This window comes from Lotus japonicus, chromosome 1 (genome assembly GCF_012489685.1).
Source record: "Lotus japonicus ecotype B-129 chromosome 1, LjGifu_v1.2".
Taxonomy (NCBI): Eukaryota; Viridiplantae; Streptophyta; class Magnoliopsida; order Fabales; family Fabaceae; genus Lotus; species Lotus japonicus.
Window position 1 is genome coordinate 113,442,037 of NC_080041.1, and position 132,609 is coordinate 113,574,645.

General features: G+C 36.1%; 16 protein-coding genes, 1 long non-coding RNA gene and 2 other non-coding genes across 35 annotated transcripts; 13 read left to right on the forward strand and 6 right to left on the reverse strand.

Moving 5' to 3' along the window:
• Window positions 1-6,851: 6,851 nt before the first annotated feature.
• Window positions 6,852-12,231, reverse strand: LOC130729424 (uncharacterized). 2 transcript variants are annotated; one of them, XM_057581182.1, is made up of 8 exons: window positions 12,039-12,231; window positions 11,749-11,867; window positions 10,815-10,900; window positions 10,082-10,194; window positions 9,913-9,978; window positions 8,309-8,415; window positions 8,102-8,167; window positions 6,852-7,551 (listed from the first exon to the last, which is right to left on the reverse strand). In XM_057581182.1, the coding sequence occupies exons 1-8, from the start codon at window positions 12,145-12,147 to the stop codon at window positions 7,180-7,182; spliced, it is 1,038 nt and encodes a 345-aa protein (XP_057437165.1). In that variant the 5' UTR covers window positions 12,148-12,231; the 3' UTR covers window positions 6,852-7,179. The 2 variants fall into 2 exon arrangements, with proteins under 2 accessions (XP_057437165.1, XP_057437164.1); XM_057581181.1 differs by having other exon boundaries at window positions 11,749-11,911.
• A 2,366-nt stretch (window positions 12,232-14,597) lies between these two features.
• Window positions 14,598-16,099, forward strand: LOC130732465 (uncharacterized). Its single transcript, XM_057584506.1, has 2 exons — window positions 14,598-14,755; window positions 15,351-16,099. The coding sequence occupies exons 1-2, from the start codon at window positions 14,685-14,687 to the stop codon at window positions 15,814-15,816; spliced, it is 537 nt and encodes a 178-aa protein (XP_057440489.1). The 5' UTR covers window positions 14,598-14,684; the 3' UTR covers window positions 15,817-16,099.
• A 660-nt stretch (window positions 16,100-16,759) lies between these two features.
• LOC130732466 (uncharacterized) lies at window positions 16,760-18,507 on the reverse strand. 3 transcript variants are annotated; one of them, XM_057584509.1, is made up of 4 exons: window positions 18,168-18,507; window positions 17,819-18,034; window positions 17,426-17,566; window positions 16,760-17,225 (listed from the first exon to the last, which is right to left on the reverse strand). In XM_057584509.1, exons 1-4 carry the CDS (start codon window positions 18,171-18,173, stop codon window positions 17,169-17,171), a joined length of 420 nt encoding a protein of 139 aa, XP_057440492.1. In that variant the 5' UTR covers window positions 18,174-18,507; the 3' UTR covers window positions 16,760-17,168. The 3 variants fall into 3 exon arrangements, with proteins under 3 accessions (XP_057440492.1, XP_057440491.1, XP_057440490.1); XM_057584508.1 differs by having other exon boundaries at window positions 17,417-17,566; window positions 18,171-18,492; XM_057584507.1 differs by having other exon boundaries at window positions 17,417-17,566; window positions 18,168-18,486.
• Window positions 18,508-19,744: 1,237 nt separating this feature from the next.
• Window positions 19,745-20,256, reverse strand: LOC130729425 (putative lipid-transfer protein DIR1). The gene has a single exon (XM_057581184.1). The coding sequence runs from the start codon at window positions 20,212-20,214 to the stop codon at window positions 19,891-19,893; it is 324 nt and encodes a 107-aa protein (XP_057437167.1). The 5' UTR covers window positions 20,215-20,256; the 3' UTR covers window positions 19,745-19,890.
• Window positions 20,257-27,123: 6,867 nt separating this feature from the next.
• LOC130729426 (uncharacterized protein At5g48480) lies at window positions 27,124-28,410 on the reverse strand. The gene is made up of 2 exons (XM_057581185.1): window positions 28,033-28,410; window positions 27,124-27,639 (listed from the first exon to the last, which is right to left on the reverse strand). Exons 1-2 carry the CDS (start codon window positions 28,311-28,313, stop codon window positions 27,417-27,419), a joined length of 504 nt encoding a protein of 167 aa, XP_057437168.1. The 5' UTR covers window positions 28,314-28,410; the 3' UTR covers window positions 27,124-27,416.
• A 4,751-nt stretch (window positions 28,411-33,161) lies between these two features.
• TRNAK-UUU (transfer RNA lysine (anticodon UUU)) lies at window positions 33,162-33,234 on the forward strand. Its single transcript has one exon. It is a non-coding gene; the product is annotated as a tRNA-Lys (tRNA).
• Window positions 33,235-37,940: 4,706 nt separating this feature from the next.
• On the forward strand, window positions 37,941-41,345 carry LOC130729427 (probable sodium/metabolite cotransporter BASS3, chloroplastic). The gene is made up of 5 exons (XM_057581186.1): window positions 37,941-38,426; window positions 39,315-39,410; window positions 39,526-39,832; window positions 39,908-40,155; window positions 40,797-41,345. Exons 1-5 carry the CDS (start codon window positions 37,987-37,989, stop codon window positions 41,032-41,034), a joined length of 1,329 nt encoding a protein of 442 aa, XP_057437169.1. The 5' UTR covers window positions 37,941-37,986; the 3' UTR covers window positions 41,035-41,345.
• Window positions 41,346-44,482: 3,137 nt separating this feature from the next.
• Window positions 44,483-47,591, forward strand: LOC130729428 (uncharacterized). 11 transcript variants are annotated; one of them, XR_009015978.1, is made up of 7 exons: window positions 44,486-44,917; window positions 45,214-45,258; window positions 45,373-45,449; window positions 46,010-46,043; window positions 46,128-46,358; window positions 47,101-47,196; window positions 47,278-47,591. XR_009015978.1 is itself a non-coding variant. In XM_057581188.1 (7 exons), the coding sequence occupies exons 3-7, from the start codon at window positions 45,415-45,417 to the stop codon at window positions 47,377-47,379; spliced, it is 363 nt and encodes a 120-aa protein (XP_057437171.1). In that variant the 5' UTR covers window positions 44,496-44,917; window positions 45,214-45,258; window positions 45,373-45,414; the 3' UTR covers window positions 47,380-47,591. The 11 variants fall into 11 exon arrangements, 3 of the variants coding, with proteins under 3 accessions (XP_057437171.1, XP_057437170.1, XP_057437172.1); XM_057581188.1 differs by having other exon boundaries at window positions 44,496-44,917; window positions 46,178-46,273; XM_057581187.1 differs by having other exon boundaries at window positions 44,496-44,917; window positions 45,214-45,449; window positions 46,178-46,273.
• A 3,702-nt stretch (window positions 47,592-51,293) lies between these two features.
• On the reverse strand, window positions 51,294-53,505 carry LOC130729430 (uncharacterized). Its single transcript, XM_057581191.1, has 2 exons — window positions 52,776-53,505; window positions 51,294-51,743 (listed from the first exon to the last, which is right to left on the reverse strand). The coding sequence occupies exons 1-2, from the start codon at window positions 53,277-53,279 to the stop codon at window positions 51,681-51,683; spliced, it is 567 nt and encodes a 188-aa protein (XP_057437174.1). The 5' UTR covers window positions 53,280-53,505; the 3' UTR covers window positions 51,294-51,680.
• Window positions 53,506-64,078: 10,573 nt separating this feature from the next.
• Window positions 64,079-69,065, forward strand: LOC130729431 (40S ribosomal protein S6-like). Its single transcript, XM_057581192.1, has 6 exons — window positions 64,079-64,219; window positions 64,324-64,388; window positions 65,579-65,636; window positions 65,732-65,840; window positions 67,325-67,597; window positions 68,690-69,065. The coding sequence occupies exons 1-6, from the start codon at window positions 64,214-64,216 to the stop codon at window positions 68,926-68,928; spliced, it is 750 nt and encodes a 249-aa protein (XP_057437175.1). The 5' UTR covers window positions 64,079-64,213; the 3' UTR covers window positions 68,929-69,065.
• Window positions 69,066-72,355: 3,290 nt separating this feature from the next.
• Window positions 72,356-77,708, forward strand: LOC130719862 (beta-glucosidase 24-like). The gene is made up of 14 exons (XM_057570463.1): window positions 72,356-72,527; window positions 73,297-73,373; window positions 73,452-73,505; window positions 74,327-74,380; window positions 74,998-75,073; window positions 75,155-75,232; window positions 75,517-75,601; window positions 75,742-75,979; window positions 76,249-76,364; window positions 76,492-76,709; window positions 76,811-76,845; window positions 76,939-77,041; window positions 77,275-77,368; window positions 77,528-77,708. Exons 1-14 carry the CDS (start codon window positions 72,356-72,358, stop codon window positions 77,706-77,708), a joined length of 1,581 nt encoding a protein of 526 aa, XP_057426446.1.
• Window positions 77,709-78,150: 442 nt separating this feature from the next.
• On the forward strand, window positions 78,151-78,250 carry LOC130734937 (small nucleolar RNA U30). Its single transcript, XR_009018270.1, has one exon. It is a non-coding gene; the product is annotated as a small nucleolar RNA U30 (small nucleolar RNA).
• A 2,044-nt stretch (window positions 78,251-80,294) lies between these two features.
• On the forward strand, window positions 80,295-85,091 carry LOC130729432 (monocopper oxidase-like protein SKU5). Its single transcript, XM_057581194.1, has 9 exons — window positions 80,295-80,686; window positions 81,065-81,174; window positions 81,257-81,527; window positions 81,606-81,744; window positions 83,094-83,454; window positions 83,779-84,144; window positions 84,239-84,317; window positions 84,450-84,646; window positions 84,865-85,091. The coding sequence occupies exons 1-9, from the start codon at window positions 80,543-80,545 to the stop codon at window positions 84,989-84,991; spliced, it is 1,794 nt and encodes a 597-aa protein (XP_057437177.1). The 5' UTR covers window positions 80,295-80,542; the 3' UTR covers window positions 84,992-85,091.
• A 2,278-nt stretch (window positions 85,092-87,369) lies between these two features.
• On the reverse strand, window positions 87,370-87,787 carry LOC130732467 (uncharacterized). Its single transcript, XR_009017043.1, has 3 exons — window positions 87,710-87,787; window positions 87,558-87,621; window positions 87,370-87,471 (listed from the first exon to the last, which is right to left on the reverse strand). It is a non-coding gene; the product is annotated as an uncharacterized LOC130732467 (long non-coding RNA).
• Window positions 87,788-93,791: 6,004 nt separating this feature from the next.
• On the forward strand, window positions 93,792-97,996 carry LOC130729433 (poly(A)-specific ribonuclease PARN-like). 2 transcript variants are annotated; one of them, XM_057581195.1, is made up of 8 exons: window positions 93,792-94,188; window positions 94,700-94,830; window positions 95,918-96,112; window positions 96,197-96,309; window positions 96,436-96,558; window positions 96,635-96,749; window positions 96,843-97,058; window positions 97,321-97,996. In XM_057581195.1, exons 1-8 carry the CDS (start codon window positions 93,866-93,868, stop codon window positions 97,968-97,970), a joined length of 1,866 nt encoding a protein of 621 aa, XP_057437178.1. In that variant the 5' UTR covers window positions 93,792-93,865; the 3' UTR covers window positions 97,971-97,996. The 2 variants fall into 2 exon arrangements, with proteins under 2 accessions (XP_057437178.1, XP_057437179.1); XM_057581196.1 differs by having other exon boundaries at window positions 96,200-96,309.
• Window positions 97,997-100,488: 2,492 nt separating this feature from the next.
• Window positions 100,489-106,485, forward strand: LOC130729434 (uncharacterized). 2 transcript variants are annotated; one of them, XM_057581197.1, is made up of 9 exons: window positions 100,489-100,947; window positions 101,346-101,495; window positions 102,404-102,618; window positions 102,752-102,822; window positions 102,923-103,085; window positions 104,797-104,968; window positions 105,338-105,496; window positions 105,764-105,852; window positions 106,214-106,485. In XM_057581197.1, exons 1-9 carry the CDS (start codon window positions 100,617-100,619, stop codon window positions 106,316-106,318), a joined length of 1,455 nt encoding a protein of 484 aa, XP_057437180.1. In that variant the 5' UTR covers window positions 100,489-100,616; the 3' UTR covers window positions 106,319-106,485. The 2 variants fall into 2 exon arrangements, with proteins under 2 accessions (XP_057437180.1, XP_057437181.1); XM_057581198.1 differs by having other exon boundaries at window positions 100,496-100,947; window positions 106,223-106,485.
• A 1,718-nt stretch (window positions 106,486-108,203) lies between these two features.
• On the forward strand, window positions 108,204-108,993 carry LOC130729435 (uncharacterized). The gene has a single exon (XM_057581199.1). It carries the CDS (start codon window positions 108,288-108,290, stop codon window positions 108,774-108,776), a length of 489 nt encoding a protein of 162 aa, XP_057437182.1. The 5' UTR covers window positions 108,204-108,287; the 3' UTR covers window positions 108,777-108,993.
• Window positions 108,994-120,271: 11,278 nt separating this feature from the next.
• On the forward strand, window positions 120,272-122,977 carry LOC130729436 (uncharacterized). 2 transcript variants are annotated; one of them, XM_057581201.1, is made up of 5 exons: window positions 120,272-120,622; window positions 121,092-121,380; window positions 121,507-121,573; window positions 121,736-121,939; window positions 122,112-122,977. In XM_057581201.1, exons 2-5 carry the CDS (start codon window positions 121,259-121,261, stop codon window positions 122,295-122,297), a joined length of 579 nt encoding a protein of 192 aa, XP_057437184.1. In that variant the 5' UTR covers window positions 120,272-120,622; window positions 121,092-121,258; the 3' UTR covers window positions 122,298-122,977. The 2 variants fall into 2 exon arrangements, with proteins under 2 accessions (XP_057437184.1, XP_057437183.1); XM_057581200.1 differs by having other exon boundaries at window positions 120,278-120,622; window positions 121,507-121,624.
• Window positions 122,978-129,682: 6,705 nt separating this feature from the next.
• On the forward strand, window positions 129,683-130,785 carry LOC130729439 (uncharacterized). Its single transcript, XM_057581210.1, has 2 exons — window positions 129,683-129,842; window positions 129,933-130,785. The coding sequence occupies exons 1-2, from the start codon at window positions 129,835-129,837 to the stop codon at window positions 130,510-130,512; spliced, it is 588 nt and encodes a 195-aa protein (XP_057437193.1). The 5' UTR covers window positions 129,683-129,834; the 3' UTR covers window positions 130,513-130,785.
• The last annotated feature ends 1,824 nt before the right edge of the window (window positions 130,786-132,609 follow it).

Genomic DNA, 132,609 nt, shown 5'->3' on the forward strand with positions numbered 1-132,609 from the left:
AAAAGTGAGAAACACTAAATAGGAATTTTAGAAATATTTTCATGTTTGGGTGCATTGTATGTAAAAGTTGGTATTGATGCATAAGAATTATAGAATTTTTTTATGTGGAATACCCTATTATAAACATTTAAATAAATCATTGTAATAAAAAAATGAAATAACTATATGATATGATGTAAGACTGGTGAATTGAAAAACTTAACGAAATAGTGTAGTGTAGGTATATGTAATAGAGAATTTTATAGTAAGAATAGTTCTAAATGCATTTAAAGGAAATACAAACCTTGACAACCACATGTTTCCTTCAAATGCAATTAGAATTATTCAGAGTATTTTCCCTATTTCTATCTATGTAGACCTTTTTGTCAAGTTTTTAATTTAAGAGTTTTAGATTATGTAATGCAGTTATTTCATTTTTTACATTTATTGTTTGATTAGCGTCGGTTGTTTTTTTTTTTGATAGACAATAAGCAATATATTGAAGCGAAGTACAAGGGGTACTTCAACCCAATACATAGGAGAAAGAGGGAGAAAAAGAAATAATTAAAAATGTTAACTATACATAACCACAACAAAGATCCTCCTACTATTAAAGACCCGCCACCCACCACCTCCTTGAAGATAGATTAGGGACACATGCCTCATTAAAACCTTACCAGGAAAAACCCCATTGGGAAAACCTGGTGAAGGAAAAAGAGTACATAGAGTCCAAAATCAAAAAAGGTCTTCAAGGAGGACTAAACAAAGAACTCATAGGATAATATAGCAAAATTCCCGCAACCCAACTAGAAGTCTTAGTAGCACTGTAGCAATCAGAAACTGGTGCCAATAACCCCTTCACAAAGTGTAAGTGCGACCTGCAGAGGACCTGCCAAAGTAATATTGATAGGAAAAAGCACACTCCAAATCTGCCAACAAAGATACCTTGCAAATCCAAAACCCACATGATTCCAAGCCATAGCAAAGCAAAATCACCTGTATAATTAAAGAGTCAAAGAGGAGAAACCAACATAGATACCACAGCAAAGGCCCACCACAATAGCATTTAACAGCTCCAAGAATTGATGCCTCCAATGAGTTACTGCAATAGAAACAACCAGAACCTTGCCTTACACAAACCCACAGAAACCGGCTACCTCAAACAGCAAAGCTAATGGCCAAACTCGATAGATAAATAATTCAGAAGCTGCAACACAAGAATAAATCGTACGAAAAACCTCCATAGTAGACAAAGTGTCATATTAGAGGACCTCAAAGCAAACCATAGGCTCTCCACACCATTCAGAATAGGAATAAGAAAATCCCCTACTTTTAGCCTTGAGCCACAACCAGGATTTCAATTTGACTTGCTCAAACACTTCACATAGTTCCACCGCCTCATTCCTGAAAATCACCCCATTTCTGACAATCCATAACTGCCATATCACAGCAAGCCAAACACAAGACAAACCTATCCTTGTCTTGGCAGATCCCCAACTCGAAAACTGAATCAAATGGTCCTTGGATGATCCAGGTAAGACAGTCCTCCATCCCAACCAATTTACAACGAGACTCCACACCTGCCACGCAAAACTACAGATAAAAAACAGATGATCAGCAGATTCAGGAAGCGACAAACATAAAGAGCATACAGGGCTAGCTAGAGGGACATTCCGATGCAGTAAATTGTCCTTCGTTGGAATTCTAGGCTCTGGATTAGCGTCGGTTGTAGTCGATGCTAAAATATAAACTATAGAATCAATCTATACGACCAACACTAACTTTGTCGCAGTTGCGTTAGCCACTGTATTGTGTGCGTTGCGTCGGCCTAGAGTCGGCCAAACTGACTCTAACACTAAGAGTTTGCTGCTAGGTGATCCTAAATTTTATCTTCGATCCTTTTAATGTTCGTTTTGATATTGACGCTACATCGACGCTAACATGACTGTTGCGTCGTTTTTTAGCCCATTAGCATTGACATTTTACCGATATATTGAGTGTTTTTTATAGTGTTTTTTTCATGTATTATTTGAGCAATAGAATGTGTCTAACGCAACAATCATCAAAGATCACTAAAATCCAAACAAAGACCTAATGAAATTGAGCTAAATCTAAATAAAAATGCCTAAAACTAATATAAAATGTGATGCAAGACTATACGAAATGCAAACACATCAAATAAAAGAGGGATGAATGGAAAACAAACTTTAAGACTAATATGGGTTCTAACAGTTATGCCATTTGGATTAATTAATACCCGTAATACCTTCATGCACTTGATGAGTCATGTGTTTAGAAACGTATTAGTAAAAATATATATTTATGTTAATTATATTTATTTGAATAGTTTGATATGTTATGTTTGTAAGGCTTTTTAAATAGATTAACTTCGATCATTTTAGTTAAATAGACTCTAAAAAAGTCATAATTATTTATTAATTAACTTCATTAATTTGCCTGTAGGCTGAACTATATACTTTATGAGTGGTTTGACGACTTACTTCAACCCCTATACGAGATTTTCTGTTTTTTACGTAAAGTCGGTAAAGAAGTTTTATTTTATTGAAAAAATCAAAGTACGTAAAGAGGGTTACTTATATATTTTAATTTTCAAAAAATATATGTAATAGTTTTCTTTTTAAATGAAAAATATATGCATTAACAGTTAAACCTTTAAACTAATCAACCGCTAATATATATTGTTCTTTATATAGTATCGAAATTAATTTACAGGTGTTGCTAGTTAGTGCTCTCTAATGATTAGGAGGATATATACTGTGATAAGGAAATTATTTAACAATGAAAAAGTTAAGTGTTATAAAGAAAGGACTTGGGACAGAAAGATTCCGTAGCATTCCTAGCTACAAACCACATAGATAAGGATATAATTTACCAGTAAGGGTTGGTAGTAGTTAAGGGAGACCGAACTCAACCAGCTTAGCTCAACAGTCAATTGAAGATATGATATTTCTTAACACACTTCTTAATGTTTAGGATTAATTAAATGTATGGAGCGTTGAATTTGCAGGAATTGATATCTATGGGTACTACTCCATACATGGTGGTATCCACTTAACGGCCTAGGATAGCTCAAGAGTTAAGGATTGTCGTCCCATACATGAGAGTTATTTTGATCATATCTCTAATCAATTTGAAACTTCTCAACAATTGGTTTAGACGTAAATAAGCTAAATCCTCATAACAATGATAGTTACAAGTTTGAACTTCAGAAAAATCACTTGTTCAAAGGGACAACTATATATAGTTTTTTAAACTGGTGAAAACATATGTCAAATACTGGAAATAAAAAAAATAGGCCAATGATTTAAGCACAAACTCGTGACCATGAATAAAAGGAAAATGAAATGGGAAAAGATGAGTAATAAGTGATAAATATAATGTATGATGTGATGTGATCATAAGAGAAATATAAAGAAAAAAGATTGTGCTAAGATATATACACTATTTGATAGTAAATTGTAAAAGCATCATTACCGAATGGGATCAAATATGATGTATTCAAAATACTAGATGTATGAAGGGAAGACGATGCAAGAAAGAAGTGAAAGAAATCATTGTTCGTATGATGTATATATCTTAATGATTGTCAAAAAAAAATATTAGAACAAGAAAAGAGTCTAATACGCTCTAATCTTATTCTATTATTATTCAACACCCTTATATTATCATGCATTACCAATGTTAAAATTACTCATGCACGCGAATAACTGCGGTAAAGCTTGTGGTAGGTGAAATTACCGCGCTATTGGTACTACCCATAAATTTACTTTTGAGGAGTGCTTGCAACCCACTCCCCACTCCTTTGAACACATTCTAACACAACTCCATATGATTGGTTTATTTGCAAAAGAGTCAATATTTTTCTCTTACTTATTAGTAGTAAAATAGTGTTGACATTTCAAAATTAAACCAATCATATTGAAGTGTGTTAAAAAGAATATGTTACTAGAATTTCTCTTTAATTGATGAATATTTTTCTACCCATCTATTAATGGAGAGAGTAGGGAAAATGGATAACAGTGTATATATTATGGGTACCCGAGATCTAATATGCCTTCAAACAAGAAATTTTGTTAATATCATTCTTTGATGTGCATATATAAATAATTATTTATTAAAAATATACATATAAGTAAAACAATGAAAAAAAATCTAGTATGTTTGTGTTTGAACTTGTAATAATCTAAATTAATTTTTTATCTTGTAATATTGACTTAGAATTAAGTTTTTTATTTTAATAAGTATTCACAAATATATATTTAAGGGTTACCATGGATTCCTATGAATATTCTAGGACTCTTAACATTTTACATAAAATATTCATGTGGGTATGAAGTGGGTATTAGTGTAAAATTAAGAAAATTTTGGATATCAACACAATTGAAAATACGAGGACCATAGTAGCATTATAGTAAGAAAAGGTGATTAAAAGTATTACTATGTCTTATTTATAATAAAAAATATGGAAATAATTGTTATATTATTTTATCATTTATTGGTCATTTGATTATTATTCATTCCTATGATCAGACTAAAGTGTGTTTAGGACCGTCTTGTAGCGTCATTATTTTCTGACACAATAGTGGTAGATTAAGCTTTATGACTTTCTGCAAAGTACATTAATCCAATTCTAATGATTTCTCACGCACCCTATTCCAGAAAACAATTTTAGAAGCAAGGAACTTGGCTTCTTCGCGTCATATAGAAAGCATGAGCCAAGTGATAATAATAACTCGTACGAAAAGAACACATACTTGTAAGCTTATTTGATATGATCTTAACTCGCAAACCTACTCCTAATGATGGCATCCACATCCCTAACCATATAAAAAAAGTAAAGCAAATTCTTTCGAGCATAGTTTATTTGCACACTAGAATTATTACTAAAGCATACTAGAATTGTTATAATTGCTGCCATTATGACCATTATGACCATTATGATGATGATGAATGTTATAACTTTTCCACATACTATATAACCATGTCAAGAGAGTTTAGTATCATTTCATTTTCTCAAACCATAGTACCTGCTGCTGACAATAATGCTCAAGAGAGGTGCTGTAACCATGTCAATGTTGGTTGGGTTGTGCCGTCCAAAGAGGCGGCTCCGGCGGCGGAGAGGCAACAGCATCAGGCTAGGGAATAAGCGACGAGGGTTCTGCCTCGGATCACGACCGGTGGTGCAGTGGGGTGTCATGGCGCCTCTTCGGATGTTGAAGAAGATCATCATGGAAATCGCACCAAAGGGACACTGGATAGAGGCTTATTGCTGGTCTTTGCCTCTTCTACGTCCCCAACTATTTCCCCTTTGTTAATCACTACTAATGGATTTCATCCCCTCTTACTTTTTTACTTTTCTTTTTCTTTTTTCTCTTTTCTATATTTTCTCCTTTCAAACTAAATCCATAAGAATGATTGTCTAGTAAGGAGAAAGCCTGTTGTGTGAACTGTCCCAAAGTTGCATTGATCTTGGAGAAAGAATCTGTATACATTTTCTATTGTAATCCATAATGTAAAATGTACAAAAAAAAAACAAAAACTCAATTGCTCGTTTAACTCCTTCATTTAAATGATGTTATAGGTCACATTTAACAGTATTTGATTTAAGAGAGAAGAAAAAATTTAATGAAGGGGGGAGAAAAGGTAAACCCCTCACTTGGAGGAGAGGGAAAAGTTAGCCATGAAGGATTTCAGTTCCTTATTTCCCCCACCTCTACCTTTCCCCTCCCAGAGTTTTAACCAAATAACAATTTTTATATTTTGAACAAAAAAGGATTTTTTTTTTAACGTGGAACAAGTATATTAAAATTTAAAATCAAAAGGCCATAGAGGCCACAAAATCAACCAAACTGACACAATCCGGGGGAACCTCCTCAATCCAAACATAATTGGGACATCTTGAGGAGTTCTTAGCTAAGTGATTAGCTACAGAGTTTCCGGGCCGACGCACAAACAACAAACGAAAACTATTAAAAGCTAAAACCAAATCCTTACCATCATTAAGAATCGTAACCAAATACGAAGTTCCTTGCATAGACTTATTCCAATTCCTTGCATAGACTTATTCCAAGCATCATGAAGTTGAAGACAATCGGTCTCCACTTCAATATCTGGGAAAACAGATCAGCAGCAAGGGAAAGACACCAACGGAAGGCGAGAGCTTCAGCTAACAATGGAGACGGAGCATCCACCGGGAACGCTGCTGCAGCTGCCATAACCTGCCCCTGAGAATTCCGCGCCACACACCCTAACCCAGTCGCTCGATCACAAGCCCATGATCCATCAAAATTGAGCTTGATAGCGTCTTGTCCAGGTCGACGCCACACGCTTGAGAGCTGTCGCTGTACCGCTGGGAATGAAGGAGCTCGCGATGGAACTGCCAGCGACTTGCAGCGCGCAACAAGTCCTCCATCTGCGGCTGCACACCTTGAAATATAAGACGGTTGCGAGCCTCCCAAATCACCCACATGAAAGTGACACACTCTGCAGCCAACAGAGGATCTCCTAGCTGAAAATCCTGCTGCAATAAGCCTTGAACGGTGCTGTCTTCTTGCACCCTCAAGCCTCTCAAAATGATAAACCACCACCTAGCAACAACTGGACAAGACACTACAACATGATCAATTAATTCTTCAGCCACATTGCAGAAGGGACACACCACATCCATATCAATGCCACGCTCATGAAGAAGCTTTCTCACCGGAAGAATTCCCTTGACAGCCTGCCAAGCGACCTCCACACAACGGGGAAGGGCTTCGACATGCCATAAAGATTTCCAGAAACTGCTCTTGCAATTTTAGTATCACTGATGTAAGTATCACTAGCGTAGGTGTCGTTGAGCAACATTTGAGTATTAATTCAAGTACAATTGATAAAAAAAACTGTGAAGGCCAAATGTCTTTCAAAAAGTGCAGCTCCTAGAAGTCAAACTTAAGTTACAACTAGGGATAATTATAGAAAAACACTACTATGTTAAGCACCTCCAGAATATGAACTATTGGCTACAGATTGAGGCCTTCAACAAGACTACAGATTGTAATTGTAGGATGTGGTGTACAAGTACAACTAAAACTTGACTTACATGTCATACAAGTGCTAGAAGAAAATCCGTCTACATAATTTACACAGATACAGAACATCACGGTCTTAGAGTTCATGTAACCCAAAACTAGTTAGTGATTACCTTTTTCCAAAGTAGGAAAACAAGGTTGGTTGTTTATCATCAGCAATCCTCGCTTTTTCCTTTTTCATTGCAGGGTTTGCACTCACCTGATCATTATTTCCATAAGCTGGCTTTGAATCCGCAGAAAGAGCATCATAATCACGCTTGATTGGGAACTTAGTATTATTTGGAGAATGCGAATAACTACTGGATTTTAAGTCTTTGTCTCCCTCTTCAGTTTTACCTCCTTCACTCAGGTCTTCTGTATGTTCGGTCTTGACAAACTCATGACATGGTATTTTCTGCTCTGGCTTTGAGTCTTCATCTCCAGCTCCTTTCCTTGAGAAGAACTTAGAGATTGAAGTGTTCCCTTCAGCCTTTATTTGAATCTGCCAAACATGAGATCGCACAAACTAAAGATTAACATTAGGGATAAAGTCGGACCAACATTCTTTTGAAATCATGGCAGAGGTGTAATATGCAAACATGTAGCTATATATGCAGGAAGATGACAGACAGCTAACATTATGACTCATAGGGTTCCCTTCCACACACATTGACACAAAATAATGTTACTGCCAAAAGTGCTGGCGTATTAATGCCTCAACTCAGTCATCTGGTATATCCTGATGGAAACCAGTCAAATCTATTGGTCCATAAACTAGCTAAGCCACCCATTTAGTAGGCCTACACTTGGAGGCATAGGAAACAAGAGTAAAAACTGAATCAAAGTAATCTGTAGAAAACAACTTATGGCAGTTCAACAGTTCAGTTTTAACTCAGTATAATTTTCATCAATAAACACAAACTTCCTTCTTCGTTGCAGTTCTTATCAATTGATATTAGGGCAAAGTTTTAAAAAATTTCAGACATTCAGAAAAAATTACAGGTCCATCAAATGATGAGAAGCAACATCAAAATAAAGTTCAATTGTCATACCTCCTTTATGCAATCAGGTCCATCAAATGATGCCTTGCCCATAGCAGGTGAGACTGGGTACCAGACCTAAAAAAACAAAAAATCATAACTACTGAATGGCACAATACCAAACTTGTGTCAAAAAAACAGAAAATAAAATTATAAATTCCACACTAATGAAGAAGATAAAAATTGTATCCCCAATATTTTCATCTATAAAGCTCATACCAAATCTGATTCTTCATATGGCTTCAGCACACTCTTAAAATTGGAAGCAGGATTGCTTAGCCAGGTATCAGTTGAATCCTTGTCACCCAAAATAACAGGCATCCTGTCTAAAGGGACAAATTTACGGATCGAAGTATTTCACTACTATAATACATGGTCACTCAAATATGTGAATATTTAGGGAATCATACTGAATTTGTAGAAGGAAAAAAAGGGCACTGTTCCCCCTTTCAGATTTATAATCAAACAGAACCTGAGAATATTGTGCACATACAACCCAAACACAAAAAAAAATCAATATCATTTACTTGTTTTCACTTTCCACATATTATCAATGAAGCTTGTTTCATATAGCATAATATATTAGATAAGTTGGCATACCTAGGACCGGAATTCAACCTAAGATAAATACAGCGAGAATAAAGGCTAATGGGTTGAATAATGGAGAGACTCGCAAAGTTCATTGTTTAGCTATATCCCACTGTAACTGTTCGAGAAGATAATTGGTTAAATTGTCTAAAGAGATATTTTTCCCTCCATGGTCCACACTTCTTGATTTCCTAATCTTATTACCCCTACATCATATTACTTTCATTTTTATAAAGAAATATATTTTCTGATCATCTTTTCCGAAGTCTCATTAAACTTCTACTTTCATGAGGTTTTTATTATCATGTATCTTACTATACATAAAAAGATTTGATTCACGATTCGGAAAATAGGTCTTCCGATTCAGATCTGAATCTTGATTCAACAATCATGGTTGGGATTTAAATAATTACACAGTTTGTTATATATGTACGGTGCACCAACATATCATCACAATACTAACCATTGATTTTCAAATCAATGGAAAAAAATGGTTACTATACTTCTAAATTGATACGACACTTTAGGAGCCAAATTCCATGCATTCATAATGGTTTCCCAATTGATGTAAACCATTTAAGGCTTAGAATGGCCACAACTCACATCAAATACTTTGGTTTCTTAGAATGCTCTGTTTTCAGACTTGTCAAGGCTATCTAATGTATTTTACTTGCCATAGTTGTGAAAATATAAACCGAAAAAAAATGAAAACTTTTATGGATCCAAAATAAATGAGCTAATACGGAGAGCCTACAACCAAAGGGAACAATACAATAATTATTTGATAAGTTTTTGGTAACACAAGTTTATAAAAGAAGGAACCTGTTAGGACCGGTAAATCCTAACAGCCAAACCGTAGAAAAATAAGGATAAAAGAGCACCTTCTTCGTATTTTTTTTAATAAGAAACTGATATTATTTAAAATAAAAAGACACAAGAAGCATAACCTTCTTCACAAGGGTGAAACCCTTCCAAGGGAAAATCCCTTCACAACTAAATTACTCAAATCATAGCTCTAACCTATGGAGGCTACTCCTATTTATAACAACTGGACATGTGGCAAAATGCTGGTGAAATAAAAATCTCTCATAACTCATTCCAGTTTTTCAAGCAAGTTTTGATAGTCATGATGTTTTCTCGTTGAACTATACAAAGTAAGCATTAATAATCATTTCAGGGTTAATATCAACCTGAAACTTTGTTGGCATGTCAACATTTAGGAGTGCATGACTCACCATGAAGCCACTGAAGTGCTGAAGAGGAAGAGGTCGTAACAATAGTAAATGTATATAGTACTTCACCTGCAGTTAAGATTCAAGAATATTTACACTTAAATTAACAAAGAGTATAACATAAAATTAACATGATCTTTCATGTTGAATGAAATGAAGTCCCTGCATTTACCTTCAGAATTTTGCCACGAGTCATAAAGAGCAGCAAAGACAAGTGGTCGTCCATCTTTAAAGTGAATATAGTAAGGCTGTTTCCTTGAACCATCTTTTTTCCACTCGTAGAATCTTTAAGATATATTTTAAACAATCAGTTGAAAGAACAGATCTTAAAGCCACTACTAAGCAGGTAATGGGTGTAATAGACAAAAGATTAGAAAACTTACACAAACAATCTAAGATGAAAATATTGTTGAAAAGACTATGTTAAACAATGATTTTGAACATAAGAATTATGACAGAAATATTGCCATAAAATTCATAATAACAGGCTGAATAGGAAATGGGATATACACTAAGAGTTTTGCTAGGATAGATATTTCCTTATCCTTAATGAAGAATTCATCCCAACTCCAAAGGCTATGTTCATAACAGCAAGACAAACAGACTGGGAACGCATAGTCTGCACAGCACGAGGAATTAAATTTGACTAAGCACGGACATTTAGAGGACACAGTACAAAAAACCCTAAAATAGACCTAGTTAAATCTCCAACAGGACATGCAAGCATTTTCACACTAATTGAGGTCTAATTTGTTATTTGTAATGCATTCCTATGCTACAGAGGAAACATAAGTGGATATTGAGGGGAAAAAACTCAAGCAACCGGAAGCGTACATGAGTCATACTAAAGCCAAAAGCTAAAAGGAAAGAGTGAAAATATGAAAAATAATTAACGCAATACATACCCTTCAAATGCTACCAGGCACCTGTTTTTAGGAACCAAGCGACGAAATGAAGCCTTTTCATCAATGGATTCAGATCGAGCATTAAACTGCAGTACAAAGCATATAGCACATCAAAATCAGTACTTAGTTAAAAGGATTATAAATTAAAGAAGTAATATAGCACACAAGCTCCAATAAAGATTGTGAAAATAGTTATCCCATACCATGTAATTTTATTGCTCATGTTTGCTAAACTAGCATTTTGATAAGAACCTTGGGAGAACCATCCACAAAAGCCAACTGTTGTAGTTGGAGAGCCCAAAGCCTTATAAACCCCACATTAGAATCTCATACTTCCAAAATGGGACTCAAGTCCCATACATTGCAATTGGGTTCCTAACATCCCACCACGCTCCGCAGCCTCAGCACCCAAGCGGGCTGGCTGTGCACTAGCCCTTTGAGGGGCTTGGACTAGTCCTTTGAGGCTTTGACTAGTCTCGGGCAAACAGTGCAATGCCAGCGTCACCACCCGCGCCACTCGTTTGCAGCTGAGGGACACGGTGGAAGGCTCTCACTATGAATGTACTTTATCACCAGGTAAATTAAAGTACTTCATCACCAGGAAATGACAAAAGAAATAGTACATACAAATACATATAGGTTAAAATGTTAGGTCTCCTCTCACTATTAAGATAACTTTATATAATTCAATGAAGCCAAACTTAGAATTGAATGTGAGATCCTCTAACTACTGAACCTTAGGTTGTTGATCTATGTAAGAAGCTAATAAGTTAACCTATTATTTCAGCTTGTTATTCATATATATATTTTTTACTATCAACTAAATAAGTACTACCAATAAATTGTGTATTCAAACACTGTGTGAGCTACTCTAACTATGCAACACAAAATTACAAAAAGAAAAAATTGGAAACTGAAACCCAGTAAAGTTTACCATTTTGTAGTGATCAGGCTTGTCAGTTTTGTTTGTAAAACTGGGGACTAAACCCCATTTCATGCAATGAAGAACACAGTCTTGGCCGTTACCGTTAGATGCATCTTCTCTACGAACCACTGGCACGTTGAATCCCGGAGAAACATTATACGACGGATTATACCTAAGCACACAATCAAATGAAAGAAAATATACTATAGCAACCTCCGTCATTAGACGGACCCACATAAATAAATAAACCCCAAAATAATAAAAGAAAATAAGATGCAGTTGAAGTAGTTTTGATTTACCGGTCCAAGTGGAGAGCACGAGAAGGCGCAGCGGTGCGGTGACAAGCCCTTGGGATATCGTCGGCTCGAAGAGAACAACGTCCTCTCCCACACATCTCTGATGACTCATGAGTTTGCTTTGCCCGAGGCGGGAAGCCAAAGCTTTGCTACAAAAGAGTTCTCTTGGACCGGCCAAGCCCAACAATTCCACCGATCATTACATATACACTTTTTTTTTTAGTATTGTTGTCTCAAACTCTATAAATCATCCTACAAATCATTTTAGCTTATGTGGATTTTTTTTGATACATCGGAAAGATAAATTGCATCCATCAGAAATTGATCATTGGACCTCTCTTACCCAACTAGGGTGGAAATAGGCCGGGCCGAGCCGAGCTTTGCGTGGCCTAGGCCTGGCCTGCATTCTCTTTTCGTGGCCCAAGCCTGACCTGTGGCCTATCAATAGGCCAAATTTTACGGCTTGGCCTGGCCTTTTCTAAGGCCTGACCTGGCCTACAAGCCTGCTTAAAAGCCTATTTAACAGACAATTATATCAAAAGAATGTCATTAGGCTGGCGGGCTAATAAGCCTTTTATATATCATTGCACTTTCTTTTTAAATAAAAATAGACACCTGCAATTCTTGTAAAACGGTGGTGGTGAGTGGTGACTTGCGGTTTGGGGGAGAGGTGGAATTGATCATTGGGCCTCCCTTACCCAACTCATATGTCATCAGCTCCTACCACTTGAGCTATCCCACATGACAGCTTATGTGGAATTTAAATGTTGGGAAAGATTTAAAAATATTTAGAAGTTTAGGGACCAAGGTAAAGAATATATTTTTTACTAATTAATTAGTTTTTATGGAATTACAATTATTTATGGGTTCATATGAATATTTCATGTGTAATTAAAAAAAATATTCCAATGTAATTTTCTCTTAATGATGGTGGCTGATTTTTTTAAAGCTTTTTAATTAAAATTTTAAATCATTTTCTAAGTTATTTTCCTACATGTAATTAAAAAAATAAAAACTGGCTAAACTAATATTTCTGTGTTTTCCTACAAGGTGGCTTGCCACCTAAGTGGTCAACATGGTCAAAGACGAAAATCAAACAGTTTTATAAGTTAAAGGATGAAAAACGAAAACAACAAAAAATTTGTTCAAGGACAAAAATTAATTACTCACTATAGTTCAGGGACCCCGAACATATTTCTCTCATTAGTAAAAAGACTATTTTTTTTTATTACTAATTAGATATGTTTGATCAGTGTAAAAAGTTTTACGAGATGGTAATTAGAATATATGAAATTGTCAGGTTACGACTTAATTTAAATTTAAAAATATTTAAAATAGAGATATAATTGGATAGATCTTCAAAATTCTTTTCACCAATAGTACATATGTAAATTAAATTATTTAAAAAAAATTAAATCGGAAATATAAATTGCACCTTCCAGAAATTGATCCATGAACCTCCTCACCCCAACCTACATGTCTCTTAGCTCTTATCACTTGATATATCATTCCGGTACTTTTAAAAAATGCGTGCTTTTAATAAAAAAGTGTGGAAATTTTTTTATTTATTTTAATTCATCAATAACTCATCGGACTTTATTTGCATGCAGTGTTAATGCGAAATTTTTTCACTTACATATATATTCCATGATTGATTTAATGAGTGACGATTGTAATAATGATTAAAAATTATATTTGAACTCCTCAAATTAAAAGTTTAATACTTGAACATTACATTCTTAAAATATTTTAACTTTTACATAAATGTTCCTTTAATAGAGGATATCTAAATGGGTTTTTTTTAAAGAATATATCTAGAGAAAATGGATTATGCTCTGACTAAATTTTTTTTTATACTATCAACCAATCATATTTCAAGGATGTGTCACGTAAATTAATGAAATTAAAAAAAAAATTTCTCACATCTTAAAATCTAATTAGTTAACGGTGTAGAAAAACTTTACAACGTCGGTGCATAAAAATTAAACTCAAATATCTATATGGTTAATTAGAAGGGTTGCACCTACTTTAAATATGTGGGCATTAAATAATATGATGAGTACATGAAAATTAAACACTACAACTATGCCATATCTCTGTTTTGCCGTCTCCAAAATCAAATAAGATTTGGCGGTGATTGACAAACAAGATAAGCTAGTTAAACTTGTTCTCTTCTCAAAATTTGAATACCTCCCACTTCTGAGTCCCCAGAAATTCATGGCAAAATCTATCTTCTCAAACTAAATTTTAAATAAACCTATCATAAAAAATCTATTTTTTCACTTTGATTAAATACCCAAAAATAAATTTCACGTCAAAAAATAAATAAATTTGACGTCATAATGCAGCATAGTGCAACCTGGATCCTATTGAAAAGCCCAAGTGTCAAACTATAACGTTTTGCATGTAAACGTGTAACCCATTCACTCCTCTGTTTTCTCTCTCCATATCATATATATCACGTACCAATTTATAAAAGATTTTAATTTTCTGTTTTTTCATCCATAATAAAAGTAATCAAATCCATCCTTCTTTTTCGTAAAATTCTGTTTGATTTCAGAAACTACCCTCACTTCAATTTTGGAAAGCTTTTTTTCTCTCTCTCTGTGTTCTTCGATCTCCACATTGCAATTAATGCTTTGATCAACAATGGCGTCACCACAAATCAAAACCTTTCACCTTGCTGATTCTCACTCCAAGAACACTTCTTCTTCTTCGCAGTATGTTACTACTTTCAACTTGTTGAATTTTCGCTCTGTTCTTTATCATCTTGTTTATGTTACTCAATGTGTGTGTGTAGTTCTTGAATTTCCAATGGTTACATGGTGCAATTCCATTGAGAAATCAAGATTCACATAGGGATTTTGTTTAATCTGAATAGTTACAATTTTGTTTAATTAATGTAAACTCTTTAGATTCAATCCTAATTTAATGTTTCATTCTTTAGGTAGTATAGTAAGTTATTGTTTGTTTTAATTGAAAGCCTGATAACATATTTTTGTTGATTTTGATTCTTGATAGAGAAAATCTTTAAAGATAAGTTAATTTGATTGGTTGATTAAAATCAAATTTCGAATTAATTTGGGTTATATATCACATTTTCTGAAGAACTGAATAATCTCTTCTTGTATATGTGCATAAAATTGGATTTCCCCTGCAAAATTGGCAATTCGTTTTGAATCACCCTACTACTGATAAAGATGGAACCAAATTCTCATGTATTCTTAGTACTATTTTCAGAATAGGGTTTATTTTGTTTTCTTTGTCCTGTTATTCAGTAATATTAATTCACTCTTTGTGTCTTGTTATTACCAGAGCTAGCAATGTGCAGAACATGTCAATTGGAAGAGAAGAATTGTTGAAGGCACTGTTGATCAGAAAGACCATTGTTGCCAAGGGGAATGCAATGGAAACCAAGCCAACCAAGCCATTCAGTGACTCCAAGAAGAGTGCAACTATCTCTAATAACAATCAAGGAGGAAAGGAACTGCTGAAAGTTGTAAAAAAAGGGACTGAGAAGCTGAGCATTAAGGAAATTGGCAAGTGCAAATCAGGTTCCAGTGCACATTCTAAGGTGTGCTTTTGTTCACCAACCACTCATGAAGGCTCATTCAGGTGCCGTCTCCACCGCGTCAGTGCAGCGAAGAAATCATCCACTGAGAAGAGCAACATGAGGATGTGTTCTAAGAAAGGGAAAGGAGAGTTTAAGCCTCAGTTGTCAAGGTTTGGTAGAGTGGCCTCTGTTGCTGAAGTTGGATCACATGATAATAGCCTAGCCTAGTTCGAATAAGGTCCCGTTTGAATGCAAATCAAAGAGCTCTTATTGGAGTTTATTTAGTGTTTTTTCAAGTAGATAAGCTTCAATAAATCTGTATTCAAATGGGTTCTAAGTCTACTTTAGAACTGAGCTTATGTTCAAGTTCAACTTAGAGACTATCTTTTTTGGGTCAATTTGAAATATGAAAATAGTTGTTAATGTTCATAGCTTTAACAGGGTCTGCATATATATAATTTTGACATTGCAGTGTTTCTGTGTGTAATTTGGGTATGAGATGAACTAGTCCAAGTGAAAGCATTCCATGCAGCCCCTGCACTTTTAGAAGGGGTTGTTGGGAGAACTTGGCCAATGAAAGCTGTTTGCATTTAATTTTGACATCTGTTCTCTTGTCCTTTTTATGGTCTAATGGTCACTTTCAATTTCAGAGTTGTACTTGATTCTTGATCTAGTTTAGTTACCGCTAGACCATCACGTTTTATAATTAATCATTTAGGAGAAAGGTGCAATTTTTTATAGGATTATTTGGAGTGATGACAGAATATTTGATAATGCTGAAAAACAGATCGAACCTAGAAAATGCTTCTACAAAGACCTTTCTTATTTGAAGGTGACTCATCAATCTTTTTAATACCTTTTAGGTGCATGACTGCTATATCTTCAGGTTATGCATATTACTCAAATGACATTGTAAGAGTGATTTGAGGCTTCGTTTCTTGGGTATTCTAAAGGTGGTTTCATCTTCATTATTGTTGATAAATGGATCAATACACCAGTTGCATATAGTTCAAAATCTTGTGTAAGCCAACTAAAATGAAACATGATATAAACTAACAGAAAAAAAGCTTCTTAATTAGGATAGCTTTCTAAATAACTGGTAGAGACGTATAATATCATGATTGAAAGAAATAAAATGAAGTTAATTCTTAGAAACTTTTTAAAATTCGTTTCATTATCCAGTATCTGTCAGGGTGAAATTGTTCATAGGAACTAGGAAAAGTCATTCGGTCAACAAGAGAATTAGCTGATATGGACAGGTGAACTTTTTTCAAACCCTGTCTTGTCATTTTCATTTACACAGCTTTTCAAACCAACTTTCCTCTCCCAATTGAACCGGCTCACCCTATGCATTATGCAATATGCATCAAAGAGTAAACAAAAAAGTTAAAGAACAAACCATCCTGAAATTGACAAGAATACCTTCCCGTGAATGAATATTCATGACTATTTGAATATTCATGAATGAATAGGATGATAATAGTCTTCTTGGACAAAATTATATGGCTTTAATTTACATAAGCATCATCCACGTGTATGTACATTAATTGGCTTCTCAACCACTTCCTCAGGATTCATGTTCAGGCAATACATGTTGGTAACAAGCAGCTAGAAAATAAGCACAGCACTGATCTCTTCTGCAGTACTCAAAATGAGAAAGAAAACACAAATTAGAAAAGGAAATTAATCAACACTTTCTTTATCAAAAGATGCAATAAAGCCTAGGGTAAAGCGTAGGAATTTAATTAATTAGGCAAATGGAAGTAATTAACAAAAAACTCAATTTTATGGGTGAAAAAGTACTAAAAGGGGGTCTTGGGGGCTGAACCTTTTTAACCTTGGCCAAATGAAACTCTGGTGAGATCATGTACAAGTCCTCATCAACAGGTTTTGGGGTTAGTTTTGGGGGTTCACTATCCATGTCACTGACCCAATTCTTCTTTTTTGTTTCCCTTTCATGATGGTCACGATCCATTGCCTGCGATCAACACATTTAATTACCTCACCAATGATTTATATAAAATCATCTTAATTAGAAGTTTGAAGCATGCTTGCATATCATCTTATTAGGAATAAATGAATATGAAATTTTTAGTGCAGTTATTTCAAATGCGAGTGATTTAATCCAAAGTTTGCATATTATCATTTAGACAACCTTTTTTATCAGTTAAATGCCTAAACCATAAGCCAAACATGGAGAGAATTGAAGAAGAGTTATTATGTTATATACCCTTCTGCGAGGATCAACGATCATGGTGGATGAGACATCTTTCTTCTCATACAAGTCCCCTGTAACATAAAGGTCACGATCCTCAGACTGAGAGTAGCTGTGACGAACCAAACCAGCTTGCCTCGCTGACTCAAAACACTGTGTGAAAGGGAAGTTGTCGTTCCAATCCCAGCTCCCAAATGCTGGCACATGGTTCCTCTTGTAGTAGTATTCCTCCTAAATTGCATACCATTAATTACCATATCAAAAAAACAGAGAAACCATCCAACAATATAGATCACTTAACTACAATGACAGCTAGAATATGAAATTAAAAAGGTTAATTAAGTTACAAAAGTAGAAGACATACAACCATTGCGCCTGACTGACCAAGACAGAGGTGAAGATACTAAGTTGCAAAGAATGGTTTGAAAATGGGCTTATCTTTTTTTCTGCTTAGAGTGGTTTTGCAGATGTTTAAATAGAGAAGAATGCATGGTCTGAGGTAGAAACCAGGAGAGTGAGCGAGTAAAGCAAAATAACCTCTCTAATTTTAATGGGAAAAGAAATGAGATGGCCAAGTTTGTTTCACAGTATCAGACAAAGGGACAGAGCAGAGGCCGAGAAAGTGAAAAGGAGAGGGGCACGCTTGCTTTTGTTATCATTCACTTTAAAACTCTCTAATCTTGTATATGCTGTAAATTTTTCAAAGTGTGTTTAACTAATGGGATGTGGATATATACAACTGCAAAAGGATCCAGGGTGTTCCATTAGACCGGACACATACAAAGGGTTGGAATGGCAATTGGGGCACCTCACCGAACGAAAGCGTGATCAATGGTTAACTGATTTGAGACAATACATGGAAATAGATCATCATGTTTTCCAATGCCATTATGATGTTTATATATGTTTACTTCTTAACTAAGATGTTCGTGTAATCCTAAAGGAGTGAGTGATCAGCCACAACAAGTTTATCTTGTGGACCAGGACAATCAAGCAGTGAGTGATCAGCCACGCTGCCTCGCTCAGCGTTGTCATTGTCATCGACAGATGTGTTTTTGCAATTCATTTTCTATATTGTTTTCCAATAATTTGATTTTTAGTAAGATTATTGATTGAATTATGTACTTTGTATATATACATTAATGAATTAGCTTTTATGTTTTTTCATTATGAGTTATTTATAAAGCATTTAGAATTGATGGAGTATGTGAAAGGTCGATCATAGTTGCTATAAAATAAAATGTTCGACACATGTACTTTGCTCAATATTGACAATGTCCTACGCATATGAGAACAATGATTCGTATCAATGTGATTTTCTCTCTATTATTTGTTTACTTAAGCGTCACAATACCTCGCAGGTACCCACATGGTCGTTGGATACAAGAAAACAGAGTCCTCCCACAGAGGATTAGCCCAACAAAGTAACCCTTCAATACAACCATACGATCTTATTCTGGTCAGATAATCTCTTACAAGACCAATAGCTATGTATGATATTTGTACAGGTTGCAAAAAAGTGGAAAAATACAATTAAAAATTTATGTAATTAGCGTCATCCTAGAGCCAAGGTGACATGAATTAGAAAGGTTTCAGCCCAAACGAAGCGTCGGCTTAGTCAACTCTAATAGTATCAAATAAAAATAATATTATCTCAAGTAGAGTCGGCTTAGCCGACCATAAAATGTGAATACTAGAGTCATCTCTATGATCGATGCTAATAATTACGTTTTAGCGTCGGCCATTGCTGTATGCGTGTTGTGTCGGCTAAACCGGAAAAATTATAATGTCGGCCGACATAGCCCACACTAACTATCAGCTTTGAGTCGTTACCATTAGCCCCGAGGCAATATACTAAGTTGATCATAGCATTAGCTTTTGCAGCCGGTGCTAATTCGCGCTTTTCTTCGGAAGCTTGAGAAAAATAATGGATCCGGGACATAGACTAACATTGTACCACTAAATAAAATATATTTGCATACATTGCAAATTGAATACATTAATCAATACATTTTATTTTAATAACGCTACGCCATTGGCAGAAAAGGGAGACACACACCCAGCATACTAGAGAAGCTCCTCAGTCCTCAGCAATCATCTGGGGGAGTGAGATTGCACTTGGCAGGAAGTGAAACAGCAAGAGTTGGGTCAATTCCAAGAAGAGGTAGCTCTGATGAGTTCTTGTAAGAGCAAAGGCATTTCAAATCAGCACCAGTAAGAGCCTGGCAACACTCAGGGGATGGATCAACCGGGTTCGGTTTAGTCACTGATGGCTTACAAGCCATGATTCCATCCTCGTTCATGTTACACAGGCTAATGCCTTTGGAAACTTTCAATGTAGATGCCATCATCAACAAAACCACCATAAGGTGCAGTGTCACCCACTTCCTCTCTTCCATGATCCTCAGCATAGTGTATATTCCTTGATCTGTTTGTAACTCAATTCTTTGATTGCTAAGTGAAACTATATATAGACTTTGTACTTTGAAAAGAAGAGGACTCTAACACCACATGTTAAGGACCCGTGAACGAGAAATGGCAGAGTGGCAGACATATGGAGTCACGGGAAGAGATTCTTATGTCGTTTCCATGAATGGATTTGGATATTTTTAAATAAATGTGTTAGCACCCAAAAATATATAATGGCTAGTTTCACAGCCAAAAAGACAATTTAGCCACAACATAGGAATTAAGCCGTTGGAATAATAGCCGAAGATGTGAGATTAGCAGTTGGCACAGCAAGGTAAGAGAGCATAGCGTAAGCAATAATGCATCTGGACAAGATTTGTGGACAAAAATAAAAGTTTAATTAAGCAAATGAAAGAATATTTCAGAGCTTCTAGGATATTCCCACGTCACGTGGGCACAAAGCAATTGGTTCAATTTCTTAATAATAGGGAATGTGGTTTTTCATTATTAAACCAGCCGATATAAGGAAGATTAGTGTGAAAAAACTTCCACGTTGATTATGATAGATAAGGCACTAAGCCGCTAACACCTCATGATCTATGAGTGCTTGTGGGATAGCAGAATATGGGGCAGTGGTATGATGTGGGGTAGTGGTATGTTGTTAGATTAACTGCTGAAGTAAGCTGAATTACTCCCTATAAACACTATAAACAGTGAGAGAGTCATTTATATAAGACACACAACCAAACAATCAATACAATTAACAAATCAATCAATATGTGTGTGTGTGAGACTTGAGGTTTAGCATTAAATACATTAAGAAAAAAATTAAATATTACATTATATATATATATATATATATAGCTCATATAGGTGTTGCAAATGAAGGTCCAGGGTTCGAACCTTGAGCATGAGCATTTGTAATTACTAACAACTAACCACTAACATTTGCATATCAGTAAAAAAACAAGGGGTACTTCAACCCAATACAATACGAAAAATAACATATCAATAAGTTAAGAAAACAAAATTAAGATGTAACAAATTGGCACGCCCAATGAAACTTTTCTTGCTATTGAGAAGTTTCCATCTCCATCTTACGATCTAAGTTGGCGCATGTAACTAAGGTCTAGACGCAAAATGGGTTCTGCAAACAATTGTAGAGCAAGTACCAGTCGCACCTCTGTGTCGGGTGCAGCTTCTACCGCAACATCGTCATTACACTCTGGACTCGCACTAGATATTGCATGCCATGTCGTTTTCATGGTAGCCACAATAATTGTTCTCACGTATGTGGAAGTCATCGATAAAACTGATGATAGAGGGGACACAAACATGCTTGTAACGGTCTGATTTCTCGAGGGTTAAAAAGTAATCTCACAAAGAAGTAAAGCATTAAATGATAGCGAAAATTTCGAAAGAATTAAAATATTTCATTAATAAAAACCAAAATGAGAATTGTGCAAAAACATAAATCGAAAGTAAGGAAACTATTTCATCCCTCTTGAGTCGACGTGCAGGAAAACTTCAAAAGCATAGAATCCAGATCTAAAAGCAACCAATGATATGAAATTAGAATTGCATTTGGGTCTTAGAATATAGAAATTCAAATCATCTACACTAGTAAAGAGAAATAAAAATGTAAAGAGAAATAGAAATGGCTAAGAGTTTAGCAACCCATCATTTTGTGTTTAATGTGATTCGTCTCCACTCTTAGGGCCCGTTTGGTACACTGTATAGTATAAGGCCTGATAAAATATTAATACTATACAGTGTTTAGTCATACACTGTATAATTTGGTGGCAACACTGGTGGTGTAGTAGTGGTGGTATTGGAAGGTGATGATGGTGGCAGTGGCGGTGGATGGTGGTGGCGGCGGCGGTAGTGGCAGTGACAATGGTGGTGGATGGTGGCGGTGGTGGAGAGTGGGGGCGGCGACAGTGGTGGTGATGGCGGCAACGACAGTGGTGGTGATGGCGGCAACGGTGGTGGTAGTAGTGGCGGTGGTGATGGTGGAGATTGGTGGTGGCAGTGGTGGTAGTGGCGATAACGATGAATAGAGTGTGGTGGCGGTGGAGGCGGTTGCGGAAATGGTTGTGGTAGTAGTGGAGGCGGTGGTGGTGGTGGTGGTGGTGGAGGGTGGTTGTGGTTAAGGCGACGGTGGTGGTGGCAATGACGGTGGCAGCGTTAGTGGTGGAGGCGGTGGTGGTGGAGGGTGGTGGTGGCAACGTTGGTAGTGGTGGTGGTTGTGGAGGTGGTGGTGGTGGTGGTGGTGGAGTAGGTTGTGGTGGTGGAGGGTGGAAAAGGCTGTGGTGGTGGAGGGTGGTTGTGGTAGCAGTGACAGCTATGGTGGTGGTGGTGGTGGTGCCGGTGACGGTGGTGGTGGTGTTGGCGACGGTGGTGGTGGTAGTGGTGGAGGTGGTGGTGATGGATGGTGATTGTGGTGGCGGTTGATTAAATATATTGAAGTAGTTTATACATTGCACTTTTATCATGCCTTATCCATATTGTAACCAAATGAGCCCTTAACATAAGGAAACATGTTGTAACTTCGTATTGAATCTTTTAACATAATGCCCCATGGGGTGGACCACCAAACATAGTAACATATGTGAAATACATCTCTCACGACACCACATCATTCCATGACGAAGTTGATGAACAAAATGATCTACAACCATATTTACGAAAGGAAAATGATTAATGGAGACACTTTCTTTGGACATTCATTTTACATACACTCGACATGTGATCTTTATTGTTTTTTAACATATCACGGACCATTCCAAGGGAGATTAGTCAATTTTAGAATTGGGCTAGGCTATGCCAAATTTAGGCCAATCATGAATTTTCTAGTCCAGCTCATATTTTTGGTTGAGCTATTTCTATCAACTAGGGGTGAAAATAGGCCGAGCCGAGCCAAGCTTTGTGTGGCCTAGGCCTGGCCTGCATTCTCTTTTCGTGGCCCAAGCCTGGCCTGTGGCCTATCAATAGGCCAAATTTTATGGTTTGGTCTGGCCTACAAGCCTTCTTAAAAGTATATTTAACAAACAATTTTATCAAAAGAAGGTCATTAGGCCGACGGGCTAATAAGTATTTTATATATCATTGCACTTTCTTTTCAAATAAAAAAACCTATATCATTGCATTTCAAAAACTAAACCTATATCATTGCAGGAGAGGTGGACTTGGCAGCGGCAGATCGGCAGTGGCGGCTGGCTGCAGCCTGCGTCCTGTGCGACCGAGGATGTGTTATGCTGAATATGTCTGCAACGTTTCTAATCTAGGTTATGGTAGGGACTTAGGGTTTTCTTTTATACTAAAGTTTACGTCAGTTTAAAAAAATTAAATTACGTATAATTAAATTTTATTTATTTATATTATTAATAAAAATAATATATAAGCCTATTTGGCCTGACCTTTTTAGTTAAACAAGTCTTTTAAAAAGCCTAAGTCGTGTTAGCTAAGAGAAAGCAAATAACAGTTATGGGAATGACTTGTTTATTCATTGAAAGAGCAACTAATAAATCGAGAAATAAGCACACGTGCTGTAACAAACTACAGCTACGTTCTGACTAGAATTTAGGAAACAAACTAGACTACAAACTTAAATTAAACAATAAACAAACGGACACTTTTGACTAAGCCTTAACATTCCCTCCCTTGAACTAGACTGCACTTCTTGATAACAACACGAACATTGTTTGAGTGCTTGATAACAACACGAACATTCGATTCGCTGTCATGTTGGTTTGGAACACCAAATCTTTTGTGTTGTGATAAATCCGACACTCATTTGACTGCATTAGTACAGCCAAACCCCTTTCTTGCAGCTGCCCAACACTGAGAAGATTATTCTTCAAACCGGGCACATAATAGACATCTTGTACAAGGTGATTTACTCCTTTTACAGTCAATCTAACACTTCCTTTTCCAACAACGTTCATGCTTGCATAATTCCCCAATCTAACCACCTTGTTGAACCCTTCTTCTAACTCACAGAAGAGTGATGAATCACCACACATGTGATTGTTGCACCCATAGTCAATATACCACACAACATCTCCATCGTCTCCAAGCGTGTCGACATACGCCATTAGCACCATCTCTTCTGATTCCTCCAAACCAGCGTAGTTTGCTTGGCACTCATACTGGAAGTGTCCAAGCTTATGACACTTGTAACACTCAACTGTTTCCTTACTCCTTGAGTGGCTACCCCGACCTCTGCCTTGTCCCCGGCCTCCTCGGAAAGCAGCCCTTCCTCGTCCTCTTCCACCATAGCTCTCTTCATGAGTTACCTTCAAAGCATGTTCATCTTCTCCACTTGCTTTGAACTTCTGCTCATGAACGAGCAAAGAACTTTGCAAGGCATCCACGGAAAGTTGATCTATGTCCTTGGCTTCCTCAATGGAACAAACAATGTAGTTCCACTTATCGGTGAGGGTTCTCAAAATCTTCTCAACGATCTTGACATCATCCACATCTTCTCCATAATTTCTCATGTCGTTTGCAACCGTCATTACTCGACCAAAATAATCAGTGATCGATTCACCTTGCTTCATTGCTAAGACCTCAAAGTCTCGGCGTAGACGATTAAGCTGAGCTCTCTTCACTCGAGCATTGCCTTGACACTTCAACTTCATGGAATCCCAGAGCTGTTTAGATGTCTCCTTCTGCGTGATCGTCTTCAGAATTGACTTGTCAAGCGATTGAAACAAGTAATTCTTAGCCTCCAAGTCCTTCAACTTCATCTCCTCCAGGTTCTTTATTTGCGTTGCCGTCATCCCATTCCTGCTCGTTGGCTCTGTGTAGCCTGATTCCACAACAACCCAATACTCCTTGGATCGAAGGAGATTCTCCATGAGCATACTCCAATGATCGTAGTCGTCGTCGAACTTCGGAATGGAGGTTGGTGCAAAGTTTGCTTCCGAACCCATCTCTCAGGTCACTGCTCTGATACCAGAATGTTAGCTAAGAGAAAGCAAATAACAGTTCTGGGAATGACTTGTTTATTCATTGAAAGAGCAACTAATAAATAGAGAAATAAGCACACGTGTTGTAACAAACTACAGCTACGTTCTGACTAGAATTTAGGAAACAAACTAGACTACAAACTTAAATTAAACAATAAACAAACGGACACTTTTGACTAAACAAAAACAGTCCGAGCCTTAGACGAGTCGAGCCATAGGCCCCTGACGAGCCGCCTGACCTATCTCCACCCCTACTATCAACCCATCCGACCCCATTTTAACAGGTTTAATGAAAAGAGAAGCCAGGACGTGTGGAGAGGGAAAGGATTAGAATTTAGAAGAATGAGGATAAATTTTATTAAAAAAAAGGGTTCGCCTAATATCCACCTGGCGAAAAATGTCTAATTTTGCACTCATTAGTTTGACTGATTAGCATGCACAGCTCACACATGTCTTATTTGTATCATTGCATAAACCTAAGTATGAAGTGACAAACCTACACCCGTTGCCTCGTTAAATTGTTAATGTTTTTTTTTTACGGTCAAATTGTTAATGTTGAATTTAGTTTTGACTACACCAAAATTAGAAGGAATGAATCAGATTGATATGTGAATAGCATACAGGTGAGAAAGAAATTAGACAGATAAGGTGAAAGACAAATAGACGGACAAATTGAACAAAATATATAACCGTAGCATAAGTTCCCAACGAGTTCATTTTCAGATCTATAGCATACAAAATCAGTTGAAAATTGATTTTTGACCAAAAAAAAAAGGACATGGCTTTGAAATGAAGCACACTGCCCACAAGACATAGTGGAGAAAAACAGAGACATAAAAATTTGAATGAAATTGAAGGGGCATTGGATATGTACACTACATACATTCCCCTCCCAGACCCTCACTTTTAGAGGACACAAAATTGAGTTATGAGAGGTTTTATTTCCCTCAATTCCAAAAATTTGAACCAAACAATAGGTTTTTAAAAATCTCTCCCTCCAATCTCTTCTAACCAAACATTAACAATATGTTAAAAGAATTTTCCAATAAGATATTGCAAGCACTTATTCAACTTTCATAAGCCTTGTTGATGGGCGAAATTCTAACTTTTTTGTCAGTTAGAAAACGGGTAGAAATATATATATTTGACGTTTTCCATAGCTTTGTCAAGTTTACATCAATGTAATGTTCATGACCGATTTTAACTCCCATCCAATTTTAGTATTTTACTGGTGCTTCCAAACACATGGAAAAACTACCATCCAAACATCATCTAATCCACCAATACCCTTCCAAACAAAGCATAACTTTTAAATTCCTTGTTTCTCTCAATCAAACAGGGCCTTAGAAAAACCCCCATTTTTCTATTCTTTTATTTCAAATTTCAAATCGTCAAAAAAAAATTCAACTCCTAAAAATTCAACTCAAAAAAAAATAACAAACAATTATTTCATACAAAAATTTTAAAATTGAAAATTATAAATTAGTTCGACAAAGACCAAATATGCAATGCAAGGACGATTCCGAAAACAAAATAAACATGATCATATTCATAAAAAATATACATAAATTGTCACAATTAATTCTCAATAACAGAAAAACTCAGATTTTTTTCTGTCAAAACAGAATCACCTTCAGCACCAAGCTGTTGCATTAATTGGTTGGTAGCCCAAAACAAATTGATTTTAAAAGTGCAGCCCAAAGTCAGAAAAACCCTGTACCATTCGTGTCCGGTTTAAAACAACTCACCATCATGTACGAATATATCTCGAAGAACTCCCAATTTATTTTTACTTTTTGATAAAACAAACTTTAATATTTTTATCAGTCGGTAAATGCTGAACAAAATAAATTCGGACTACTTGTTTAGCCAATGATGCGTACTCAGAGAGCAAAAACAAGAACTAAACACGCAAAATTAATAATCAAGAACATAAAATAGTCATAAAAAGTCATTCATTCATTCTACTGCCAGTTTCCAAATGAGAAGAACATAAAGTGGTTTCTCCTCTCGGGTCATTCAAAACATAGCATAAAATAAGCACTGATATCAAAATATTAATAAATACTACTACCAATGCCTTCGTCTAACAAAATATCCTAAACCGAATCATAGATTTGTCTTTTCTGAAACCAATTAGGTCCTTTTTATCCATTAACCAAACTACTCCTAAATCCAAATTTGAAATTACTAGTCAGGAACATCACCACCACTAACAGATCTGACGGTTATCAAGCTGCCACCTCAGCACTCGCCTTCACTGGAGAGCAGATCTGCCAAATGAAACCGTACGGGTCCTTCACCTTCACCACGAGCCCACCGCAACACGCGCCGCCTTCACCTTCAACCACCTCACCTTCCTTAACGGCACCTGCGCGCACAGCCTTAGCAACGGCAGCTTCCACGTCCTCAGTCTCCAGGCACAAAACGATACCGTTTCCCCCAGTCTTCGCTCTGTCAACGAAAACACCGTTCAACAAAGGTAAACAAACAGTACACAGGCACAAAACGACGTCGCTCAATAGGACAAAAATAACCAGAAACTACTAGATGATACTATAAAAACAAAACTATAATCCAAAAATACAAAACCTAGAGAAGAATAATGGCGACAAAAATGAAAATCACGAATCGCTTACAGAAATCACTTTCATGAAAAACAGATCGAGTGGATTCGCATGGAAAATGCATTTAAAATGTAAGAACTAGAAGGAAAAATGCATAAACAAAGTAAACAAACAAATATCTTAGAAATATCACAGAATAATGGAAGAAAATCTAAGAACTATGCGATAATCATACAGATCTAGAATAAGAAATGGTGGAAAGTGAAGAAAAGAGGCTTACGGTGCAGTAGAGTCAACAGCGAGGTCAGAAACGAGAATGGAGGAGCCAGCGATCTTGAGCTCAGCAGAGAGGATGAGAGGAAGCTCATGGTCAGCTTTGCGCTTAGGGTTCAGAGCACGGCTAACTTCCTCAGCACCAAACGCGGCCTTGTAGAACAGAACGGCGTCGTTGGCCTTCGGAGCTTCCACCAGCAGCTGCGGCTTCACAGCGACGAACGACACCACGGCGGCTGCGGCGTTGTTCTTCTCGGAGCCGCCGTTCTGAGCATCTTGTTGCGCCATTGGAGAGAAAACACAGATGAAACCCTAACCCTAGGAGAGAGAGAAGGACACAGAAGAGGAAGGAGAAGGAAAACGAAAAGAGCGTGTGATGGGGAATGGAGTGGTGGGACAGTGTTATATAAAGGCGGGGGAGAGGGAACGTTTCGAGGGCAAAATGGGAACTGGGATGTCAATAAATTAAGAAGTTAAAGAGACGATTTTGGATAAAGTGGAACCAAAGATTGCCCCAGTTCTTGGTTTTATTTACGATTAGATGCCATTCAAGAGTCTAACGGTCTTTTATCTTTATCTATGACATTGATTAATATAATAAATGAATATTTCATTTAGTTTTTTTTTAATCTTATTTTTTATTTATATCATGTTTCATGCATAGGACAAAAAGAATTGAAGGAAACGTCAAAAAACCTACAATGAAATTCAAAAAAGAGTATATTCATTTTACGAATCTCTCTTTCTCTCTTATTAATTATGGAACTATTTAATAATCTAGAGGATTATTATTTTATTTTCAACCATTGTTTCTCATTCAATGAAACTCGGGCAATAACCCGTTAGGTTGGAATATTCTAATAAATAAATTAGTGTTTTTTAAATTATAAATAAGTTAATTGTGTATAAAATAACATAGTTCCATTGCATAAACCTGCTGCTTGGTATATATTTTTCAAAAGCATGATTGATGTACCAACTTTTGATAATAGTTTGTGGTTAGGGATTCCTGAACTTTTAGTGTCGTTCAAAAATTATGTGGTAAACGACTCACCTCGGATTTCGAAATCTTCATCAGATCGCAAGGCAGAGTCGGAGCTTAAATATTCATTTTCTAGTGCAGCTATCATCCCAAACATGTAAGTGTTTATCATTTCAACATCCTCTAGTGCAGGGGTCAATATTGCTCTATCTTGAAAGAATTTTGGGTCTTTAATTTTGTGCGGAAGGTCATGATATGTATATTTAATCAATTTCATTAGTGGATTTGGACTAATTGGGATGAGCAGATATAGCAGGATTTGAACATCATATTCTCCTGCTCTAAAATCAGGACGATCGACATTTCCAATCTGCAAACTCTTTGATTTCTTTTGCTTCATCAGCCGTCTCAGTTGTGGTTAGCCGCATGTTCTTAGGCAATTTCATAACTTTGCAATGCTTCTACAATGATGAAAAGTTTACAGTAGCTTCTACAACTTCATGTCTGCTTCCTCTAGTTATTACAGGTAGTATTTGTCTAAAATTATCTCCAAGTATTACTACTTTCCTCCAAACGGTTTATGTACGTTGACTTCATTTTTCAACTTCATTAAATCTCGGAGTGAAATGCCTAGAGCTTCGAAACAAAACTTTTTCAACATTGAAGCTTCATCCCATATAATAAGTTTTGTTTCAAGTAGAAGTTTTTCTCGTAGACTTCTCTGCTTTATATTACATGTTGAGGTCTTTGTTGCATCTAATGGAATGAAAATTTTAAAATGAATTGTTTTGCATCCAGGCAAGAGTAATGATGTTATGCCACTTGAAGCAACATTAAGCACAATTAGTCCTCTGTATCCAAGTGACGTGGATAAAGTGTTCCAAACAAAAGTTTTTCCAGTTCCACCATAACCATATAAAAAGTAGAAGCCTTCTGAGCTTAACAACACAGATGTGACTACCCTCTCATATACAAACTTTTGCTCATTTATAAGCACACTAAGCAACTCTTCATATTGTACCTTTTATGCATATTTGTCATAGTTTAGTTCATCGACAATACATCTATTGTCAAATTGCAGGACTTGATCATATTATGGAGATGACAAAGATGAATAATCATTTAATGACCTACCATTTCTTTGGAGCAACTTCTCAATTTCAATGATACATAATTTTTTCAAATCAGCATTTGCGATTCGTAGTCCTACAGTCGAGAAGGAAGATTAACTAATGGTTTTTAACTGTATCGAATATAACTAATGTTGTTCACACACTTTGCAAAATTATCATGCACGACATGATTTTCTAAACTTTTGAATTTCATTAAATTAAATTCAAGCAATAATTATGTCTAGCATCATTTCAAATCTTAGTAATATAACTTGAAAACCTACATACCTGGATTTTTTTTTCCTATGGTGTAGAATGTCTTATGATAAGAGAAGTCAGCATGCATCCCAAACATCATTAGGTTTTGAGATTGAATTCATCATTAACATTCTTACCAAGAGCATCTGCATTTGTTCTCCAGAAGCTAAATCAGAGACTTCTTTAATTGTATCTATGTATTTTTTGTCATCTGTTAGCAACCTAAATTGATCGCATGCTCCCTTGAAAGTATCATATGTTATTCCCTTCAGCGTTCTGATACTTCTATATGATGTACAACCCTTTTACATAGTTAGTAGTATTCTCATATAATATATCTCTCTGATGCATGGAGGGATATACTGTAGTCCGCCAACTTTTAAACCTCTCTTTCTTGGTTTTCAAATTTTATCTTTTTTATGATAAACGAATCTACTGGGAAAGTCAACATATGTTATTTCACCCGTCCCAAAATTTCTCATTAGCTGCAAACCAAACATAAACATTGTGGATTTTGTACCACTCTTTTCAATAACATCTCCAATGTCTTTATTATCATTTTAATATACCAAATATTCATTTGGAAGATGAAAATTTAGTTTTTGCACCAACGGTCATCGTTTGTGTATGGTAAAGACAAATGTTCTCCAAGCTGCCTCATATGAAGAAAGATAACAACAATCATAGTATTGTTTTACGTCATCCAATAGCTCTTTGACTTGAGTATCGTTGTCCTTATTTGAAATTTCAAGAATTGTTTGGTCTGCACCTTTGTTGATATATTTGAACAAAGATATTATAGCATTGGACTTGTTACAATACTCCCATTAATGTGAGCTTGATACCTCAAAATGAGAGTAAAATAGTAAAGCACAACACACCTGCAATGTAGAACATGTCACATGCATATAATTTAATAATTGAATTTATCATTAATTTAGTATTTTGACTTATGCCTATATATATTCATTTTTTTAAAGAAACTAATTTATTAATTTTGAAATTAATATGTTTGAATGATAAAATTGATTACTTCGACTTTTTAAACGGTTAATCTTAGGTAGTGTTTGGCCTGACTTTTTTCAAGCTTAAAAGGTACTTAAAAGTTAAAGATAAAAATAAGTGCTTTAAAAAAAAGTAGAAACTATTTGTCAGTTTTTTTTAGAACTTTAAAGTGTCTTTTAAGTGGAAATGTGTTTGGTAAAATATTTTAAAAAATAATAATTTTATTTAAAAGTAGTAAATATCAAAGAATATTCATATGTTCCATATAGCCCAAACAGTGTAAACCCAGTGAAGTCTTGAATTTTGAGTATAGCATACTCAATATTGTGATATAGTTCTCTACCACCTATCCTTTGTTTACTATTTTTCTTTGTTTCAATTAGTTGTGATACAGATTAAAAGGACATATGATAATGTTCTTAATGGAAAGAACTTATTGGATTCATTCGATACAAGACGTTCAATTTAGCTAGTATCGTACTTTCTTTATTTTGGGTTTGTATTTCCGACCCGTTAGGATGTTATGGACTTGTATTCTGGTCCACTAGTTAGTAGGAAACTAGGAATTACATTTGAGGGTTTAGCATCTAATTGGGAAAAGTTGGGCTTGGAGCACTAGACCCAACTCACTCATATGGACGCCCCTCTTATGCTCTCTATATAAGAGTTGCTTCTCTTGTAATTCATTTGTATTTTTTGGATTAGTCACTCTCTCTCCCCTTCTCTCCCTCTGCCTCTCTTACAATTTTCTCTCTATAAAACTATTAGGGAATTCTCAAGTGAACTTGCTTGTGACTTCTCATCATGGCTTATAATCTCTCTTCATAAGTTGATTGTGGTGCGTAGAGAATTATCAAGAGATCTTTCTCTTGGGACTTCTCATAATCATATACTTATCATTCTACGAATGTGGAGCCTCACCCTCTCTTTTCACCCGTTCACTTTTGATTTTCATTCTCTTTTGGTACTTATACTCATGGAGTTTTGATACCTTAAGCCTCAAGCAAGCTAGATCAAAGGCAATTTAAGTAGTTGTTGATGAAGCAACCTTATCAAATTTCTTCAATACACCCTTGTTCAATGTTGGACTTCTTCAAGGTCTACCTTATCTTCACAAGGTCATTGATAAAGTCTTAAAGGGGAGGTCAAAGTTGGGTGGAAGGAGAGGAAGGGGGTGGAGTCAAGATCATCGCAAAAGGTGATGTTAGGATTTGAAAAATAGGAAGAGGAGGAGGAAGGGGAAAATAATGAAGCAAAGTTGATATTTTTTTTTGGAATGAACCAAAACTGATGAAAAAGTCCATGAAGACAACCCTTCATCTGACTAGGATTATCACTCGGACAATGATAGCCTAAAAAATAGGCTATATCAACATTATGACGTCATGAGGTCCTTTTTTGTACAAAAATATATAAATTAAAGGTTCCAAAATCTATGATTTTTTTTGCAAGAATCAATTCAAATATAATCATATTTTACAAGGATTAAAAACATATTTAATTCAAAATTAAAATACGAAAAAAGGGAAAGAATTATAAAAATGGGTGTTCAAAATATTTGGAACAAGTTCACATTAAGAGTTAACAAAAATAGAAAATATATCATATGATACTCATAGAATTTTAGAAAAAAAATATATGGAGGGGCTTGGCCAAGTTTCTAAATAAAAGCCCTATTTTTCTGTTTTACTCCTTGCCTTACTTTTCACGAGTTTGACACATTAAACTTGAATAATCCATTATTTACTTTATAATCTTATGTAAGTGACTTGACATGTAGCCGTCTTAGCTCAGCTGGTAGAGCGCGTGGCTTTTAACCACGTGGTCGTGGGTTCGATTCCCACAGACGGCGTTTTCGTTTAATTTTAACATACCCTGAGACTAGTTTGAAAAACAAATCATATTCTCAGCCCCATTTTTTACCAAAAAAACATCACGTTTACTGGACCAAATTTTGCTTTGAAACCCTATATTGATTTTCGGATCAACTACAAATACACACATGTATGCATTTGTAATTTATATGATAAATAACAAAACCGTTTTTTTTCACAAGCCATTTACATGTTCCCATTCTCTTCAGCTGATGAATCATAAGCAGAGTCATCCAATGTTGAATTTGATGTAGTCTCCAACTGACTCCCACTCTCACTGTCTGAAGTTCCTACTGTTCTTTCTTCAAGAGGGTGTTTTAAGAACCAGAACGTTATACTAGCTGTTGGTGTAAGGATCATTTTTTGATTCACCTGTTAATATGTAACAACATTGAAGGGTTCAGATAAACAAGTAAAACCTAGTTAGAAAAGACATGAACTGATGAATTAATTGTTAGGACATTATTATAGAAGCAATCCCCTAAAGTGAGCAATAACATTAAAGCTAAGGATTCAGACAAAACTAAATTAAAAAGTTTCAGGATTTGAGCAATTGTAAATAAAAAAACAAATGTGTGAATGAGAGATACTGAGATAAAAAGAGAGAAATAGAGGAAAAACTGGAGTGCAAGTGTGGTGGAGATATTGTATGAGTATCCAAAATTTGGGATTGATAAATGTTTAAAGTCATATAGTAGATGCTTAATGTGAAGGGGGGAAGAGGGAAGGAGGTGGGAGCAATGATACAATATTGATTTCAATTACCTCAGTGATGTCTTCAGGGAGCAAGAATATTGAGCAATGAGCATCCAAGCTTTCTTGCAATACTGATAAATGATAATGTGGCTGGAATTCATCATTTTCTCCTTATCTGTGTAATTTAAACCAAATTAAAAAAAAATCTACATACACAACTTCTACTGGTCTAATTTAAACCAAAATAATGATATGATGCATGATTTTCCCATGTACCACAACTAATGTAAGATGGGAATTCTACAAGGTCATGTTTGCTTTAATAGTCTAATTAGAAATATGTGAGCGATTTCACAGATATCATGAAAAGAAATCCAAAATTCTAGAGGGAACATAATTAGTCAGTCTGCAAATCATTTGATTCACATATGTAGACTCTGAAAACAGTCGTTCAAGCAATACATTGAAGAAGTAAAAGGAAAACATACCTGTTACTCCCTTGGTTACAAGACCCCAATTGACAGCTCTGGGTTGCACAGAACTAAGCAGTTCAAGGAAAAAGATACCATCTGATAAGCTTTTATCCTGAAATTTGAAATAATTAAAATGAACCAAATTCAGTAAACCTTCAAAAGTGCACAATGCAATAAAAAATACATATACCAAGAAGTTAGGGAAATTTGTTGTGCCTAAATTATCATGAGGCTACAACAACAAGTAAGGCAGAATTAGTGTAAGGTAAAATATGGATAATAGTCATTCAATTCACATGCTTTAATTTCACAGTCTTGTAAATTCTAAAACCAATATTTACATCAAATGAGCTGGATACCGTGAGTAAAGTTAAGATGCATTGTTGGCTAACAAGCATAGAATAATGTATATGTTGCAAACAAAAGATTAAGAAGTTGATAATTGGTCATGCAAAAGTGAAATAGCTTCTTATTTCACTTTTTCAAGTGAGATTAGGCATAAAACAAGAAAAAACCAGTCCTTTGCAGCAGAGACTACAAAGTAAAAAAGTGTGTATATATTTAATACCTTAAAACTATGTATATGGCTTTGACTTCTCGAACTCCTTACTTTGCTGTTTGCCCATTGCAGAATATCAGCATCAGTTATTTATGAGCTCTTTGAGTGAGAACGTAGTGTGTCTTTAAGCTTAATAATTCTGATCACCAAATCCCTCGAGCGCATCGTTCTCGCCCAGTCCACAAGACTTGAGTCATCTCGCCGCATTGGCTCATTGAATGATCTACTAAACAGGTTACCTTTTGTGCCCTTCCACTTGGTACAATGTTCCCTGGCTGGCGGTTTCGACCAATCGCGCGGAAACTATTCCCAAGTTTCAAGTCGCAATAGCTTCTCCCGCCATGTAGATCATTTTTCGTCGCCAATCTCTGGTTTTCATTCGTTCAACCGCCCAGTGAACAGTAGTCATCGAATAAACTAAGGCACACGTCCCTAGGCCTCCCACACGTCAAATGGGACCATACCATTAAAGCATCTCCAACGTTGGTTACTTAAATTATTATTATCTTCTCACTCATGTAATATTTTTAAACAGAGAAAAGAAACTAGACACCTCGCCCTGATAATCCCTCAATACCCCTCCAATCCCACTTTGTCCCGGGCCCTCCTCGAAGAATCATATTATGCTGCACCTAGATAATGATCGACTTTTTTTATCCAGTTTTGGGAAAAAATTGTGTTCACGCCTTTCTAGAGAAACAAAAATAGAAGATAGATAAACGAGTGGTATGATAAGTGATATAAAAGAAATAGAAGAGAGATATGAAATAGAACAAAGTGGAAAAATGATGTAAGAGAAACGTGAATGTGAATATATCAAAGTTGCTAATTTTAGGCTAATAGTTAATTCACACTTCACTTTCTCTCTCATCTTATTTTGATATGATGTTAATTCCGGTGTTTTAAATTGCAGATGCGGTTGCGGTCGTTGCGGATGCGGGCAATGCGGCTACCGCAATGCGGATTGCGGCCGTCGCGATGTGATTTTTAAAATAAAATTCACAAAATGTAGAAAAAATATATACAATAATTATAAATCATTTATTTACAATAGTAGGCTTTTTTTATAGTTTATCTTATAAAAAATCAAAATTAAGACAGTGACAGAGGCAAACATTTTCAGGTGCATAATGAGGACTCAAAAGATAACTGAATGTCATGAACTACGCCAAATAAAATCTCAAAGTACACAACAAAATCATGTTGCGTCTCCAAGAATGAAGTAATTCAATGGGACAATGATTATAAATTCTGAAATGCTTCTCATGAGATTGGTCAAATCTCACGAATCCTTTTCACCCAAAATCAATTGCCCACAAATCCCTCCTCCCACACCCCTCTCCCTCAACTTTCTTCACCAATAAAAACTGTACTCAACTCAACCTCGACCTCTAAAATGGCTTGTCAACACAACAACCCATCATAACAGCGTCAACGGTAGTTGCGACCCTCACATAGAACAAATGGTGTGAGCTTGTGGCCTGAAAAGTTCAGATGCGGCTTGAAAGGGGGTGTTGCGGTTGGGTTGCGGCCTCGTTGCGGGTATGTTGCGGTTGTTGCAGGAGAATTTAAATCTCGCCGCAATTGCGGCCTGATGCGGTAGCGGTGCGCTCCGCAACCGCAATATTGCGGCCGCAACACGTGTTGCGGTCCGCAATTTAGAACCCTGGTTAATTCCTATCAAGTGAGAACACTAAGAACCTAAGAGCTAAAGCTAAAAGATAAAGAAAAAAGGATGCATACTTTAAATCAAGAGACAAGTGGGTTGGGCCCATTTTCTTAGAATACTTTAAAATGAAATAATATGCATAAATTAAACCACTTTGGACCCAATAGTTCTCTTGGGCCTTAGAGATTTTTTTTCCGAACCAAAATTTGTATTCATATAAAGTTAAGGAAATAGTTTGGATATACACTATCCTCAAAGGATCAAAAAGTCAGAAACAACTAGAAGAAGCCCTAAAGAGCGCAACCATAAAACACCAAACCACCCAAAGAGATCCGAACAAACAACCCACAAAATCTATACAAGACTTCCTAAAAAATAAAACAAAAGCGAACAACAAAGAGCCTTATAGAATACTAGCTTAATATTCTGCTTCTAGCACATTTTCAATTATTTTTCTTCTTATCTCTCCATTTTTTTATCACATTATTTATTATATTACTTATTTTTTGACAGAACTTAGATATAATTTCTTATATACATTTCATCACGTTCTCAATTCAAATAATGACAAGTTTATTTTTTTTCTAAAAATAAATGTCATTCAAGTAGAATTTAATTATTGTTGAATTTTAAAAAATCACACAAGTGTCATTATTCAATTGAAAACTTGACAAAATGAATATATAAAGAACTTGATTTAAGTTTTTTTCCTATTTTTCTATTCTCTTCGCATCTCACTCTTTCTGTGAGTGAAAATAGAGTGTGGAAAAAATATTATTCATAATTTGATGACTTAGGTTGTGTTTGGTTTTTAGTTTAGAAGTCTGTTTGAGACATTGGAATTCGAGATCACACGTTCCAATGCTCCAAACGTGAAAGAGACTTTAGACATCCGTCAAGAGAAAACACTTTAAGCGTGTAAAACAGCTTAAATAAGCACTTAGGCGTTTATTCATAAGTTATTTTTAAAATTTTATTGAAATAAATTGAAAATAAGCTAAATATAATCATAAACTATTTTTCATAAGTAATCATGAGTAGTTTATGAAAATAAGATCAAAACAACTTATGATAGACCATAAATTTTTTGTATAAACTCTCTCAAACACTTACTCAAACGCACATACTATCAAATAAACTTAAATAAATTTTTTCAAACGAGATCTAAAACTACTGAAAATGAAACACACACCTACACATTTTTTTTTTGGTGATAGTTGTCACTTGTCAAGACTCAAGAGTCATGTGATCTAAAACCAACCAAATGGTTAACAACTAACCATGCAATTGCATTGTGTTACTCCAAGTAACAGTGTTTAGTTCACCGATACATATGCGAATCGCATCTCTATATCCTCCTCCTCCTCCCTCATCTTCTTCTCTTCTTCCCATTCCACTTCAAACTCACCTCACCTCTCAAATGGCCTCAATCCCCGTTCCCTGTAGGCCAAACCTTCATCTTCCACCCTCTCAACCCCTCTTTCACTCTCGCTCTCGCGCTCCGTCCCCTGCTTCCTTTCCAACCTCAAGCCTTCAAAGGGGCACCGACGGTGGTGCCGTTTCGAGTTTGTCATGGCAGCTCCGTCGGAGGAACGGGTTCTGCCGTGGGAGACAACAAGGGAAGCCGTGGTTGTTGTCGTTTCGGGTTGATGATGGAAATGCTGTTGGTGAAGAGGAAGAACGGGATTTGTCTCAGACTCTCTCTGCATTGCTTCCGTTCGTTGTTGCTGCCACTGCTGTTGCTGCTCTTGCTCAACCTTCCACTTTTACTTGGTGGGGTTTTGGTTTTTCTTATGTAGTGATTTTTTATTTTGAATAAAAAAAGTTGCATAGAAAAGAGAAAGCTGATTTGTTTAATAGTTTGTTATTCTTCTTGTTTTATGCTCTCTGATTATGTTTTAATTATTATAATCTACTTCAGTGAGAATATACTCGTATATGCTCCCTATATATCTGTGTGTATGTTAATGTTCTGCAGTTTTTCCCTTTAAAAATTGGAATTGGGTCATTTTGAAACTGACTTTCTAAATTTGAAATTTTATGTCGGTTATTGGACTCCAATTTTATTGAGATTATTAGGGGTTATTGATTACTGGAATGAGGAATGGCTTTAATGTGTTTGATTAAATGCCTTTAGATTCTACCAACAAGGTGTTGGTTAGTGGTAGGCAAGCTAGATCCCCGTAGTGGTAGGCAAGCAGCTCCATCTGAGGAACGGGTTTACATCCAAGACAAAAAAAAAAATTGCCTTTAGATACTGACATGCACCTTTGTTATGGTACTCTGACCAATCTTTGTCTGAGAATATGTTACTGAACCAATGTTATTTATATTTATCTTTTCATTGCTTTTCTACTTATTCTTTTGCTCTGCTCTTTTTTCTAGTTAAGAATTGGTTATTCTATCATTCAGTTGGCGCTATAGAATGGAGCAATTGGCTAACTTATCATGTAGGGTTAAATAACCCCATCTTAGGAGGTCTAATAGTTGTTAAGTTAAGTGGGATGAGAATTATACCCACTTTTTTACTTTATAAATAACACTATTAGTCCGCCTTCTATGGGGTTGTAACTCTATGGGGTAACAGTAACATAGACAACCTGATAGAAGGAAATAGTATAGAAATGGAAGAACTGAGATTTTGACTTGTTCATTGTCTAGGGTATCCAAAGATTTATATGCCCCTGCTCTTGGTGGGATTATGTTGTCTATTGGAATAAGACTATCCATAGATGATTTCGCTCTTGCATTTAAAAGGTGCGACTTCCATAACTGCTTTCCATTTGTTTATTTATTTATTTTCTTTCTGCTGAATTTTGAGTATGAGTTTATGAAACTTCTTCCGACATTCATTGCTTCCATTCTGTTGCAGGCCTTTACCACTGTCCATCGGGTTTATTGCACAGTATGTGCTGAAACCTGCTCTTGGGGTCTTGATTGGGAAGGTGTTTGGTTTATCTAGAATGTTTTATGCAGGCTTTGTCCTCACAGCTTGTGTTTCAGGAGCCCAGCTATCCAGCTATGCAAACTTTATAAGCAAAGGGGATGTAGCCTTAGGCATCCTTCTTACAAGCTATACCACTATTGCATCAGTTATTTTTACACCTCTTTTAACTGGTCTTCTGATTTCATCCGTTGTTCCGATTGATGCAGTTGCCATGTCAAAGTCAATACTACAGGCAAGTAGTGACTGCTTCTACATTATTCTACCTGAATTCTATTTGATGACAGGTTAAGTTGTGGAAATTTGACAGGTTGTTCTTGCTCCAGTGACTCTTGGTCTTCTTCTCAATACATATGCAAAGCCAGTTGTGTCTGTTCTTCAACCTGTGATGCCATTCGTTGCTATGATTTGTACGTCACTGTGCATTGGAAGCCCTCTTTCTATAAACCGAAGTCACATTTTGTCAGGCGAAGGTCTCCGATTGGTTTTTCCAGTATTACTATTTCATGCTGCTGCCTTCACTTTAGGATATTGGTTCTCAAACATTCCATACTTGAGGTATGCTCACTTTAAAAAGTAGATTGAAAGTGAAACTGTCAATTGTATATTGCACAAATATAGATTTGATGGTTATATATGTTCATTTGGTAGTCTATTTAGTAACCCAGTTAGTAGCTATAGCTTCTATTCTTATGCTCTTGGCCGTGCAAGCTTCTAATTCGTGTCATCTAGTTGAGTTCAGATTGAAATTGACAACATATAATCATATATATATATATATATTTGTTATGATGAAGAGCTTTTCAGGTTAAATTCCTTCCAACAACATATTTTACTTGGTTATCTGTTGACTGTTATTGACTGGTGTGTTCCATTTTCATTCATCTATTCCATATTGATGTTGAGTGTATCAGCATCTATGCTTATATCAGAGATCTGAAATGCAATGATAATAATACTACAAAACTATCTCTTTCCTCTAGGAAACATATATTTTCTGACTGATAGTATGTTTAGACTCACGTTCATATTTTCCAGAATCAATTATCCTTCTAACGTGAAAATCTACCTGTATCCAAACATGCCATGAGACTGATTGCTTTGATCTAACTATGAAATGTGTCATCTAACACCATTTCTTGCAAAGATTATTTATTTTCTTCCATATTTCAAAATGTCTGATATAAAAACTGTGACAGGCAGGAAGAACAGGTGAGCAGGACAATTTCATTATGCACAGGGATGCAGAGCTCCACGCTTGCAGGCCTACTTGCAACCCAATTTTTGGGAAGTACTCAAGCAGTTCCTGCGGCATGTTCTGTGGTTGCCATGGCTATAATGGGTCTCTGTCTTGCCTCTTTTTGGGGAGGGGGTTATGTAATTCGGGATGTGTTGTCATTTTGTCCACTCAGAACCAATTCTGCTGTTAAGGCTTAGCTTTTTGTTTCTGGTGCTGTCATTGAGGCTTATTTGTTACCCTTGGTTGGGGGGTAGGAGCATGATAAATTTAGTCAAGTGGTTCTAACTATACGTAAAATTCAAGGGTATAGGGTTAGGCACATGTGAACCAGCAAGAAAGAGGTATCGCTACTAACCCGAAATGCTCATGACCAGATAAATATTTACATTGTAAGGCAGGTATAGATTCACAAATACCTTTTGTTTAGCTGTGAACTAACACACCTTTTGTACATAGACATAGACTCAGTGTATATTATAAATCTATAAATTATTTGGCAGTTAATAGATCTTTGTGTGTGTCTCTGTTGATTCCTGTGTGTGGGTACTAATACTGGGTACTAATACCTCCATTTGGGATCTTTCTGCTTCCATAACATTTATGAACCTAAGAACCTCAGAAAAGTAAGGTAAACTAGGGAAGTGTGGTAAGAGCTACGCAGTTATGGAAGAAAAATTGATCGTTATTGTGCGATACCATGGCCTCTAGTGATAACCAAGATACAATTTGGCATATTAAGAGCAGTCTTGTGTGATACCATAGCTTCTCTTTTTATTTTGTGATAGAAACTGCTGTTCTATTACAAGAAAGGATTGAATTCCCCAATCACAGATACAAATTTCATAGAATTTTGAGGGCGAGGGCGTGGCCGTGGAGTCATTTTTTGTATTGGATATTTGAAATTCGCTGAAACTGAAAAAGAAAATGTTCAAAAGTTTAGCATGGAAAATGTATGAAACGTTACACATTTAACATTTGTTTCTTTATTGTTTTAACGGTTTAGTTTCACTTTTCATCCCTTTATTCTGCAAATTAAATCCTTAAAATTTTTCAAATGTTTTAATCAATGGATCTCCCTGAGTTTTTCCAATTGAAAGGGCCTTTCATATATGCTCCTCCATGCAATGGATGGAGAGATGGTGGAAGGTGTTCAAGTGGGGGGAAATCTGAACAAATCACTCTCAATTCGTCAATGACACACTTCCTTTTTGCCAACCTGAGCCGAATTAACTAAGTCAAATCTACGTCGGCTGTAATGTATGATACTGCTCAGGTGCAGATTGGGTTCCTTACCTTTCACTTACTTGGGGGTTCTGTTAGTAGGCAACCCAAGAAGATTGGCTTTATGAAATCTAATATTGATGAAGATAAAGAAGAAATGAACACTATAGAAATCCAAATTCATTTCCTTGAGTGAGAGAATGAACTTAATGAAGGCCGTGTTGAATGCTATCCCTTTGTATTTCATGTCTATATACAAGGCCCTACTGGTATCATTTCAGAAACTGAAAAACTGCTAATATCATTCTTATGGAGCAATGCTGAGGGGGCAGAAAAATTCATTAGGACTCATGGAACAAAATTTGTAGAAGCCAAGAAGGGAGTGGCCTTGTATTGGGATACTCGAGTCGGAAGAACAATGCGTTATTAATAAAATGGGCATGACGTTTTGGGGCGGAGGCAAATGTGTTGTGGAGAGATGTTATATGTAGCAAATACCACATTCAGCATGATTCATTCTTCTTAACGGGTTGTTCTGAAGAACAGAAAGCATCTTCAATCGTGTTGAAAGATATCATTGGCTTGGTGCAAGAGGATGAGGTGATAGCAAACGCTTTTAATTTGGGGTTGCTTTGTATAGTGGGCAATGGTCAACGCATTAAATTTTGGTCTGATCTGTGGCATGATGCGGCAGGTTTAAAATCTCATTTCCCTCATTTATCTGCTTTAGCAAGTGAAAAAACAAGCAAGTTGAAAGATGTACGTGATTGGAATTTGGAACAATGGTCATTCAAGGTGGACAATTCCTTTCATTCACGCAAGTTTAAAAAGTTTTATTCATCACATTTTTGTATACCTTCGAAGGTGGTGTTCAAAAGAGCATAGTTCTTATAACACCTTCTGAATCTCTTATTGTCATGATTTTCTCGCTCAAACTGAGCTTCCTTCCTACTTCGGTTCTTTGTCTTGCTATTTTCATCTTTATGTCTTATTAGCCCAGCCAAGCTATCTTACATATTCATGTATTATTTCGCCCTTGATCGAAACTTTGTCATGTCTTGCGGCCGTGATTTTGCCAAAAAAGTTTGAAATGGAGTTTGCACTTGGATTGCTTCACAAACCAGAAGTAGGTTGACATTTGGATCTAGGCTTGGGACTAAAGTAGCCTCTTTGTAAAATTTCATCAAAAAATCACGCAAAAACTCATTTTTCCTTGTTTCAATTTCCCAAAACTATGGGAAGTCTTTAGCAGTTCTTTGCTGGTAATGCAGTGATGGACGAATTATGTTGATAGTTCATTCCACTTCCTAATTGAATTAGGAGGAAGCGACTGGAACCATCGCAAGGGCGCTTTTCGCAGAGTCAGGGGAATTGTACGACCCCCAGAGCATTAGAAGCTCCCATGAAGGACATGGAAGTGAGGGAAGCATTTAGGTGTTATGTTGGATCAGTCTCTCCAACATATGGATTTACCCTATTAGGTTCCTGAAACCCTTGGGAATGTCAATTGATATGATCTTTGTAGAGAAAAGATTATGAATCTTTGCTAGCACACCAACAATTTGGTCTGATTCTTCCTCAAATAGAGGTGTAGTTCTAGCACGATTGTACTCAACGCCATTGCGCTCTCTGTTCATAACGAACTTTCCTTTCTGGAGACTTCTCCACATGATGACTTTGGTTGTGAATCTGCGATGCGTGCTTCTCTAAATCGTTGATTCATTGCTTGATTTCTCTTAAAAGTTTATCAAGCTTTGAGATATGGTTCTCAATATGTTATTAAGGAGTTGGATCCTCAACATGCTTTGATTATGGAATTCCATGTGAGTGTTGCTTTGAAGGTTCACCTCCATCATAATGTTGCCTTTTTCGTATTCCTATAATGACGATCAAAGTGTTCTTCCTTAATATGAACAGGAGAATTCTCTTAAAGCTTCGATGGTGTTGCACAATTCTAGATGGTCTTTCACCACGGTGGTGGAGTAGTAAGATAGTGGGGGGGGGGGTGTACCTACAAAGGCACTCTGACAATCAAGTTAGTGTGTGAGCAAAGAGAGAATACTCAATCTTTGAACAACAATAAGATATAGCAAAATGAGCAATGCTTATATAATTAAACAATCAAACGTGTATTTATAGAGCACAATACACTACACTAGAAAATGGCTTTTACAGCGCCCCTATTACAGCGGTTCATGTAGCAGCCGCTGTAAAAACAAAAACACGGAGCAGATTACAGGCTTTTATAGCGGTTTCTTAATGAACCGCTGTAAAAGATTTGCCTATTAACAGCGGTTCACTTTGCAGCCGCTGTAAACACAAAAACACGGAGCGGAAATATGCTTATATAGCGGTTAAATATTGAACCGCTGTAAATATATTTTAGCAAATAAAAAATAGAAAAAAAAAACACTCATGAACCTTCTGTAAACCCTTTTCAATTTCACCGCTCTCAATTTTGGGAAAAATTGAACATCCCGCTCCACGTTCACTCTCTCCCGCTCCATGTTCACTTTGCTGGGCAAAATTGAAACTGTTCACGCTCATCATCTATGTGCTCATCTTGGCCTCTTCTCTGTTATTGCACCGACCTCCGTCAAGCCTCTATGTCGCGAACGAGCTCCTCCGCCGCGTTGTGCCATTCTCTGACTCTGTGGCATCGTCCTCCATGGTGCTGCCGTTCATTGTGACGTTGTTATGTGTCGCATCGTCGAGCTAGGGTTTCAAGGGACTAAGGTTGAAGATGGAGAGGGAAAGTCTTCCTTAACCACCACAGGTCACAACTTTGACTTCCCACCACCATGACAGGACGTCGTAGCTCATACCGTCGTCAGCAGCCAGCCCGCCATCATCCCATTGGTATGATTTTGGCTTCTCTATGAAGGGTTTACATTCTTTTAATTTATCCTCTTTTCTTAAAAGATTGATTTGGCTGTCTAATCCATAGGACAAAGTCATAGTCAGACCCTATTGAGAGCTAATTGCTACAATAGAGTTAAACTCCCCTGACATAGATTTGCAATCATTTGTGTGAATTCCTGTAATTTGAGCATTTGCTTATTTCTCTTTTAGATATTTTAATGGCATAAAATAAACTAAAGGTGATGTTGACACTTTCTTTTTTGTTTTGCACTTATTTGTGTGGCATCGATCAGTTAGAGGATCAATTAGAGGTTTCTAGTCTTGGAGAAGAACATAAGGTACTTTATTCAGATTTCATGATAAGATCTCCAAATTAGGAAGTGCTTTTCAATTTTTCTTACCATTCAAAATAACTTAATGCCTCTTCTCTTCCAAACTTGTGCAATCTAAAGGAGGTGAAAATGTGATTTCAAGCAATAAACTCTGGTGTCTACATGAAACTAAAAACAAAGCTAACTTTGTGCCCTAGGTGAGCTTTGTCTTCAATTTTTTAATTAGTTAGTTTATGTTTATGTTTCTGGCCCAGGCTATTTGTAGGTATCTCAATTAGTCTCATTTTCCAGTTTTGAAATGTTCAATATAACCCTTCATGTTACTGAATATTGGTTGCAACCTTAAAAACTTGATCAATTTCCCCTTAAGTTACCACCTTTTCTGGAAAATAGAGCAGTGTTTCTACAAGCCTGAGGCCCTGAATATGTAGCTGCTGAAGAATCTGCCAGCTTAAAGAAAAGGAAAGTGAGAAATCTGAAGCTTCAAACCACATTCTCATTCAAATATCTAATTCTAGAGGATTATGCTTCAAAAGAGGAAAGTTATGGATTTGGTTGATAGAAGGAAGCAAAACGAATGACAAATAAAACTCTGTTTCTTTTTCTTTTACATATTTCCTAGTGAGTTTATTTATTAAATTTAATTTCTATCTATGTTGTGGAACTATTTTTCTTGTTACTTTAAGAATGTTTCTATATTACTAACATTTGACAATTATATAAATATAACTTTTTTTATGTCGATATGACATAAAAGGGCATTGCAGGAGCAAAACAACAAGCTAGCAAAGGTATAAGTCACATTCTACATTAACATTTAAATCTAAGTCTTCTAACCAATAAATGAGTCAAAATTTATATTTTATTGCATTTAGACTAGATGAAGGACAAAGAGAAGAAACTAACATAACATCCACCTACCCAGCTACCTAGAAACCACTTGCAAATGTTCATCCACCTCCAACTTATATTCTTCAAAGCTAAAGACACCAAAAAGAGACTTTCCTTCTCTAACTCACAGGTACTTGTCTTGTTTCTCTCTTCTAAGTAAGTATTGTAGACAAGGGACGTCTCACAGTGTCACTTATCTTGTTTCTCTCTTCTAAGTAAGTATTAAATGCTACCTGTCCTAATTTGTCATAATTTTGTAGTGTTTTTGGAGTAAAAAGATATTGGTTGAATGATAGTAGTGCTTTTTATCAATTTTTTTTACTTTTGCCTTTATTTGTGTATCTTAAACTCTAGTCATTTTAATCTGTAAGTACTGGATCTTTGTGAAATAGTAGGAGACCATGGAGGTTGTTTCAAATAGTGAATAAGATTGATCAACTTATTCCTTTAGTCAATTGTTTGGGGGTAAGACACATTTTGAGGGAGGGGAATGAGGTTGTTGATTTCTTAGCAAAATGTGGGAGAGATGGGAGACTTGAGTTGTGGGATTTGTCTGCATAATGGGGAGGGGGTTGTGATTGGTTCTGGGTGTTTGTGGTTGGGCTCTTCAGTTGTGCATTGAGTCTGTGTGTTGGTTTATATAATGGTCAATGTTCTGGTGTATGGCTGGTTATATGTGATATTTCTTTTTTCGAGGTGTATCTGTATGTGGTGGGATGACTGGTTGGAGTACTTGTATATTCAGTGTAGTATCAATGGATTTTGCTGTGTGAGGGGTGAAAAAGTGATTTCATTTCGTATCCTGGGTGTACTCATGTGGTGATGGAAACCTCTTTTCAAATTGTTATTGTACTTTTGATCTGTTTATAAACTTGTCTATTTATTTACATAAAGGTTTCCATAGATATATGAGTTTACATCATCCATTTCGTCGTCTTTATTCTTTGACTTTTGTAGTGCCCTCGTCAGACTATTAATGTTGATTGCGGATATTATGTGATGAAGTTCATGAAAGATATAATCACTCACCGACAACTTATGATCCCAATGAAGGTAAGAAACTTTGATATGCATTTGCATTGGATTTTAAAAGCTCTAACTGTAACTTAACTCTATTTTTATGTTGTTTTGTAGTATTTTGAAGATTGTCAGTTCAATTCCTATGATGGAGAGCAATTGCATGAAGTTAAAGATGAGTGGGCCACTTATGTATTTAACAATTTTTTTAGTAGTTAATCTATTAGATAACTATTAGATAGTGGTAGATGAAGTTTAAGGACGTGGTTGATTATGCACTTTAGAAATTGTTTCAGATTTATGAAGCTTTTGTATATATATATTGGTAGATATGCTGAAGTTTAGAGAAAATAAAGCTTTAAGGACGTGGTATGAAGCTTTTGTAGAAATTGTTTCAATTTTATGGCTGAATGTTGATATAGTTTTAGAAATTGTTGATTTTATGGCTGAATATTGTATATATCTGCTGTAAAGAGAATGTTGATCGCTGACCAGGTGGTATTCAGGGGCTAAAAAAAAACTAATTACAGCGGTCAAAGTTAAGAAACCGCTGTTAAAAGGGTACAAGTACAGCGGTTAAATAAAGTAGCCGCTATTGCATGTAGGTTTTTACAGCGGTTCGAACCAAGGCCTTTTACAGCGACGAGATCTACAACGGTTCGGAACCGCTGTAAAAGGCCCTTTTTAACCGCTGTAAAATGCATTTTATGGTGTAGTGATATGATCTATAATTGAGGCGATGCACCTTAGTAAAGCCTTCTAAGAAGACCTTCAAGATAACACCGAAAATGTTGCATTTGTAAAAAATTCATACCACCCCGTCTTTTGGGCCTGAATCGAGAGTCATCAATTCTCCCGAGAGGCCACAATTACCGCGAGCAAACAAACATATTAATGACAAGGAACGCATTCTGGTTACGCTTAGGCAAATTTTAATTACTTAATGTTTGTGTTGACTTTGTTTTGCTATGCTAGCGGTTGACGAGATAAATATTGCTTTGATGGCCATGATCAGCAAACATGACATTCATTTAGTATGAATCCTTTGGACCGTCCAAGACCATATTGAGCCAAATGATCATTTGGGCCGGGATCAATTTCAACAACTATTGCATGTGAGGCCATCCTCTTGAATGCATTTAGATAAACACCATAGGTGTTTAACCAATTTCCTCTGCTAGGGTTTGAAGAGAAGCTAGCCGCCACCCCCTTTTGGGGGCTCCTCCCCCCTTGGGGGGCTCCTCCTCCTCCATGGAGGTTTCTACTGCTCTTTGTAGGTAGTTTTCTCCCACAATAGGTGGGTTCCCTTCCACAGTAGGTGGATTTGCTACCCAATAAGTGGGTTGTTTTCTCCTTTTGCTTATTTTCCCTTTTATGTTACTGTCCTCTCCGCCTACCTCCACCCACCGGCCGCCGCCGTCGCACCTTTCTGCAGCCTTGTGCCTCTACTGTCGTCTCTGTGTCTCTACCACCGCTTCCTCCGCCGCTGTCATCTTCATCTGTTGTTGGCTTTGTTCTGAAGACCACCTTCGCCTCTGTTTTTCACCCCTGTTTTGCTTCTCCTTGTTGCTGCCTCTGGTGCCACGACCGTGACCTCCACCACCATCCACCAACTGCGGCTTCCATCGCTCATAACAGTTTCTTGGTCTCATCCTTTCTTTCCTCCAGATCTGGTTTGCTGCGGGGCTTGCCCCTGACTTAAAGGTGTTGAACACCTGAGTTTATGATAGCCTTGTAGCAGAGATTGCTGACGGCAGAGCCGGCAAGGTATAAGAAGTGACGTTTAAAGATGTGAATATCATATTTTCTCTTCTGTTTGCAGCAGATTTACTTTGGATTTGAGCTATTGAGCCGCCGCTGATCCCCGCCACCACTGCTACTGTTCCGCTAGGGTTTGGAGACCCTGAAGGCTAGGGTTTGTCTGGCCTAGTCTTCATGGGCTCAGTGCTATTGGGCCTGTTTGTTTTTGCAAGTAGTTGTTATTAATCTCCTAGTTCTAACTTTGGGTTAGGTGTAGATAGGAGTCATGAGCTCAAGTGTAAGAAACTGACTTGTAATTCTTTGTGGGCTTGCCCAAGCAGTTGTACTACCCTTTTGGGTTATGGGCCTGGCCCATGTTATCAATGAAATGTTCACCTTTGACCAAAAAAAAAAAGATAAACACCATAGATCGGTGGAACAAGAAAGTTGCCCAAATATATCCTATGACGTAGACCTGAGGAGCTTTTGCATCACGTGAGGTATGATCTTTGTTTTTTCCCTGCTCGTTACGTGTTGTATGATCAAATTTTAATCAACTCATATAACCAAAGTATGTCCAAGGATTAATAATTGTGACAAATAAAAAATAAGGGACGTGTAAAATGATATGGATCATAGCTGGCAGTGGCACATCTTTTGGTTAGATAAAACTCATAAAAGAACTCTAGCATTCCCTGTCACAACTATTAACCTCTTTAATTATATTGCACAAAAACCGTATAGTTAAAAGTAAGTTCTAATGTTTAGAATTAATATCATCCTAATCATTCAAAGTAACTTCATTAAGAAGAAACTAAATATATATTAACTCTCATAATTATTACCTGTATTACCATAATATGAAGCATATCAACAAGTAACATCATCAGCTCGATCTCATGTTTATCCAAAAAAAAAAATCAGCTCGATCTCATTTGCAATATGACAAAACTTGCTAGCTAGTTCAATCCAAAGGCATCAAGATATTTTCAATTGGGAAGTATGCAATATTTGTTTATTTATATGATGCAAATTTTAATCACTATATTTTGCATATAGTTATACGTCCAACATGGAAGATCTTTTGAAAATCCAAGTACAATTATTTAATGAATTTTTCAAAAGATCTTCCATGTTGCACGTATAACTATTTGCAAAATATAGTGAATTAAAATATGCATCATACAAATAAACAATATTGCATACTTCCCAATATTCCATGACAACCCTAGCCTCTAAGATATTTTCTTGGAACTTAATTTATTCTTTAGAAGAAACCATATTGGAAGACATTCGGGCCTTTTTTTTTGTAATGTACAGCTAACGATACCATTCGCACGATACCATTCGAGATGTACAATCAAATTTGACTTTCTCTTAGTTGGGAAAGTCAAATTTTAGCCTACTTATAAAAGTGTAAAAAAAGTTTTTTATTCCTGTAAAATAGGAGTGAATTAGATTTAATCCCTCAACTTTTTTTTTATAGTTTTTAGTCCTCAATATTAGTTAAGTGAGTGAAATTAACATTTTAGTTCATTTTGTGGCTGTTTAAATTGTCACCAAAATTAATAATAAATAAGCTGTAGAAGTTAAAAATCGTCGCTAATACATAAAAATAGCAACAAAAAGAATGACACCGACTAATATAACCTATTTCAATAATCTTGGGGACTAAAAATTATGATTTTTTTTAGAGGAATCAAAATCAATTCACTCATATTTTTCAAGGAAACAAAGCATATTTAACCCAAATTTTTTAAGGTTGCCACTCCATTCATTTAAGATGTACAGCCATTGTGTTATTCAAAATAGTCACTACAAAGTCTTAATTACTTCACTTTGTGTACTAAATATTAGAAATTTTACTGGACTAAAATGATTATTTAGTCTTTACCCTTCTCAATATTACCACAAATATGTACAAGTAATTAAAATAGTATTTCCCAAACAAACAAGAAAAATAATCATGATCTTGAACATGGCCAGTCAAGTTGAACCCCCCCACCCACCTTTTACATCATATTCACTGGGAGTCAAGTCTGCAAGAAACCTTCACTAATAGTCAATACCAAACAGATTACAAGCTAAAAAAGTTACATTTACTGGAAAATTACAATTTCTAAAGATCAGCATGTGAGCAACTGTATATCTAGAGAAGCAAGCATCACAAATACACTAGCTTGGCAAATACTGCACTACCTGAAAGACTTAAAGAAGATAACAACAGAGCTAAAACTATTCTTTCTTTTTTCTGTTAAATTTGCACTTCCAAGAATTACTTAAAAATCCAACCATCCTTCAGAGATAGTATTAACCACTTATAACATATTTCGATCAGCTTCACTTTAACCAATCATGAATTTTCACATCAAAACTGCATTTGGTTCAGTCAATTTTACACTAACAACATCAATTTGATTCAACTAAACACCCCCAATATATTCTTATAATACAATAACACTTAACATAGAACAAAATCTTTGTGAACTTGTCACCAGAATCCATTTCAACAAAATGACTGATCCATTCTAGCTCTATGTTTTCAAGACAAACAAATTCTGGAAATTTATCTCTGTTGCTTCCCTTCATAAGTAACAAGACACAATGGCTGCCTTTACAACAATAATTCTGCACTGTATGGGGAGATAACACAAACAACACTTCAGGACCAAGTCAATGGACCTGTTAATTTATACTCTTCGAAGGAATTGAATCTGATTCAACGATCCATGATGATGATTGTGCTAGAGAAAATCTCCATTTACCCTGTCCTGCATGCTCTATAGAACATCTCTTCCAGAAGTTCCTTGTTCAGGTTGATAGCGTAGCCTTCCAAATTGAACCTGCATATTAAATAATACAATACATTTTCTTTAGTCCAATTTCTTAAATTTGAACATCAAAGCATAAGAAGCCTACAATACCCTAGAGGCCATAAACCATTGAGGTCCAGAAAGAGCAAAAAGCACAAAAGTCATTAGACAGAAAGAGCAAAAGATGCACTATGTGCATGTTTGGATACACGATGAAAAGCCACAGTGAGCCAAAATCACAGTGAACAAAACAACTTCGCTTAGCTTTTATGGTTGTTCACCATGATTTAGACGTCATAGTGGTTTTCCACTGTGTATGCAGCTATATAAATCTGATGAAGGAGCCTCATCATGGCCCAGAATTATCATTTCATTCCAAACAGAAAACTAAACAAAATTCGAACGAGTCATGAAATTTTCTAAGAAAAAACAAAGTATCAGCAACTCAATTAAGACCGGGACATCATACTCTGCATAAAAACTTTTCCAATTTATCAAAAGTCAAAAAGGTAGTTCCCTGGTAGCATGACAATAAAAAAGAGGGGAAAAAGGGATCAAAACCTCTCAATCATCAAAAGGGAATGTTTGTTAGGGGATTAAGAACTACAAGACCATCCACCAAACTAAAAGCACAACCACTAAAGTTGGCCACTGAAACAGTCTTCTTTCTCAGCCCTTCCTCCATCACAATGGCAACAAAACACTCAGCAGAAAAACTCTTCCTACTCATTAAAAGTGAAAAGCTAACAATTCCTTGATAGCATGACAACAAAGAAAAGTATTTTAAGAAAAAATGAAACACTTTACAACCCATCATTCCATTTCTCCATGTGCATCTTCTTAACCACCAAACACAACAGGACTCAATAAGAGATCATGACCATCCACCAAACTAAATCATAAATATTAAGATTGACCTTGACACCCACATCACCATCACCCTTTTTTTTTCCAGTTAATACTCTACAGTATAACACAGAACAACAGCATAACACAGAACAAGCAAATCAAAAATCAAACAAAACCAGAATGAATCTTATTAGAGAAGAAAGAACACCCAACCTCGGAGACATCTCCAATTCGAAAAGCATCAGCATCAGCATCATCCTGTGACTGAATCGCAACACATTCAGGTGGAGATTCGAAAAGGGTCAAGGCGAATTGCTTGGAAGCAGCACCAACATCAAAGTAAATCAACCCGGAAGTGGGAATATCGACGCGAATGCTCTTCACATGGAGCCAGAGGAAAAGATCCTGAGCATCCAATCCGGTCAAAGCATCGATCATGCCTTTACTCAAAGACCCAGAAACGTTTCGATCGTAATGCAACTCGTTCTCGAACTTGGCGTTGCAAGCTTGATCCAAGTGCACCCAGAAGCGACCATCATCGTCAACTTCGAAGTCCTTGACGCCCTTCGGGAAGAGACCCATGGGGAGGCCATAGTTGCGGAGAACCTCGTAGATGGTGGTCGCATTGGAGCTGGTGCTTGCAGATGCAAAAGAAGAAGAAGAAGAAGAGGTTGAGAGAAGAAGGAGAGGAAGAAGAAACTGAATTATGAGAAACATGGTTTGGTTTTTATTGACTGTTTTGGATTTTGTTTTTTGAGAATTTTAAGGTTGTGGTTGTGTTCAATGGTGGTAGAACATTGGTGGTTTGAAGTTTGAAGAAGGAAGAAAAGAGGATGAGTGAATTGGGTTTTGGGATTGGTGAATGGAAGAGAGAAGAGGGGTGACAGCTTGAATACAGAAGGGATTAGGAAGAGAATGATCAATTATTGGTATTCGGTGGTGATGGGTGATTGGTTGTGGGCCGGGTTTGTTTTTATTGTTTTCTAGTGACTTGTTTTACTATTTGCTCATCACCAAATTTATGATATGGTTAAATATTACTTTCAAGAAAAAAATATATTATATGGTTAAATATTGTTTTGTTCTTTTGGACTAGGTAAATGTTATAGTGACTTTCAAGTTTAGTCTCTTATCAAAACAAAGGTGGTTATAGGCAATGGAAGAAAGTTGGGTAAATAGCCAAGTTGGTCTCTGAAAGTGTCCGCCGCCTTCAATTTCGTCCCTAAACTTTCAAAATGACGCTCGTGGTTCCTGAATGTGCCAAATCTCCCTCATCAGCAGTCCTGGGTTAAAAAAAGTTAACGGCCGTTAACAGAAGTGTGACATGGTTTTTTTTTGTAAAGGCAGAGCTGACGTGGCATATGATTATTGGGAAAATTTTAAAGACTTCAATTTAGTCCCAATGGTTGAAAATAATTTCTTCCTCTCCCCCTTCTTCCTCTACCTCTCCCCACCAGTCCACCACCATCACCCTCCTCCATCTCCATCTTTTTCATCTTCTTCTTCTTCATCCCACCCTCATCCCCTCCCTCTCACACTGTCCCTCACCCCCAACCCTTTTTCCCTTCCAAAAAACAAAATTCATCAACCCAACAAATCATAAAATCAAGAAATAAACGATCGATTTCCATAACCATCATATTGCACCTTCTTCAATCTTAAAACCCAGACAAAATTCCAATAAAATTGAACGAGGAAAAACAGAGAAATAGAATTCATTATTCATGTAAGCTAATAAATCATTTCAATTTATTCAGAGAACGAACAAATAAAACAAAACAAAACAAACCCTTCCACTCCAATCCAAGAACACCATACCCACTTTCTCAGTTACTTGCTTCTACCCACTCGATCACACTCCCAAACTCAACGGATTCGAAGTATCGTATTGCAGTGGAATGACAGAGATTCATGCGGCGGAGGGTCAGCTCAAGGGCGGCGGAAACCTAACTCTGAACTCTTTGGAACCCATCAGAACCAAGCGGCAAAGGAGGCTCAGCGTCCGATTAGGCGACATCGGCGGCGACCAACCGCACGAATCCCACCACCGCCGCAGCAAGGGTGGAAGCTCGACTTCGACCACCGCAAGGAAAAGGATTCCACCGCCGCTAACCCATCAGATAATAAACCCTCAAAGACTCGACCGTTAACCAATTTGACCCTTTGCTTCCTGGATGGAGATCGACTCCACTTTTGCGTCCCTGTTCCCTCTCTTACGCTTTGTTGTTTGCTGGTTGCTTCGTCTTCTCTCTTCTCTGTAACGGTAGCAGTGGTGGCGGCTGAGAAGCTTTCGCTAATGCTGCATGCTTCTATAAGCTGAGAAATATTTCCTCTCTGACATCCTTTGTTTCGAAATTCTCTGGTGGGTTTTGAAGTAGAGGCATTTGGGTCTTTGTTTCTTCTATCAAAACCGGATCTGGGTGTTGAAGTAGACGCATTTGGGTCTTCGATTCTGCTATCAAAATCAGAACTTGGTGGGGTTTGAAAATGGGTGTTTCAGAGAGGACCTTCTTCACTGACTCCTCTTCTAGCGGTGGTGGGGGGTGGGGTTCTTCATGGGTTGGATTTGATTTAGGGAGTGAGGATCTCAGATGGATTTGGAAGCAGAATGGAAGGAGGTACTGGTGTGGTGTTCATGTGATGATGAAGACTAATTTACGGTGAGCTTTTTATTTCCTGAAGTTGTTTTTTTTATTTAACTATTTTGTTTCCTGGGTTGAAATGCCACATCAGCTGCTGGCTTTACAAAAAAAAAATCCACCTCAACTTTCTGTTAACGGCGTGAGCTTTTTTTAATCCAGGGACCGCTGATGAAAGAGATTTTGCACATCCAGGGACCACGGGCGTCATTTTGAAAGTTTAGGGACGAAGTTGAAGGCGGCGGACACTTTCAGGGACCAACTTGGCTATTTACCCGAAGAAAGTTAGAACCTCAAGGCTGCATGATAATATGAAGCTTGCTAAGCATACATTATTGCATTTGTTGAATTAACTAGATAGTAACCCGTGCGATGCACGGTTGCTAGTTTTAATTACAATCAATAATTTATTATGAATATAAATTAAATACTATTTAATGGTTATATTAATCTATTTTGAACTCTAGGATATAAAAACATATTTTCCCCAACAATATCTATTTCAAATTTAATTTTCACCATACATGTGTAATAATTGGTTTTTATTTAAAATCTGTTTTTTTTTTTGGTTGGTGTGAGAAAATAAATATTGTTACTAAAACATGTGACTACAATAAATTTAGAATTATATTTTTTAAAATTAAATTCCACTACTTAATAAAGTCTTTAGCTTTTTGTGTAAAATATGGTAATACTATATATGTTTTGCTGTTGAAGATAAAATGGTTAACAACAAAGTTTTAAATCGAATTTAGCAACATAACTGAGTTATACGAAGGACAATGTTTAGGAAAAACAAATGTTTGATTGAAATTTTTGAGTAACTATTTCAATTGTCCAAGATTGAAATTAAGAGTGGTAGTTCATATTGTGTAAAGTCAACCTCATTGATTCTAATTATAAATATATGCAACTAATCTGCTACTCCATACTATTATACACTACTATTTCTAAATGAGTTAAAAATAATAATTTCCTTCTTTCTCCAATTGTATTGGGTTGAAGTACCCCTTGTACTTCTTTTCAATATGAGTTAAAATATTTTTTAATATATATTATTAATAAAAAAATGAGGAATCTCTTTCTATTTTAAATTAAAAAGATATTATGACAATTCTTACATCACAGCTGAAAAATATAACTATCTTCCATTCATGATAACCACATCCTATATAAATGATATAGAATCAGCTGTCAAAACTACATTAAGGAAAGTAGAGTCAATGTCGTTCTATGCATACATTGGTTATTCAACCAAGGAATGTAAATAATAAAGTTCATAGCACATGAGCATGCAAGGAACCATTGAAATTCTTGATGAATGAGGACACTATCTAGTTCTGACAACACTATTCAATTCATAACCATATTTATATGAGAAACTATAATATGTATCATCAATCTTCAATACACCATATATAGATTATCCAAGCCAAGACCTGCAAAAAAAAAAAATTCTACCTCGGTTATTAATTTTGCATATAACAAAAAGCTTATCTTACATTAATCTTCATTTGCAGAAAATCATATAAAAAAACACAATGTAAGAGAGAGAAATTACCCACAACAGTATCCAAAGTAACAGAAGAAACCCACATTATCAAGCATATCATTGAAGCCCATTTTGTTTAACTTGCATTATATGAGGTATATACCAACCAGGTTTGTTATGACGCTTGACAAAGCCAATGCAGAAGAAACATCATTCCCTGCACCTGAATGTCTTCCCCTAAAAGCAGCTTAGCAAACCTTTGCTTCATCAATTCAGCTACTGAACAAAAGAACAATGAAAGAATTGTTAACAATGATAGGTCTTTCGTGAACAGGATAGTTTGACTTATGCTAAGTGTTATTAGTGATCATCTGTTAACTGATAAGCAGTAGCTCATGATCTTGTTTGATCATATTGATTTTAATGCAATATAAAATCTAGGCATAATCTTGAATTAAAATTTAGAGGCCAAAGAAACCTATTGATACAAATAATTATTGTCACCAATATACTGTCCTAAAGGCATCAGTAAAGTATTTACTTCAATCCTCCCTCCAATTGATAATAAATTATCTATTTGTTTCACACTTTAAAAAGGGAATAGAGAGGTAATGAACCTAAATGTCATGTAGATAAACAATCATAAGTGGATTGGCCTCCATCTCTTCTTCTATCATAGAAGAAATTGTATGTTGGCCAGCTTGCTACTCATTCTTTTCCCAACCAAGTTAATTGGTTGTGAATTGCCTGGTATTCTTTTTTATCTGCTCTATTTTCCAGATCAACTGCTCCCTCAAAATGGAAGCATAAACCTCAAAACACACAATATCACAGAAAGCCCAAAGGAAATACCTATAGGAAATTTCTTTGGAATAGTTGAGTCCACTGACTTGTACACAACCTCAATAGGTCCTCAATTGCAGTTTCCTATTTGCAAAGTGAGAAACTTAAGAAATGATCAAGGTACATGCAGCTAAAGAGGAAAATGCTTCCATAGACACAGGTAAAAGAGTCATAGAAAAAGATTAGAATAGGAAAAGATATGAACTTTACCTGGGGTGGAAGTTGATAGAGTTTGCTGCACTGAAAGTCTGATACAACAACACAGTGAAAGAAAATTCAGAAACTCTATAACTCTTACTATAATTTAAAAAGAACTAAAGATGTATAAATATTTTTAGTAAGAACTAAACCCTAGTTATATATTAAGGATAATGCTTTGAAACAATAGAATTCTCCTGTGTACTTCCCATACTACAGCTGTATAAATATTTATAGTAAAGGGGATTAGAATCAACATAACTTAAATTAAGATAGTGAAGTTAGACTACACTGAACAAACCTTATGAGAAATATGGCAAGAGAAAACAGGATTTAAGATGCAGCAAATTAAATGGAGAATGGGCACATACTTTTGTTGAATTACTGGCAGGTTCTAGATCTCTGAAAAAAATTCAGTTTATGGCAGGTCAGACAGGGTTCAATTCATTGGCTGGAAAAGTTTGTCTATAGACAAACATTAAGGAGCTTTCCTTGCTCAATCCTAGAGCTATTCTTACTTTCTTTGTAGTAATTTGCAAACGCTGAAGCCAAAGAATCAAGTTTAATAAAATGTAAATATAAGTTGTGTGGGTTTTAAGGATCTCCAAGTTGGTTTTTTTATGGACTATGATGGTTATTCCCTAAGATTTTGAAGAAATTTGATTCAACTTCCAAGTCAGGCGGGCTTCTTTGTTTATTGAATGAATCTCCTATTCATGCATCTGGAATCAATTCCACATATCAAACACACACAATATCACAGAAATCCCAAAGAAAATACCTATAGGAAATTTCTTTGGAATAGTTTAGTCCACTGACTTACACACAACCTCAATAGGTTCCTCAACTGCAGTTTCCTATTTGCAAAGTGAGAAACTTAAGAAATTATCACATGTTCAACACTACGGTATATGCAGCCAAAGAGAAAAATACTTCCTAGACATAGATAAAAGAGTCATAACAAATAAGATTAGAATAGGAAAAGAAATGACTTTTACCTGCGGTAGAAGTGGATAGAGTTTGCTGCACTGGAAGTCTAATACAACAACACAACAAAAGAAGATTCAGAAACTCTATCACTCTTACTATAATTTAAAAAGAACTACAGAAAAATTCAAGGGTATTAGTATCACCACTTACAAAGGTGGTAGCATCTTCAACAAACTATGGGTTGGCATTCAAAAGTAAATCCAAATGAACAAAATTTATCAGAAAATGAACAGTGAAAATAAAAGCTCTTTGAAATTGTTTATTTTTGCATGCATTGGATACCTTGAAGTAACAGAAATAAGAGCCTTTAGACATTATCTCCGGCAATCTCGCCCATGGATCAGGTCTGGCTTCAGCCTTCCCGTGGACTCCTCCACAACAAACTTCTTCTCTTGACTCCAGCTTCATACAAACTCTCTTCATTTTCATGTGTGGTATGAGTGTGTGCCACAAAAATCTCAATTGGAGTGCCTTATATAGGGTGCTAGCGGGAAAAAAGTGATGTAAAGTATAGTCCTAAATTGAATTGGTGCAGAAAAGTGAAATTAGATGTTGAAAAGTTTTCACTTACAGTCTAGTTCAGAAAAGTAGTAAAAAGGCAAAAAAATCAGATAAAGGAGAAAAGGGTTTTTAACCTGTCAAAAAACTGGGATTTGCGGTGGTTGTGTCGTCGGAGATTGCGAGCTCGCCGGAGGAGAAATGAAGGGGATGCTTGCGGCTGTTGAAAGAGGTGTTTGGCGGTTCTCCGGCGAGGTGGGACGGCGACTGTTGAAAGGAATGCACGATAGAAAGTGAAGAATAGAGGCAGATCTGGGTTGTCTGCGATGGTGGTGCTCGCAGCGGAGCTCGCGGCAGTTGCCAGGGTTGAGGATTCCGGTGGAGGAGGGGGAGAGAGGGTGAGGGTATTATTGAACCTATCTTTTTTATTTACTTTATAGTTTATACATAATTCCAATAAATTTGGTGCAATTTGTAATAAAAAAAGCAACAAAAAGGAATCAAAAGTAGCCCTTACGGTGGACCTTGACACACTGAATAAAACTCTCAAAGTGAACAGTAGATTTTAGCTTATTCCTTTGTAGTGTTTATAGATGATGACTACTTTATTGGTGATGTTCACTTGGTGAAGATGATGACTTTATCTTAGAGATATATCAAGCATTTTGTTTGTGGCTTCTAAACCTAGGGGTTTATCAAGCAAACTTGCTTATGGCAATCCAACACAACACAATTGGCACATTAGCATATGCATGAGGTTTTGCTTCCCTCACGTCATAGATTCAAATCCTGCTTCCAGCAGTTTTTAAGAAAGAGAAAATGTCAGTAAGCAACTCAATTTTCCCCACCAATGCAGATACTTTTTTTTTTTGGTACATCGGAAAGATAAATTGCAGCCGCCAGTAATCGAACCCTGGACCTCCCATACCACTTGAGCTATCCTATGGGGACACCGATATAGATGCTCTAAGTCGTAGTATTTTTTAGTATATGGGGTTTTCCATATTTTGTATGGTTATTGGATTGGACATGTAGCAAGAGTAGCCCAATGAATTCATAAAATAAGCACATTTGGGCCCAAGTCACGCCTTGATACTTGCCACAGAAAATAATTAAAATTCTTTGTTAAAGCTCTATTACTTACTTCTTACCGTGCACATGATTTGAGTTTGGTGATCGCTCTCGGAGTGAAAATCGTTGAAGATCAACGATCGGAGAGACGCAAGGCAATCTTGAGTACTACTCAGGGAACTGATTCCATCAGTGCTTACTACACTAAGCTGAAGCTCTTATGGGAGGAGTTAGCCTCTTACAGACCAGTTTTCCCCTGCGATTGTGGTGCGTTGGTTCCGTTAAAGGATTTTCTTGATTCTGAGAATGTGATGTCGTTTCTCATGGGATTGAATGAGAATTATGCTTCGGTGCGCGGTCAAATCCTTCTCATGGAGCCATTACCTCCGATCAGTAAGGTTTTCTCTTTGCTAATTCAAGAGGAAAAGCAAAGGGAGGTTGGTACATCTGCTTCACCACCTCCATTAGCATTTGCAGTTGATACAAACAACACTATGCAGACCAACTCTCAGGTCTCTTCTCAAGCAAATGCAGTTCAGTATCCTTCTGGGCAAGGTTATTACAACAAGAATCAGTATCCAAAGAAGGACACACGACCTGTTTGTGCTCATTGTGGTGTTCTTGGCCACACAAAGGACAAGTGCTATAGGATAATTGGTTTTCCCCCTGGTTACAAGAAGCCTACTCAGCAGAAAAATTATCAGCAAAATACTGGTTCTGCAAACCAAGTTTCATGTCAGATGAATGATTCAGCCACTGATGAGTGCCCTCAGCTTACTATTTCTCAGTGCCAACAGTTGATCCAGTACCTTTCCACTCATCTTGCCTCTACTTCTACTTCTTCACCCTCACAGGCATCACCATCTCTTGATGTTGCAGGTATAATTCGATCCATTTCTTCCTTTTCTTTCTTAGATATACATTCCTGGGTAATTGATTCTGGAGCTACTTCACACATTTGTCACCTTAAGTCTCTTTATCTCACTTTTAAACCCTTACACAATTCATTTGTAGTACTGCCAAATTCCACTCGTGTCTCAGTGCTAGGTATAGGAAGTGTGCAAATCAATTCATCACTTGTACTGTATAATGTACTGTATATTCCTTCATTCAGATTCAATTTACTGTCTTTGAGCTCACTGTTTAAATTCTATGAATACACTGTGACTTTCAATGCTCATACCTTCTATATTCAGGACCCCAAGTCTTTAATGACGATTGGCAAGGGTAAAGTTCATAGCGGACTCTACCTTCTTCAGAGTTAACCATTGTCTTCAAAAGCTTTGTCTCAAGATCTGTCTTCTACTTTTTCAATTCCTTCAACTGTTGCTGATTCCAAAAATACAAAAACATTAGTTCCTGTTTGTAATTTTGTTTCTCATTCATGTACTTCAGTGCCTGTTTCTATTTCTCATTGTAATTCTGTTTTTGTCCAATCCCACCTTTTGTACTTGGCATACTCGTTTTGGTCATACTTCCAATAAAGTGTTCAATCTGATCAATAAAAAGTTACATTTGTTGTCTTCTATTGATGATTCTTATCATTGTGTTGTTTGTCATTTGTCCAAGCAACATAGATTGCCTTTTGAATCTCATCATAATTTTTCAAGTAATTGTTTTGATCTTATCCACGCTGATATTTGGGGGCCTTTTAAACAACCAACTTATGATGGTTATTCTTATTTCTTAACTCTTGTTGATGACAAAAGTCGATTTACATGGATACATTTGTTGAAACACAAATCTGATGCTACCATTGTCATACCACAATTCTTTGCTTTTGTGAAAACACAATTCAATGTGGTTATTAAATCTTTTAGATCAGACAATGCAAAGGAATTAGCTCTAACTGATTTCTTTGCCACACATGGTGTACACCACCAATTCTCATGTGTTGAGAGACCCCAACAAAATTCAGTAGCTGAAAGAAAGCACCAACATCTGTTGAATGTAGCTCGAGCTTTGCTTTTCCAGTCACATGTACCCATCCGTTTCTGGGGTGATTGTATTAGCACAGCTGCTTTCATCATTAACAGATTGCCAACACCAAACTTACAAAACAAGTCACCATATGAGCTGCTCTACAACAAGCAACCAGCTTACAATGATTTTAGAGTGTTTGGCACACTGTGTTATGCTTCTACATTGCCCTCCACAAGAAACAAATTCACTCCTCGAGCAACTGCTACTGTTTTTATTGGATATCCAACGGGATACAAAGGCTACAAATTATATGATCCACAAAGTAAGAAGGTGTTTATCTCTAGAGATGTTCAGTTTCATGAGGACATTTTTCCTTTCAAGCATCAACCTGAACCAGATAATTGGTTGAATGATCTTGTGTATCCTCTTCCTCAACCAGAACCAACCCAATCGCAGGCATCAACACATCAACAACCAGACCAGACACAAGGAAATGATCTTTCTAATTCACCACAAGCTCCTGCAGGACCAGCCAATAATGCAAATCAGGCTCTACAGTTGCGCAGATCAACAAGAGAACACAGGGCTCCATCTTTCTTGCAAGATTTTCATTGCTACAACATGCAACATGGGTCTTCCACTGCCTACCCTTTATCACACTTTCTAGATTACAGTGCACTTGCTCCTGCGTACAAGCATTATGTGTGTCAAATAACAACTGAAAAGGAGCCGACTACTTATGCTAAAGCTGCCATTCATGACCATTGGAGAAAGGCCATCTCAGCAGAACTTCACGCAATAGAGGAGAATAAAACCTGGAGTGTGGTTCCCTTACCCTCTGGCAGAAAAAGTGTAGGCTGCAAGTGGATTTTTAAGATCAAGTACAATGCTGATGGTTCTATAGAACGATACAAGGCACGACTTGTAGCACAAGGGTTTACTCAACCACCAGGTCTCGATTTCACTGAAACATTCTCTCCTGTGGCTAAAATTACAACAGTTAGAACCCTTTTAACACTAGCAGCAATTAAGGGTTGGCATTTAGCACAAATGGATGTGAACAATGCTTTTCTGAATGGTGAATTGGATGAAGAAATCTACATGGATATTCCTAAATGGTATCAGAGCCTATCCTAGATCCATTTGTTGTGTGGAGACCTCCCATATTTGGGCCACCCGTTGTTGTTCCCACGTTCCAGTCTGTTCAATCCTGGACGTGAGGGGGTGTGTTAGAAGTCCCACATTGGCTAGAGATAAGGCCAATCAAGTGTTTATAAGGGTTGTGCAAACCTCAACTCTTGAGCTAGCTTTTGTGGTTGAGTATAGGCCCCCTAATTTCTGCACATTAGCATATGCATGAGGTTTTGCTTCCCTCATGTCATAGATTCAAATCCTGCTTCCAGCAGTTTTTTCATTTATACCTTAACCGTGAACCATCCGATTCTTATCAATAATATTACTTTTCAGAAGAAACCACTATATGAGAGTTGTTGCAGAGAGAAACTTTGTTTGGCAAGTTGGAGCAACTCATTTATTGCAGTGGTGAGGGAAACTTGAAGAAAGAGAAAATGTTAGTAAGCAACTCAATTTTCCCCACCAATGCAGATACTCTTTTTTTTTGGTACATCGAAAAGATAAATTGCAGCCACCAGTAATCGAACCCTGGACCTCCCCTACCACTTGAGCTATCCTATGGGGACACCGATGTAGATGCTCTAAGTCATAGTTTTTTTTTTAGTATATGGGGTTTTCCATATTTTGTATGGTTATTGGGTTGGACATGTAGCAAGAGTAGCCCAATGAATTCATAAAATAAGCACATTTTTTTGATTGTGATAAAATAAGCACATTTGGGCCCAAGTCACACCTTGAAAATAAATAAAATTCTTTGTTAAAGCCCTACTACTTACTTCTTACCGTGCGCATGATTTGAGTTTGGTGATCGCTCTCGGAGTCGGAGAGAGTTCGTTGCGGCGGTTGCAGTAGAACATTGCAGGATGAAGGTTCTCTTCTCCCGAAACCCTAATTGTTACTTCTCTGTTGATTTCTCGTTTTGCTTCGCAATTTCTCGTTGCTGATTTTTGTTTTGCAATTTTATCTTGTGCAGTTCAACATTGCAAATCCAACCACTGGGTGCCAGAAGAAGCTCGAGATTGACGATGATCTGAAACTGTAATCTCTTCACTCTTTTTTGTCGTCATTTTCATTGTGATGAATGTGTATTGTGTCTTTGCTTAGAATTTACTTTTCTCGATTTTAGGATTTGAACCAATGGCTTGCATATAATTGTTTATGTTTATTCTGCATTTCTAGTATCAATAACAAGTAGCTTGTTTATGTGTATTCTTTGAAATTTATTTAATTTTTTTTTATTTGAACAAGTAGCACTACTGATGTGCAAGGTGTAATGAACACTGATGTTAAGGTGGCAACAGTAGTTGAGATCGAGAAATAGTTTTGAGGGGGAAGAACAGTGGTTAATATTGTAGTAAGTAGTAACATCAGCACAGTTTCAAAGTAAAGTACTGCTGGCTCACTTTTTCTTAGTGAAACGGGAAAGATTACTGAATCATGTCACTGAAAGACTAAGAGGCAAAGATGTGCTGTCATTGTAGAGGATGTAAGGTGGGAATTTGGTCATATTATGGGTCGTACATGAGTTGTAGTTGGATTTGGTGGATAACCTTAGGATATCTGGGATCCGGGGGAAGAGGATCAAGTTAGCCATTGTGAATAGTGATTTACATTTCATGTCTAAATTAAATTTTATAATGTGCACTCCTAAAAGAGAATTTGAGAAAGTTGATTTTGTAGGCTGTATGGTATGATAGAAATAGAAGAGAAATAATGATATTGACACTCTTTTCTCGATTGGTTGAATAGAAAGTGAGAAGAGAGAATATTCCTTTTATGTAAAATGACATTGTTACCATAAATATTAAAATATATAAAATTTGTAAGTAAGTATGAATGTATGATAATGATAGAGGGATAAAATGGGAAAGTGTGTGTAAATTTATACTCTCACTCATTTCTCCCAATCTATCTCTCACAAGCATACTGGACAAGAGTGATTAATTATCTCCTCCCTAACTTTCTCTTCTCTATCTTGTCAAATCACCCTCTACCAAATATAATGTAAAAGAAATGAAGGTTAATAAGTTATTTTTCTTATGTACCTCAGAAAGTTGAGAACTGTAGGGGAGCACACCTGTCAGTTTGTCACAATAAAGCTCTGCCACTAGATGTCAACGTAACTGGCTCAATTTGATTGAAATTTGTTGTTTTTCCCTAGAGAGGTCTATTGTGTTTTGGGACAACATGACTTTTCTGATTATAATAATTTTGAATTTAAATTGCAGACGAGCATTTTGGGACAAGAGGATCTCACAGGAGGTCATTGGAGATGCACTTGGTGAGGTATGCTTTTTAGCTTGAGCCCATCTGTTCCAATTTTTTTTTTGAAAAACAACTTGTTGAATTTATATTCACCATTATAAGTCTGCTGCCAACAGGAATTTAAAGGCTATGTCTTCAAAATCACTGGAGGTTGTGACAAACAAGGTTTCCCAATGAAGCAGGGAGTGCTGACCCCAGGTCGTGTTCGTCTCTTGCTTCACAGGGGTAGGTCTTTTCTGTAGCCTCCTTTTTTAGTTTGATGGAATCTCTTGCATTTTCTTTTTGGTCACTGTGAATGTCATTGGTCCAACTTACTTGATTTGCATTTGGCTGTGGCGCTGTGCCCTTATTTCGTGTTTTAAATCAGTTCTAATATCATCCCATACATTTTTTTTTTGTGAATTATTTCTTTTGTAATAATAATAATATAAAGCTATTAACAGCTTCCGATTTACTGCTATCGCAGTGTTGAAACTTACGTTGTGGAGTTGTTTTTGCTTTGTTTCTTTTGCTGCTGTGTTTGCACCCAAATCATGGCAATTGGCACTAGTTGTGGTCGCTAGCTGAAACTTGGGGTTGGGGAGGTCAAACCTTTCTCCCCTCCCAATATTCTGTGTTGGAAACTAACACTATGTTTGGTAGAGGGTGATTGGAAGGGAGAGTTAGGGGAAAGATAGCGGATCACCCTTGTGTTTTATGCATGAGAGAGTTAGTGGAGAGAGATGGGGGAGAGTTGATTTCTTATTTCACTTCCCTAATCCCTCTACATTATCCTACCACTTTATGAATATTTATATTTTTCAGATAAAATTGACAAAAATCAATCTCTTTCCACTCTCTATTCAACCAAACGAGAGGAGAGAGATTCCACATTATTCTTTCTCTTCTCTTTCTCTTCTATCACTATCATACCAAACAACCTACAGAATTTACTGTATTTCTCACATCCTTCTCTCTACTCATCTTCTCTATTTCTCTCCTCAACCAAACAAAGCATAACGTTTTTTGTTATTTTTTGCAATTTCAACCCCCTTTTTACATCATATCAGCCATTAGGGTTCCAAGCCTTGTTCCAAGCTTTACCCACACCACCCACTGTGTTCTCTCTGTTTTGATGCGATTCATCAGTGCCCCTGCATTCTGTGTTGTTTCTGACCAATTTCTGGGATTTCTTGCTGAGTTCGCACACCTATTTTGTGTTGGTTATTCTGATGTTCTTTACTCTCTGTTCTTTTGAGTAGAAGAAAAATCCGCACCTTTCCTGTATCTCTGTTCTGTTGCTCACCCCTCTTGTGTTCTCCTAATTTTGTTTTACCTATCACCCTCTTTTGTACCTCTATGTTCCGTAGTGATTGTTATTCTTTTTTACCCTTGTTCTGTGCAGCCATAGTATCATAAACTCAGGCTTAAGCTTATTCATTCCCTTACTTTTGTTATAGACTTGTGTGTTCAGCTTTAGAGTATGACTTCTTAAGTATGAATATGTCTTTTAATTTTTTTATTTTATAGTTTTGAGCATTTTTATATTCTGTATGTAATTTTTTATTTTCTAACATGTATTACAGTCTTCAGTATCATGTCCATCCTGTTGCCTGCTATCATGTTAGATCAGTTCGGGGTTGGCTGTTCTACGCCATTGTCCAGGATTGACTACTGACACTACAGCCACTTAACATTGTTAATTTGGTTTTCATTGGTGACTTTTACAGGGACACCTTGTTTTCGTGGATATGGAAGGCGTAATGGAGAGCGCAGGAGGAAATCTGTTCGTGGGTGTATTGTCAGTCCAGATCTCTCTGTTTTGAACTTGGTCATTGTGAAGAAGGGTGAGAATGATTTACCAGGTCTGACCGACACTGAGAAGCCTAGGATGAGAGGTCCAAAGAGAGCATCCAAAATCCGTAAGCTGTTCAACCTGTCCAAAGAGGATGATGTGAGGAAGTATGTCAATACATACCGTCGGACATTTACAACAAAAGCTGGTAAACCTTCTGGTGCTTGTAAATTTTCTGTTCAATTGTCATTGGGTGCTTGATTAAAAATATGGTCCAAGATGTTGAAAAGTATTACAGTAATCAGAGAAAAAATCTAAATTTTAACTTTATCTAACATGTAATTTATACTTGTTATAAAGTTAATATTTATTAGTGCTAATCTTTGATGGTGACACAGTTCTCACATAGCTGTTTTATCTGTTAATGTTAGTCCAAAATCAGTACTGTCGGTATTTTTGGTTCATGACTTCATGCATGTATTGTTTTGCAATATTCCTAGTATTTTTCTTTTTAGTTATATCGCAAAATTACTTGGAAAAATAAAGATGGAGAATATATAAAATGAGGAATTCTATTATTTTGCCACACATGATACATAACTTGGTCCACCATTTGTAATAGTGACAACTACATAATTCTCAATTAAAAATACTTAATAGACATAAAGCTAAAGAGGTAAATGCTTACTTAGTGGTTACATGATAAAGAATGATAACCCTTAAACAAACATAATGCTCCTTAATGCATACTAACTCATGACAATTCAAATTTGTAGGTTCTTGCATTCTTACTAAAAGCATTTTTTTATTGATTTTATTGATAATTTGGTTTTCATTAGAGCCTATATATTTGTTTAGTTCACATAGCTAACACCACATTTGGGAAGGGCTTGTGTTGTTGTTGCTTGATTTTACTGCCTGGAAAATGCATATGGGGTTCAGTTTGGTAGATCCTCCGAATAGGCGTAAAAAAATTCATGGATGAGTTTTTATTGATATTGAAAATTATATACAATGTACCCAATCCCCTTCCTGTTGATTGCCCTTAATTGTTAGGAGATATCTAGCTTATGCGTGCTTGTTCAGAAACCATACCACACATTCTACTCATTCAAATGTAGACCCTGTGTTTTGCATATTTATGATGTAATTGGGATGAGAAACAGAACCCTTGGAATCAAATGAATTATTTTAGGCATACTTTGGTTATGGTGCCTTAGGTACATCACATGAAGTTGGAATAGTATTGGCGTACTTTGCAATGAATTATAGTTTGAACGTAATTGGTATTTGGTTGCAGGTAAAAAGGTGAGCAAAGCTCCGAAGATACAACGACTGGTCACTCCTCTTACACTCCAGAGAAAGCGCGCAAGGATTGCTGACAAGAAGAAGAGAATCGCCAAGGCAAAATCAGAGGCAGCCGAGTACCAGAAGCTCCTCGCCTCCAGGTTGAAGGAGCAGAGAGAGCGTCGCAGCGAGAGCTTGGCAAAGAGGAGGTCCAAGCTGTCCAGTGTTTCTAAGCCAGCTGTTGCTATATAGATATATGGTAAAGTTTAAACATCATTGTAGTTTTTTGTATTTTTTGTTTTTCAAGGTGTCTGTTATGACAGACAGTTGAGATTTTGTTATATCTTAAATACATCGATTTTCTTAATATAGTGTTGCTTATTGAATTATTTTTTAACTAGTTGCAATATGTATTAGTAATTTCTTGGGTTACCCCGTAGGCCTCTTACCTGCATTTTTTCCATCTCGAGATTAATACTCCTGTTTGCATAATTCACAATCTGAAAACATATTTAGAAGTAATAGTTTGTTTCATTGAATTTGTCTCACCGACTTTAATGCGGGTCATTGCGATCAATGATAATCCAAGCACGTTTAAACGGAATTGAAATCTGGGCTTTGTAATTTTTCATAGAAATCAGCTTCCATTGATGCATCTGTGAGCTTGAGTCTTGACCTTTCTGCTTTTTAATTTCCCAATCTTGCTTTCACCCGTATGGATTACTTTTTGAGTGTTTCAGTCACCATCCACATCCTTGTTCATTTGCCACCTTTAGCCATGATCACCAATGAAGCCCTCCCTCTTTTCAAACTCTACAAAGCTCTTCAGCTCCACTGTTCTCTGCGAAGATTTTCATCTTTCTAGGGTAATGCATTAAATTAGTGGAGGCCAGCTGTATTCTCTTAATATTCTTTGACCGTTTACACTCATTCTTCTTCTTTGTTTAGTGTTTTTTTTTTCGTCAAGATTGTTTTCTAGTATTTCAAATAATGTGTAGGGATATTTTAGTGATCAAGTTAAGAAGTTGTGTTTTCGATTTTGGACTTAGGTAGGTGGAAGTCTACAGAGAAGTCTCTGGTGTGGCGGGGAGGAGCATTCTTGTGTGAGGGCGGTGCAACTGGTGGTGGGGATGAAGAAGAAAGGAAGGGGTGGGGCGATGTGATGACTTGGTGCCATGTAACGTGTCAATGATGATGTGGCTCTTTATTTGCCACATAATCAGTTAAGGGACTAAAACATCTCAATTTAAAATAAGAAGAGACTAAAACAACAAAAAATAGTGTATAAGACCATAACCAAAAACTCATAAATATAAGCATCACAATTCACAAACATATTTACAAAGCCCATATTAAAATGGTTATCAAAAATAAGTTTTTGGTCGGTCAGTCCATCATTGGAGAAATTTTAGGTTTTCATTCCCATGATGATTAGGGAAATGATTGACTTTGATCATCGCCTGAGTGTGAACTTCGGTGGGACAGTTTCGGTGCAGTTGGATAGTATTCATTGGATATATTAATTTTAAAATTGAACAGTTGAGATTGATTAGAGTTAAAATGTTAATTTACAAAAATATCCATTGCTCATATTACCCATTTACCCCACCATTCTCATATGAGGTTCCATTTCATCCCTACCTCTATCACCATGCTGGTTGCTTGGCTACTGTTTCTTAGATTAGGAGTGGTCAGGTCTGCTTGGCTCGTTGTCTCTGGTTTCAGTTTTGGTGTGGGTGGCGCTGTCATGGACATTGTGGGGGCGTTGGAAAGCTTCTATGGCCTATGGGGTTGCTGCTACCTTCGTTGCGTGATTGAATTGTAATTTGTGATTTTAAGACTTTTCTACCCTATTTTGTTCCTGTTTTCTTTTCATATGTAGTGTGCGTTTTCCCATCTTTTGTTTGCTGTGTTTCTTCTCATGTAACCATATTAATTCTTAAATATATGTAGCTAGTGTTTCTTAAATATATTAATTCTTATTTTATGAAAAAAAAAATCTCAATTTTGAATGAGTTGTGTGAGTAAAAGAGATAAGGGTAGTGAAGTTTTTTCAGTTTGTGTGGGTGAAGAAACCCTAAATTTGCGCAGGTGTGAGTAAAAGAGATGGTGAAGATGGGGACACTATTGTCCAATGAAGAAATAAATTAAGGGTATTCATGTCCTAACAATTAAAATTTTCAAGTGTACCACGGTGTGTCACTAAACTCACTGTCCCACCAAATACATCGTCGTGAACTTCATTGATTTTACCCTGTGTCCGAGATGACGTCCAAGTGGCACACCCATGTGAATTAGTGAGCCTAACATGACTTTTAACTTGGGTTTTCTAAATTTTTTCACGTCACCAATTTCGCGTCTATCTTATTGACTTGGGTTACTGGTGTGGTTTTGGGTGTATTGACCGCAGGCTAGTTTGTTTGAGTTAGTAGAACACATTGGAATGAAGTGTAATGAAATATAATGAAACGAATCAAAATCAAATAATGTTATTTTCGTATTTGGATATTTTATAATAGAATACCTTTCTATTGTTTTGATAGTGGACATAACGGAGTGAGTTACATTTTTTCCCAATATTATTCTTATTTTAAAATTTTAATTTTTACATTATGACTTTGATTATATTTAGTTTTTACTTTCTGTTGCATATCATCCACAACAACTAGCTCTCTTCAGAGCATACTTTTAAGCTCTATTCGCTATTCCAATTGTGTTTGCAGAACTGCATTTTTGTTGCACTATATTGTTGCCAATTTGCCGCATCTAATTTTAGATTAAGAGCTTCTACAATCTTTTAAAATATGCACATTTTTATTTGTTTAGCCTCTTCATTAGAAACATGCATAACGATGAAGAATCAGGATCAAAAGTTTTATACATCTCACCTTAGGGAATTTCTTTGTAATAAGATCAAACTCATAATATTTTTCGAAGGCGGCTAAAATGTGTAAAGTCTGAATTTCACATGAGGGCAAGTAGGTAACAAATAACTTTAAAATAGAACCAACAATATTGTGCATATGCAGTAGAGAAACATAGTCCATGGATGAGTGAGCGGTTACGATCAACGAGAACAAATCAACGTATGTTATTAACTTATCATTATTTTTTCATGGAAAAATAAACGAAAAACCAAACAACTATAGACACAGAACATCCTATTTTCCGATGTATCAAAAAAAAAATAGACACAGAACATCCCTTGCTAAGAAGGGTAGAACCCTCATCAGCCAAGATAGTGATACCACACTTTAGAGTTGTTACAATTTCAACAAGACAATCAACAAGGACAATAGTTTATCTAGGAACATGACGAAGACAAACTTCCCAATTGCGGGCCAAGATCTCGTGTATCTCAAGAAAGTCTCTGGCATAAATGTGGAACCTAAATGTATCCTGAGCTAAGGAATCAACAATCTCCAAGCAGTTCATTTCACACACCGCCATCTCTGCTGAACCTAAACTCCCTTTGTAAAACAACAACATATTAGACTTTCCCATTGTCGAACCAGTACTTCAAGGAGCCTATTCTGTAATGAAAACGTCGTCATTTCCCTCACCCTTCTAGTCATCTCAATAGAGCATTGCCATGCACGACTGTGCTTGGAAGTTGGAATCCCCTCAACCCCACCATGGCTGATCCAGGCCACCATGCTACGCCATGAAAATCTCAATCATGACCACTAAGGAGGCTTGCCCTCCTCCTCCCAGCCAGAATCGCAGTGCCGCTATTGTCGGGAAACCACCGTGGGATGGAGCTGTCGCACCTAGAGCTGCCTCTGAGACCCTCAACCTCGATCTTGATTACGACCTCTCTCTCTCTCATAAACTAAAGCTTCTCTCTCATGGTAGCATTTTTTTTATGATTGGTCACTGGGCATTCCTCATCCCCAACCCATATGTCATCTAGCTCTTACAATTTGGAATTCAATTATTTTTTTTAATAGTTAATACTAAATTTTAATATAAAAAATAAACTTTGGAGAAAAAACAGGTCAAAACTAATTTGGTGATAAAACCGGTTTTGAACGGGGTTCTAACCAGCTCACCAGATATTTGAACCAGTTAAGAAATAAAACAGTTTGTATATAAAACTGAACTACAAAATTGGTTTTTCAAAACTGCACCATGCTTATCCTAGACATGTCGATATACATTCAAAAATAGAAAATAATGTCATTGTAGGTTGTTATATACCTATAATTAGTTTGCTTTTTCTTCCCATGTGTATGCAAACAAAAATTTGTTACCAATCAAATGTAACAAAAAAACAATTTGTTTCTCTATATAATTGGGTCTTTTCTACCTATCAAATTCAACAATTTTTATCTGGATGAAGAGAATGGTTGTCTCATCATCTTCAAGAATGTTTAGACATGTTTTGGCAACCTTCTTCATTATTTCGTTCTTGTATATCTCAACAGAGGGTCGAGGTTTGTCAATTGCATTTTTTTTATGTTTCATATATTATAGTTCATTATTTTCCTTAACTCGACCTATACTTTTGTTTCAATGCACCATTCTTGTCGTGATATCTGATTACTGCGAAAAAATAATTGAATTAGCTATTAAATGTCTTAGGTAACTTAATATAGTTGTATGATTCAAATAATGTAGGGACTTCTCCACACGTGATTAGAAGAAGATCATTCCCAGCTGATTTTTTGTTTGGTGCTGGAACCTCTGCTCTGCAGGTGAAAATACATTGTAGTCATAGAGAACATTTCAACATGAACTGCTTATAGTACTTAACGTGTTATTACTAAATATAGGTTGAAGGATCACAGTATGAAGGAGGGAGAGGACCAAGTGTATGGGATGACATAGTTCAACACTTTAAGGGTTGGAAAATATTTATACTTGTCTTGTTTGCTTTAGATTTTTTGTTGCATATTTAAATTTCTAATTGTAAACCTTCAAATCACTTTTGGGCATAATATGCATCCAAGTTTGGAAATTTTGTAAAGGTAAACCCAAACTTCCGCTATAAATGGAAAATGTCACTACTTGACTCGTTGTATTTTTTGGAACATATTAATTTTTTTGCGTTGGGGAGAAAACTGATTGTGGAAAAAGCTATTAGAAACATATTTATGAGGAAAAAATTTATTCCAAATTATAAAAAATGTGAAACCAAATATAATCAAATTACTTTCCTATTTGAAACATGACTGAAATTTTAAAATATTATTTTTCTATACATATATGCTATATGTTACGAAAAAAAATCACAAATTCTTATTATGTATAACTTCACAATGTAGCATTTTGTTTGACATAACACAAGATACTTGTTAATCGTTTGAGTGATCAAATTATTTTGAATGTGGTCGGTTCCAATCCCTTTTTCATTATCTAACATATTTGTACAATACACGATAGAGATAAATGCATGCTAAGTTAGTTGTATTGTTAAGGAGGATTTACACTTAGTATATCATAAGGTTCTACTAGTAATAGTATTTGTATAATTATTTTCATCATTATATATGTCTCAAAAATCATGATTTAAAAGGGGTTTTTCTTATAAATTTTGCAAATATATTATGCTTAGAAGATGCTCTACTTTTTTTTATTTAATTTAATGTGTTTATCCATCTATTTATCTAACGGATACATTTGCTTTCTTACTCAACTTGCAGGAGAGATTAGAGATGCTGACAAGTATCCTACAATGATAGAACATTATAAGCGATATAAGGCTAGTTAGCTATCCATATTTTAGACAAAGATACTTTTAAGAATAATTGGTTAAATAACTATTTGCTTGGATTAATAAATTTATAATGTTAAGGAATTTTAAATCTTACAAATTAAATTGATGAAATTTAAATTATCATTTTTTAAATATTTGTTTCGATAAGTATTGGAGAAATTGGATGAAGAAATAGGCTGAGTGGTAAGGTAATTTGATGGGTACAAATTTTAGAATTTTTTCTAAAAGAGTGTAAATTCAAATCCCATAAGGTGTAAGTGCTTTCTATTCGTTTAATTACTTTTAAAATATAAATATTTTCTAAGACATTAATTTCAATTTTTTTTTATAATAAAACTATTTATTCTGGGATGTATTGCTATTTTCAATATTTGAGAAAACTTTATATACTAACAAATTTTCCTTTTTAAAAAGTCTACTTTTCTCAGTGCTTAAATTCACAAAAGAGGGGAAATAACTTACTATATGTCAACATTTTTCATAGAAATACCACACATCAAATTTTATTACTACCATAATAGTTTTGTTAGAGAATAAAGAAAATATCACCTAAATATCGTCACTTATATATTTTTCCAATTCATTTTTTCATAATATTGTAGGAGGATGTTGCACTTTTAAAGAAACTTGGAGTAAACTCTTACAGATTTTCCATCGCATGGAGTAGAATTCTGCCGGGTATTTTTTCCATTGTCAACTAAATAAATCTAGGTCCAGTTGTTGTTTATTTTTTTCTTTACTAATTTCAACATTGAATAGATGGAACCTTGAATGGAGGTATCAACCAAGAAGGAATCAACTTCTACAACAATTTGATCAATGAATTGCTCGCAAATGGTATGAAGCACTCACTATTTATTTCATAAAATAGATTCATTGCTTTATTTTTGAGTTATCTATTTTAACTCAACTATAATTAATTTCATTTTAGTTGGATCAGTTATATTTTAACATATGTGGGTTGGAAGTTACACTGAAATTTGTAACTATTTCAGATTTTGTAACAATATTAACATTTCATTTACAATTAAGTTATTTAACTTCATAAAAAAAAAGTTACACAACCCCTTATTTCAAATAATCTTTTAAGATTTTGATTTTTCTAATGTATTTCAATGTAGGTATTACACCTTTCGTGACAATTTTGCACTTTGATTATCCTCTTCACCTTTACAAACAAGGGGGATTCTTGAATATCTCTATTTTGTAAGCAATCATATTATAATATTATCTCATATTTATGTCTTTTATTTTTCTCAAATACTTTTGAATTTAAAATAAGACAAACCAAAACCTTTGAGTATTACATCGTTCTTAATTTGTTTATTTAAAAATAATAATTTCAGGAATCATTACAAGGATTATAGTGATCTTCTATTCAAAACCTATGGAGATCGAGTTAAGCATTGGGCTACATTCAATGAGCAAGAAATAACTGCTATGTTTAATTTCATGCACGGAATGCAGAATCCTTCCGCTGAAAAGTGCCAAGTTACCAAAGAATGCAAAGAAGCATATTTGTTTATTCACAACTCCATACTTTGCCATGCTACAGCGGCAAACATATACAATCAGAAATACAAAGTATGGTATATATATTATATAAGTTTAATTATATTATATTTTTTTCAAAATTATGATGCTTTATTTTCAACAATTAATTATGACGCAAAGCTATCTCAATAATATCATTTAATTGTGTCAAAAAAATGATACTATTTGTGTAAAATTAAATAAAATCCTGTTACTATATGAATCCAAATTAAACTCATGTCACTAGTGGAATTCAATTTAAAATAAGAACCAAGAAAGAATTTAGAATTTCTCACTGAATATTTTCTAAAATGATGAAGGCAACACAAGGGGGAGAAATTGGAATTGTTCTTTGTATGGAAGACTACATTCCCTACAGTTTTAAACCAGAAGATGTAGCTGCTAGTGAAAGACTTTCAGATTTCTTCTCTGGATGGTAAGTTCAATTAACTAAACCACTTTCATTATTTATTACTTCTAAGCTATCACGATTTATTCTCCTTATCTAATGTTCACCTTATGTACGTAATGTAATTTGTGTTTTGCTACTTTTTAACAAATAGGATTTTGGAGCCGTTGTTCTATGGGGATTATCCTACAACCATGAGAGAGCTTGTGGGGGATAGGCTACCTATTTTCACTGAAGAGGAGAAAATTTTAGTCAAAGGAAGCATAGATTTCATTGGGTTAAATTACTATAGATCTTTTTATGCTAGAAATGAACCAAACAAAACACGCATTACGAATCTAGACAATTATGACTCTTTAGCAGTGAAAGAAGGCAAGTTTTTGCTCCAACTGCATTTTAATTTTTTTTTTTTACGTTATAAGAGAAGCACAAATATCACTCAATAATTGTTTCTCATTCCTTATGAATTGCAGTTATAAACGCCCAAGGAAAAACTATAGGTTTCAAGGTGAGATTATTAATAGAAGAATGCATTCAAAATTATTATTTAATTATATTATATTTTTCTTTTAATGCTTCTTATAATGTTCTTTAAATATAGGATCCAGCAACTTCAAGCTTCATATATCCAGAAGGATTATATAACGTCTTAATACACTTGAAGCAAAAGTACCAAAATCCTAAGATCTATATCACTGAAAATGGTTGGTTCATTCATTCTTCTTTTCTTATCACATTTTAGCATTGTAACAAGACACGTGTTTCCACGCTTGAGAAGAAATTATAGAAAAATCTACTCATAGTATCTTTCGAGAATGGAGAAATAAATATATGATAATTAAAAGTGAATTCAAATATATGGTGAAATACACATTCTTTCCCTAAAATTGATTAACTATGCAATATAATGTTGCCTGTTGGTGGTACCCTCTTGTAGGTATTTCTTCGGGAAAAATTGTCAATTCATTGGAAGACAGTCACCGGATAAATTATATTGCTGCACATCTAAACTACACAAAATTTGCAATTGAGTAAGTCATCATCTTAACTATTTCTTGTACATATATAATATAAATTTAGTGATTTATACTATATATGATTTATTTATATAGTTACTCATTGAATCAAAGTATACTATATTTTTTCTTGTTACTATAATAACCTTTTTTTATATGCTGACACATTTTCAGTTCTGGAGTTAATGTTGGTGGATATTTTGCCTGGGCAGCATTTGATACCTTTGAATTTTACGGTGGCTTTTCCGACAGATTTGGGCTTATTTCTATTGATTTTAATGATAATCTCAAACGTATACCAAAATGGTCTGCTAGATGGTACAAATGGTTTCTCACAGGAAACAAGAATTTCTAGATGCAGAGCTAGACCTCGAAAGATAAATGGTTTGAGATAACCATGCCAATGTAAAAAATTATTGAAAAATTAAATACATTGTATTATATTAAATTCAATAAAATATTAGGGCATTGTAGCTCCCATTGAATAAAAAGTAAGCAATTAATACAAAATTCTCATTAGTATTTTCTAGTTGTTTTTGTTTTGTGAACAGAGAGTGTTTGTAGTTGATGAGTGGGCATGGGCTGAAAAGAAAAAGCCCAAAGCAGTAGAGCGTTTAAGAGATAGGTGAGGCTATAAATTTGGGAGTATTGCAGATGAAAACAAGGAAACCCTAGCTGTTGCCTCGTCTCGTTTCAGATGAGAAACGAAGTTAGGGAAATCAATTTTTGTATCGTTTCTGCATTTGCGTTGTTTGTTGTTGTTGTTGTTGAGTTGAAATTGTGAAGTAGGGAGAAGGTGCTATGATGATTAGATATATAATCTCGTTAATCTGATGGATAAATCTATCTTTACCCATGAGGATTACTTTTCTCAACCATTCATTGAACTTTCTGAGCACCTTCTTCCTCTCTGTACAATTTTTTTTACACTATTTGTCAATTTTTTTGTCTCTGTTTTCTCGATCGAAACGATGCCAAATTTTAATTTTATAATCAATTTCATTCTTTTGATTTCATTATTCAAAACTGGGTCATGCTATTCAATGAATATTTAGTATTATACTAAAAGGAATTCGGCACTGAGTTGAGTCTGCTACTGAAAAACCATGAAAATTGAATTTAAAAACTGTTTAGATTTATTCCTATCCCATTTGCACACTTTGTCTCGCTGTTCAGATTGAGGCCCTCTTTGTTTCCAATACCTAAGCTTTGAGATTTTTACTTCACTGTATCTTTGCATTTTGTTTCGATAGTTTGCATTGTTGAGTACTCTTTTATTTTTCAGTATAAACAGGGAAGATACCATACATCTTGGGTTAAAGCAGAATTTGAAATAAATTTCTTCTCCTCAATTAAACATCTAAGCAACATATATTTCTGTTGACCATAGTATTATCCAAATCTCTATTGCATAATGTCATTTTCTCAAAATATGATGAACATAAGAACAAATGGGACTAGTATTGTCATCTATCTAGTGTCTACTATGCCATTGCTCATTTGGGAACATTGAATTGAGCTGTTATCCGTAACAATATTTAATTCCGTTCGTCCCTTGCCTTTTCTTGATAACCTGATAAAATTTTAAGTCTAAAAGACCAATTAAGAAGAAGTGAAGTGTGAAGTGCTATTCAATCATGCAGGAAACATCCCAGGACATTTGCATTTCAATTTCTCTGATCCAACACACAATTAACAATTTTCGCAATATAAGCCGACAATGATATATGCCATTTCTCAACTGAGCTAGGCAACCGCAACTGAGCTAGGCAACCGCAATTAGAAAAACCTAATCATCGGTCTAGAAATTCATCTCTATCTATGCTCACCCCTACCATAGCTTATAGGTAATATATCTCTCCAATATTAATTTAGAATGCAACACCTTAAGTCCTTAACCCACCCATTACGATAACATGATCAGCATATCTACTGAGGACATATGTAGTGTGTGGTTGCTCGATAGTGGTTGTGTGATTTCTCAGCAGTAGCGATAGTGGTTGTGTGATTTCTCAGCAGTAGCGGTTGCACGGGCTCTATGAGTGGATGCTGTTGAGAAGGACCCCCCACCCCCGGGAGAAGCACCACCTTTGGTTCTGACCATGTTCACAATAACATATTAGTGGAAATTAGTTTACCAAATAATAACAAATTGACTACATTTACATTCTTTTTTTGGTTGGATGGAGGGCCAAATGCTGCATTCAAACATGGTTGTCAAAATCGGACCGGACCGACCGGTCAAACCGATTGAGCCGGGAACCGGAGTGGTCAGCGGTTTGATATGCCCAGAAAACCGGGAAGTCATAAAACCGGTCAATAACCGGAAAAACCGGTCAAACCGGCGGTTGACCGGTTTAGAGCGGTTTACATGTTATACCCATGACTGGAGCTCTCTTCCAAGACTAGCGTCCACAACTCCAAACTCCGCCACTCCGCGGTGTTGCGTCCTCCTTTGCCTAATGATCCCTCATCTGCTCGAAATGAAAAGAAGCGATGTCACAACTCACAAGCGCTTCTTTTACCATTTCGTTGAAAAATGCCGTTCTGCAGCATCGTGAATAATGCATAATATGATTAAGTGACTATTACAAACTATAATGATGAAGTTTTAGTAGGTTGCATTTATCTATCGCATTCTAGTAAATGGAATACCTCAAACTAGAATGTGGAAGTGTAGTGTAACTAAATTAAACCACCGCACCCGCACCCGCACCCTAATTTGTGGTTTTCAATTAATTAGCTTTCCCATGCTAGACTTAGGGAAATGAAAATAAAAATGAAATTTTCTTTAGTGAAGTCCAAAAAATAATGGTCTTTCTATGAGACCCCAAAAACTTGAATTTGTAATCCACACTCATGTGTGTAGTGGTAAAAAATCACCATACATAAACTGTGGGTGTCCAAAGGATTGCATCATTGTTTGGAGTTCATTTTATCTTAATCAAAGTATCATCACAGTCATTAATCATGAGTAAAACATGGGAAGAAAAGGAAAGGCGTTGATCCCGTAAAGTAAAAGAAGCGGGCCCGGAAGCGGAGACAATAGTCAGAAAGTGACTTACATCTCCCATGTGACACCCTGAATTTGCAGTTTTCTTACTTCATTTTCATTCATCCACTTTTGGCGCTCCCACTCTCGAACCTGAGAAGAATACCCAAAACAACAATTACTTACTGTGAAACACGATGCCATCATTATCTTCTTGTTTCTTCACAACGCTTATTATATGCTGCTTCTTAGTAGATGTTGCTGTTGCGGGTGATCCTTTTATTTCCTACGATTGGACTATTTCCTACACCACAGCCTCCCCACTTGGAGTTAAACAGAAGGTTGGTTAGTTTTATTTACTTCGGTACTGTGTGTGAATCTGTAACATTCATTCCTTGTCATGAATTGCAAGTTACATAACTCAATTTGCTTTTAGTTGTGACTTAGGCTTGTGATCTGAAGTTCTATTTTTGCAATTGGATTCATTTTTATGATTTCAGCTAGAAATACTACTTGCCTATACCAGAGTTTATTTTGTTGTCAACATGGTTAGTATGCCTTCTGTTTATTATTGGCCTTAACTTTTGGTTTTCTGGGATATCCTTTACCCGTCCTACGGGGGATTTTACAAGTTTGGTTATTACTACGCCAATGAATTGAATGAGTTAGAATGCTTCCACTCCACCCACTCTATTTTTCACTAAATATTTCTATTTCAGGTAATTGGGATCAATGGGCGATTTCCAGGACCAATTCTGAATGTCACCACAAACTGGAATGTAGTTGTCAATGTCAAGAACGACCTTGATGAACCACTGCTTCTGACATGGTAGAACAATTGTGTTTTGTCAAGAATGATAATGTAACTAGTAATGATGATGGTAATGATTATGTTGGGTAGTTAAATGCAGGGATGGTGTGCAACACAGAAAAAACTCCTGGCAAGATGGAGTTTCAGGAACTAATTGTCCAATTCCGGCTGGTTGGAATTGGACATACGATTTTCAAGTTAAGGATCAGATAGGGAGTTTTTTCTATTTCCCTTCCTTAAACTTCCAGAGAGCTGCAGGAGGGTATGGAGGAATAATCATAAACAATCGAGCAGTTATTCCTGTTCCCTTTGGATTGCCAGATGGAGATATCACGATATTTCTGAGTGACTGGTACACGAGGAGTCATAAGGTCTTACAGATTGCCATGACTTTTGTTATTTTTATCTATTCTATTAAGGGGTTTTGACCATTGCATATGGTGAAACAGGATCTCAGGAAGGATGTGGAAAATGGGGTTGACCTAGGAATCCCTGATGGTGTGCTTATTAATGGACTAGGTCCTTATCGCTATGATGACACACTTGTCCCAAATGGCATTTCTTACCAAATAATAAATGTGGAACCAGGTAAGAATATAGGCCATAGTGTTTTTCCTTCACAGTTTTTTCCAGTTAAATCTGCAACCAACTTTTTTATGGCTGAACTTTTATGTGTTTTTTTGTAAATAAACCTCACCCTTCACTGACAAGTAATTAAAATACCGCACATGGATTCATACTCACTGTATGTGGTTCAGAAACCCAGGAACTACAAAGGACCAGAAGGAAGCATTCCTAACCTAGCCTAAGTTTGAAACTATTGGAACTGCTGAGATATGTATGAAATATGATATTTCTTACATATCTTTGACATACTTTGATATTAATAGCAATTCAAAATTTGAATCTACCAATTTAAAACTGGAAACTTTGGATCCAATTAGGAATATGGGTCAAACCAACAATTCAAACCCAATAATCTTCACCTTGATCCGAATCTTTGTCAACCCAGAAGGAACAATTCAGAGCGATAAGAAGAAAACCATTGAAGAGTTAGTGTTGCTGGAGAGTATTATAGTATCAGCAATGCCCCTCTCTCATACATGCTGGATTTTCTAATTGAAAGTTTCTTTTTCAAATTTTTCCTTTTGTTGTTTCTATTACACATGTCTTATCGCTAGATTTTGTGGATTTATTGTGTGCATAGATCCCAAGTATCAGCAATTGTTCTAAATTTATGGGGAATGTAAAAGTTAAGCTGATCAATATCATGAGCTAGGAATCAAATCGTAGCTGTGGTTTTATTCTAGAGTTATGGAGTAGTCTCACAGAGACAATGAGCTTTGTGCTGAACTATTAAAGTTTAGATATCTTATGATCTATGCTTTAAGTAAGTGCTGAATTACATATCAAGTACATATCTGCTTGACTTGGGAAAATTGTGTCTGTTTTGTATCTCAAGTATACACTGTTATACATAATTTCATAATTAAGGGACCAAATGGTCTTGAAAGTAACTTGTCTTTCTTAATATTATGTTATTCTAAGTATATCCTGCTATATTTCATTTGTATCATCCTCCCAATTCATTCTTGGATAATGTTTTTGCAACATTCTAGAATGTTAAGATTTATAGTCTTATTTTTTTTTGGACAAAGATTCACAATGTAGTTAGTTTATTCAGTAGATTTCCCAAAAAAATAAAATAAAATAATGATGGGATATTTAATCCCCCCCCCCCCCCCCACCATGAATTGGCTGAGACTTTAATATTTTCATGTAGATATAAATATCTATTCTGAAAGTAGTTTCAAAATAGGTGAATTAAGTACTCAAAATTATAAGCTATAGAGGAGAAATTTGTGACTGAAATTTTAAGTTGCTTACTTCTGCTGTACTCATTTACTGTCAACTGTTTATCGTTCTTTCCGAAACAGGGAAAACATATCGCCTCCGGGTTCACAATGTTGGTATCTCAACAAGCTTGAATTTTAGGATACAAAACCACAACTTGCTTCTTGTGGAGACAGAGGGATCATACACAGTTCAGCAAAACTACTCAAGCATGGATATTCATGTGGGTCAGTCTTATTCATTCTTGGTTACGATGGATCAAAATGCCAGCACTGATTACTATATTGTTGCCAGTCCTCGGTTTGTTAATTCATCATGGGCTAGAGCTACTGGAGTTGCCATTTTGCACTACTCCAATTCTCAGGGTCCTGCATCAGGTCCTCTTCCCAGTCTTTCTGATCTAGATGATCCTTCTTTCTCAATAAATCAAGCAAGATCAATAAGGTTATTGTTTAGTACTTTTTCTCCTTTTGCTATTACACGAACACTACTTGATATCACCTGATTCATTTTTTTTATAGGCCTTTGATATCACCTGATAATCTTGAAACTTTATCTCTGATAAATGAACAGTTTAATACTTATAAGTTATATGGCATTCGGGTTTAGGACATTGGGGTTTAGGGGTTTAGAGGTTAATGTTTCTTCTGGCACTGGGGTTTAGGGGGGTCAATAGCAAAGAAAGCTGCTAATTTAATATATATCTTGCCCTTTGGTGAAGCTTTATTTTTTATGTCCAAAATATCATCTGATGATGGTACATTATAGGTGGAATGTTTCTGCTGGTGCTGCGCGTCCAAACCCACAGGGTTCCTTCAAATATGGTGACATTACTGTGACAGATGTATATGTTATTCTTAATAGACCTCCAGAGCTTATAAACGGGAAGTGGCGCACTACACTTAATGGTCTATCATATTTACCACCTTCAACACCCTTGAAGCTAGCACAACAATTTAAAATTCCAGGGGTGTACAAGCTTGATTTTCCAAATAGATTGATGAACAGACCTCCAAAAGTTGATACCTCTCTGATTAATGGCACTTTCAAAGGTTTTATGGAAATTATCTTCCAAAACAATGACACCACAGTGCAGACCTATCATATGGATGGCTATGCATTCTTTGTAGTTGGGTGAGTTTTTAGCCTTGAACCTAGCATTTTTCTTATCTATGTGACTCGAAACTTAGGAATAGGAATTAGTAAATTTTTCACTTGAACTGTGTAGCATGGACTTCGGCATATGGACAGAAAATAGCAGAAGTACTTATAACAAATGGGATGGCGTGGCTCGCTGCACTACGCAGGTATTATTGCCTTCTAGTATCTCCCAGCCTCTTACTCCATGCATTTGCTTTTTAAGAATTTGGAATTATTAATAAGGATTCCCCTTAAACCCCAATGAGTATTTGTGTGTTGACTTTTTTTTCTCTCTTTAGGTATTTCCTGGGGCTTGGACAGCCATTTTAATATCTCTCGACAGTGCGGGCATTTGGAACCTTCGTGCAGAGAACCTCAACTCTTGGTATCTTGGCCAAGAAGTTTATGTGCAAGTTGTAAACCCAGAGAGAGATGATAATGAGAATTCTGTGCCTGAAAATGCAATATACTGTGGCTTACTTTCCTCCCTTCAAAAGTAAGACATCCTTACATATAGCAACTTTTGAGTGATTTCACAATTTACAAGCAATTACCATGTTTGTCATACATACTTAAGGTTTTAATAAGAAAATTTCTGAGCCAACACAAGGTATTTTTGGAAAAAACAAACTCCCAAAATTTTCCTGATGGTTTTTGTGCTTCAAATTAAATAAGGATTTCGTGGTAACTCCAGTGTTTGTTTCTATTCTGCAGGGACCAGTCTCACAAAATCCAGTTCTCTATGGGGTCACCTTTCTGCAGTAATTCTAGAATGATATTATTCATGTTATTCCTAGCTCTACTTGAAAGTTTATTTGGTAAGTGGAGTGTTGAACTTTAAGTCAGTTAAAACAAAAATGGCCATTCTTTGTAATATGAAACTTGCTATTTTAAGATTTATATAACCATTTCCATTAAAAAGGAAATTTGTGTGTGCATAACATGTGGGCATATTTCAAGCACCGATGTAATCACAACTGTAAACTATTGTTTTAAAGATTTTCCCCTCTAAATGATTTATTTATAATTTGGGGGGTTATAACCTAACCCAAGGGATATCCCTACCCCAAGTGATTTGATATAATAAACTGGTTAAATTTAAAAGAATAAATGGTGAATTGCATCATTTTCAGTAATTAGTTAGATAGTTAAATTAGATTGTGATTGAATATATGTGGTTAAGTGGCTAAATGAGTTTCAAGCACCCGTTGTGCTTGCTTTAATCCATTTGGCTTACAAACAAAAAGTGGTTAAATGAGTTGACATTTGGCTAAAAATGTAATAATAATGATTTATTCACACTTCACTCAAGTTTCTCTTACATCTCATTTTCACGATTTTTTCATTCCAATTCTCTCTGCATCTCTTGTCACATCACATATCATATAACTTATTTTTCTCTCTTCCCTTCATATCATCAAGGTGGAGGTGGATTTGAATCGTAAACAAATAATTATTCAAAATGTATGGACCCTTGCCCCCGGTACAACCCCATAACTTTACTTTCATGTGTTTGGTGAACTAGACCTCACCTTCAAAATCAAGAAACATGGTGTAATCTAGGAACAAATTCTGAGTACTGAATATTCAATATTCCTTTGCAAAAAAATGTGTTGAGAGATAGTTTGTTTTTTCTATCTATTTTTAAGGGGTTGTCTAAATAACCCTAGGTAAAAAATGGGTTAAATCACCCAAGCCTAAGTGTTCCAATGATATTATTACATGTGTCTTTAAAAAAAATCCAACTCATGTACATGTGTCATTAAAAAATCCAACTTATTTTATTATTCATTTTTCTTTTATATTTTCATCAAATTCATTTTATTAAATAATTGATTTATACTTTGAACCCATCAATTATAATAAACTACACAATGAACCTTTTTTTTCAAAACCAAAAATCAAGAACCCTAATTCCCAATTTTAAATGTTTTGTCTCAATTCACAAATTGTCAGATGCCTTGAATTTCATTCATCTTTATCATATGATGATTTCAATGAGAAAAGGTAAAAAAATCAACATCTCAAAATCTATTTTTCCTCGAAGTTTCTCTCCTCCGCAGCCATGATTCCTTTCATCTTTTAACATCTCCAAACATGAAAAAAATCAAAAAGAAGCAAAAACACTTAACTTGATATGTAACATCGCACATGTGGTTGCGAGATAATTTGATAATCAAGGGCTGCAGCTGACAAACCATTATCATTAGAAGCAAAATTAAATTGAGATGATATTTTTCGATAGCCAACAGAATTAAGGACCTAACATCCCATAGGACTTAATATTTATGATATTTTTCTGACGCTAATCAACATCTTAGAGGACTTCCATAAACAGGACCCAACCCAGTTTCCTTCATGTTTTCCTTAGATTCTTCAACACAGGTCAATTATAGAAGCTTCTAGAAACATAATGGAACAAGAATTTCACGATTTGGCTAAGAAATTAGGAAGAGTTGATTTTTTCATGTTTGGGGAGACTAAGATGAAAGGAATAGTGTGCAGAGGAGAGAAACCTCTCAAGAAAAAAATAGATTTTGAGAAGTTGATTCTTTACCTTTTCTCATTGAAATCAACATATATATGATTTCTTTGGTTACAAAAATTAACATATATATGATGAAGATGAATGAAATTCAAGACATTGAGACAAAACATTTAAAATTGGGGATTAGGGTTCTTGATTTTTGTTTTTGGGGAAAAAATGTTCATTGTGTAGTTTATCCTAATTGATGGTTCAAAGTATAAATCAATTATTTAATATAATGAATTTGATGAAAATATAAAAAAATGAATAATGAAATGAGTTGGATTTTATAATAACACATGTACATGAGTTGGATTTTTTTTAAAGACACATGTAATAATATCATTGGAACACTTTGACTTGGGTTATTTAACCCATTTTTTACATTGGGTCATTTAGACAACCCCTATTTTAAATACTAGTGTTCTTTACCCGTGCGTTGCACGGCGGTTAAATTTATTGTAAAAATAAATTAGTAGTAATGTGTTTTAACTTAGTTTAGACTCTTTTCAGTAAGTATAAAAGATATGGAACCGAACATATGTTACAAACATGTAGATGAATTGACCACAGTAAATATATTTATTTGATGAGGTTGTAGATACCTCATAGTGTCAACACTTGAATAGTAATAAAAACCACGTTTTTAAGTAATGCATTACATGGAAATTGAAATAAGATAAACATAACAATGACAGCAACATGAACCCTTATTCGAAATTGTAGTCCATGATTAATGATAAAGACTTCATAACCGAGCTTGTTGTCAATCAAGCATATTTGTGCTATAGAACCTAGAAAGGAAGAAAAAATTATTAGTGTAATAATCAATAACTAATACAAATATAAACTGTGTATAATTTGAAAGTGGTAAACTAACCTTATAGAAAAGTCATTACACCTTCAAATTAGATGATCAATAAATTGCTTGATATCTTTTTATGCTGTAAAACAATAAAGAGAATAACCATATCAGTTTTCTTATTTCTACCATTTAAATTGAAATTAATTGTAAGATAAATAAACACTTACATGTCAAATATTATCGAAGACTTCTTGATACACTACATTGCGTGTAGTGTTAGATACAACTCCTTTATCATCTATGATGATCATCTTCAGTCCTTTTCTAGATTTAACTCTAGAAAGTGCAACATATAGCTGCCCGTGACTAAAGACAGGCCTTGCCAAATACAGTCCAACATGAGATAAAGAAAATTTCAAAATTATGAATTTATGAAAATTTAGGGTATGGTAAACATGGAAATTCCTTAAGTGACCTTCCATTGCCTTGCAATATTTTTTCAATCTCAATCATACATAAGTTATGTAATTCTTCATCCTCTATACGGAGATCTGAAGGAAATTAAATGAAATAAGGCAAATAAATTAAATTAAATGAGAAATATTGATTTTTTTTATTTTGAGAAAGAAAATACATTTACACAACTTTAATTTTTCCTTCTAATCACACTCACCATATTTTGATAATGTCAAATTAGGATTATTTTTATAAAATAGTAGTAGTTTTAACGTGATACACATGTGAAAAAGTATTTTTATAAAAACTTTACACATTTATTTAGATAATAGAAGCTTTGATATAGTTTTTTTTTATATTTTTTTTAACGTGCAACAAATAATAGTGAGTTTGGTAGGGAAGTCTTTGTTTTTTTTATTGGGAAAACTAATTATAGGTTAATTTGAGTATAAGAAAAAAGTATCTCCATAAAAATAAGAAAATAGATATGGTATGTAATTTCTACATTTTAGCATGTGTAAAAATTATGATAGTACATTTCTTAGATTGCTGCATAATTTTCTAAATACGGTAAATACTATTTGGTTTACTTAACATATGGAAAGAAATAGTAATAGCAGCGGACAATTATACATGTCAAAAAATAAATGCATACTAATTCTTTAGGGATAAAAAAGAAAATATTACTAATTATGGCCAAAAAATGAATATTGATGAAATACCTGGAATGTTGAGTGCTTTTCTTCAGTCATATAAAATCCCATCACTTAAAAGAGTCCAAGACTTTCTCCAAACTTCTTGTGGCCTGGAAATCAAGTTTGTCATCAGCATTCTGGTAAATCATTTCCTTAGCTGAGATCCGGAACCAAGTTCACTTGCAATTGAAATTCCATCAACATACTCCCGGTCATCCTCCAGTAATCCCATCGCTTCGCATGCATTGCGGAATGTGGGATAAACAACACCCTTTATAGTTCTTATGCTTTTAAAACTGTCACAACCTTTTTGCCTATTTAATAAAACACGCACGTAGTAATTTTCTCCCATCCCAGGAGCAATAAATTGCAATCGACCAAGAGAAATGCCTCTTTTCCTAGGAAGCCATATTGTTGATTTTTTGTTGTACACAAACTTGGAAGGAAATTCTGCATATGTGAGATTTCTCCCCTCCTGGAACTTCTTGTTGGCATCCATCCATGCCAAGAATTGAGTGCCCTTTTTAGTTGAGTTTTCCTTCACAACTTCCAAATCGTCATTCTCTTTGAATAAGACACTTTGTTGGTTTGGAAGATGAAATCCTAATCTCAACACTGGAGGCCATCTATCATGAATATCATATTTGAATGTTCTCCACGCGGCTTCACATGGAGTAAGGTACCTGCATTTAATTTCAAGAGTTAAAAAATTCAAATGATATTAATTATAAACTCACTTATATGGTAGCTGCATTTTAGGTACCTGCTAATAATGTACTTGTTTTCAAAAAAATTTACCGTTTTAAACTTAAATATTCACTCCTTAGTTGACGGGTTCCTTTTATTTTTAAATTATGTTTTTTTTATCAAGTAAAACCAACCACACATATTTCTAATAATGGAAAAAAAATCAATACTGTTCGTTTTCATTCTTAAAATAGGAATTTACATTTGACAAACATTTAAGACATCACCATAAATGGAATGATTTTTTGATATTAAAGTGAAAATAAATTAATTCCTTAAAATCCACAAATTAAGGAACTAATCTGTATAAATTCTTCTTAAACATTAAATTATTATTCTTTCTTAATGACTAAATATAAGAAAGGAAAAATCAGAGTCTTAAGGAATAAAACGAAATTACCATTTTTTTCCACTACATTAGCTTACGAAATTTAATGTTTTCATCTTAAAATGGTTTTAAACACTGACTTAATTATTTTTCATGCACACTTATTGGAGGAACTTATGCATTCAATGCAAGAATAAACAAAAAATACCTCAATTAATTTCTAGAGTAAAACATATTTGTGACTCGGAAAATTACCTGCAATCATAATATTGTTTGATTTCATCTTGTTGTTCAGATTTGTCAGCACTGGTACCACCATTGGATATCTGAACATTGACTCCATCAGGTCCTTTGTTATATTTTATAGCATTCGACTTATTGCAGTACTCAACATTGATGTGTCCTTGATAGCGCATAAGCAAGACCGGGTTATAAGGAACAACAAAACCATTATCGAGAGGAACTCCTTTCTTCAAAATTGTAATCCCAGTTATTCTTCTTTTATAAATTGGATAACCATCATCATCAACTGTTGTGCAATTCTGAATTTTTTTTGAAAAGTGTTTAGAACACTTTCCATCGACCATGCAAACTGACTTAGGGTCAACAACACCACATGGACCATGCATCATGTATGATGATACTGTCTTGTATAAATTTGGATAAACTTTAGGATCAGGAAGCTCTGCAGAAACATGTTTGTCTATATCCTCAATTTTTTTAATTTTGTGTTGAGGTTGAAGCCACAAAAGTATGTGTGGGGGGGCAGCTTCTTCTATGAGAGGATTAAAATGAACCTTTGTAGCTCCATAAACATTTTGGAGACTTGTCTTACCTGTAACATAAAAATTATGAATGTTTTCAAAAAATTTGTCACTGCACTTTAATTATTTGACACCAGATGAAACTTTAAAATACCTTTAAAGGGCTTTACTTTGACACAACTCACAACAACAACAGCATTGGTTGCATCAACAGATCCAAGATAACCAACGACCTCATCAACATACTTTCCAAAAAAGGCGCATTCAACCCGAGCCCTATTAAGACGCATGAGAAATTATAAAACCGTAAAAACTTAATAATTAAAGATGTATAAAATTTGAATAAGCTTTGAACATTGGGTGTACCCATCTTGGTCAAGTTCAATAGTAATTCTTTTCTGCTTCCCACCATCTTTTTCGAATTCTTGTTCAGCACTTGCACCAGTGAGAATTCCAATCACATATGCAAAATCTTAGAAACATTAATCCAAAACCCAGAACAGTAATTTAAAAATCAAAAGGTACAAAAAGAGTATATACCAATAAGAAAAGACGTATCAAGATCCTTGAACATTATATCAGATATTGGCACAAAATTGTACGGGCTTAAGTTGATGGCCTTGTTGGGAACCAAGCGCACAGATGTATGAATATCAAAGTTGATCTTGAATGGATGTGAGGTTGGTCGGAAATCACGACCGCTTTCACCAACACCAAAGAACGAAATCTGATATACATGTCCTTCACTTAGCAAAGATTGGAATCGGTATATCAGAGTCTTCCTAACCGAAGCATGAATCTTAACACCCTAAAATTCAATAAAAGGAGAACATAAGCAATTTATAGTATAAGCAAAAGAACGTAAAACATGGTGTTTATGTGAAAAAGTGATTTACCTTGTCATCCATAAGAATCATGTCCATGGAAAATGGAAGCTTGGTTCCATATAAGCTCAGACTAAGCCACAAACGGTTCACCTTTGCAACAATAGACCAGTTCTCTTTGGAGGCATCGATGATGGCGAGGTCGTCGATTGCCATTAGAACACAGTTTATTTCAAAGCTAATAGTTGGTGGGAATAAATGATGAAGTTGAAGAATACCATGAGGTGTTTATATAGGAATTTGAGAATTAGGGTTACTGGTATATTCATCTTAAAAAGGAAAAAAAAATAACGACTGATGTTTATTTGAAATATGCGTAATCAAAGCTTCATCTTCATTCTTGACTTTTTTGTAACGAATAAACGCAATGCCCTTTAAAATGACGGTTCATGGTGGAACGAAAAATATCAAATTAATGTGTAGATGCAAACCTTTCATGTAAACCTTTCATTAGAATTCTTGACTTTGTGAGAGTATTAAAACCAATTTGTTGACTACTTTAATCGCTGATTTTGCTAACCTTTAAGAGTATTAAAACTGATTTTAATTCTTGACTTTTTGTAAGAGTATTGAAACCAATTTATTGATTTTTTTGTAAACAGTAATAACACCAATTAAATGCACCAAATGCCTTGCGTGAACTACTCAATCTGATTCCCTATTAAAGGAAAATAGGGAATGCAATTAATTAGGGGAGGTATTCGATTTTTTTTGAAATAATACAGTATTTAAAAATTTAGAGTATTTATAGAAAATTACGCTTAAGCATGAAAATAGCTGATTGTTGTTTTTACAATGTAATTAGCATTAAATGTATATTTGAACGGATTCAAATTTTCCATTCTTACACATAATTCGAATTTTCCATGCAATTAATTAGGAGTCATAAAACTATAAAAACTAAATCATCATTCTTTGAATAATGGGCCTCCATTAAAAAATTGAAATAAAATTGGGCTTCTAGTATTTTGGTCCAAAACAATCATAAGGTGACACTTGTCCTGTAAAGAGGGGAGTGGTTAAGAGTAATTCTTGGAGTGCCAAGTCATGGAGGTGGGGCTCACAGCCTTCATCTTTTCTAAAGTATATAGATTAAGTTTGACAACTAATCATACATGATCAAGTATCATCGTTTTAAGTAAATGAGTATAAATGAAGGATCATGGATAGAACCTGAGAAAATTATTAAAGGGGACGGGAATTTAACACCCTAAGTATAATTTAGAATGACTAATTGAAAAAGACAATATAAATTTTGAGGGGAGTGAATACAACCTCAATTTGTCCCATTAGGAAGAAAAAATATCATGGGGGCAGTGACGGATCCAGAAATTTAATGTTGTGAGTGCAATATATACATATAAATTTGTAACAAAAACAATTAACATATACTATTAGAGGTTATGGAATTTTTTACTAAAGCGGACACAAGTGAAAGCATTTTTTACTAAATGGGTCATCAAAAACCATACTTTTACTACTCAAGTGAGGGCATTTAACAATGTGGGATACAAGTGATGGCATTTTTTACCAAAGAAAGTATAAAAAACCACATATTTTTACTACTCAATTTTTTTTCTAATGATATTTTCCAAATTCAAGTGAGGGCACTTGCCCTCATATGCTTGAACATAGATCAGTCCCTGGGGGGCGGGTTGCCCATTTTCACAATTCCGCATTTTGTACTATAGTATACATTAAAAAAATTATCGTTGGAGATAATATTTAAAATGTAACAGTTGCAATTAGAGAAATAAAATTACAAAGATGACTTCCTAAAGAATCTCTGCCTCCTCATTTCTTTGTTAGAAAGAGAGAACTACGAATATGGGCAGTTAAATAAAATTCAGGTCAAATATCGGTGTTATGAATGAAATAAAATTGAGAGAGAGAGAGAGAAAGATAATGAATGTTAGAAGAGAAAAGAGTGTTTAGAGGTATCAACTTATTTTCTATATTTTGAACCCTCTTCTCAAATTACAAACACATAAATAGTATGTAACAAAAAAAAAACATAAATAGTACTTGAATCAAAATGATTATTGTCTAGTTTCTACAAATGAAATTGAAATTACAAATAACTTTTTAATCTAATGTCATACACTTGACATCTCCATGTAACTCGAACGTGGGTAACTTCTCTTGATTGCAAGTAATTGTTTATTCTCCTGTATATGCTTCAAATAAATTTGGAAACTTGATCCTTAGCCTACATAAAAAGCTTGAACTTTACGGTCTTGAAACCATCTTCAACCCTTGACTTGTGTCTTTAAAAAATGGGGACTAAAATTAAAGAAGTGAATGATATAGAGACTAAAAATAAAAAGTAAAACATATTTAACCTTTTTTTACTTCATGTTAACAAAACTAAACTTTTATTAAAACTTTTTAATTTTTTAAAGAAAGGGTCATACTCATATCCGTAGGGCCGGATCCGACCCGGCCTGTCCTTCCTCCCTTCCCAGGTTTTGAAAGCAGAAAGCTCAGAACCAAAAACGCCGATGCAACAATGGCTTCACTCTTCCACCACTTGCAGTTCCTGAAGCTGAAGCAGAAGCGTTCCTTCTGCACCACCTCCAAATGGAAGGTGAAGCAGGTCACCACCTCCAACTTCACCCAATCCTTGGACGAGTTAAAGACTCACATCTCCTCCTCGGACTTCATCGCCATATCCATGGAGAAAACCGGTTCTTCCTGCCCCCGTGTTCTCCCCTTCGATACCGCCGAAACCGCCTACCTCAAGCTCAGACCCTCCGCCCACCGCTTCCAGCTCCTCCACTTCGCCGTCTGCCCGTTTTCCGTTACCGACTCCAACAACCTCGTTGCTCACCCGTTAGTTTCTCATGTCTTTTTCTTGCCTATTAGATATTAACACTTAATCAATTTTAGAACAAGATGTAGAGTTTAGCCATTTGCATATATGTGTAACTATTATGAAGTAGCACATGCATTTGTAATGAGAATGTAACATTTGTACTGGATTATATTATATTAGTCCTTAGGCAGCACAGATACATTAGTTCATTACTAAGACTGATATGCAGTGTTGTTAATCGCGGAAAATAGCGGAAAACCAAAAATCCGTTATGTCAAGCCCTAAGAGTGGAAAACAGCGGATAGCAGTGAGCCCTCAGAGCGCTAAGCTATAGTGCTTTGATATCCGCTATTTGACAACACTGCTGATATGGCGAATAATACTTGTTATTGTCGAATGTGGTGTTTGCATTCGCATGAACTAATGCGGCTGTGGCCATCAAGAGTGGATTTGAGGTTCACTCTTGTTCATTTTTTCAAACTTGTGTTTTGTAGAAAAGGGGAAACATGAGATTTTGGTATGGTGCAGGTATAACTTCCTACTTTTTCCGAGAGATGAGCTGAAGATGGGGATGCCTGCATACAGTTTTTCATGCCAGACATCGTATCTGGCGTCCATGGCTCGCAAGGGTTTCGACTTCAATGCTTGCATATATAACGGTGAGGTTTTGTTGCACGTTTGTGTGTTTTGTTATCCTTTGTGGGATTTTCATGTGCCTATGAAATATTGTTCTTCTTGTGTCATGAATGAAGTATTTCGTAAGTGTAGTCCTTTGGCTTTGAAGTGTGGATGATATGTAAGCCCACCAATCTTGTGCTAGAATTTAATTTATTATTAGAAGAATGAAGGTGGCGGGGATTGGACTCTAGAACTCTACATCACTTCATAATAGAGGTTATGATATGATGACCTGAAATAGCTATACCAAAACCTTATATAAAAGGTGAAGACCCATGTATGATTTTTATATTATACTTTTACCACTTTGAAGGTGGCTTGAAAGGTTCTAAAAAAAAAATATCACTACGAATTTGGATGTAGGGTTGTTTGTTTACCACTCCACTGCTATGTCATTCTTGAAATCGGCCACTATTTGAGATTGACAACACTAGGTTCGGATTACTTTTGAGTATAGGGAGCCATAAAACAAAAGAAGTCTTTGTTCATGTGTCTTCGTTTGTTACTTGTGTCAAGTATATGGATAGTATACTATTGAAGAAAGGATTTTTTCCAGGGATGGTGTTGGTGCTATGTTGTGTTCCATGTTAACATCTGTGCTTAGTGAATTTCTTCTGTGAGTACCTAAAATATTGGAATTTCTTCTGTCTTTTCTGGTAGAAGTGTTGGGGAATTGATTTTAATGCCACCCCTATAGATATTCATGCCATCCCCTTCTTCACTTTCAATGTCCGGAATGTATAATTTGTGTTCCACACTTATAAGTGCGGTATGCAATTGATTCCCGCACATATAAGTATGGTAAAATTGGGTGGCGAGAAAACGGATAGGTGTGGCGTTAAAATCAATTCCCTAAGTGTTGAGTCTAGGTAATGATAATACTTGGAAAGTTCATGACATTACAAAGGAAAAAAGAGATTGCTAGTTACCTGAAGAGATAGTCTCTTCAACTGCATACCAGAATTTGCTAGAGCTCTATTAAATCTGTAAATACAGAATGTTTATGCTTAGTTATGTGAATTGAGGATCACTGGTTCTGTATATGACCCGTTTCTATTCAAACAACAGGCATATCATATCTATCCAGAGCACAAGAGTCATTAGCTAAAATTCGTATTGGGACTGCTTCTCCTTCTCATAATGTAATGAAATCATCTTCGCCCCCTACTGTTGCTGATAAAATATTTGTTGAGAGGATTAGATCACGGATTAGACATTGGAGAAAGACATGTAAAAGCTCGGGCACAAACTCAAGCAAAGATGGTATGAAAATCTTTAGCAAACTCTTTGTGCAATTAGGTTTTTCTTAGGTCTTTCTGTTGTTACTAAATTCTCATTTTTGTGTAGAAGAACTTATCAACTCTCTTAGGAGTATTGTCCTGGGTAGTGAACAGTTCAGATCAAGACCTTCCTTGACTATAGATGTTTGTAGTGAACGTCAAGCGCAGCTAATTTTGGAGGTAATGCACCAATTAACTCTTAAATTGTTCTGATTTGAATGTGACAACCTTGATGGCCTCACTGTTGGTGTAACTGAATGAATCTTTTTCCTTTCTTTTATTGTTCTCTGGTTTGTCTGTTTGTAGATGTTGGTAGACTTCGCAGATGACCTTCTTCCTTTGCCAGTCCCTGCAAAGAGTGGGAGTGGGACCACCCAGGCAGTACGTATTGTTTTGGCAAATTCAAAAGAAGACAAGGATTTGTTGGAGGTAATGAGAGACTATCGCTTTTTGCTTGTTCCTCTTAGGGATTTTCTTTGGAAATGATTGTGGTTTTGTGCTGCAGAAAGAGCTTCAAAGTTTTGAAGAGGAGGAGAACAAGAAAATTCGTGGATTTCGAGAGGTGATCGATTTGATCTCTGCTTCACAGAAACCTGTTATCTCCCACAATTCCCTTAATGGTGTATCTCTTAAATGGAAATTTCTCAACTTGTTTAAGCATATTGATTTGGTCTACTTTCCTCAGTATATTAACTTTTTGATGGTTTATGCAGATTGTACACTTGTTCATTCAAAATTCATTGCACCCCTTCCACCACAAGTAGATGAGTTCATTAGCTCCTTGTGCACGGCTTTCCCCAAAGTGCTTGACCTGAATTATTTGATGAAGAAAATTGGATCCACGAGAAAACTCAGTGGCATACCTAGTGCTATATCCTACTTGAATAATAATTTCTATGCACCTGTAGATTTGGAAATTCCTGACCGAGGTCAGTCACTGTTAAGTCCCCAACATTTTAGTTTCACATCCAAATTACAAAAGCATGCTTATTACATGATTTGAGCCATTTTATCATGATAGTTTTGTGGAAAGCTTCATGATTAGTCCTTGTACTTCTTGCATTCTTAGCTTTACAACATGCAGAGTTTGTTTGTATTCCTTTTATACTTGAAACAAAATACTGGAAGGCTGGTTTTAATTTCATGACTGGTAGCTTAGTCTTCTTTTTATTTCATTTCTGGTTTATACAGATACAGTAAACAAAGGCAGGATTCATGGACTTAATGCATTGAGGCTATGCTATTTATTTATGAAGCTCTGCTCTATACTGAAAATTTCTCCAATTGTTACGGAATATGGCAAGAAGCACTTGGCCCCTGAGCTTGAAAACGCTACCAACGTCTTCCATCCATGCTCAACAAGTATCCAAGAATCATGTAATGGGGATATTAATGTGTGGACCCATAATACAAGGAAAGTCAGTTGTGAAAATGTGGTTTTCTTGTGGGGATTTAAATTTGGCACGACAGCTGGAATGCTGAAGAACGTACTTCGTTCATCCCACGATATCTTTTCAGGAGAGTTTGATGTTAAATTGGTGGATAAGAGTTGTGCCATTGTTGTTTTCTGGCAGCAAGGGTTATCAAAAGATTTTCTAGATGTAATGAATAGTGAAGAAATTAGTGGAGACTTAAAGGAGTTAGTGTCAGATGGTGTGAGGGTAACTTGCTATGATACCTACAAGACAATGTGTAGGCTAGGTTTGTGGGAGATGGATCTTGCAGAGTCCTTAGAAAGAGCCTTGGAAAGTTCTCGCTATGATACAAAGATTAATGGTGAAAGACATTCTTCTGAGATTCATTGGTATAATGACAATGTAATTAACTTCGATGATCTTTAAAGCTGTCTTTGAGCTATTTATATTTCTATCAATATCTTTCACTGATTGCAAGGAAACATGACTTTTTATGGGATGCCGAACTTGTCATTAGGCAAGTTGCTTCATACTTCATCAAACTTGCAAGTTGCAACTGCAATCTCGCAAGAAAAAAAAAAGTAATCTTTGACAAAAAAAGGTAAAAGATAGAAAATGTAATCGTTGTAAAAATTTAGTGTTTGTGCATTGAGGCATGATGAGGAAAGAAGGTAGAAAGGAATATTTTATCCAAAAGAAAGATAAAGAAACTCATGGAAAACCATTTCTACCTGGTATAAGTTGCTTAATTGGAGTCAACTTAGAAGCATTGATTGACATGAACTTTTTTAATTTTACTGTTTAAATTTTAATGATGTTAGATTTATGCAAATGCCTTGTTTTGATACAACCTAATTTTACTGGCATTGCTTCGTTATGTGTTTCTCTCTTGTTTTTCATTATCCTCAAATCTTATTTTCTCTTATCATCTTGTCTCACTCTGCACTCCTAAGGGGTATATACTTGGGAGTGTGAAATGATTTTCCTCTAATTAAACAAAAACATTATATATGGCCCATTTGGACCAATCTAGGAAAATAGTTTTGACCAATGTTGTCAACATGGCATGATGCACAGATTAAAGTATGTTCATGTTAGCTGTTAGTGGTAAATTCACTTTTGCAATGAATTCGGCGAAAAAGATGTCATGTGCTGAATTTAGGAATGGTTTGTTTACATGCGAAAGGAAAGCATGAAAGATCTGAAGAGTACAATGCGACAAAATACAACCCGTAGAACAGATCCGGCGCCAGACTGCCAACAAACTTGAGAGAATGAAAATCAAGTTTAGTGTTGGTGTTGAAGATGTCCACACCGACATGGCGAATCCGAGCCAAAGAGCAAACGTAATGGTGTCAAGACAAAGAAAATGAGTATTTTGTGAAGTCCACTTTTAAAACCGGTATTAAAGAGTTAATCAAGCGTCAACGCCAAAATGTCTTATTCCAATACCGAAAGCAGAGCCATGTTCGATGAATGCTTGTCGACCAAAAATAAAAAATAAAAAAAGAGTGACAGCCTCAAGAAATACAAAAAAAATCTAGTGGAAACTATAGCCAGATGACATGGCCATGATGTGTTATGGCAGACTGAGCCAAACAAGATTTAGAACAAAAACATAAATGCAACCAGCAGTGAGTAAGCTACCAAACTTGTGTTTAGTATGATACAATAAAGGGTTAACTGAGGTAATACTTTTGTAATCATGATAATAGTTGGCAAGTATAACTTCAGTTTTAGTTACCATTAGTTATGAAAAAAGTTATTGGATGTTGTATTCCCAAACTATTTCCTCCCAAAATTTAATGCTGCAAAGGATGACCCACATGAATTATCTTGAATTGTCAAGTCATTGTCAAAACTTAAGTGTATTCATTTGTACACGTAGAAATCATTATAAATTTTACATTCATTCATTGTGTCACAATCTTAAGGTACAAAATTTCGTTCATATAAAGTTTTAAGCTCACCAAATTATTTTATTTAAGATTATACAAATTAAAGCTATTAAAAGAAATTACCATTACCTATAATACGTGGATTTTTAAAAATTCTTAGACCTGAGAACCAACACCATTAGAATTTATTGTTAGTATCATATTTGGGTGGGAAAGTTTGGAAAATAATGGTCAATTTTGCCTATAAATACCCCACATTGACAATATATTCATTCATCCAACTATCCTACAGATCTCAATACATCTTTAAAACTTTTACACCTCCAAGCATGGTTCACCAACTTCCTTCTCAGCCTTACCTTGCAACATTTGCTATGATAACCCATGTCCAGATTGTATGATTTTCAGCCTTACTATGTCATACTTATATCTTCCAACTTCTATTTTCATTTTCTTAGACCAATAAAATCCACAAGCACAAAATGATTATTTTGATAAGATAAAATATATTTTATTTTCAAGTGTTTTTTTGGTTTCTATAGTATACAAGAATGTGTCTTTAAATTTCAAATTGTTGCTTACATTAATACAGTTATACATTCATATTCCTGTGTTCTTTCAAGTAATTCTTTGTATTAATCAAATATTTTAAGGACGAAAAAAAACATCAAGAAATTTTGGGTGAACTGTTTCAAATGTACAATTCTTGGTGTTCCACATCGGACTTATGCTAGGTTTGGAAAGGGTTGGAGAGCTTTCTGCACCACACATGAATTGAAGAAATGAGATATGCTGACATTTTTCTTTACAAGTGAAAAATTTGGTTTTGTTGATGTATTAATTCACTCTAATACATGCAACCTTGATGGCATTTAAAACGCTATGAAAAATTTGCAGAGGGTATGTTTCATTCCATATAATGTGTAAACAGTACATTATTGCATTATTTATGGGTCCAAGTATCCTTTCTTTGTGTGAAATTGTTGCCCTTCAAAATTTTCAATGCTAATTATCCGTGCAAAGCACGGGTTAACATACTAGTTTAGAACAAAAACATAAACAAAGACTTTCGATCGTGTGACCAACTTGTTATATTCAAACAACGTTGTTTGAATAACAGTAGTAGCAGTAGCTACCACTGAAGTGCAGAGAGTGGAAGGAACACTCTGTGACGATGGCTTCACACTCCACCTTCTTCCTGAACCCAACGACCCTTCTCAACCACAACAACATCATCACCACTCTCTCTTCTACTCACCATTCCACCTCGTTTCCCTCTTCACTTTCCAGTAAATCCCTTTCCTGGAAAATCCCCACCACTGGAAACCAACTAGTTCCTCGGTTCTCTGCTTCTTCTTCTTCTTCTTCGTCTCAAGAGTTCGATGTTGTCATAGTGGGTGCTGGCATCATCGGTTTGACCATCGCTCGCCAGTTCCTGTTGGGTTCGGACCTATCAATCGCCATAGTTGATAAGGGTGTCCCTTGTTCTGGTGCCACCGGCGCAGGTAACCCTTTATGCATCTCTTCTTACATGTGATGTTCTGCTTCTTCAAGTAAAATATTTCACATGGGTGTGTTTCACTTTCTGGAATGGTTTTTAGAACAAAATTAGTTTTTATTTCTTTGAAATATGTGTTTGTGATTATTTATTTCAGATATAGTAATTTCATCTCCAACTTAGTGTACCCAGATTGTTTGACTCAACAGTCTAGTGGATTTACTAATTTTGTGATTAGCATTGTTGGCTTATTTATCATAGGGAAGATACTTTAGAGTTAGATTGTGTGTCACAGTGCATCATTTCTTTTGTTTTGCAGAATTTTAAAATGTATTTTACACTGAATTTCGAGTAATTGTAGGATCTGTTCCTCTTTGTTTTGGAATTTGAGCTGGTTCTATCTAGGGCAGGGATATCTATGGATGACACACAAAACACCTGGGAGTGACATATGGGATCTTACATGGAGAAGCCATCAACTTTGGAAGATGCTGGCAGGAAGCCTAGAAGAGCAAGGCTTGGATCCTACGCTGGAGTTGGGTTGGAAAAAAACTGGTATAATTGCTGCATTTATCCACAAATTTCTCTGTTTGTACTGCAATTTAGAATAGAGTCAAATCAACGTGTCTCAGAATTTGAAGCTACATACAACTGCATCTTTAATTGTGAGCCATCAGTGTAGAGTGTAGACACGATTTGCAAGCGCAATGATATGAGTGGGACTAAAAAAATGAAGTTTCAGGTTGCATTATACTTATAAACTGCCACTTTTACAAGCAATTACTTAATCACATAAAATTAGACTCCACTCCAAAAACAAAAAATATATTTGGTTTTCTAGGAAGTGTCTATATGTTTCATTTTTTGGACAGCATGCATCCATGGCACCTTGCTATGTTAAAAATGTATGCTGGGAACATGTTCAAGGCCCTCTTCAATCCAGAATATCATCTGGCTATGGGGAGGAAGTAGGAATTATAATGACGTGCCTTGCACCTTTTCGCACCATTGGCATCTATCCTTTGGTGCCATGATGCTATAGGTGTTAGATTTTTCTGAAATCACTTTTTGACATCTGAGAGGTCAGAACAACAGATAAAATGAAGAAGACTGAGTGTCTCATAAGAAGAGAGATCTGTATTTGTGTTACTGATGCAAAATAAAACAACTGCTTTCTTAATTTTAAAAATAAATCTGCCTGTGTTTGTATGGTCAAAGGAAAAAAGTGAGATAGAATCATAATAATATTATAAGTAGTAGCAGATTGAAATTATTTATATGCTATTATATCATGGTGAATTGGCGATGCTAGTTAAGGGCTTAAGGTGTGTCTGAACCTTTCAGTTTTCCATAAATGTCATATGCACTAATAGGCAGGAGGCCTTGATAGTTATAATCATTGATGTTTTCAGCCTCTTCTCTGAGTGATTAAAGATATGATATGACATGTCTTTTGATTACAGGGAGCCTATTAGTTGGTAGAACACATGCAGAGTCAGACATGCTAAAAGGAAGGGTGAAACAGCTTAGCGCAGCTGGGTTGAAAGCCGAGTACCTGTGTACCAGTGATTTGTTTAAACAGGAACCTGATCTGTTGGTGGAGAAAGACAGTGCAGCTGCATTTCTACCAGATGACTGCCAATTGGATGCTCATCGTACTGTTGCATATATTGAAAAGGTTTTGTATTATTGGTTCATTTTTATTTGCAACCTGTAAGAAATATCAATATTTAAATTTTTCCTTAACTGAAGACTTGCCATGGTGTTTATGACAACAGATTTACAGTATCAATTTTATTGTTAATGTGTAGGCTAACAGGAACTTTGCATCAAAAGGAAGATATGCAGAATTTTATGATGACCCAGTGCAATGTTTCATCAGGTTTAACTTTCTTACATCCTTATGTTGCAATAATTGTGGCACTGAAAGCAAGGTTGTAGGAAACAAATCTTGTTGAGCATGATTTTCATTTTCTGCTCAGGTCAGATAGCAATGGGGATATTAAAGCTGTTCGGACCTCCAAGAATACATTATACAGCAAGAAAGCAATTATAGTTGCAACTGGTTGTTGGACTGGTTGTTTGATGGAAGATTTGTTGAGAAATTGGGGAGTGGAGTTACATGTTCCTGTAAGGCCTAGAAAGGTACGCATACAGCTTGAAGTGACCTAATTTTGGAATTACTTCATTGTTTTTACAATTACTGTTATTTACCATGCACTATGGTAAATTTTGCTATGAAAATGGAAAGGAAATTGTGATAGTTTGTTGAATTTCTGTAGCTGTAATCTTTGTCTGGTGGGTGGTGACTGTTGAGGGCTATGAGATAAAGAAACCTTCTGTCCCAATCTCATAGTGTTATGAGTTTTAACAAAAAAATAAAATCATAAATCACTATGGTGTATGCTTACCGACATTATATAATTTGCCTAAGTAACCAAAAAGTTGCTCTCTTAATCTATTCAGTTTGTTGCTTGAAAAAGTAATGAACTTGACATATTTGTTTTGTTGTGCAATATTGCCTTTCATCTGAAGCCTCTATTCCTTATCTTAAGTTTCAATTTAGTGCCTGAATTTTTTGGTGTGTGTTGTCATATTTGAAAAAACTTATAGGAAAGAATAATGTAAATGAGTTGGGTTCCTTACCTTGTGAGGTGTGACTATGGTAGAGTGGAAAATCCGTGGTCTGTAAGACCTAACAATGAACAGATAGTGCAATTCATTTAATGCACAAGGTAAAGTAGAGTTGTCCAAGGGTGACTCTGGTCAGTTAGGTTATCTTGGCATCATGGGATACATGCATGCCCCATCTATGGTTTCCAAGTAGTGTCCCATCCAAGGTCTGAGATGCCTCAGGAGTACTTCTATCCAAAGCTTGCCAAGCCACTTACTGGGATAGAAGTCCCACTCTCTGAGGCTGATGAACCAGACTCGTCTGGTGGTATGGTAATCAGACACCGGGAAGGTGACGCGTCGACCTTACACACTGATGTAACTTTTGCTGAAAAGTCGTGCATAATTGTGTGAGGGCGACTCGATAACGGTTCCTAGAGGGAAGACCAATTAGCAGTCTTTGGACCAGACTGTGGTGCCTCCTTTGATGCCCGATGACAAAAGGATTTGAGACAAACCTCCTTGACGGTGTGGCTGAACAGAGACTATGGTTCCCAGATCAGTAAGCTTTAGTACTTCTTGTGTTCCTGAAGGGAGTTCAAGCTCTTCCAAGTGCTTCAACCATTTCGTTGTTCCTTGAATCCTCATATTTCTCTCAAAAGCTCTTTCTCGATGCCTTGTTATCCTCATTCGCTCTGTTGGTTCTTCTTTCCTTTATTTTTTACTCCAACACCTCAGGAAACTTACAGTAGATCTAAAGTTTCCGTTCTAATCTTCTTTTTAAGTCAATATTATTATTATTTTGGTGTAGTCTAGGATTAGTATACCCTAATTGAATCTTAGTCTCACTTTAGGGACTTGAAAAATATCATTCTCAACATTTAAATCTCAGCTTTTCCAAAATTACAATAAGTTTCTCTTTAAAACTGTACTAGAATTAAATATTTAACGTAGAGACGGTTTTAAGTTTACTACAATCTATTCATTTCCGTATTTCGTGATCTATTATGTCATAGGTTCTTTGAGACTTTGAGGAAATTACTTTAAATCTTTAGCATTGTGACAAGCAGCAAGGGCATCCTATTCCCTCATGGAAAACATAATTGTGCCCTAAATAAATGTGTGTTTGCTTGTTCATGCTCATGCAAATATAATACTGACATATCTTGAGTACCTCAAGCTGATCAAAGTTACTTCTTAATTGATTTGATTCCTATTATTTGTTCTTCTGTTTTGCGTGAAGGGTCATCTACTTGAGGTTCAAAATTTCAATTTCCTTCAATTGAATCATGGCCTGATGGAGGCAGGTTATGTTGATCATCCAACAATTTCTGGTTTAGAATCGTCAGATCATGGACGGAACTTCTCTGTTTCAATGACAGCTACTGTAGATGCAGCAGGGAATCTTCTTATCGGTAAGCTTTTTTTTTCTATAGACATTGTAGATATTTCCAATGGGAAAAGCTAAAATTTCCAATCTATAGGGTGATTGTAGATGTTGTTTCAAGTTTTTACTAATTTGTATTAGATAAAAAGAAATTCTTGTAAAAGGATTTCCTAACAAAGGTGTGGTGGAAGTAATATATTCTCTTGTTTTCCTCTTTGTGGTTGCCATTGCTAATTTCTTAGACATGCATTTGTATTAGAGTCTCATACATTGGCTGAATTTAACCCTTTTGCAGTTGATGCAAATGCTTCTGTCATGATTAAGAATTCTAAGTTCTAACATTTTCTTTTTTTGCTCACGACTTTGGTAAAATTCCAAAATCTTATCCACCATCAAGGGAGTAGCCGTGAATTTGCTGGGTTCAACACTGATTTGGACGAGTCTGTTGTCAGTTATATATGGAAACGAGTTGGAGAGTTCTTTCCCAAATTGAAAATGCTTTCCCTTTCAGATCTAAGTGCAGATAGAAAAGTCAGAGTAGGATTACGACCTTACAGTGAGTCTATATTTCTGTACAATCTTATGCTTCTGAAGTTCTGAATTACATAGAGTTCTATAATCATGCACTGACAGTGTAAAAGTTTTACAGAGACATCCAATCTGGACACATCAGAAACCTTGCAAAATATTATCAGATGTCATTTGTAAAACTCTTTACACTTTCAGTGCATATAAATTAAATCCTAGATTTTATTCACATTTCCAAAATTTATCTACACTAATACAATACACTGTGTTTGACATGCGTGATTTTTAAACTCAGTGCCTGATGGGAAGCCAATGATTGGGCCCGTGCCTGGCTTGTCAAATGTGTACCTCGCAGCCGGACATGAAGGAGGCGGGCTTTCAATGGTGAGCTTTCAGAAACTTCTAATTTTTTATTTTATAAATTTCCTAAAACATTGCCTATTAAACTAAAAGGTAGCAGCATGCACAGCTGAATTATAGACAATTAGACATTATATCAAGGAAGTGCAGTTCTTTTTGAATTTAAGTGCATCCATTGATAATGTAAACAATTTTACATAGACGTAAAATAACATTTCTTCATCTTATCTTTTTGGTCTTTTTTCAATTTCAATTTAGTTCGGCGGCTTGATTGTGAAACCTAATTGAATATGAGTAGGAAACATATATTCAGCCAGTTTATTCTTAAACTCATTCTTTTTACTCTTTTTTTGGCTTGTAATTGAGAAGTCTACTACTTGTGGAGAATTTGCAGGCTTTGGGGACTGCTGAAATGGTTGTTGATATGGTGTTGGGCTGTCTAGGAAAAGTTGATAGCGCACCTTTTGCTGTGGATCGAGTTCTTGTTTAATTGTATGCAACTCATGAGAATTACTCGCTGAGGATGTGAAAGCTTGTGGCCACTTGGAATTCCTACATCTGAAACTATTTATTATCATATGAAACTATTGCCGATATTGTACTGCAATTCCTTTCATAAATTATCAATCTTATTACCGATGTTGATCGGATTGGTTTTGTTTGAGTTAGCTGAAAATAATTTAGACAAACAAAACCATACCAATCTAATTAAATTTGATGAATTGAACAAAACAAAAAAATTTGATGAGTTTGGATTCTATTTTACCCCAAAATTAAGCCAACCCAATGTATGGGCACCCCTTATTAAAACTACACACTATACTTTGCCTAACTATACAATTACAATTTTGATTTCAAAAAAAAAAAAAACTATACAATTACAATTTTGAAATTTAAAGCACTAGAAGGAAAAAAAAATATTTAATCTGTATGCGTAATAAAGAGTTTTACACTTGCATTTAATCATATCACTTCATTAACCACTTTAAATATTTTGATATTCAAATTTAGTGTCAAATTGATAACTTCTAATTGGATAATTGTGTATTTTATTTATTTATTTTTGGTGAATCAAAAAAAAAAAATTGCACTACAACAACGCGTCTAAAGCAAGGAGCATATTCAACTCAGGAGGCAACAAACACCATCTATGGGGATCAACCGGCAACGCAAACCCATCGGAGCTAGCTTATCTCCACACCCATTAGCTTTTCTCCGAACATGGGGGAAAGATAGACCGCCAAGGACGAGTAGAAATATCCTAATAGCATCCAACGAGTCGTAGTAACCCAAATCTCATGCTAGGAGAAGATAATGCTTGATGGTCAAGAGCTCTACAGAGAGGGCACATGAACACGAAAAGGGTAGCGAAAGGCCACCCAACCAACCAACAATTGCATTGCGCGGGAGGCCACCATAGCTAATCTGTTGGCTATGCAAGTAAATAAACTAGAAAAATAGGAAGTAAAATTATAAATATTTCTTCCAAATTTTTTTTTGGTAGATGGGAAATAAAGACAAAATTACAAAGCTAAAGAATCCCTAAACAACAGCGGAACAATTGCGTTCGTGTGATCATCAAGACTAGTAAGCTCCAACTGTCGACTAGCACCCAAACCCGTAAGACAATCTACAGGGCCATTATCCTCACGAGGGATATGGCGAAGTCGAACGTCCCAATTGCGCGCAAGAAGAAGGTGGATGTCCATAAAGATACTGGCGCACGCATGAAATTTGGACCTCCCATGAGTAAGGATCCCCACAATGTCCAAGCAATCCGTTTCCAAAACATCTTTCGAAAATTACGCTCCCACAACACTTGGAGACCTATCCGCATGGGCTGCAACTCTGCTAGGAGGGGATCGCTAGCCTGTATTCCCGCGACAAAGCCAAGCTGCCAAGTCTCGTGACAGTCCCGAATAACTTCACCCATCCCCATATGGTTATGAGTAACACTATATAGGCACTATCAACAGCAAGAAAAATAAACCCATCGGGAGGTGGCCTCCAACGCTCACACCGCAACGAATCAAGGCGACGCTCATGACTCTGACCAAGGAAACAACGATGCTCGCTCTCCTCATTCCTAATCCACACACAAGTAGAATGCAACGTCCATTTTATCCTCTCAAAACCTTCTCATTCCTCCACCTCCATAGCCACTAAATTACGACCACAAACAGGGTCGAGTGAGGTCCATGAATCTGAGCCCGGATCCAGGTCCTAACGCTAGGCGAGCCAAATTGGGGCCAAGAGAGGGTTAAGCCGCAACCAAACTATAGAAGTATTTTAAAAATAAAATTATTTAAGACATGTCACGGCCCAAAAATCTGTCAGAAAAAAAAAAACCAGGAACATCTCATTTTCATTTTCCTTGTCATTCATTTTAATTTTCCAAACAAAAAAGACAGAGACACACAGACACCCTCTTCCCTTTCCTCTTCCTCACCCAGGCAACAATGGCGTTGGCGAATCTGCACAGGCTAACCTCCCAATCGCACCACCGCCTCTCATTCCTCTCCAAATCCCTAATCTCTCGCGCCACCTCCACCTCCTCCTCCTCCTCCACCACCACCGCCTCCAAGAAGGTCTCCGACCGCATCGTGCGCTTCTCCGCCATCGACTTCGAAGGCAAGAAGCACGACGTGATTGGTCTCTCCGGCCACACCGTCCTCAAAGCCCTCATCAACAAGGGCCTCGTCGACCCTGACTCCCACCGCCTCGAAGAGATCGACGCTTGCTCCGCTCACTGCGAGGTCAACATCGCCCAGGAATGGCTCGAGAAGCTTCCCCCAAGATCCTACGACGAGGAATACGTCCTCACCAGAAATTCCCGTGCTAGGGTCCTCAACAAGCACTCCAGGCTCGGTTGCCAGCTCCTCCTCGACCATGATCTCCAAGGTATGGTCGTCGCTTTGCCAGAACCCAAACCATGGGACACTTCCTAGGGTTTTTTCAATAATTCGATAGAATTTGGGGCTTTTATATCATAGTTGTTGAATAATGTGATTGAATTCGTGGGTTTGGAGAAAGATCAGAACTTGTTGAACATTGCCCTGGTTTATTGTTGTTGACCTTTTTTTATTTTATGTATTTGGTGTTTTGAACATTGGTGCTGGTTGTCATTGGCCTGCTATAAAATAACTATTTGCGTTGTTGCGACCATGTTTTTGTGATTAGTAGCCAAGTGCCTAGGTGCACCAAAACAACCATGAAATCTGACATTGTTATATTTTTCTCTAAAGAAAAGTAGAGCACTGTGTCAAATTAATGTTATTGACATGTATTTTAGGGGTGTGCTTATTAGTATAGGAAGGCTGGAAAATTCTCCCATTTGTGATGTAGTGTGGTGAGGTGATGATTGTAAGAGTGGTCGATCTTGTAAGTGTACTGGCCCGTCTTTGGATGTTGTTAATGTTAACATAACAGATCTTTTGGTTAATCATCTGATGTGTGTTCTGGATTTCGATGCTATGTATTTTCTATGGCGGTGTTTCACTGTTTTTTTTTTTCCTGAAATGGGTAGAAGGCACATCCCTGGTTCAATGCAGTTGTGTGAGCAAAATTGATCATCCCTAACCTCGAGAATTAATCTTACTATTCCTGATTTTTAAACACAATGGTTCTGGCACCCCACATATGCCTCATTCTTCTCTTTATTTTTCTCTCTCCATCACATCACATCATATATCACATATCAATCCTCTCTCTTCGCTTCCTTGCTCTCTCATTATCATTTGGGTATGGACACACCACTTGAGTGTCTACACAATCTACACAACATTTTTGCTAACATTATAGGTGTAGAAAAGGAGACCACAGTTTCAAACTAATTCTGTAAGTTGCAATTGGTTTTGAAACAGCATTGGTTAAGTCTTGACATAGCAAAGTTGTGCCTATTTTGGCAAAAAAAGAGGCCTGTGTTATAAATTGAAATATGATTGGTTCATCATATATCAAAGGCATAGAATCACTGAGAGCAAAATTGAACTTATCCCTTTTTGGTTAATTAGATTTTTGTTTGTTATTTGAAGCAATGATTGATGAATATGTTGTTTAAAATCCTTCTGGCGGTATTAGATTTGAGGCTTGACGGATTAGGTAGATTCAGGACAATATGAAGCTATGATACAGGTACGTTTTGATAAAGAAAATTGAGATGTGCTAGTGCTTTTTTAATAATTAATGATGTTTTGTTATTGGGCAGTGAGACATCTGTAATATGGGAATATTAGGTCATATTCTATGCGTTGATTTTAACAGAATATGTTATTTCTTTTGACTTAGTGTGCTTTAAGCTGCTTGAAAGAGTTGATTGTTTTTTAGTTTTGGCCTTTAATGGAGCAGTATTTGGTTTAGAAATTGCATGTGCTCTTATGAGCGTCGGAATCTAGTAATGTTATAGTAGCGCATGAAGAATTATTGAAGTCAACTAATTATATTGACAGAAGAACAATGTTATTGTTTGATGGATCTGATTAAGCCTTCATACATGGTTTATCTTTCAGAGTGTACTGATAATTTAACTTAGGGATCACAATTGATGTTATTTACTAGCAAGTAGGTTGTATTGTATATCCTATATATCTATAGCTAAAGGCACGGTAGCTTCCAATTATAGGCAGTTTGGGTGAGAGGGATTTTAATGGAAGGAAGGAGAGGGAAGACCAAGTTCTCTTATTTGGTTTGTTTGAAAGGTTGGGAAGGGAAATACCTTGGTTTGGTTAGCTAGGGTAGAGAAGGGAAATTAAAACTAATATACGCAATGATCATATAAGAGATATTGGAGTGACGTCTATTGAGGAGATGCTGACAAATAATCGGTTAAGGTGGTATGAACATGTATAAAGAAGACATTTGGAGGCACCTGTGGTGGTGGTTGATAACGTGATCTTTAGTCTTGTGAAAAAGGATAGAAGGGGGCCAATTAGAACTTAGGAAGATATTGTTAAAAATGATCTCATTATCAATGATACTCATCAAAATCTTGTTTTTTATTGTGCTCAATGGTGTAGTGTGATCCATATAGTCGGTCTCACTTAGTAGCATAAGGCTTTTGTAGTTGTTGTTATTGTTACATTTGCAAAAGATGGAGGAAAAGAAGCAGGAAAAAAAAACATTGACTAATATGATTTAAAGTCAACATGAAGAAGCATTACAACTGAGATGTACATTTTGTGAAAATGAAGAAGTCTGAATAAGTAATCAAATAATGGAATCTTGCTGTATGGATTTCTAGTTCAGGTCCAATGTTTAGGCTTTTCCTAATAAGAAAGGCTCGTCTCCCAGGCTATCTCCTTATAATCGCACTAGAACTGAGATGTACATTATATATTGGATTAGACTTAGGGGCTAATCTTTTTATCCAATTCTGCATCTAATTGTTCTTCCAAAGTGTCAGTTCTCTTCTAATCAATTGTGTAACAGGAAACAAGTACTTACAACGAAAATTTAGATTTTATTGGATGAAAAGATCGACCCCTGAGTCTAATCCAACACATTATAAGAAATTTCGAAAAAAAAGTTCTTGACGAGCCCTTTTGTGTATGATGGTGTCTATCCACGTCTCCATTCACTGGTGATGGTATTTGATAACCCCTATGTGGAGCAATGAATCCTCACAATTTGTATACTTGGCATCCATAAGATACTAGTACCTACTTTTGAGATGCCATGTATTTCGAAAATTATAACTGTTGGAATATGACCCTTGGAGTTAAACGTTGGAATATGGCTGTTGGGTTATAAGCCATTATGTGTGTGTTCTATGCATTTCAAGCAACACAAGGACATGAGAGTGAGCATCAAGTATTGATACATATCGAGAGCATTAAATTAGGCATGCCTTCCTTTGCTAGTTATAAGCATCATCGTTTAGAGAACATGTGATGCAAAAATGGGAAATAATTTATGTAGACATGTAATGTATTCATAGGTTTGAGAAGATACAGAAAAAAGACACAGGAAAACCAAAGTTGTCACCAAAATGACAATCCTTTAGACAAGTACGTAGGTACTAAATATAATAACCAATTGAGGGGATCTAACTAAGGTTGTTGAAACTGGGAAGGTTCATTTAATTGGTGTGTAGGTTTTCTCTTTCACTTGCTGATCTTAGAATAGGAACCTGTAATAGACTTTCCTCTTCTTCGATGTCCCACTTTTTCCCCCTTTATTGTACCGATTTTTTGTCTATGGGTTTAAGCACCCCTTTTGCTTACTTAATATATTGGTTATAAAAAAAGGTCAAAATGACAGTTTATCATAGCTTGATATACCAATTGAAATTTATTTATATTTATCATATTTTGTTAGAACAACTAAAAGATCGTTGTGGTTTCTTTGATCATGTTGATCTTTTTTTACTCGTAGGGAGAGAAATGTTTGTGCCCATTTCATGGCCAAGCATGCATCCTCTCTTAACGATGTTGTTTGGGTAGAAGAGGGGCCTCCGGGTCTCCTTCCTCTACTTCACGATGACTTATTGGCTTCTATGCCCACCATTTAATATTATTTCAATTCATGTTCAAAAAAAAAAGTTGAAACCGGAGATGAGGTGAGATGTGAGAGAAACAACTTCTTTGCGACGAGGGCTTCATGACAATTGACGGCAAGGGGGCTTGTCATGACGCATGAATTCACAATAAGGGGCTTCACAAAGTCAACACAAACATGGCTTCATTGTGGACAACGATAAATGAGGATTAGGGTTTGAAAATAGGGGTTAGGGTTCACTAGAGAAGAAGAGAATGGTGTTTGTGATTGGGAGAAGGAGGAAGAGTGAGCCCTCTTTGCCGAGTAGTGAAACTTATATGAATTTAGTGTCGGTCCGGTTAACGTTAAAGTTGGGCCATATGATTTGGGCCTTATGTTTAGTGTTGGTACCGACTAACACTACGTAAAAGATGGCATAGTGTTGGTCTGGAGGGCTTGTGAGTGATTAGTTTCGCCTAAACCGACGCTAATTTTAGTAACATGAACCCTTAATTTAATGCTTTGAGTCAGTTAGGCTCGCTAATAAACACAAATCAGCGTCAACGTCAAAGCCAACGCTAAATCGGATGTTTCCTGTAATGTTTTTATGTATAATTTATTTGAAATTTGATCGCATTATCTTATTTCATTAAGGGTTAAATATGTTTCTCAACTCTAAACTTAAGCGAGAATTTGGTTTTCATCCCTATACTAAAATTTCTTAGTTTTCCTCCCTTAACTTGTTGGCATGTGTGGCTTTGGTTCCTTGAGCCATTTGACTGATGACGTAGCATGTAACATATAGGTTTTAAGGACGTGAATTTTATGCAGGTTCCAATACAAATAATTCTATGTGGAGATGGACCAAAATAAAAAAATTAAACTCCCATCAACTTCATCCCCAATCATCTTTATCCTCCATTATCTTATTCCACCATCTTCAACCCTTGACTGGTCTAGCTCAAATAATTACTTCAAGAACTAATATTTAGGGGAGATGATGTGTATGACATTCATTTTTTTATATAAAAAATTAGAAATTTGTTTCACCTTAATTTTAGAAAATTATTATTTTATTATAGAAAATGTTTCAACTGAAAAATCACTGCTTACTTTGTTAGTCCAAATGATCTATAAGTCATTGATAGACCCTTAAGTAAGTTACAAATGTGCTAAGTTTGGTGCATATAATCTATATAACCTTGGATGGGGTACTAGATGGTGTCATAGAGGCACCGGAGGCTTGTGCCTTAAAAGGAGGCTATTTCATGTCTGCGCGTTGAACAAGGGTGTTGATCGTATCAGAGATGCTACCTTGGATGAGGGACTTTGAAAGTGATGCGCGCATCGCAAGCTTGCGCCTCGAATGAGCTTTACGTAACTGCGAGTAGAACAAAGGTGGCAGTTGCATTTTTGAAAAAAAAAAACATCTTTCTTAGAAGATATATATAGGGTTTTTTTTAACTTACTCACTAAAATTTTAGAAGGAGTAAGTTAACAAGTCACACCTTTTTTTTATGGACTAAAAAACTAAATAATTTAGTTTTAGAATATCAAACTCTTCTAGGCATAATTGTAATTTGGGTTTCACTTTTTTTGTTTGACTTTCAGAAACCGCAATCTCCGACGTAGTTACTACGCCTTCTTCTCCACTCCCCTGGTTTGTGTCGCTGGTGCAACACCTGTTGGGGGCACATGAATGTTGTACTAATCGTTTCTCTCTTTGCAAATAGAGGTTGAACGTGACCCAGCAAAGTGGAATAGCATTTTATGGTCATTCAATGAGTGGTAAGTTATAGACTGTGGCCTTTTGTGTCAATATGGATATGGACTTAAAACAACACATGTTGATTAACAGTGTTATTAAACTCGGCCCGGTGATCGACTTGGTCAGGGCACTGGGTCAATGGATCACTGGTCTGACCACTGGGTCACTGGTTGAACCGTTTGACTCGGTTTACATTAAAAAAAATTCATAATAGGTTAGACATAACATAAAATTAAAATTTATATCACAATTATTTAAATAACTACTGTATAATTAAAAAATTTAATAATTTATCTTGTCAATTTGTTATTAATAACTTCATTTTTATTATCTTTCATTTTTGTATATATTTATAAGTTAGGATTTGAATGGAAAAGAAGAAGACTATTAAAAAACACAGCAACTGTTAGCATGTTTAAAAAAAAGGGGCTGGTACATTAGTAACATTACGTAGCAGTAAGCAATAAGTAGAGAAAGAGTATAAAAAAAACACTATAATGAACCCAACTTTACATGGGGCTAGCATAAAATGACCCAACTTCTAAACCCTATCTTCCTCCTTATAACTTCTTTAGTTCTTTTACTGCGCCGTCTCTTTATTCATGCAGCACAGTGCTTTCCTCTTCAACTTTTTTTTTCATAAATTCCTACTGCTTCTCCTACTGTGCTGTCTCCTCTACATTTTTTTTCATACATTCAATTGTTTCTCCTACTGCGCTGTTTCTTGGATTCCTACTGCTTCTACTTCGTAAAAGATGAGTTTGCCTCTACAAATCTGAGATTTTTTTCACCTTTCAAACACAACCGGTCCAACCATTACCGGCCGAGTCGCCGATTTTTACACTAAACCGGCCGAGTTTAACGGTTTTTTCCGGTTCGATTGCACCTCCGATCCAATCACTGGCTCGAACCGGCTATATGGCCGGGTTCCGGTCTGACCGGTTCAACCGGCCGGTCCGGTCCGAGTTTTATAACACTGTTGATTAACCTATTGATTGTTTATTACCTCGTATCCTCTAGGGTTTGGATTTTACGCATGCAAGAAGATCAACAATAGAGATTTGGTATATGTATGAGAAGATGAAGCTTCGTAAGGACGAGGTTGGAGATGTTGAGAGTGTGAGTGATGGAGAGACTGGAGAGTGCGGGTAGGGTTGGGGATTTGAGGCTAGAGGGCATGTGCCGTTGAAAGGTGAGAGTCAGTGGCGAAACCATGATTTTTGTAGAGCCTGGACAAGATTAAGCCGAAATCTAATAGCCTACATCTGAGTATCTAACGTTTGACATATGGTTTTAAATTGCGATTGCGAGCATTGCGGCGTGAATAACCTATTGTGATGACAAATTGTCTCATTCTCAATTAAACACCCAATCCAAACATAAGGAGAAGCATTTTGACTACTATTCATCATTGGTTTTTGTCCCAGTTATGATGATATATTTTAAGCTAATCATGTGCTGATTTTGTGTTATTTTATTTCTTGCTTTTTAACACTGATGTACTTTATAAATTTATGGATTAATATTTTTTTATAAATAATTAATGTATTCCTCTTTAATATTGATCCTACTTTAATTTTATTGTCTAAATATTTAATATACTTTGTAATTTTAATGTATTTATTGTCTAATTTTACTTAAGCATTTTGGCTAGCCAGACCTTGGAACCGCTCATGGTGAGAGAGATAGAGGGCCTAAGCCATTGCAGTTTCGAGTTTTTTTTTTTTTTTTTTTTAAAAAATCTACTTTAGTCGATTCGGTCGGGCTGGAGCTTAAATCGAAACCGGTCGATCTAAACTACTTAAAGCCAATTTTCTTCACCCGAACAAATTTTGGTACGAATCAACCTAACCAGTTCAGAAAAAAAAAAACCCTTGATTTTCGCCAGTTTTGACATGTGGTAGTACTTACTACCTATTAAGACAAAAAATATTTTTTTGTACATCGGAAAGATAAATTACACCTCTAGAGAACAATATTTAGATCTTTCTCTCCCCAACTCATATGTTTCTCAGCTCTCACAACTTTAGCTATAATTCAGAGACAGTTATGACAAAAATATATGATTACTATTATCGCTATAGTTTTTTTCCAAATTTTTTTTCCTTTGGAAAAAATGCAAAAGAAAAAAAAGTAAACATAAAAAAAGGTGAGAAGGGACGTGGTACTCTAAGACATGGCCGTGTTGTCCATAGGTGTACAGTGTAGTAGTGAAGAAAAACGCTGGAAACAAAAGAGAAACAGAGCAGTACACTCAGCCCAGTAGCAAAACAGGGGATGAAAGCAACATTGGCAATAAGAGCAACTCCAACGCTGGTTTCTTAACCAGGTTGGAGGTGCTAAGAAACCAAGGGCCAGTTTCTTACCCATTGGAGCAGGGTTCCTTACGGTTCCTTAGCTAAGGAAAAGTGGGCAGAGTTGCTTCTGCAAGCAACTCTGCTTTATCAGTTCCTTAATTAAAATATCATACTATCTCTCACATTCACTTCCAACAGATTTCAGAGGGAAGAAATAGTAGAAACAGATTGCATGAACTACCTACAATTTTATTCAAACAATAAAAATAGAAAATAATTACAAAGCTTCAGAAGATTAAATTTTTACAAAGAAAAATGAAAAAAAAATTACAGAAGCTGAAGGGTGTAAGGAAAGCTTGATCCGGTTGTTTTTCTCCGATCTGGTGGCGGTGGCGGAGGGTGGCGCTTGAGGAAGGCTTGCATGTCTCCGATCCAGTGCTTGAGGGGCGATTTGGGTCCAGATTGAAGCTTTGGTGGCGGCTGGGGTAAGTTTTGGTTGCGGTGGTGGGTGTTTGGTGGCGGTGAGGAGGCGGTGAGGTGGGTTTGGTGGCGGGTCAGTGGCGGTGAGGTGGTTTTGGTTGTGGTTGTGGTTGTGGGTGTTTGGTGGCGGAGAGGTGGGTTTTGTTTGAGGTTGTGGGTGTTTGGTGGCGGTGAGGTGGGTTTGGTGGCGGTGACTTGGGTTTGGTGGCGGGGCTGGAAGAAGAAAAGAGGAGAGGAAGAAGAGAAGAGGAAGAAGAAAGGGGAAACGGCTAGGGTTTGAGTGAGGGAGGGATAAGGAAGTATATATAGTGGGTGACCGGCTAAGCCGGTCATCCCACCGTTATGGACCGGTCCAGACCGGTTTTGACCGGCTGGACCCGGTTTTCTGCCCGTTTGGGTTTTTTTTTGAATTAACCGATTTTTTTGAGTAAATTGGGTGAAGTTGAATTGGGCCTTTTTTTCACAATTTGAGTAAATTGAAGTAAATTGGGCTTTTTTTTAATTAAATTATTTTTAAGTTGAAGTATTTATTTAATATTAAATTTTAAATCTAAATTGGGTGAAAGTAAATATTATTAATTTATGTTGTGTGGTGGGACATGGGTGAGACCCTTCAAATAGTAATTTAAGAAATCATGGGTTAAAGCAAAATCTGGTTCAGTTCTTTAGGAGTTCCTTAAGTTTGATGTGGCAGTACGGGCCCACAAGAATAGTGCTGAATAGTGTGTTAAGAAACCAGTTAAGGAATTGTGGGTTGGAGTTGCTCTAAGAGCAACTCCAACGCTGGGCTCTTAGGCCAGCTGGAGTTGCTAAGAGCCGGCTCTTATTTTTTCCCTGCATTGGAGAGAGCCTTAAAGCTCTTAGCTACAGTCCAGAGGCTCTTCTGCAAGAGCTCCTGCTTAATGAGCTCTTATATTAAAAAACGATTATTTTCTCTCACATGCTCCTCATCAACTACTTTCATAGGGAAGAAACGGTAGAAGGGAAGAAGAAGAAGAACAGATTTGAAATAAACTAACACAAGAACAAAACCAAAATCAATTTTTTAAAAAAAAAATCCAAACTTTACAACCAAAATCAAACTTTTACACTGCAACTGATATTTACATAGGAAAAAAAAAAAATTCTGAGCCTTGCATGTCCGATCTTGTTGAAAGGGAGACTTGAATGTGCGAAAAGGGGCTTCCTTTCCCCTGATCTGATCTGGTGGCTCCGATTTGGGTGGTGGTAAGTCGATTTGGGGGCGGTGAGGTGGATTTTGGCTGTGGTGGTGGGTGTTTGAGGCGGTGATGTGGGTTGGGTTTCGGTGGGGGTGAGGTGGGTTTTGGGTTTCAGTGGTGGTGAGGTGGGTTTTGGGTTTCAGTGGTGAGGTTGGGTTTCGGTGGGTTGGGTTTCAGTGGTGGTGGTGGGGTTGCAGAGGTGGGTTGGGTTTCAGAGGGGAGAAGAAGAAGAAGAGAAGAGGGGAGAAGAAGGGAAGGGGGTTTCGAGGAGGCAGGGGAGAAGAAGAGAAGAGGGGAGGAGAAGAAGAAGAAGAGGCTTTCGGTGGGTTGGGTTTCAGTGGTGGTGGTGGGGTTGCAGAGGTGGGTTGGGTTTCAGAGGGGAGAAGAAGAAGAAGAGAAGAGAAGAGGGGAGGAGAAGAAGAAGAAGAGAAGAGGGGAGGAGAAGAGGGTTTCGAGGGGGGGGGGGAGGGGGAGAGGCGGCTAGGGTTCACAAATGGGGCTCTTGATGGGTTTATATATAGGGTGACCTGCCCAGCAGGTCACCCTCCCGTTGTGGACCGGTTTCAGACCGGTTTTGACCGGCTGGAGCCGGTTTTTTAACCGTTTTAGGTTGTCTGACTGGTTTGGCCGGTTATCAGACCGTTTCTCTCCCATTTTCAGCTTTTATACATTATATATAGTGTGCACTTCATCATTTTACATTAGTATAAGTAATAATTAAATTAATTTCTAGTTGAAGTATTGATATACTATTAAATTTTAAATCTAAATTAGGTGAAAATAAATATCATTATTTAATGTTGTATGGTGGGACACAATGGGACCCTTGTAATAGTAATTTAAGAGCCCATGCATTGGAGCAAAATCTGCTTCAGGCTCTTAGCAGGCTCTTAAGTCTGACGTGGCACATAAATAGTGTAGAATAGTGCTGAATAGTGTATAAAAGTCCAAATAAGAGCCTAAGCATTGGAGTTGCTCTAAGAGCAACTCCAATGCTGGGCTCTTAGCCCAGCTGGAGTTGCTAAGAGCCGGCTCTTATTTTTTTCCTGCATTGGAGAGTGTTGAGTTGGCAGGAAGAAGCCCTTAACTACAGTGCAGAGGCTCTTGCGCAAGAGCCTTTGCTTTTTGGGCTCTTAGTTAAAATATTGTTTTTTTCTCTCACTTGTTCATCAACTGATTTTAGAGGGAAGGAACTGAATACTAAATCAACAAAAGAATGGGAAGAAGCACCATTAATAGAAACAAAATCAAAACTTTATGAATAAAAATTCAAACTTTACATAAAAAAATCAAACTTTACAACAAAAATTCAAAATTTTACAATAAATAATCAAACTTTTACCCTGCACATTGATATTTACAATAAAAAAATTCATCATTAGATCGTTGCATGTCCGATCCATGTGCTTGTTGACTCCGATTTGGTGAAAAAATCGTTGCTTGGGGGCGTTGGGGTAGGGTTGGGTCCAGTTTGAAGCTTTGGTGGCGGTTGGGGGCGGAAATGGTGGAGGGGGCAAGAAGAGAGGATGAGGAAGAATATGGTTTGAAGAAGACCAGAAGAAAAGGAAAAAATCAGAGGAAGAGAAGCGGAAGAAGATGAAGAACCAGAGAGAAAGAGAGAGGAGCGGCTAGGTTAAAATGTGAGGAAGGGAGAGGAAATGATGTTTATATATGGGGTGACCTGCTGAGCTGGTCATCAAGCCGTTCTGGACCGGCTGGAGCCGGTTTTTTCTCGTTAGGGCTTGAGTTGACCGGTTTACCCGGTCATCTCACTTTCAGTCCAATTTTTTTTTTTTTACTTTCAGCCCAATTTTTTTTTTACTTTCAGCCCAAACATTAATATTTAATTGTAGTATTAAGGAAATTAAAAGGAAATAATTAAATTTAATTATAGTATTGATTTAATATTAAATTTTAAATCTAAATTGGGTGAAAGTAAATATTATAAATTAATGTTGTATGGTGGGACCCTTGTAATAGTAATTTAAGAACCCATGGGTTGGAGTAAAATTTGCTTCAGGCTCTTAAGTCTGATGTGACAGTACGGGCCCACATGAATAGTACAGAATAGTGTTTAAGAGCCCTTTAGCATTGGAGTTGCTCTAAGTGCAAGCGTAGGGCGTAGGTAATAAAGTTTACTCAGTTTGAGAAAGATGGGTGTCTAATCGCTTTGAGTATCAGCCCAAATCAGAAAGAGTAGTCTCTTCCTACTTCCTAGCCAGTAGTAAGGTCCAAGCCTCGAGAGGTTTCAACTTCCAACCACTAAAATCAAATCGAATTAAATAGGAGAAAGTGAGGGATAGCTTGATAAATACAGGGATAAGGGTGCAAGCTGCTTTCATCCTTTCATACACTTCCAACTCTTTCTCTCAGCTAGACTCTCTTCCAATTGTTTCTAGTTAAGAAAGAAGCCAAACAGCGCCATCATCTGAGATTTCCCTGAATTCTTTTCGTAAAAGAGATGAAGAGAAGGAAGAATATATATAGGAGGCTTGCATCAACTAATTGAGAAAACAGAAGAAAGAGGAGCACAGTTTCAAGATCACTGTCCAGAGGTAAACCTACATGTTATGTTATGTCATTGAAATGTTTGTATAAGAACTGTGTTGGCATGCTGGAAACTGAAGTACTACATCATGTTCTTTCTTAAATATAAATAATGGTCTTCAATATAATAAATTTAACAGAACAAGGCAAGAGTACATTATCTTCCTTCATAATCTTGATATCATTAGAAGCCAGACCCATTAACCACCACCACCTCACTGCTCCTCCCTGTCAATCACCATCCACAGCCTGCGACCAAGGCCTTCCACCATAATCCAACTGATCAGAACCACCACATACCGACAGAGCTCAGCCATGCCTCACAACCAAAGCGCAGGCTTTTTAACAGAAAAAGCATACCCTTTTTTCTCTTTAAATTCTTTGTTTGTCTTTGCTAAAATATTTCAATCTTTTTATCCGGTTCCTCTTACTGTTTTGTCATTAATTTACTCGTTCCATCTATTTTCTATTGGTTAGGTTCTGGTGATCTCGTGAGGTTGCTGCTCTGTCTCATCTACATAAATTGATAGGCCATCAAATGATCACTAATATGTCTTCACCCCATTCTAAAATGAATCTTTCAACAACTGTGATTTCTTTGATTAAATTCACCATTATTAACAATTATCAACAACTACACAAGCATGTGGGCATATACATTGTCCATGGTGCAATTGTTGGAGTTCTTAGGAATGGATATTGGGCATATCCATCCTAAGCATGATTGCCTGAAATGTGGTCGCAGTGTAGGGCAAATGATCAACAGGTATGCATGTTGTATGAAATTTTTATCACTCTTTCATTCTTTCATTAGGAGAAGTGGAAGTATTAAACATTGGTCTTGTTTCTTGAGTGCCATGTCTCAACAATCTGCAATTGATAATGTATGCAGGTTCCGCATCAAAGTTGAAGTGTTTGATGGTGTGGACATTGCTGTGTTTGTCTTATACAATGGTGAGGTAGGAGAACTTGCTGGTTTTTCATGCGAGGAGCTTATCAATACCATTGATGTAGGTTTTGTTGGTCTTAATAATCCAAACCATTTGGATGCCCCATGATATATATTTACATAGACGATGTGCTTAGAAATTGATACTTACATATTATTTGATTCATTTTAGCTGGAGAATAAGGTGATACCCGATGGTGAGTACCCTGATGATATTGAGGAGAATCTAGTGGGTCAAGGGATGCTCTTCAAGGTCCGCAGTAATGGTGGGGGGATGTATTGCAAGGATGAATACTATGAAGTTATGAGGATATGCACTGATTTGGAAATCATTGATATGTTCCATGAGAATGATGATATTGTCACACCCAATAAGGTATAACTTTGAACATTATATTTCGTTGGAATGAATTTAATACCAGGATGCAATAGTTGGATACATATAATCTTTCTAGTTTATTTATTATTTATTTGTTGAAGGGATGAATCTGTATACATTTATACGGTACATGCAAGGGTGCTGATATCCTTATGCTATTTTGTAATAGGCAATGTTCAGCCCACCATTTCCCAAAATTGAAAACACAAATGCTGCAGATGATCATAGTTCCAGTTTGAACGGTCAAGTCGCTGGCTCATCTGAATCGAGCAGCTCTGAACATGGGATACGTCGATTGCGTAGGAAGTTGTTGCATGACCTTGGGTCTGATGTTGAAGAGGGTCGACGGTGGTGAGCACAATATGGCCGATGCACGGTTTGCTGATCTGGCTGCTGAGATGATGGTTGATGGAAAGCAGAACCCGGATGAATCATTGTTTGGACATGGAGACATAGACGATGAAGACGCTGTATTGGTTGCTGCTGATGATGGAAAGTCTGAGAAAATGGAGAAGATCGATGTGGCACCATATATTGGCAGTGTAGGACATGGAGTGTTTGCGCCTGTTTGTTCTGCTGATGAAGGGATGCGTACTTTAGATGTCACTGCTGAAGACATCAGTGTTGTAGTTGATGATGAGTATGGTTCTAATGAAAATGTGTTTGAAATCATTGATTCTTCCGGAGAAGAAGACATGTATGACAATTTGGATATATGTGGAATCAATATAAAGGTCAAGGTTGAGGTTGTTCAGAATGAGGCTGTGAAAGTCATGAAGAAATTGGTTGATGGTGATGGCATAATTGTCATCTCAGATGAAGATGACGATGAATCTGTTGCTTGAGTTACATTGGAGCCACCACAAGGATGTTGCAGACTATATGCAGAATGTCTTACATTTTACTGATGAAGAATGTCTTATATGACATCTTCCAAAACTTTTGATTATATTAAATAGTATATATAGGGTTGTCTAAAATCAAGTATGTCTTTTTGACACATGGATTGGAACTGGTCACTATTCTCTGAGCATAGTTACACACTCCAATCCAATGTTGTTTTAATTATATTTCAAATCTAATGTGATATGTAGGCATCTATGTCATGTAGCTGGTAGTTCCAGCACATGCTATGTTGTGAAGCTATTTTTTTATATATAATAGTTATGTGATGAATTATGAATTCTGGCCTAAATATCTAATCAATCTTTGCTGAGCATTGACATGGGCTTTTAACTTGTTTGACCTCATCTTTAATAGAGCTTTCTACTTTGTGAATACCCTGTGGACTGTTAAATTGTTTTGTGTGGGAGAAACAATCCACTGTGTATTCATTATCATTCCAGTGGTTCTCATTGTTGGTTATTTCGCACAAAGTTAAATATATCAAATGTGTGGATCAAATCAGGTTGGAACAAGCACTTAAGTACCAAGTATGCAGAATTGTTGTCAAGCCTCTCTATTTTCTAATTTTCTAATTTCAAATCTCCAATACATGTGCTGATTTAGTTTCTTATTTCTATTTTCATTTTTATTATGAATATAAGTAGGTAAACAACAATACTATGGGATTATTATTTCAGCATTCAAATTTCCAAACATTCCCCATCTTCATCCTTTCACGCATTGCATCATATATAGAAAAGCACAAAAGCTGATATGATTTGTACTCACATATCGTGAGTCTATAGTCTAGAGTTCATTTAATCTGGGAGATCTTCTATCAACTCAACTGATTACTCATGACTGATAACACAAGCTAGACACTATAACCAATGTCATTAACATATTAGCATATTGAATTGAATAAGACAAGTGATATGAATTGGTATGGTAGGCAAACTTTTTGTGAATATATACACCATGTTGTAGTCATTATCCCGCGAGGGTGAGCTAACTCCAAAAACCCGTCCTCAGTTCGGATTGTAGGTTGCAACTCGTCTGCTCGTTTTTTGTCAAAAGCTTGTGATTTAGTTTTTTGATGCAGCAGTCTGCTCAGGGTTCCAAACTCAACGTTAGCAACTAAACACGAGGGTTGCGCTCGTTGCGGGAAATCGATAACCTATGTATAAATTAATAAGAATTTTTTGGACTTGAAGAAAAAAAAATCGTTGTGAATTGGAAACTAGAAACTAATATTCGAAAAAAACGTTGGAGTAGATCCCAAAGAGATTCCACTTCCTCATGAATTTATCTTAAACCGAGATCTTTTCAAATATTTTATTTGATTGAAAGAGTTTTTTTTCTCTATTATCTAACCAGCTCGCACAAAACAAGGAAGAAAAGCTCCACTGCTGGTGGTGGGTGTTGTTGGTGGAGAGGAAGTAAAACTAATCCTTAAGTATTGTTAAATATTAAAAGGATAATAAAAGATAACAACGGTAAATAACTGTATTGATTTCTAAAATAACATAATATACCCTATACAACTAGAATAGATTATAGTCTATCACATAATAGCTGGTAGAGGATATCTGCTGCATTCAATGACCTGTATTTTCCATTTTCAATTACACAGATTACAGATACAAATCATATATCATATGTCATATATTTTTAAGAAAAATATAGATACCTGACAGCTAAGTACCAGCACTTTACCTATAACCTGCTCAGCATCGTGTATATATACAGCAAGCCTTGAGTTTGCAGTGTGTTAGCTTCAGTCACATTAGGCGCTTCAAATTTTTCTGAACACCATTTTGTTTCAGTTTCTTGACTATATGCTGAAGTGAGTTGTTGTTGATCTTTTTTTTTTTATTTTTTATGTATTTCGTGTTTTGAACATTGGTGCTGGTTGTCATTGGCCTTGTTATAAAATAACTATTTGCGTTGCGTCCGTGTTTTTGTGATGAGTAGCCAAGTGCCTAGGTGCACCTAAACAACCATGAAATCAGACATTGTTGTATTTTTCTATAAAGAAAAGTAGAACACTGTCAGATTAATGGTATTAACATGTATTTTAGGGGAGTACTTATAGTTATTAGTATAGGAAGGCTGGAAAATTCTCCCATTTGTGATGTAGTGTGGTGAGGTGATTGTAAGAGTGGTCGAACGTGTAAGTGTACTGGCCGTCTTTGGATGTTGTTAATGTTAACGTAACAGCTCTTTTGGTTAATCATCTGTTGTGTGTTTTGGATTCCGATTCTATGTATTTACTATGGTGTTTTCACATTTTTTTTTCTTTTGTGAAATGGGTAGAAGGCACATCCCTGGTTCAATGCAGTCGTGTGAGCAAAACTGATCATCCCTAACCTTAACAAGTAATTTTACAATCCCGATTTTCAAACACCTCAATGGTTATGGCACCCCACATATACCTCATTCTTCTCTCCCCCTCACATCATATATTTGGTTATCATTTGGGTATGGAAAACCCCACTTGAGTGTCTATACCACTTTTTTGTTCACATTTTAGCTATAGAAAAGGAGACCACAGTTTCAAACTGATTTTGGAATTTTAAGTTTGCAAGTCTTGAGTCTTGACATAGCTAAATTGTTCGCATTTTGGCAAGAAAAAGAGACCTGCGTGTTTAAGTGAAATATGATTGGTTCACCGTATATGAAAGGTCCAGAATCACTTTGGTTTATTAGATTGTTTGTTCTTTTGTTATTTGAAGCAACGATTGATGAATGCAATGTTTAAAATCCTTGTGGCGGTATTAGATCTGAGCCTTGAGGCTTGAATGATTAGGTAGATTCAGGACAATAAGTTATGGTGCAGGCACATTTTGATAAAGAAATTGAGATGTGCTAGTGCTTTTATAGTAATTAAAGTTGTTTTGTTATTGAGCAGTAAGACATCTGTAATATGGGAATATTTGGTCATGTTCTATGTGTTGATTTAAACAGATTTTGTTTTTCCTTTTGACTTAGTGTGCTTTAAGCTGCTTTTGAAAGAATTGATTGTTTTAGTTTTGGCTTTTAATGGAGCAGTATTTCGTTTAGAAATTGCATGTGCTCTTCTAAGCGTCGGAATTTAGCAATGTTATAGTAGTGCATGAAGAATTATTGAAGTCAACTAATTATATTGACGGAAGAATTCATGCATGGTTTATTTTTCAATGTGTACTTATAATTTAACTTACCAGTTTCTAGCAGGTAGGTTGTATTTTATATCCTATATATTTATAACTTAAGGCACTGTAGCTTCAAATTATAGGCAGTTTGGGGGATATATAGGGATTTTATTGGAAGGGAGGAGAGGAAAGACCAAATTCTCTTATTTGGTTTGTTTGAAGGGCTGGCAGGAAAATACCGTGATTTGGTTAGCTAGGGCAGAGAAGGGAAATTGAAACTAATATAGGCAATGGTCGTATAAGAAAGAGATATTGGGGTGGCTTTATCAAGGAGATGCTAACAGAAAATCGGTTAAGGTGGTGTGGACAAGTACAAAGAAGACATTTAGAGGACATTGTGATGATGGTTGATAATGTGATTTTTAGTCTTGTGAAGAGGGATAGAGGAAGACCAATTATAACTTAGCAAGGTTTTGTAGTTGTTATTGTTACATTTGCAAGAGATGGAGGAAAAGAAGAAAAAAAAAACATTGAATAGTAGTATGATTTAAAGTCAAGATGAAGAAGCACTAGAACTGAGATGTACATTATGTGAAAATGAAGAAGTCTGAATAAGTAATCAAATAATGGAATCTTTCTGTATGAATTTCAAGTTCAGGTCCAATTGTTTAGGCTTTTCCTAATAAGAAGGGGTCGTCTACCAGGCTATCTCCTTTTAATCGCACTTAGGGATGACAATGAGTCTCGGACTTATAGGATACCCGCAAAAAATACCCACTATGGGTAGGGTGAAAACCCGTTAGATGAGTATGAGGTTGGGTATGAATAATTACCCGCAAAAAGTAGCGGGTATGGGTACCCGCACACACATATTATTATTATTATTATTATTATTATTATTATTTGGTAATATATGAACAGATTAACTTAAGCTATAGCTTTCAAATTACTTTTTAAAAAAAATATGTGACGAGTATTAAAAATATTCATAATCATTGCTAATTTACTCCCACTTATTTTTAAAATTATTAAGTTAATAACCTACAACTTTAGAACTATATTATAAATCTAAAATTATAAATTTAAAGTTATATATTTCTCGCTTATTCCTTCTATAAAAATATTATTAGTTGAATGATTTTTATTTTTTAAGTATTTATATAATCTTGTGTATTTATATTAGTGTTTTGTATAAAAAAAATTAGTTCTGTTTTTGTTTTCCATTAACAAAAATAGAGAAAAATATATTTTGGTTCGCTTAATTGTGGGTAATGGGCACGGGTACGGGTGTATAGGTATCCAGAGGGTACGGGGACGGGCATTCAAGTTGCTACCCACGCGGGTAGGGGGACGGGTACAGGTAATTTTTAAAATCGCGGGTATAAGAATGAGTACTATAGTATCCTACCCATACCCTACCCATTGTCATCCTATTTGCACTAGAACCAAGACCTAAATTATGTGTTGGATTAGACTTAGTCACTTAGGGGTTGATCTTTTTATCCAATTCTGCACCTAAATGTTCTTCCAAAGGGTCACTAGGCATTTCTCTTCTAATAAATTGTGTAAAAGGGAACAAGCAACTATAATGAAAAATTAGGTTTTATTGGATGAAAAAGTCGACCCCTAAGTCTAATCCAACACATTTATAACAATTTAAAGTTCTTTCTATCCCATTTCCTGTCATTGAGTCTCATATTGAAGAGCCCTTCTGTATATGATGATATGTATCCACGTCTCCATTCACTGTGGTAGTATGGCAACACACCTAAGGGGAGCAATGAATCCTCACAATTTGCATACCCGGCATCAGATACTAGTACCTTACTTTTAAGATGCTATTTTAAAAATTATAACTGTTGGAATATGACCCTTGGTTATAAACGTTGGAATATGGCGGTTGGGTTATAAGCCATTATGTGTATGTTCTCTGCATTTTCCAGATACACAAGGACATGAATGAGCATCAAGTATTGATACATATCGAGAGCATTAAATTAGGCATGCCTTCCTTTGCTAGTTATAAGCATCAACGGACCTAAATGAACTTTATGAGGAAACACCCTCTTCTCTTTCCTTCACTTCTCGATCTGTGGTATAAAATAGAGCTAACCGGCCTAACCCTATACGTTTTCTAGCAACAGACATATCTTAGGGCTTCATGTTTGAGTGTCATGATTAATACCTTGTTGTGACAAGCTTAATGTAGTTGGATGGAGACCATGAAGCAAATATATTGAGTTGGACATAGCATGACACAAATTGAATCTGATTCAATTCCTAGTAAATAAGGAAATACATGAGCATGGACAAATAGACAATTTCATGTTGTGTGCTCACAACTAGATAAACATGTTACTCATCACACAATGACACAATCATCACGCTTCCGTATACATGAGCCTTAAGGAGATTTTATCTCTTGAGTAACCCAACTTAACACAATACATGCATGCAATCAAGGAAATATTGAACATCTTACGTAAGAAACGTAACAAATCCGACGAGAATAATCAAAGCACAACTTGTCACCACTATAGATGAATCGTATGATCATATATTTCTCCACTACAAACAATATATTTATGACATAAACCTTAAATAAATGCCAATAAGGATATGCACACACATTGAGAGCATTAAATAAAGCATATACTTCATCATAAGTGTCGTCTTTTAGAGAAAAAGTGATGCAAGAATGAGAAAAGATTGAAGTAGACAAGTAACAATCTTATAGGTTTGGGAAGATAGAGGAATGGACACATGAAAACAAAAGTTGTTGTAAAAAAATCAAAATGATAATATTTTAGCCAGTTTTTAGATTAAAAACATGCAAGTAAGTGCATACTAATTATATTATTGGGCCTACTAGTAAAAAAGTAAAAAAAAACCTGTATATCACAACCTTGATATACCTTTTGAAAATGATTTACATTTCTCATTTACAATGACTGCAGAATGTATACATGTGCTCATTAGTTTGAAACATATTCAAGTAAGTTTGTAATTCCTTTTACCGTGATTATTGAAGAAAGTGTTTCTTTGAAGTTTTTTTTTTTTTTAAATTCAAATATATTAGCAGAGAGATAAAGGACAATGTCCAGGGGCAGAAAGCAAGGACCTTGCAAAAAGAGGTCAACAAAGGGGTAACATAAATAAACGACGACGCTCCACAAGATAACACACCCTCATAAGAGCATCTCCAACAAGGTGATCTTATTTTAGAACTTAACTCACTTTTGTGGGTCCGTATTGCCACATATGATTTAAGGCACACATAAGGTCCCGATGAGCATTTCACTCTAATGGTTTGAAATCTTACTTTAGATTTGGCTGGACTCACATACACAATATATTTATATTATTTATTTTGATTCTAGTACTGAATGAGAGAGAAACAAAAATTATTTTATTTAAGATCTCACTTTTCAGAGTTGCGAGCTAAAACAAAAATCTTAGCTTTTACTAATATCTCATGCATGTAGGATACCTCCAATAGTAAAATCTAATAAGATTCGGATCTTATTTAAAATCTCAATTAGAGATGCTCTAATTACCCTGCAAAAGAAACAATAAGAATAATGTTTTTTTTACACCTCTTTTTGAGATGGAAAGAAGTGAAATGAGGAGATAGATGTACAAAGAAAGAAAAAAAGATAAAGAAAGTATGAGATGTAATAAATGATACTTCCTCCGTCCCTTATTATAAGACCCTTATTGTCCACTAGAAACGAAACTTTCTCCCCACAGTCCCACTCCTCCAAGCAATTGGTCACCTTCAACAATAATCCTTCAACTTCAACCCTCAAAACCTCTCCCTCTCTCTCTCTCTCTCTCTCTCTCTCTCTCTAACTTCACCAACATTAATTCTCAATGGACGAGTAAGTATCTCTCTTTCAATTTTCAATTTTCTCCACAAACACACACACTCATAGCTTTTTTGTAATAATTAATGTCTTTGTTGTTTACAGATCAGAGCAATACCCAAAGGAGTTCTACTCCAACAACCCTCAAAACGACATCGTTCGGACCTCATCTTCCTCCTCCACGACCAGCGTTCACGTCACGGCGCTCGACGGCCTAGTCAACGTCAACTCCCTCTTCACCATCGCCGTCTTCGTCGGCCTCTCCCTCACCACCCCAGGCCAGCGCAGCCTCGAAGACCGCTCATCCTGCGACGCCGGCGTCGACGTCGCCAAGAAGCTTCTCGTCTTCGAGGTCGTCTCCTTCAGCTTCTTCCTCTTCTCCTCGCTTGTCGCTCAGGGCCTCAAGCTCGCCCTCAACCTCCTCAACAGCAAGGACGTCGATGAGGCCTTCCGAGCTCACATCAATCTCCGGGCACTCAGGCTCGGCATGCTGGCCTCCGCCGTGGGCTCCGTCATGGGCTGCGTCTTCCTCATGCTGTCCATGGTCAATGTCATCGAGATCCGGTTGGGGATGCTGTCATGTGGGAGTAAGTCCGCTGCTCACGCTGTTGCTGTCATGGTTGTCCTGGTTTCTTCTGCTCTTTTGGTTTATATCTCCACCGCTATTTATGCTTTTACCCACTGAATTTATTGCAAATTTTTCTCATCTAGTTTTTGCTTGTTAATTATGTGTGAAATGGTTCGTGTTTTCTTGTGATTTTGTGTGTTTGCCCAAATGGGTATTATAATGCTGGAGTAAGCAAGTAGTGAGGCATTGCCTATTTCCTTCAACGGCAAAAAATTGTTCGTGTTACTTCAGTAGTTAGCAAGTTTTGAACTGTGGCACTCATCTGTAATTGTGGTTGCGATGTTCGGGTTTTAGAGGTTTTCATGACCATATGACAGCTGCAATTTTGCCCGTGTCAGTCGTGTTTATCTACAATTTTCTAGAATTTCAAGGGTTGTGATATGACGGCAATTTAAATCTTTGGTACTTATTGAGTGGTGTTGTTTGGAATCTACTTTGATATGGCTGGAGTGAGATTTTTCTGGTGATAAATTGGGCTCAGTATCTGGGTTATAGTCAATTGTTTAGGTTAGTGTTGTTTGGTTTGGGTGGATTTTATTGGTTAAGCCCTATTCCATGGTGGTTGATGATGGTATATGATTTTCTTGTGGAAACCACAGAAGGAAAAATTGATAATCTCTATGTATGGATGGAGCTTATTGTGACAGAAATGAGCCTCTGGTCTGCAGTTGTTGTATTTCATCAAGTTTTGCTCCAGTTAGAAGATTTTGTTGTTTGTATACTGATTCAGCAAATAGATGATGGTTATTTGCGATCAGAGCTCTAGTTCTGGTTTGCGATTAGTGAACTTTTCTAATGTTTGGTGGCAGAGGATTTCAAGATCAATGGTTGGTTGACTTGGTTGTGGATTATTTTTTATCGAAGGAAATATCTTTGGTTTGGTTCTTTGCTCAGTGAGTAGTGTTGGTCCATGTGATTGTATTAGGATTTGGAGGAAATGAATTGGGTTAAATGCTTAGGACTTAGGTTCTGCTCAATTGCTTGGGTGATTTGGCTGCTTTTAATTTTTCAAATTTAGTCGATTTTGGTGGTGTTTGTGGTCTATTGGTTTCTCTGGATTAACATTGTATTTGGTTTACTAGAGTAGAATTGCGTATGGTCTGAATCAAGTAAAATATAACTACTCTGTGTGGCTTTTAGGATTCCATTTGCGATTCTGCGAGTTAAAAACACAGAATCAAACACCCACTGTGAGTTGTGGCACACATTCAGTGTGAGAGAGTTGTCTTAACTTATATTCATTGTACCTAAAAATCTCTAATTCATAATTAGTTAAGGTGTCATGAGAAGTTTAGGCGCATGCAGCAATTGATGGTAAGGTTTTGTTGAGAAAGGCACAAGAAGAAAAACAGATAATCCTAAATGGGACTTGTTTTGGTTGGATAGGGCTTGTGGTCTATACTGCAGTTGCGGAACAGGACTTTGTCACTGATTCTGGACTCTACAATTGTGAAACGGTCCTTTGTATGAAATCAAAGCTCTGGTTTTGGTTTTCAACTATATACTAGTTGAATAGCTTGATTGATGTGGATTTAACTGCTGAGGAGATTATTGGTGTACTTAATTAACGAACTAAGGTACATCCTTCTGGAAATCCTGTTTGTCTTCTAACTGGTTAGCTGATCCATAGGCTTATTTGTTATGTTGTTTTATATTGATTATATTCAAAACCAAAGTGCTTCTAAGAGAAGCAGCCTAACGGTTTTCTAACATAATAATACTTACAGTTGGATCTAATTTTGGAAGTTTAAAGTATTGATTCAAACGAGTGCTGAGATTTTAATGGAGGAGAGGGGAGGGGAGAAATTATGATTGCAAATGGTTTTGTATTACTAAAGAATTGGCCAAGTCTTAACATAAATAAACTTGTGCCCATTTTCAACAGAAAAAGGAGACCTGCTTGTTGAAATGAAAACATAGGGGTCATATTCCAGGCCCTAAATCACCAGTGCCAAATTTTTATCCATTGTTGGTGAATTAGATGTATGGTTTCCTATTCTGAAGCAATATCAGAGGAATTTGTTGTTTAAGATCCTTACATACCAGTTTACAGGCTTGAATGATTAAGTGTGTTTTCGGATGTATGGTGAAAAGCTAAGGTGAAGTTAGAATCATGGTAGTCGGTAGACAACCACAAAAACTAAGGAAAGTTAC

Coding starts and splice junctions, on each gene's coding strand:
- LOC130729424 (XM_057581181.1), bottom strand. CDS start 12,133: ATGTGTGGGAGAGGACGTTGTTCTCTTCGAGCCGACGATATCCCAAGG. Junction 10,195..10,814: donor TGCCTGGTAGCATTTGAAGG/GTATGTATTGCG, acceptor TATATCTTAAAG/ATTCTACGAGTGGAAAAAAG. Junction 8,168..8,308: donor CATATGAAGAATCAGATTTG/GTATGAGCTTTA, acceptor TTGTTTTTTTAG/GTCTGGTACCCAGTCTCACC.
- LOC130732465 (XM_057584506.1), top strand. CDS start 14,685: ATGGCGTCACCACAAATCAAAACCTTTCACCTTGCTGATTCTCACTCC. Junction 14,756..15,350: donor AACACTTCTTCTTCTTCGCA/GTATGTTACTAC, acceptor TGTTATTACCAG/AGCTAGCAATGTGCAGAACA.
- LOC130732466 (XM_057584507.1), bottom strand. Junction 17,567..17,818: donor TCGTTGATCCTCGCAGAAGG/GTATATAACATA, acceptor TGTTGATCGCAG/GCAATGGATCGTGACCATCA. Junction 17,226..17,416: donor ATTTGGCCAAGGTTAAAAAG/GTTCAGCCCCCA, acceptor TGAGTACTGCAG/AAGAGATCAGTGCTGTGCTT.
- LOC130729425 (XM_057581184.1), bottom strand. CDS start 20,214: ATGCTGAGGATCATGGAAGAGAGGAAGTGGGTGACACTGCACCTTATG.
- LOC130729426 (XM_057581185.1), bottom strand. CDS start 28,313: ATGGCGCAACAAGATGCTCAGAACGGCGGCTCCGAGAAGAACAACGCC. Junction 27,640..28,032: donor GCTGTTGACTCTACTGCACC/GTAAGCCTCTTT, acceptor TTTCGTTGACAG/AGCGAAGACTGGGGGAAACG.
- LOC130729427 (XM_057581186.1), top strand. CDS start 37,987: ATGCGAATCGCATCTCTATATCCTCCTCCTCCTCCCTCATCTTCTTCT. Junction 39,411..39,525: donor TTCGCTCTTGCATTTAAAAG/GTGCGACTTCCA, acceptor ATTCTGTTGCAG/GCCTTTACCACTGTCCATCG. Junction 40,156..40,796: donor TCAAACATTCCATACTTGAG/GTATGCTCACTT, acceptor AAACTGTGACAG/GCAGGAAGAACAGGTGAGCA.
- LOC130729428 (XM_057581187.1), top strand. CDS start 45,415: ATGAAACTAAAAACAAAGCTAACTTTGTGCCCTAG. Junction 45,450..46,009: donor AAGCTAACTTTGTGCCCTAG/GTGAGCTTTGTC, acceptor ATGACATAAAAG/GGCATTGCAGGAGCAAAACA. Junction 47,197..47,277: donor AACTTATGATCCCAATGAAG/GTAAGAAACTTT, acceptor GTTGTTTTGTAG/TATTTTGAAGATTGTCAGTT.
- LOC130729430 (XM_057581191.1), bottom strand. CDS start 53,279: ATGTTTCTCATAATTCAGTTTCTTCTTCCTCTCCTTCTTCTCTCAACC. Junction 51,744..52,775: donor GAATTGGAGATGTCTCCGAG/GTTGGGTGTTCT, acceptor TTTAATATGCAG/GTTCAATTTGGAAGGCTACG.
- LOC130729431 (XM_057581192.1), top strand. Junction 64,389..65,578: donor ATTGACGATGATCTGAAACT/GTAATCTCTTCA, acceptor TTTAAATTGCAG/ACGAGCATTTTGGGACAAGA. Junction 65,637..65,731: donor TTGGAGATGCACTTGGTGAG/GTATGCTTTTTA, acceptor TGCTGCCAACAG/GAATTTAAAGGCTATGTCTT.
- LOC130719862 (XM_057570463.1), top strand. CDS start 72,356: ATGACCACTAAGGAGGCTTGCCCTCCTCCTCCCAGCCAGAATCGCAGT. Junction 73,506..74,326: donor CAAGTGTATGGGATGACATA/GTTCAACACTTT, acceptor CTTGCAGGAGAG/ATTAGAGATGCTGACAAGTA. Junction 75,074..75,154: donor ATGGAGTAGAATTCTGCCGG/GTATTTTTTCCA, acceptor AACATTGAATAG/ATGGAACCTTGAATGGAGGT.
- LOC130729432 (XM_057581194.1), top strand. CDS start 80,543: ATGCCATCATTATCTTCTTGTTTCTTCACAACGCTTATTATATGCTGC. Junction 84,145..84,238: donor TATGCATTCTTTGTAGTTGG/GTGAGTTTTTAG, acceptor TGAACTGTGTAG/CATGGACTTCGGCATATGGA. Junction 84,318..84,449: donor TGGCTCGCTGCACTACGCAG/GTATTATTGCCT, acceptor TTCTCTCTTTAG/GTATTTCCTGGGGCTTGGAC.
- LOC130729433 (XM_057581195.1), top strand. CDS start 93,866: ATGGCTTCACTCTTCCACCACTTGCAGTTCCTGAAGCTGAAGCAGAAG. Junction 94,189..94,699: donor AACAACCTCGTTGCTCACCC/GTTAGTTTCTCA, acceptor GGTATGGTGCAG/GTATAACTTCCTACTTTTTC. Junction 96,310..96,435: donor AAGCGCAGCTAATTTTGGAG/GTAATGCACCAA, acceptor GTCTGTTTGTAG/ATGTTGGTAGACTTCGCAGA.
- LOC130729434 (XM_057581197.1), top strand. CDS start 100,617: ATGGCTTCACACTCCACCTTCTTCCTGAACCCAACGACCCTTCTCAAC. Junction 101,496..102,403: donor GTTGGGTTGGAAAAAAACTG/GTATAATTGCTG, acceptor TTTTGATTACAG/GGAGCCTATTAGTTGGTAGA. Junction 105,853..106,213: donor AAGGAGGCGGGCTTTCAATG/GTGAGCTTTCAG, acceptor CTACTTGTGGAG/AATTTGCAGGCTTTGGGGAC.
- LOC130729435 (XM_057581199.1), top strand. CDS start 108,288: ATGGCGTTGGCGAATCTGCACAGGCTAACCTCCCAATCGCACCACCGC.
- LOC130729436 (XM_057581200.1), top strand. CDS start 121,259: ATGTGGGCATATACATTGTCCATGGTGCAATTGTTGGAGTTCTTAGGA. Junction 121,625..121,735: donor AGCTTATCAATACCATTGAT/GTAGGTTTTGTT, acceptor GATTCATTTTAG/CTGGAGAATAAGGTGATACC. Junction 121,940..122,111: donor ATATTGTCACACCCAATAAG/GTATAACTTTGA, acceptor ATTTTGTAATAG/GCAATGTTCAGCCCACCATT.